Here is a 123833-nt window from a genome sequence, read left to right as displayed (position 1 = left end):
CAAGAAATAATAATAATTACCATTTATTCAGTACCTGTTATGTGGCAGATAATGGGCACAAGATAAGACCCTTTTCCCATTCCTAACTCTACCCTGAACCTTACCATTACCAAGTCATGTCAAGACACTTGAACCAAAATGACATTTAAAATATCTGGCTTCATACTTTAGAGTGTGGGCTAAGGACTGGCAGACTGTGTGATTCCAAAGCTTCAGGGGTTGACATGGTCTAGATCAGGGGTTGGCAAACTATGGCTTGTGGGCCAAATCTGGCCTGTGGCCTATTTTTGTATGAACTACCAAACTAATAATTTTTTTTACATTTTTGAAGGGTCGTCAAAACAAAACAAGAAAGTGAAACAGAGACCATATATGGCCCACACAGCCTAAAATATCTATCTTGTCCTTTAAACAAAAAGTTTGCTGACCCCTGGTAAGATCATGGAAGACTTATATAATATCTGATGAGCTTGAACAATATGGTGTTTGTGTCTCTCTGTGTGCATGTATTAGTCTGGACCTTTTCAGTTGCAAGTGTCAAAAACCCAACTCAAACATGTTTAGGCCAATTGGAAATTAATTGGTTTACATAACTGATAAATCAAAGCATGTATCTGCCTTGAAGCATGGCTGGATCTAGGGGTTCAAAGGATGATGTCTCCATCTCTTGGCTCTGCTTCCTTCCATATGTTGGCCTCATTAGTTCTAGTTCTAAAATCCCAGGGAGGACTTTGGCCAGCTTTGGACACATGCCCACCACTAGGATAGAAGAGTAGGCCACCATAATTGACAACTTCATCAGGACTGTGTGGAAGGGGAGAAATGGGTCCCTAAGGAAGAGATGATGGGCAGATAAATGAAATGCATCCATTATATCCCACCCTTTATTGCATCCACCTATACTTTTCTTGACAAACATACAATTTCAAAAATGTGCCTGCCTGACAATGCAATAATCATAGACCCAACAAAAACCACATTCACCTATTTCCCAAGGGGAGATAAAACAGAACCACATCCAGTTGCTTTATTAAGTCCTCAGTCCAGGGTCCCTTGGTGATGGGCAATTCTTGCTCAGGTCTGGATATGACTTCTTAAGATTTTGCCATCTATAGGTAAAAGATAAACTTAGCTACCCCATACTTGCCCTATAACCAATGTGAAATAAGGAGAAAAAGAAGATCACCATTTGTTTTAAAGAGATGGGGCCTTGCTAATGTTGTCCAGGCTGGACCTGAACTGCTGGGCTCAAGCAATTCTCCTGCCTCAGCCTCCTGAGAAGCTGGGAATACAAATACACACCACTGAATAATTTTTAATTCTTTTTTTTAAAATTAAGATGGGGTCTTGCTATGTTGCCCAGGCTAGATTTGAACTCCTAGGCTCAAGTGATCCTCTCACCTCAGCCTCCTGACTAGCTGGGACTACAGGTGCATGTCACTGCATCTCACTATAACAGTTATTTAAAAACCTTCCATTTGGAATAGGGAGAAGAGAATACAATGGTCACTAATCTACAGCATATAACACATCCTTCTGGACAGTGGAGTGAATTTCTTGGCCAACAAAACCTATTGTTTTTGGTCCTTTCCACTGGGACATATCTCCTTTGTCCATTGTTGTTTATGGACATCCCTGAGAGGATGGACCTTTGGAACTGAAGCATCCCACTTCCCTTTTGACATGGTTTTGAGTTATTTATTGAGACAGTCTTCCTCTGTTGCCCAGGCTGGAGTGCAGTGGCGTGATCTCAGCTCACTACAACCTCTGCCTCCTGGGTTCAAGTGATTCTCATGCCTCAGCCTCCTGAGTAGCTGGGATTACAGATGCCCACCACCACACCTGGCTAATTTTTATATTTTTAGTAGAGACAGGATTTCGCCATGTTGGTTGGGCTGGTCTTGAACTCCTGGCCTCAAGTGGTACATCTCCCTTGACCTCCCAAAGTGCTGGGATTACAGGTGTGAGCCACCGTGCCCAGCCAGTTTTGGGTTTAAAGATTGACGTAGAGATTAAGCATTCCCAGATATTTGTTTGTCAGTTGTGAGGATTCTCTGATTCGTGGGCTTTCTTTGAGCTGGTAACCATCATGAGGAATCCTTGATAATGTCCTGCTCCATGAGTTTCAATCCTAGCTCATGTGATTTCTTCGTCTTAGCAAGAGGTCACACTTTAGCCATTCCCCTACCTCTCAGCTTTGTGGCTTCCATAATGGTCTGTCTATGGTGGTAAGTCAACCTTAATCTGCTCACTACCCCCAAAGAGAGATTACTCATTCAACACTTGGCTGACTCATGCTCCAGTGACCTTGGTCTTGACCAGATAGTCAAAATCCCTGAGCAGTACTGGCTGCTAGGCCTCAAGCCCCAAGGAGATGCATAGGACAGGATGGAAGCAACCAGTCAAGCACTCTTGGACCAGCAACCTGCAGCTTGCTCTACTCCTCCAACTCTGGCCATGGCCCATTATTACATTGAGGCCACACAATCGAAAGACTCCTCAGGGGAGTCTCTCAGTTGACACTGAATTTTGGGGGCCCTCTTACAACCTCTAGAACTTGGGGGCTCTGGGCAGAGTCTTCAGCCTCCAGCAGATCCCCTAGAATGAATTTCTCTTGCTGGATGCAATCTGGGTGTCTTGGATGTAGGGAGAAAAGTCCTCTGGTCTGAGATAGGACTGGTGACCTCTGACCTTGAAGCAGCTCTGGTTCTGCTATGTCCTCTGACCAGACCTGGGGGCTCACCCTGGCCTCAGTGGAGCGGAACATGCATGTAATACCTTCCAAAAGAGGGTGCTATGATGTGGAGATCACAGAATCTCACTTGATCCTTTCCAGCTTGGGCTATAATCTTTGAGCAGCCACTGTCCTGATTGCACTTGCCTCCATCATGACATAGCCAAACCCAGCAGGGACTCACAGGCTGTTTCTGGCCTCTGAGCCTCATTCATGGCCAGTATATTTGCACAATTATGTTACACAGCCCTGTATTATTTGGAAGAAACTGCATGAGTTCAGGGAGCTAAGAGGCAATGTGGGCCATTCAGCTGCCCTTCCAGCCTGCAGCCCGAGCCAGGTGGGATCTGCAAAGAGGTGGCCAAGTCTGTGCCAAGTACAAACTAAGAAGGGGCAGAGGGCCACTCTTTGTCTCCCTAGCCCCAACTCCAGACACAGCTATTATGGCAACCTCTGCCCTCTAGAAGCCTGGGCTGACCAAAGCCTTTAGCTGGCCATCTGTAGAGGGGACTTTGAACTTCCAGACTCTGGCCTCCTGCCCTCTAGTTACCTAAAAGCACAGAAACTCAGAAGGCAGAACAGGCCACAAGCCTGGGTCTGGCTTTTCCCAAGGGATATCTTAGGTGACCAGCAAAAAATGCAAGAGAGTAAAAAGAAAGCCTGTGGAATGAGCCTCAGCCTCCTGGGGAGTAGTCCCGAGATGGCCTGACCCAGTGACCTGACACTGGATTCCCGAGAGGAAGCCAGCAGTCTGGGCTGGATTCCCTGCATTTGAGTGGGAAAACTCAGCTGTGTCCTCAGGACCTTTATGTTAGATGGGGACTTAATGTAGAGATGGGGGCTTTGATTTTATCTCCATATCTTAACCCAAGTCTCTAGAAAGCAGACTCTGAGGCAAGTGCTGACATTTTGCAGGGAGGTGGAAGTCCAGGATGGTGAAAGGGAGAAGAGACGAAGGCAATGCAAGATGACACAGTACTGTGCCGGCCGCCACTTCATATGAGCTATTAGGAGAGAGCACGTCCCTTGTCAGGCTTGTTTGCCAAGCACATGGTGTTTGAAAGGAGAAATGGCACCTTGGAGCAGTTCACCAAGGGGAGATATGAGAGGGAATTAATGCTTCTGTTCCACTCTCTTCTCCTGTTTTCTGTTGGCCAAGATTCCACCCCACAAGGAGCTAACTCCCCTGCACTTCTCAGTTGCATCATTTGCTCCCTGGATGGCTGTTGGGAAGTCAGCTCCCATGGTCTGCTGTATGGCATTTCTACTATAGACATGGAAGTAGAAGGGCTACTTAGCACAGGCAGGGTGCCAACTAAGAGAGAGAAAGAAGGAGGTGGATAGGGAATCCAAGAAAGTGCATGAAGTTCGTGCCCAAGACATCCAATTCTCTCCCACAGGATTCACAGCCAAAGTCCCCAGGCACCAGAACCCCCAACACTGTCTGAATTCCAAGCCAAATACATCTTACTTAATTTGGGGGGGTGAAAAGGGAAGCATTCAGGTATAGCTTGGAGGATCAGGATTCTCCCTTTTTTCTCTGGAACTTCCCAGACCCTAAACTCACTCCAATATCTCCTACTGGATTTTCTACCTCTAGGCCTTTGTTCTTATTCACTTTAGTTTGGGGGAAAGGATTTGGCCTTTATAGTCTACATGATGCATGATTATCTGACCTTTAGCACCCTGGATTGCTGGTCAAAAGCAGAAAAGGCAGCCGGGCGAGCTGGCTCATGCCTGTAATCCCATCAGTTTGGGAGGCCAAGGCGGGCAGATCACCTGAGGTCAGGAGTTCCAGACCAGCCTGACCAACATAGTGAAAGCCCGTCTCTAGTAAAAATACAAAAATTAGCCAGGCGTGGTGGTGTGTGCCTGTAATCCCAGCTACTCAGGAGGCTGAGGCAGGAGAATCGCTTGAACCCGGGAGGTGGAGGTTGCAGTGAGCCAAGATTGCGCCATTGCACTCCAGCCTCCAGCCTGGGTGACAGAGGGAGACTCTGTCTCAAAAAAAAAAAAAAAAAAAAAAAACAATGCAGAAAAGTCAACTCTAAACAAAGCTGTATACTGTTCTGATTCTGCCAGCATGGAGGAAAGTCAAACTGGAGGACCTTATTGAAAATCTCAAGAAGAGGTCAACATACTCCAACATCCAAACTTTTTTTTTTCCAGTGCATCCCGGAAATCTCCACTTTGATGGATACATGACTTGAATCTCAAGATAAAATAGATGATCATTTAACCAGCTGGTTTGATGCCAAATAGCAGGGGTTTCCAGTTCCCCAGCCAAGTGGGGATCTCCACTGCCTCAACTTCACTTCAGTGCCATCAATTCCATACCTCATTCCATTTCTGTATTAGGTCTGATTTAGTAGCAAGTTATAGGAACCAAGACAAACCAGCTTAAGCAAGATGAGAACTGAGAAATGCGGTGGTATTACTGACCTCAGGCAAGGCTCATCTCAGGGGCTCAAACAATGTCATCAGGTCTCTCTCATTCCATTTCTCAGAGCTCTGCTTCTCTTTATGCCTTGGCCCCATTCTCTGCCCTGTGGCAGGGAGAGCTGGGTGCCAGCAGCTTCAATCTCATATCCTCTTAGCACATTAACCTCAAAAGCAAGAGAGCTTTGAGCAGAAGATTATGATTGGCTTTGCTTAGGTCACAAACCCACACCTGAACTAATCACTTTGGTCAGGATGATGGAGTCCTTTGCCTGGCCTGATGGGTCATGCATCCATTTGTGTGGGGTAGAAGGGGGCAGGAGGTAGCATTGTGATTGTCAGCTCCACTAAGTACTAATACTTACAAAGTATAAAAGTATGCAGCCGGGCTCGGTGGCTCATGCCTGTAATCCCAGCACTTTGGGAGGTTGAGGCAGGTGGATCACCTGAGGTTGGGAGTTCAAGACCAGCCTGACCAACATGGAGAAACTCTGTCTCTAATAAAAATACAAAGTTAGCTGGGCATGGTGTCACATGCCTGTAATGCCCAGCTACTTGGGAGGCTGAGGCAGGAGAATCACCTGAACCCAGGAGGCGGAGGGTGCAGTGAGCCGAGATCGAGCCATTGCACTCCAGCCTGGGCAGCAAGAGCGAAACTCCATCTCAAACAAAAACAAAGTATGTCCTGCATGGCCTATAAGAATGTATAATCTGGCCAGGCTGGAGTGTAGGATGCATGTGAGGGGCTGGTGAGAGTCAAATAGGGTTATATCTATAGAAAGGGTGTATTTATCCTGAGAGTAGTAGAGAGACATTGAAGGGTTTTATTTTTATCTTATTTTATTTTTTGAGATGGAGTCTTGCTCTTTCACCCAGGCTGGAGTGCAATGGTGAGATCTCAGCTCACTGCAACCTCCACCTCCCAGGTTCAAGTGGTTCTCCTGCCTTAGCCTCCTGAGTAGCTGGGATTACAGGTGTCTGCCACCATGCCCGGCTAATTTTTGTATTTTTAGTAGAGACGGGGTTTCACCATGTTGGCCAGGCTGGTCTCGAAGCCTGACCTCAAGTGATCCACCCGCCTTGGCCTCCCAAAGTGTTAGGATTACAAGCATGAGCCACCGGGCCCAGCCTATTGAAGGGTTTTAATAGAGGAGTGACATGATCAGATTTGAGTTTTAGAAAGATCCCCTAAGCAGCTAAGTGGAGAATAGATTGCAGGAATAGATACTGGATAAGGAGTCTATTAGGAGGCGAATGCGATAGTTCTGGTAGGGAGGAATAGGAATATAAAGGAGGGATTGATTTAAGATGTATTAATTTGCTCGCACTTGTAATCCTAGCACTTTGGGAGGTCGAGGTGGGAGGATAACTTTAGGCCAGGAGTTTGAGACCAGCCTGGGCCACATATTGAGACCCTGTCTACTACTCCCCAGGAGGCTGAGGCTCATTCCACAGGCTTTTTAGTTTCTTGCATTTTCTGCTCAGCACCTAAGATATCCCTTGGGAAAAGCCAGACCCAGGCGTGTGGCCTGTTCTGCCTTCTGAGTCTCTGTGCTTTTAGGCAGCTAGAGGGCAGGAGGCCAGAGTTTGGAAAGAAAGAAAAAGAAGAAGAAGATGTATTAAGATGTAAAATTTAGAGTTTATGAGGTAAAATTGGTTCCATTTAAATAAGGATGGGAGAAGTCTAAGATGCTTTCTTCTCAGGGTTCAGTCTGAATAAGTCATAGGTGAGATTTACTAAGTTAGGAACATGAAAGAAATACAGTGAGAAGATGTTTGCCTATGTGACATCCAAGTGGAGTTGTCCAAAAGACAACTTGACCAAAGTCAACTTGAAACTCAAGAAGTACAGGATGGAAGCCAGGCGCGGTGGCTCACGCCTGTAATCCCAGCACTTTGGGAGGCCGAGGTGGGTGGATCACAAGGTCAAGAGATTGAGACCATCCTGGCCAACGTGGTGAAACCCCGTCTCTACTAAAAATACAAAAATTAGCCAGGCATGGTGGCGTGCATCTGTAGTCTCAGCTACTCAGGAGGCTGAGGCAGGAGAATCGCTTGAACCTGGGAGGCAGAGGTTGCAGTGAGCCAAGATCACGCCACCACACTCCAGCCTGGCAACAGAGCGAGACTCCGTCAAAAAAAAAAAAAAAAGAAGAAGAAGTACAGGATGGAAATATAGATTTGGGAGTTCCAGTCTATAACTGTGTGTCACTCAGGTGGATTTAAACGAGACTTTTGTTGAAAGGGCACTAGGTGGGTCACGGGATTGCCAGGCAAAAGACCCAAGCTTGGAAAATAGGCAGGAACAACGAGAGGCCAGTCCACCACAGCACAGGCCAAATTCAGATGCCAGAACCAGCTCCACAAGACCACTGCTGCTGTCATCATTATTGGACATGGGATGTCACCACTACCAGTACCCACACCATGAAAGTCCCTGGGCATGGGGTAAAGCTGACCCTGCTCTCCTGTCACCATTGCCACTGGCATGAATTCTCTATGATTCTATTTCTCTGAGTCACTCCAGAAACTACATTTCTGGAAGATGCTTGGCCAGGCCAAGGTCACATGCCTCTGTCTTAGCTAGAGAGCTGGGAAAGCAAAGATTCAACCTTTTTAGTGTCTGTCATGAAAGATAGGCTCTGCTTACTTCTAAAACTTGTAACATAAGAAGGAGATTCTGTTTCTGGGCAACCCCAAATTATCAAGATCTCCTTCAAGTGGCCATGGAGGCCACGGGGAAGAGTAATAGGAGAAATGGGCGTGGGCTGAACTGCTTTTCTACTTAAGCAGGGAATGAAGGAAAGGGAGTATAATAAGGATACTGTGAAGGAGTCATATGAGGTGTAGCAAGAAACTGGAAGAGTGTAGCCCATAAGAGCCAACAGAGGAAAGGGTTGCAGGGGCAGGATGATCAACAATGCCAAATGACACCATGCAGTCAATTGCAGGGGCAAGATGATTGACAATGCCAAATGACACTGTGTGGTCATATAAATGAAGCCTGAAAATTCCCAATGGATTTGTCCATTTGTAAGTCATGTGTCACTTTGGTGAAAGTATTTTCAGTAGAAATTTTGGGGAGAGGTCAGATGACACCAGATTTAAGGAACAACTGAAGACAAGAAAGTGGAGAGGGAGAGTATAGGCTACTCCTAGAAGTTTGGTTAAAGGCAAGAAAAATCAGTAGCATGACATATAGGATTCAAATTGGATTTTCTTTTTAAGGTTGGGCTAGTTGATCAAGCTTATATACTGAGATCAACGAGTAGGGGAGAGGAAAAAGTTGAATATAAATGAAAGAGAGAGGTAAGGAGCAAATTTCCCAAGGAGGCAAAAAGGAATGAAATACAGATCATAGTGAAAGGACTAACTTTGTATTTGAAGAGAGACCTCTCCACTTCTGAAACAGAAAGGATTGGAGAGATTCAAATGTTTGGAGGGGACAGAAAATTGAGGCAGTTCCCCCATGGCCTTTTATTTATTTATTTATTTATTTTTAAAGAGATGGGGAGTCTCGCTCCATTGCTGAGGCTGGAGTGCAGTGGCATAACCACAGTTCACTGTAGCCTTGAACTCCTGGGCTCCAGAGATCCTCCTGCCTCAGCCACCCAAGTACCTGGCACCCAGAGCCTTTATTTTTTCTGTGAAGCAGAATGGGGGATGGTGGGAGAGGCTGACATGTGGAAGGGTTGCTGGGTACACTGAGGACTCTGCTGAGGAGACAATGAATTTGTAGGACCTCTGTACTGAGTGCACATTAAGTTAGCTTAAGCCATTTATTCCAGATAAAAACTGACTCCTAGTCCCTCAAGATCAGAGGGCCTCAGAAAGTGCCTTGGGCAGGGTATAGTGGCTCACACCTGTAATCCCAGTACTTTGGGAGGACAAGATGGAGGACTTGTTGGGCCCAGGAGTTCAAGATCAGCCTGGGCAACATACGGAGACCCCATCTCCGCAAAAAAAAATTAATTAGCCAGATATGTTAGTGCATGCTTAAGCCTTGGAGGCTGCAGTAAGCTATGATCACACCACTGTACTCCAGCCTGAGTAACACAGTGAGACCCTGTCTCAAAAAAAAAAAAAAAGAAGAAGAAGGAAGGAAGGGAGGGGTGCCTGGGAAGCTGCCAGAAAGGGGAGAGTAGTCTCACCATTTCTGGTCTCTGCCTCTCCATGCTTCATTCTGTGTCCCCAGATGGTCTTTTTCCTTTTCTCATTCATCATAGTAGGTGGGAGGTAGATGTACCATAGCTCCTAAGTCTATGTCTCTTTTGCTTAAGAAACCAGTCCAGTTAGAATCATAATCTGTCAGCTCTAATCCCAGATTTTCAGGAGAACATCTGTTTAACACAGCTTAGACCAGGAATCCACTCACAGTTCAATAAACTGCAGCTAAAGTGCTAGAGGTCACACAAGACGAACATGGCCCTGGGGCCTGTGGATCCATAGTGTGGGTGTGGAAACGATAATTCCCACAGAATAGGGTTCATGGGCTAGACTAACCTAAATGGTGTCCACTCACCAGCTTAAGTGTGCAGGATTGGATGACTTCCTTTATCCTGGTTTAGGATGGGAGAGTAGAGAAGGTAGATAGCTGGCATGACCCAGGAGTGTGATTTTTACAGAGTAAATGCAAGCATATTAACAAAGATGTGATTAAAATGACTGACCAAGGATCTGGACTGGGTAGGAAAAGAGGTGAAGCCTGGAAGATACTGGTAAACTATGAGGTGGCTGAGATTCATGATGAATAGAAGAGCTAGTGGTGGTATGCTGGAAAGGGGGAATCCTAAAGGTTATTGAATACTGGAGTTGGACTTGTCACTCATGGGCACAGTGCTTATGTTCAAACACTCCCATACATACTTGGTTCTCAAAAGCTATTACGGGGCCCTTGATGGTGAGTTGTTTTAGAGAGCAGGCCTGACTCCTTCCCCTACCACTCTGAACTTCTGCACTCTGAAACCGAGATTATATTGATCCCTCACTTTTTTCAGTTACTATAAGCAGTAAATGTAACAAACTCACACCGAGACGGTGTTGTGGCCCAGGCTGAGTGGCAAGGTGAGCAGAGGGGGACATCAAAAGGGAAAGGAGTTAGAAAGAAGAGGCTGAGAATGTGCAAATGTAAATCAACCAACAACAAAAAGTTAACTGGGAAACTTCTGAGGCCAGCTTAGGAGGGATAGACATGACATGTTTATATCATTCAGGGCCAAAGCCTTCTTTGTGTGTACTGTGTCCAGCTACAAAGAGGGAGTGAGGAAACAGAGTAGGTCTAAGATAAGCCTTTTCCCATTAGTGTTGATGGAAAAGAGGGTCACGTGGAAGCCCCAAGACTAATAAGGATGAAGGAGATCTGGCCATGTCTAGGGTTAATAACCACAATAACCACAATTACAGCTTCCATGTATGAACTACTTCCTAGTCCCAAGTACTCTGCTGGTTACTTTACATGGATTAGTTGGAATCGTATGAAATTGAAGGTATCTGACTGTTCATAAACTGCAAAAATAGCACTTTCCTACGGTTCAACCTAACACTATCTCAGTTCATCCTCACCACAACGGCTCCGTGAAACACATATTACTGTCTCCACCTCAAAGAGGAGAAATCAGATTCCCAAAGTGAAAGTCATCGCTTAAGGCTGCACCATCAATAAGTGCCGAACCCAAGCTTCAGACCCAGATTGACTAGAAGGCCAGGGTGCTCTCCATCACGCTGCAGCTACCGGGGAACAAATGAGTTAAATGCCAGAATTTTTAAAAGCCCGAGGTGTTCGACTTCCATTGTCGAACCAGAGAATCCTGCAGTCAGCAAGGCCTCAGGACTTCCCTCAGTCTCTACCTGCCGGCCCCAACCTCCGGCGAGGGGACTCCCTCCCGGCCTACAGGCAACCTGGGTTGCCCTCTCTGCTTGTTCCTCCCAACCACTCGGGGCGCTAAATGCAAGTATTCTCCTTTGGAAGGCTCCCCGCACTCCCCCAGAGTCCCTCTTCCTTCTCCACTGCCTCCCCTACCCACGGCGCAGGCGCCACCCCCGACTCCGCACCCTTTCCCGACTAGCGACCGCCGCGCAGGCGTCTCAGGGCTGGCGTCGGCTGCTGAGGCGCGCCCAGGAGCAGGCCGTCAGGCTGTTGGTCAGGAGCGGGCCACGTGCCATCGTGTCACCGCGCGAGCGTGCGCAGAGTGGCTGAGCGCGCCCGTGACGGAACGACGAGGCGTGGGGTGCGCGACCTCGCCCGCCAGGCCCGGCCCCCGCCCCTTGGCCTGCCGCTCCGCCCCCGCGGGGCGTCCCGGGCCGCTCGTCCCGTCGGCTGCGGCCGCGCGCGGCCCGGGGTCGCCGTGAGTACTCGCCAGGCTGGCCTGTGTGGCCGCCACCACGGGCACAGGGCGGTGCGGCCGGGCCACGGGAAGGGTGCGGGGCTCGCCCCGTCTCCGCAGGGGTGGACGAAGTGAGAGGCTTGGACCGGGAGGTTCTGAGGGCCCCTCCTAGGCTGGACAGGCTTCACTCAGGCCCGGCGGCCGGGCGGCATAGATCGGGCCCAGAGCGTCTTTCCTGGGGAGGCAGCTGTTGGGTGTTTTTGGGGTCTTCAGGGGAGCCCCGGAGAACAGGTGTAACTGCTTCCCCGGGAGAGGCCTCAGGGCCTGTCCTGGAAGCACGGGTGCCAGAGAGTGTTTTCGCGGGGCAGCCGTGTCCTCTCTCCCTGCGGGGTGCCCGAGATAGCGCTAACCTGCGGGAGTCGCCCCTCAGTGATTCTTCCTAGTAGTCTTTGTTTAGTGGCCTACTGCTGAGAAGGGAGAACACGGGATGGAGTGGAGTAACCTCTTCCAGGACCACAAAGCCGGGAGCCCAACCCACAATTTAAACATTGAGCTCTGAAGCTGCTTTGACTAGACGTGAAGTTGTCACACCCAGAGAAGCGCCCATGGACCTAGGGAAAGACTTTTGTGATCCAGACTTGAGGCTCATTTACATTTGACTTATTCTCGTGGAAACTCATAAAGCGTTCTATATTAGCCGCTGAGTTTTAACACCTTCTCTGGACACTCATCATATAGTCTATTTTTGGCCCAACTTCTTTTGAAAGGGCCCATTCTTTACCTCATTTAGATAAATCAGATAGGTCTTTCTTGCTTACTTCATTAACAACTCAATTAATTATAACCACATCACATGAAGATTAGATGTAATTAGGACCTGTCCAATGTCTTTACATCCCAGTCCTTCTGTACTCCTAACCTTAAGCAAATTGGTCGACCTCTGTAGGTCTAAGTGTTCTGTGTGTAACATGAAAGCTTTGAATTAGGCCACGTTTCCGGCTAATTTTTTAAAAAGTGTTTGTGATCCTGTGAATTCCATAACCCACCACCTTCCTTTTCCAACTCTTCACCTTTTAAATCCACTTTCCATCTCTTCACCTTTTAAATCCACTTTCCATCTCTCCAGAGGAAAGGGCATTGAGAGTAGAGGGAGCAAGTCCCTTTCACTAAAGCAGCCTGGTTTGAAAAAGCCGGTAATCTCTGAACTGTCTCTTGCTTGAACAAGAAAAACTCCCTCTGAAATACCTTTTTCTCCTTGTGATAGCAACAGAAACCAAGCAGCAACAGCCCTTGGAAAGAGGCTAAATTTTTCTTGACTTCTGCAGCAACAAAGACCGTGAAAAGTTGGCACTTCTGGCCTAACGCTGCCGTCATCCTACCCCTCACCCCAGGGCAACCCAGGCTGGACATTTAGTGCCTCCCTCTTTATTCCTCTGTGATCATCCGGATCAGCACTTGACTGTTTATTTTCAAATCTCACGAACCTCACCCCAAGATCTTCACATTCTGGATCTCAGCTGCTCTTGAAGGTGAAGTTTTGCTTTTTAAAATCATTTTTTGTGTGATTTTTGTCTATGTGTAGAAACATGCAGGTTATTGTATATATCTCCCATTTGACTTAAGTATCCAGCAGAGGGTTCATTCATTTATTCACTCATTCAAGAAATGTGTTAAGGGACTAAGAATGTAGACTGAAAGCAGTCAAAGCCTCTGCCACCAGAGGTTACATTCTGATAAACATTTTATATGTTAGAACATGGTAAGTGGAAAAAAATAAAGCTGGGAAGGGGGATAGAGAGTGCTAGTGTGTGGGTGTTGAGTTGTTTCTGTTTTAATAAATAGGATGGTCAAGGTGGCCTTTGAGCAGAGATCTGGAAGAGTGAAGGAACAAGCCATGTGGATATCTGGGTGGAAAGCATTCCAAGAAAGGGGAACAGCAGGGACAAAGGCTCTATGGCGGGAATATGCTTGGGAATATGGTGGGAAGATGAAGGCCCTATAGTTGGAATATGCTTGATGAGTTTGAAGAACAGTAATGAGGCAATTGTGGAGTGTTGGTTAATCTTCCTGTTAACATTTAGACTTGACTTTGAGGAGAGCCCATTAGAGTAGCTTCTGATTTTTTTTTTAAACTTTTTATTTTGAAACTTTTCAACTTTACACAAAAGTAGGGAGGTAGGGATTACCAGAAAACCATCATGTACGTCACATAGCTTCACCAGTAATCAACATTTTGCTATTTGCTGTATTTATTTCATCTGTTATCCTCCCTCCTTTTTTTATGTGTGTGCCAGGGTAGTATTTTAAACAAATCTCAGTAATCGGGTCATTCCATCTCTAAGAACTTTAGTTATACTTTCCTTTTGCATGTTGTTTCTGAAGGATCAGGCAACACTATCAGCTGGAAGACTCCTATGCTGGCTCTGCTCTGGCATGGTGTCTTTTGTCCCCATCCTGGCTTAGTTACCAGACTTAAGTTGGTATCTAAGGAATGAACCACAGGTCCTTAGAACACACAAGGATCTAGAACTAGAACAGTGGTTCTCAAATTTTATGCATCAGAACAACTTGGAGCGTGTGTTAAAACACAGATTACTGGGTCCAATTTCTGGAATTTCTTTTTTTCTTTTTTCTTTTTTTTTTTTTTTTTTTTTGAGACAGAGTTTTGCTGTTGCCCCCCAGGCTGGAGTGCAATGGCACAGTCTTGGCTCACTGCAACCTCTGCCTCCCTAGGTCAAGTGATTCTCCTGCCTCAGCCTCCCGAGTAGCTGGGATTACAGGCGTGCACCACCATGCCTGGCTAATGTTTTTATTTTAGTAGAGAAGGAGTTTCACCATGTTGGCCATGCTGGTCTCGAACTCCTGACCTCAGGTGTCCTGCCCACCTGGGCCTCACAAAGTGCTAGGATTACAGGCATGAGCCTCAGTGCCTGGCCATTTCTGGAGTTTCTAATTCAGTAGGTCTTAGGAGGAGTCTGAGAATTTGCATTTCTAACAAGTTCCTAGATGATACTGATGCTGTAGGTCCACCAACCCGTCAGAGAATCACTAATCTGGAAACCTGACATTCAGTAGAACTGTATTAGAGACCTGCCAGGCACAGTGGCTCACACCTGTAATCCCAACACTTTGGGAGGCCGAGGCGGGTGGATCACCTGAGGTCAGGAGTTCGAGACCAGCCTGGCCAACCTGGTGAAACCCCGTCTCTACTAAAAATACAAAAATTAGCTGGGCATGGTGGCGGGCGCCTATAATCCCAGCTACGTGGGAGGCTGAGACAGGAGAATTGCTTGAACCCGGGAGGCAGAGGTTGCAGTGAGCCGAGATCGCGCCATTGCACTCCAGCCTGGGCGACACAGCGAAACTCTGTCAGAAAACAAAAAAAGAAGAACTGTGTTAGAGACCAAGAACACCTCTGTTTGAGGTTGGAGTAGCTTCAGCTGCGATGTGTGCAAAGCCAGTGACTTGCTGGTCTAGAGAGCAACAGAAAGCTTTTTTAGCCTGCTTTTAGGGTAGATTTGCCATCTTCAGCCATTAAAGCCTTCATAATTTCACAGATGAGCTTTTTGTTTTGTTTTGTTTTTCTGCTATATGTGGAGGTTTTAATGGAGCTAAAAGTTGCTGGTATAGGATTAGGAGTCTGTGGGATTAGAAGCGAGCAGGGAATTGTGTATGAAAGGGCTCTGGGTTAAGTCAAAGTTTTTCTAAGCAATTTTTGGGATAATTATTGCATTTTTCTTTGGGAAGCAGGTTCCAAGATGACTTTAGGGCATTATTTTGGCAATGACAACTGAGACCATAACTGCCAAAAGATGTTCAGTGTTGTTGAGGACTTTTTATTTTGAGATGGAGTTTTTGCTCTTACTGCCCAGGCTGGAGTGCAATGGCGTGATCTCGGCTCACTGCAATCTCCGCCTCCCGGATTCAAGCGATTCTCCTGCCTCAGCCCCCTGAGTAGCTGGGATCGTAAGCGCGCGCCACCACACCCAGCTAAGTTTGTATTTTTGGTAGAGACGGGGTTTCACCCCATTGGTCAGGCTGGTCTTGAACTCCTGACCTCAGGTGATCTGGCCATTGAGGACTTTTTAAGTTAGCTATTGTTGCCGTATAATAGCTAGTAATACTGATGTTTAAAGAGAGATACTGGCTAATATGGAGAAATAACTAAGAATAAAGAGTCCAGAAATAATCCGATTCTGAATCTTAACTCTGGTGTGAGTTGGTACTCTGAAGAATTAACTGACAGAGTAAACATAAGCATCTTGTCCTGCCACCATCACTTTTGGCTTTAGGAGTTGTAACATTATGAGCTAGAGCAGGATCTTGCTCTAATCCCAGCTCTCCAGTTTAAGTAGAACAGCAGTATCTTGCATATAGTGCTTTTGTGTTTCATTATCTATAAAGAACTGCATGTGCAAGTGTGCATGTATATGCACGCAAGCATGTCTTTTTATATGCAAGTATCTGTATGTATAATAAAAGTGTATTAATAGCCAGGTGCAATGGCTCACGCCTGTATTCCCAGCAATTTGGGAGGCCGAGGCCGGTAGGTCACCTGAAGTCGGGAGTTCGAGACCAGCCTGGCCAACGTGGTGAAACCCCATCTCTACTGAAAATATTAAAATTAGCTGGGCGTGGCAGCAGGCACCTGTAATTCCAGCTACTTGGGAGGCTGAGGCATGAGAATTACTTGAACCCAGGAGGCGGAGGTTGCAGTGAGCCAAGATCGCGCCATTGCACTCCAGCCTGGGCAACAAGAGCGAAACTCTGTCTCAAAAAAAAAAGTGTATTGATAAATACGTGTGCCTGTATATATACACCACCCAGCTATTAAGTGGTGATGAAACCCATTATTATCTACTTTCCACAGGACAGTGACTTGTTACCACCGCAACAGCAGAGCCTGCCATCCCCAACAGATCACCAGTTGTCCCTGACATCGTGCCCTACCTTGTCTCCCTTTGTGGTCTCCTAAATGCCCATCTCGTTGGCCTTGGTTCGGCTAGTGGTATGGAGGGGTGCTGCCTAGCACTGACCTGAGAGTGTGTGTGACCCACTGACCCAATGGTGAGAACTGACTGCCCACCTCTCCAACTGATTGTTCAAAGGGTAGAGGAGACAAAGTGCAGATCTCACCCTTTCTTGGTATTTTCCCTTCTACCCTTTTGGAAGATAGAGTGGCTATTTGAAGTTAAAGGAAAGGGAAGGGGCACAGAAACAGTATTACTTGGTGTGTTTGTGTAGTGGGTTTTCTTGGGGAGGGAGAGGAGAGTTAAGTACTTTAAAGGATAGAAAGAAAATAATGAGACAAGAGAGCTTAGGTGTGCTTGGGAACTGTCTTAGGTAATGATCCTGGAAGAGGCCAGCTTGTACTGGAACCCAGATATGCTTAGGAGTCAACCTTGACATTGAAGTCATTTGCATTTCTTTCCTACTGGCTACCAGAGCCTCTCAGTCATCATACTGAGACTTCAGAAGGCCAAAATTCCCTAGATGTTTTCCTCTGTCCCACTAAGAGCTAGTCTATGGATATGATCATATCAGGAAGAGACTGAGACTCTCACAAAGGGTGACGTGAAAGGTGTAAAGGGATCAGGGCTTCAGTTATTCTATCTTTTCCCAATCTTTGTGGGAATCTGTTCCTCATCATATCATCCCACGCCTTTCCATGGGATAATAGGGACCTAACAAAGCATGATATCCTTATTTCTCACCACTAGGACATCAAAGGCCAGTTCTGGAATGATGACGACTCGGAGGGAGATAATGAATCAGAGGAATTTCTCTATGGCGTTCAGGTGAGGTTACATCTCCCAAGACCCCCGTGTTGGATGGTCTAGATATGTGCTGCTTTTTGGATACATCAGGAGTGAAAGAGGTTCTGGAGCACAGATGAGATGAGGTTATAATGTTGATGTGGTCTGAGCATGGTCTTGTCAGAGCTGATCCCGTGCCCTTGCTCTTTCTTTGGAGTCATACCTGTTCCAGAGTAAACTACATCCTCTGTATGTGGAGACTACCCATATCTTAATTAGACATAATTATTTTCTGACTTTTATAACACTAGCCAGTGGGGGTAGTTTCATTCATTAGGGTCACATCTTAAAAGATTACTCTGCCAGCGATTGCTTAATGCCATCACTACCCAGGGCACAGTCCTGAGCAGAAGTACCCAGACTCTCAGAATGCTCTTCACTTAGAACCAATCTTAGGAAACCTGTAACTCTTCAGCCTGTTCTGAGTTGTCATAGAAGGTATCCTGGTCAAGGTCTGAGAGAAAAGCTGGAGATTTAAGGAAGTGAACTCCAAGCAAAAGCCTACATTTGGTCTGCTGAACCTTTTTAAAGTCATGATGAGATGGAGACCTCTGTTAATGAAATCCCTTGCTAGGGTCACCACTGAGAACCCCTTCACATAAGTGGCTTTTACTTCCCCTATACTGCTGTCTGATTTCTCCTGTTCCTGGTGTCTTTTCATATTCTTTTTATTATCTCTCTCTTTCCCTCGTCTTTTTCCACCTCTCTCCACCACCATTTTTGCTGCTATCTCAGGGGAGCTGTGCAGCTGACCTGTATCGACACCCACAGCTTGATGCAGACATTGAAGCCGTGAAGGAGATCTACAGTGAGAACTCTGTATCCATCAGGTGGGACTCTACTTCAGGGGTGGCAGGGGAGCAAGTCACTTCTTTCTGAGTTGTTAAAAGGCTAGAGGTTTTTCTTTTTGTGGTATGATAGTGGGATAAATTATGAACTTAATGATAGAAAATGCTCAGAATAAATGATCTTGGCTGAGAGTAGAGAGTAAGGCCACTTTTCTTAGGAATTCCCTCTTATCCTAGACCCCTCTGGGCCAGTAGTTTCACCTTTCAGGTAAGAGATGCTTTGGCCTGGACGTAGATCCTGATCAGGTAAGTGGTGTAAGGCTGTAGCTAAGACCCTAGGTACAAAACTGTCGTCCACTCTTCCCTTTCCCCTGTCCCCAGGCTCAGTTCTCTTTCCAACTCAGTTTCTATTCCCTTCTTTCTCCCTTAATGAGTCTCACCTGTTGTCACCTGTATCTCTATAGAGAATATGGAACTATCGATGACGTGGACATTGACCTCCACATCAACATCAGCTTCCTCGATGTAAGTGGGGCTAGTACCTACCAACAACATGTCTAGCTGGACTTGTGGAATTTGTCATGTAGGCCAGGAGTCTTGTTCCCGAGTGCTGTATTTGGAGCACATATTCTTCATCTCTGTCTTTCCTAGACCATCAGCAGACAGTGGTGTGTACTGTCATGTGCATGTGTGTGTCATATAGGGGAAATTTCAGGTCCATTCGTCTATGTTGCTAAACTGGAAACTATTTCCCTTCTTCTTTTAGGAGGAAGTCTCTACAGCCTGGAAGGTCCTCCGGACAGAACCTATTGTGTTGAGGCTGCGATTTTCTCTCTCCCAGTACCTAGATGGACCAGGTAAAGGCAGTGACTTTGAGCAAGTGGGTGGTCTGAGTGTGGTCTAATCCAAAGCCCTAAGTTAACTGAGGTAGAAAAAAATTAGGAACAAGGTCCTTGGGCTCAATCTGCAGGCTATTGGTAGGGGCTTTTTAGTCCCCTGTAATTGGTATCTTCATCCCCTATCACCTAATAACCATTCCCTAAAGGCCTTCTTGCCTAATGACATTGTTTTCTCTGGTTCCAAGATAAAATTTCTTTCTCCTCCTTTTCTCAACATCCTCCTGAGGATATTTCAGATTCATATGACAGCTTCTAGAATCTGCCCTCTCCCTCAGATGTTTTTTTTCTTCCACCGTTACTGTTTAGAGTACCCAGCAGCTATGATCTTTAGAATGTATGGAAGCTATTCCACTGAGCTTTGGACTCCAGGAAGACAAGAGATATGTACTTACTAGTAGCCTTCTCTTCTCTTTGCAGAACCATCCATTGAGGTTTTCCAGCCATCAAATAAGGAAGGATTTGGGCTGGGTCTTCAGTTGAAAAAGTAAGAACTTTGGTCTTTTCTGGTCATGGACATGTGAAGGAAGGAGAGAGAGGTGGAAATATATGGATGGACAGGCAGAGCCTTGGATGGAATGCCTCCTTCCAAAAATGTCTTTCTGAAATATGCCCAGGAAAAGCTAAAATAAATTTAGGGAGCCAGATTTAAGCTTGTGGAGAGAGAGTATGTGGTTCTTGGGTGTCAGAAGCTGAGACTTTCTAGAGATAAAAGAGGCTCATCACTACTTAGCATTTTTACTACCCTGAAATCAGAGTCATGCTATTCATATTTCTCTAGTGGTTTCTTCAGAGTGAGTCTCTAGGAACTCTAGTTTATTGAATGTGTTGAGCATTAAGCTAGGTATTTGGTATGCAAAGAAATGAAGCATATTTTCCACTCTCAGTGAAGTTTCAAATAGAGTCCACTGGATACATATTCTAATACAGGTGAATATGTAAGGTTTAGAAAGGACACTGAAGAGTGACTCAGTCTGTTGAAAGGGTGATGATTAATAATTTCCTTTTTTTTTTTTTTTTTGGAGACAGAGTCTTGCTCTCACCCAGGCTGGAGTGCAGTGGCATGATCTTGGCTCACTGCAACTTCTGCCTCCTGAGTTCAAGTGATTCCTGTGCCTCAGCCTCCTAAGTAGCTGGGATTACAGTCACCCACCACCATGCCCGGCTAATTTTTGTATTTTTAGTAGAGATGGGGGTTTCTCCATGTTGGCCAGGTTGGTCCCAAACTCCTGGCCTCAAGTGATCCACCTGCCTCAGCCTCCCAAAGTGCTGAGATTACAGGTGTGAGCCACCGCACCCAGCCAATGATTAGTAATTTTCAAGGATGGATAAGAGTTGTCCATGTAGACAGATTCTGAGGGTGAATAACATTTGCAGGGGCTTAGTCACATAAAGCAGTATGTGTGTAGGGAGCTTCAGGTAGTTAAATATTGCTGGTAAAATACAAGCTGGGGGTGTAGGAGCCAAAGCCAGAGAATAGGGAAGGGTTCAAGTTAGAGAGGATCTTGGACTTTTATCCTTTAGGCAGTGTGAACATTGAAGGGTTTAGGGAAAGAAATGACGTGGTCAGATTTATTTTTAAAAACCATTCTGGTAGCATTATACAAAATGGGTAGGAGGGGATGAGACAAGAGACCAGAACTAGTGTAGTAGGGTGCTTTTGTAAAAGTCAAGACAAGAGATGCTAAAGGCCAGAGCTAAAGTGTGATTATAGGTGAGAATGGAGATGAGAGACAGATTAGAAAGATTTGTGAGGTATAAAATCAATAAGACTTGAAGACTGATTTAGATATATTGAATATAGCCATAAGGGCCAAAGAGTAGTGGAAAATACATTTAGGTTTCCAGCCTAGATGTCTGGGTAAATTGTGATACCACCAATGTAAATAGGGATATGAGAGGGGAGCAGGTTTGTAGGATGATGATAGGTAATTAGTTCCATTTTTGACATGTTATTTAAAGGTAACTTTCAGATATGCAGGTAGAGATGCTTATCCGAAATGTCAATTTGCTCCTTACCAGAGTATATGTCAATTTGCTACTTAAAGGAGAGGTTAGGGTTGAAGATACACATCAATGTGTGTGGGAAGAAGTTACAGTCAGTGAATATGAGATTGCCAAAGGAGGGCATGATAGTGGGAAAAGAAGATAGGATCAAGGACAAAATACCCTTAAACACTCAGACGAAATCCCGAAGAAACCAGCAGGGTAGGCAGAGGAAGAAGAAACACTGCAGGTAGGTCAGAGTAGAATAGGAAGAGAATGGTGGCACAGAAGACAAAGGAGGGCAGGTTCTGCAAGGAGGGCCAGATGCCAGAGAAGATAAGAGAAGAACCTGGGAGTTTCCATCGGATTTAGCATCAGGATGAGAACAATTATAGTGGTGAAGGTAGGAACCAGAATACAGAAAGTTGAGAGGTGAGTGGTTGGCAACAACATAGAAACAATGAGTATGGGTTGAGAAATTTGTATGGGGATGGGAAGGCAACAGGGAGAGGTTAACTAGACTAAGGTGCAGAAAGTTGACATTTTTTGTTGACTTTGGGAAAGGAACTGACAGGAAAGGGGAATGATTGACACATCATGGTCCCTAAAAAGGCAATCGAAGGATTGATCTTAGGTAGAAGGGTCACCGTACCTCCAGAGAATGGAGGGATCAAGGTAGGGTGGAAATGTAAGTAGATTTTATAGTAGGGTTGGAAAATTAAGGGAACTGATACCTGATGGCTTAAGAAGGAAGAGAGGTTATTGGTTGTAGATGAAGTTAGTAACTTAAAGAAGGTAATAAGGATTTAGAACAATACCTTAGAGTAATGCTAGAGAGAACTGATCAAGGACAAGTGAAAGGATTGACAAATCTAGCTAAGGGCGCAGCTCAAATTGGAAACCATAAATTTGAGAATATAATTTTTCTCCTAACAATGTCAGTACCCCTTATGTCCCTACTCCCTTTCTTCATGACTCACAAGGAACAAAGTGGTACTCACCTCCATCCTACCACTTCTGTTTCCCTGTCAACAGTATAGTCATTCTTGGCAATAGATTTCAAAGTTTGCAGCCTTTGAAGGCTCACCTTTGAAATCTCATTCTAAAGGCAACGCATCTCTGAATTTTTCTGGCCATTAGGCTAGGTACCCTCTAGGGTGAAGGGGTGCTCTGGGATGGTGAGTTTTTTATTTACTAAGGTCATTTTAAGGGGTCTTCAGATACACATTCCCCTACCACAACTAGCTTTGCAGTCCCTGGGTCTGAATTTTAGATTATTTGTCTCTCTTTAGTCCTTATTTCTTGACCCTGCCTCATCTTGCCTAAGCTCATTCTTTTTGATCCCTCAGGATCCTGGGTATGTTTACATCCCAACAATGGAAACATCTGAGCAACGATTTCTTGAAGACCCAGCAGGAGAAGAGGCACAGTTGGTTCAAGGCAAGTGGTACCATCAAGAAGTTCCGAGCTGGCCTCAGCATCTTTTCACCCATCCCCAAGTAAGTGCTCCCTAAAGCTGATCATCTGTAAACACCTTGTGATAGCCCCCACCCCCACCTTCTTGATTACATAAACGTTTCTATCCCCTCTCTTCCCTGAATTCTGTCTCTTTAACTACTGACACCACTCACGTGGTCCTGTTCCCTATGTGTCCTTACCTTTCTACTCCTTATCCAAGGTTAATACCTAATCCTTTATGTAAAACAGAATACCTAGCTCGTGATATGTATTTGGAGAAATGTATGCTGAATCTTCCATCTTTCTGTTCTTTTGTCCTGATCCGTTTCCCCATCCTAAGAAGAAAGTGTCAGAGAACAGGCAGTAATTCCTTGCTAGGTTCTGGAAATAAATATTGCTCCATTCTTTGACCCCAGGTCTACATTTTCCCCCTGTGGTGTCTTCTGATATTCCCAAAGGCAGACACAAACCCAGATTTATAGCTTCCCAGGAATCATTGTTGACAGTCAGATAGTCAATATTACGCCCTTTGGGATGCAACTACTTCTTGCCTAGCGCAGTGTTTAACAATCTCTCTCTCTATTTTTTTTTCTCTCTCTCAGAAAAACAGGCAGCCTTTCCAAGGGATTATTCCATACTTGGCTTAGAAACATAATAACCTATCCTCTGCCTCTGCCCACCCTCAGTGTCCCAATGTGAAGAACCCACAGATGATGACATAAAAATTTTAATTCAGATGTGTGATCTACTTGTTTTAATAGTGTTTAAGATACAATGCAACTTTCCTCAGATATGAGTTTGTCTTTCTTTGGTTTAGAACTTTTGGCTTAGGGCTCACTTATCTCCAGTCCCCTCCAGGGATCCTATGAAATCCCCAGTTTTATCACTTCTCTTTGCTCTCTCTCTGCAGGTCTCCCAGTTTCCCTATTATACAGGACTCCATGCTGAAAGGCAAACTAGGTGTACCAGAGCTTCGGGTTGGGCGCCTCATGAACCGTTCCATCTCCTGTACCATGAAGAACCCCAAAGTGGAAGTGTTTGGCTACCCTCCCAGCCCCCAGGCAGGTCTCCTGTGCCCTCAGCACGTGGGCCTCCCTCCCCCAGCACGGACCTCTCCTTTGGTACATGGGCTGGGGAGGGTTTGACTTGGCTATCAGGAGGGTGGGAGTGGAAATGTGGGAGTGTAGTTTCTCAAAATGGGGTGGGGATATGGTTGTCTAGGCATCATAAATCAAACCTAGGTATGTACCATGAGTGAGTAGAATGGAACACTTCTTTGTTTTTGAGACAGGGTCTCACTCTGTCATCCAGGCTGGAGGGCAGTGGCGATCTCTGCTCACTGCAGTTGCTGCCTCCCAGGCTCATGATCCTCCTACCTCAGCCTGTCAAGTAGCTGGGACTATAGGCACATGCCACGACTGGCTAATTTTTCATATTTTTGTAGAGACAGGCTTTTGCCATGTTGGCCAGGGTAGTCTTGAACTCCTAAGCTCAAGTGATCCACCTTCCTTCACCTCCCAAAGTGCTGGGATTACAAGCACGAGCCACCACTCCCAGCTGGAAAACATTTTTTAACAGTAGAAAACTTATGTCTAAATTGTCTAGCGAGCTTCTTTGATAGGCCAGGAAGCACAGAGTCTGGAGATGGGAATCTCAAGGAGAAGTCATGTATGATTTTATTAGTTTGTGAGTAGGACTGTAGTTAACTGTAGCTGCTGTACTAACCTATTCCATCTACTTTGAAGGAGGGTTAAGGACAGGTGAGCCCCTTTCCAGAACCTTTGGCAAAAATGTCTAAAAGTCTCCTTTCTAGCTTCGGGATTCTGAGCTAGGGTTTAGCTGCTTTAGGAGAGTCCTAGGTGATAGGCAAGAGTCAGGTCTGTCTAGGCCCCAGCTTCATAGGAGGTTCACGGGGTCTGTCTTTTTACTCTCACCAGGTCAGTGGTCACTGCAAGAACATTCCCACTCTGGAGTATGGATTCCTCGTTCAGGTAATCAAGTCAAAATTGTCACTCCAAAGCCCTTCCCTGTTGTCTGACCCATTTGGTCTCCTAACACCTCCCAGCTCCTCAATCAAATACTTCCTGAATTGCTTTGCTTCCAGAACTAATGGTAGAAGGAAAGAAGGCATTGTTCCCATCTTCAAGAAACTGACAGCATTACTAGAAAGACAATACTTACCGCTTATGATCAAGTGCCAATGAGGCACCGCCAATTTTAAGTGTGTGAGTGTCGAGACTCATATGACATGAGATGAGAATGAGATTGACACTAATTTCCTTAATGATTCCCAATAGCCCTTGCTCAAATGATCTTTAGTATTCTTCACAGACCCCCTTTCACTGCTCAGCTACTACTGGTCATTTGCTTTTTAAAATCTCTTTATTCCCTGGGCATGCTTTCACTTTAGCATCTCTGTTAACCTTTGTTCATGTAATTCTTCCTATCCTCCTCTTGCTATCAAGAGTCAGATGGCACCTTTTCCATAAAATTGCCATTACTCCAATGCATTAACTAGATGTGATGTCTCCCCTCACTGAACTGTTACGATTTGTTTTTGTTTCATATGGCACCTGTGTGTCACATACTATGGGCTGCCTTGAATTGTTATTAATTTATAAACATGCCACATCTCTCCTATTGAAGTTCAGCTTCTGAGAAAACAACCTTTAATTTTATTTCATAATCAAGAAGACCTTTCACAGAGCTGGGTACATAATGGGCATTCAGTAAATCTGCATTAAATGAATAAAATCTCTTGCATGTCCCATTACCAGCCTAAAATCATGTGAAAGGGGAACAACTTGATTGATGCACAAAAGCTATGTTAAGACAGGGTGTCATTAAAAAAAAAAAAAATGCTGTAGGATATTGCTGCATTAGCTCTGGATTTTCCTATCTTCCTAGCACAGAATTGTCTGTAGTTTTGACCAGTGGTCTGGCTAATTGTTCTAGGTAGTTGAAATGGCTTCTCAGGACCTTCTGCCATCTAATTGATTGAATGCTCTCCTATCCCAGAGGGATAGCCTATAATTACAAGTACTTTTAATAGTTTGATTAGCATCCATTTTATATTTTTAAAATGCCTTCATGGACATCGTCTCATTTCTTGCAATACCCCTATGAGGTGAATAATGCTCTGCTATATAAACAAAGAAACCAAGGCTCAGGTTAACTGACTTGCTTAAAGTTATATATGCCATTAAGTATTAGAAGTACAGTGTTAACCCAGGTCTTCTCAATCAAACATCATGTTCTTATTTTTACTATACCATACAGTCTTAGCTCTGCAGTCAGGCCATCAGTTTAAGTACACAGCCTAAGAATATACCCTACCTTAGGCACGGGGCTGGGAGGATGGAGGGTAGCTGGAAAAAAAAGCTGAAATTATTTCCCATATCTGTGTGTGCCAGTACTTCCAAAAGACTTAGAATCTGTTGTTTTCTCAGATCATGAAGTATGCAGAACAGAGGATTCCAACATTGAATGAGTACTGTGTGGTGTGTGATGAGCAGCATGTCTTCCAAAATGGATCTATGCTGAAGGTATAGGACCGTACTCTATGACCCTCTTCCTTAACCAGGTCCCCTTCACTCCTCTCCTTTATTTCCTTCTTCCTTGGTCTGTGGTCAAGGTAAAATTCTGTCTGTACACCCTGATACTCTAGAAATTGTTGATTTTTCTCAGAAAACAAGTCTCAGCAGTACTGTTTAGAGAGATGAGGATATGAGAATATTTATTTAGGATAGAGTCCACCTGACATTTAAAAATGGGGATCAGATATTGACCAAGATGATTGGATATGATGCTGTCCTCAAGGACTCTAAGTCCAGATGGGAGACAGACAAATCACAATGTATGGTAAGTTTATAGAAGAGATATTAGCATTGTTAAAAATCAGGTGAGAGAACATCTGACTTCATAGGAAGATCAGGGAAGGCTTCATAGGGGAGACAGTGTTAACTCCCAAACTTATCAGTAAGGCATTTTAATTAAGACTTTATTGGTAGTTTTCTCCTGATATAGAGGGCCTCAAATTCCTACCCTGTTTTAGAGTTGACTGAGGTTAGGACTGTCCCTCTCTGCCTACACCTTATTGCACACCCCATCCCACCACCATCTGTTTAATATATCCTTTCAGCCAGCTGTCTGTACTCGTGAACTATGCGTTTTCTCCTTCTACACACTGGGCGTCATGTCTGGAGCTGCAGAGGAGGTGGCCACTGGAGCAGAGGTATCGGGGAGGGAAACGTGGCTGGGGAATTGGGATCAAGAAAGACAGAGGAACCCAGCAATTTCATTCTTGGAATTTAACTTCCAAAAATGCTTTTGTATATAAGATAACCACTGTAGTATTGTTTGTAAAATAAAAAATGGATACAACCCCATCTGTAGGGGCTCCAGTTAAAGAAATTATGGGATATCGTTAGAGCAGATGTACTATATAGGTATTATTTATAGACAAAATTTTAACATAGTCATATAAAAAAGCAAATACAACAGCATATGTAGTAAAATTGTCCATGTAAGAAAATAAAGGGCCGAGCACAGTGGCTCACACCTGTAATCCCAGTACTTTGGGAGGCTGAGATGGGAGGATGGCTTGAGCTCAGGAGGTCGAGGCTGCAGTGGGCCATGATCACGCCACTGCACTCCAGCCTGGGTAACAGAGTGAGCCCCTGTCTCTTTAAAAAAGAATGAGAGAGAAAGAAAAGAAAATATTTCCGTAAATATTTTCCAGATAAAGAAAATTATCTGGAAGGATATACATCAAACTCACTAGTACTTAGCTGTGAGAATTGAGATTAGTTTAAGGGCAGGAAGATGGTTTTTTATCTTTAATTACTTTGGTATTACTTGAATTTTTATGAGCTTGTATTTTCTATTTTGAAAGCCTTAAACATATTTGCTTTTTAAAAGAACATCAGAGAGAAATACTGGATACTCTGACTCCCAGTACTGGGAAATCATTTAGCTTCTGCCCTGTTTTTTTTCCTTTCCCCTAAGGTCGTGGATCTGCTGGTGGCCATGTGTAGGGCAGCTTTAGAGTCCCCTAGAAAGAGCATCATCTTTGAGCCTTATCCCTCTGTGGTGGACCCCACTGATCCCAAGACTCTGGCCTTTAACCCTAAGGTATGTTACTTGAGAAAGTCAGGGCTAAGGAACAGAAATGGTAAAAGATAGTGGCAGACTATGGGCTGACATTCTGGTATATACAGGGCTTGGAATAAGGGACAGAATTCTTAAACTCTGTGATTTAGCTGTTTCAGTAAATAAATAGCCAAGTTTGACATAGAAAGGGGAGAAGAATTAATATTAGTTACATTATGATAGGGAAAAAGGGCTTTTGGAGCCAGACAGACCTGGATTCCATTTGAGATTCTGCTACTCCCCATTTGAAGGGTATTAGGCAAGTCACTTAACCTTTCTAAACTTCAATCTCCTTATCTTGTAAAAAGGGATAATATTTATTTTGCAGATCATTATACAAATGAGAAGTAGGCTGGGCGCGGTGGCTCACGCCTGTAATCCCAGCACTTTGGGAGGCTGAGGCAGGTGGATCACAAGGTCAGGAGATCGAGACCATCCTGGCTAACATGGTGAAACCCTGTCTCTACTAAAAAATACAAAAAATTAGCCGGGTGTGGTGGTGGGCGCCTGTAGTCCCAGCTACTCGGGAGGCTGAGGCAGGAGAATGGCATGAACTTGGGAGGCAGAGCTTGCAGTGAGCCGAGATTGTACTACTGCACTCCAGCCTGGTCGACAGAGCGAGACTCTGTCTCAAAAAAAAAAAAAAAAAAAAAAAAAAACAGAAAAGAGAAGTAATATATGTAAAGTACTGTTTTAGGGTTTTCCAGAGAAACAGAGCCAATAGGAGATATATATGGAGAGAGAAGGAGAAAGAGGTTTATTATAAGGAATTGCCTCACATGATTATGGAGGCTGAGAAGTCCCAACATCTACAGTTAGCAGGCTGCAGACCCAGGAGAGCCAGTGGTACAGTGGTAGTCCCAGTCCCAAGGCTTGAAAAATCAGAGAGTGGGCTGGGCGCAGTGGCTTCTGCCTGTAATCCTAGCACTTCGGGAGGCCAAGGCGGGTGGATCACTTGACTGGAGTGAGGAGTTAAAGACCAGCCTGGCCAACATGGTGAAACCCTGTCTCTACTGAAAATACAAAAAATTAGCCAGGCATGTTGGTGGGCGCCTGTAATCTCAGCTGCTTGGGAGGCTGAGGCATGAGAATCGCTTGAACCCAGGAGGCAGAGGTTGCAGTGAGCCGGGATCGCACCACTGCACTCCAGGCTGGGTGACAGAGCGAGACTCTGCCTCAAAAAAACAAACAAAACCAAAAAATCAGAGCCAACGGTGTAAGTTCTAGTCTGAAAGCCTGAAGGCTTAACATCCAAGAAGAGCCAATTTTTTTTTTTTAGTTCAAATCCAAAGACTGGAAAAGACTGATAATCCAACTCAAGCAATCAGGCAGGAGGAATACCTACAAACTCTACAAACTCATGGCAGGGTGGGGCAGAGGAGTCAGCCTTTTTGTTCTATTCAGGTCATCGATTGATTGGATAAGGCCCTTCCACATTAGGGAGGACAATTTGCTTTACTCAGTCTGCTGATTGAAATGTTAATCTCAACCAGAAACACCCTCACAAACACACCCAGAAATAATGGTTGACCAGATGAGTGGGTACCTCATGGCCCAGTCAAGTTGACACACAAAATTAACCATCACAAGTACCCAGCATAGTACCTCACTATTACTGTCATTACTATACAGAGTTCTTTATATATGATATTTAATCCTCAGAACATCTCTATGGGGGTGATAGGAGTTATCTTCACTTGCATAAAGGGATGCTAAAGGTTCTAAGAGGCCAAATAACTTACCCTGTTACTCCCAGCTGGTAAAAGAGAACTAGCATGTGCCCCTAGAACTGTCTGACATTAATGCTCTTTCCATGACATACTATTGTTTCCTAGGGCCTAGACTTTTTTGGTACATCTAGCCCCTTTTCATCACATCTTACTTTCCTCTACTTTTCTTTATTTGGTTCTTCTCTTCCCATTGATTCTCCACAGAAGAAGAATTATGAGCGGCTTCAGAAAGCTCTGGATAGTGTGATGTCTATTCGGGAGATGACCCAGGTATTCTGCCTTCTCTCTGTCCCCTCTCCTCTGCCTGCCCAGTTCAAGTGTCCTATTCTGTTTGTAATTTATGGGAGTGGGATGAAGATTTAGAGATGCTACTCACTGTATTTTTTTTTTTTAGTCTTTCCTCTTTAACCTTCCCAATTCCTGTTCTCTGTTTTGTTAGCTCTGTTACTCCTCTTTATTCTCTTTAGTCTTTGTGTCTCAATCTTTACCTTTGCTGTTAATTCCTTTACAAGTTGTTCATATTTAATGTTTTGCCATAATTCTTAGGGAGTTAAGAAGTGAAGGAAAGACCTCTGCCCAGGGTTGGGAGGGTGAGGAGGAGGGGGGCTTGAAGGTAAGGAACTAGACACAGGGGCCTACATCTTCTATCCTTCTAGGGGTGGGGCAGCCACATGGAGCGGTGACCATCCTTTGACTCAAGGCTGTCCCTCACCAGACTTCCCCACCCCTCGTCTGCAATCTCTGCATGAATAGACATTCATTTGTACTCATTTACAGGTGGGCCTCTTCTCAGCAAATCCTGTATATCACAGTTGAGATTTACACATAAGATACACCTAGGAGGAATGATTTACTTGTCAGGAGGACGCTTTGCTTTGTTTAAAGATTTACCACAGGATTCCTTAGCCTAATCTTCTTGGGACATTGATTTTATTTATTTTTTGATTTATAATCAACTTTTTAGGGCTGTAGGAATTGCATAAAATGAGGGAGACCCACCTGCATGTTGTTTTGTAAGCATCTTCAGTCATTTTCATATTTATTTATGAGTCTTCCCAGCCTGACTAGGGCTCCTTGAGGGTGGGAACCCTATCTCCTTTTTCCTCTGTGTGGCCTTTGGTGCCTACCTTGCCCTGGACCCTAATAGTCACTCTGTGAAAAGCAGAAAGCAGGTAGGCTCCCACCTCTCCAGGGAGATAACGTTATGGCCATTGTCTTACAGGGCTCATATTTGGAAATCAAGAAACAGATGGACAAGTTGGATCCCCTGGCCCATCCTCTCCTGCAGTGGTATGGATAGAATGGCTCATCCTTCTTGGGTTATGGGGAGGGAGGGAGTTATTGGACATGGAACCTGTACCTTCTTTTAGTGGTGGTTTCAACATCCTTCCCAAGGTTATAGGCAGTAATGGGTGCTTTTTCTTGGAGTTTGTTGACATACCTTGCCTTGAAAATAACACATCCTACAAAACCCCCACAAATTCTGACATGATTTTTCTTTCAAAAAAATTATTTTTAATCTTATTTTAATTGTTTCTTTTTTTTTTTTTTTGAGATAGGGTCTCACTCTGTTGCCCTGGCTAGAGTGCAGTGGTGCGATCATGGTTCACTGTAGCCTTGCCCTTCAGTGCTCAAGTGATCCACCTCAGCCTCCCCAGTAGCTGGGACCACAGGCATGTGCCACCACACCCAGCTAATTCTTTTTTCTAATAGAGATGGAGTCTCCCTATGTTGCCCAAGCCAGTCTTGAACTCTTGGGCTCAAGTGATCCTCCTGATTGGCTTCCCAAAGTGCTGGGATTACAGCTGTGAGCCACGATGTGCAGCTAACATGATTTTTCAAGTTCTCTTTAGGTGTTCCATGTTTCGCAATAGGTTTTGTTGTTTGTTTTCTTTTTTGGTTTGTTAATTTATTTTTTAAATTGACAGATAGAAATTATAGGGCCGGGCGCGGTGGCTCACACCTGTGATCCCGATACTTTGGGAGGCCGAGGCGGGCGGATCACCTGAGGTTGGGAGTTCGAGACCAGCCTGACCAACATGGAGAAACCCCATTTCTACTAAAAATACAAAATCAGCTGGGCATGGTAGCCCATGCCTGTAGTCCCAGCTACTCGGGAGGCTGAGGCAGGAGAATCGCTTGAACCCGGGAGGCGGAGGTTGCCGTGAGCTGAGATTGCTCCATTACACTCCAGCCTGGGCAACAAGAGCGAAACTCCGTCTCAAAAAAAAAAAAAAAAAAATTACATGTATTGTGTACAACATGATGTTTTGAAATATGTGTACATTGCAGAATGGTTCAGTAGAGCTAATAAGCATATGCATTATCTCGCGTATGTATTTTTTGTGGCGAGAACACTTAAAATCTATTACCACAGTGATTTTGAAGAATATTACACATTGTTACTAACTATAGTCACCACCAATAGGTTTTTGTGTCCTTTGCATGTAGAAAGTAACACTGTTAATTTCAACTAAGTTTTCTTTGCATCCAGAGACGTCTGTCTCCTCCTGCTATCCCCTTGCCCTGTCTCTGGGCCTCCTTGATGATATAGAATGTCCAGAGCCTTGAGGCACTATTGCTGTGCTCTTCTCCTAGCCAAGATTTTGACTGTCCCTGCTGCCATCCATTCCTGATCTCAATTTCTATTGTTTTCCTGACATAGCTTTCCCTTTCTAGTTTGCCTCCCTCTTCCTAGTCAGCCTTCAGTACTTCCTCAGTGCAACAGCTTTCTCCCTCTTAGCCTGAGGAATAACCAGGCATAGACCATCTGAGGTGGCATCACAGGTACATAGATGAGGCACAAAAAACAAAGACAACAGCAAACTGTATCCACATGGGAGATAGTGCTCTCTTGCTGAGCCCTCAGTGTTTTATGTCTGTTCTCTTCTATCTTCTGTGTTCAGCCTGTATAGAGCTTAGTCTGTCCTTGACTCCTAAGGAAGTTCATTCTAGTTTCTTCTGTTTCTTTTTCCAGCCTAGACAGTAACTTTCTCTCCGTTTCTCCCCATTCCTGAGAGCTTTCATGTTTTCTCTTAAGCTAAGGAAGGATGGCTTCTGAGCCCAGGTCTGAATCTGAGTCTAAATCCCAGGTATAAGTTGTCACCATTCTAATTCAGACCTCTTTCTGTTTTTTCTTTTCTTTTTTTGTAGGTGACCTCTGTGCTCTTCCTTTTGTTCTACCCTTTTTACTCCCTACTTGTAGCAGCACTCCTCCCACCCCTTTTTTTTTCATCCATTGTTTAACTCCCCAATAATTAGCTTGTGTCTGGTCACTACCTTCCTTTTTACCTTTTTATTCATAAGCACTATCACCCACAGGAATATCCAGATAGTGACCTTGACATTTCACACAATTTGGACAGCCCAGGAATCCTTGTTTATTCTCCCAAAGGCAGAGGAAGACTGGCTAGTTCAGGAAGGATAGCTTAAATACATAATTATTCTATCCTTTTTATTTTTTTCTGTTTCTTCCCAGGATCATCTCTAGCAACAGGTCACACATTGTCAAACTACCTCTCAGCAGGGTAAGTGACCATTCTCCCTCTAAATGCTTTAAATTTCTGGTGAGGGGCAGGGAGGGGCTGGAAGCCAGCTAACCATATTGGTCCTAGATCTGCCTACATTGCTCTGTCCATCAACTTAGTCTTTGGGCCTTAGCATACTTCCCTTGTGTGGGGTTAATGCAAGCCTGATTTTTTTCCCTATCCCCAACCCTTCCCTCCCTGATCTCGATTTCTGCTCTGTTTTCCTGATTCCACCCCCACCCTGGGCAGCAGCTGAAGTTCATGCACACCTCACACCAGTTCCTCCTGCTGAGCAGCCCTCCTGCCAAGGAGGCTCGGTTCCGGACCGCCAAGAAGCTCTATGGCAGCACCTTTGCCTTCCAGTGAGGAGGCTGGGGGCTGGGCAGTGGGGGTGGTGAGGGGGCGGGATGAGCAAGAAGGATGCCCTTGAGATATGAGTTTGTGTTACATGTGTCCATCAACCAGTCAGCAGATACTTACTAAATGCTATTGTGGTAGGTGCTATAGAGGACAAAAAGGTACATATAATGTGGTCTTTATTCTCAAACTATTTATGATGTAGTTGAGAAAAAATGACATTTACATGTGAAAAGATGTGGCTGAAGAAATAGATTGGAGAGAACAGATCTGAAAGCTACTTTGATGGAAAAATCCACAATTTATGCCTAATTTTGAGAGGAGGGAAAGAGAAAGAGAGGTATTAAAGAGAACTTATAGGGAGTGGTAGTACCCTTTTCTTAAAATAGAACATGAAGTCAGAACTGGAAGCCATATTTGGGGTCAGTGATAAATTTGTTGATTTTCAGATGAATTTATTGAATTTGAAATGTCAGGATAATGGGCAAATAAAAATACTGAACCAGCAGTTGAGGATTTAGGATGGGAGTAGCTGAAGCACCGAAGAGAGGATGGGACTGGAAATAGAGACGTAGAGTTTAACCACACACACACATCTTGCATGCCTGTGACCGTATCCATGTGCATGTCCATCACTAGGTGTACCTGTCCATCTTCATGTCCTGTGTGGGTGAGAATGGGTGGGAATGGCAGTCTTGGGAGTATTCCTGGGAACCTCATAAGGAGACATGTATTCTACCCTGCCTTACAGTGGGTCCCACGTTGAGAACTGGCATTCGATCCTGCGCAATGGGCTGGTCAATGCATCCTACACCAAACTGCAGGTGAGGCTGTGCCCCTTTCTCCTTTATTTCTAACCGCTCCCTTCCCTACTCAGTTTTGTGGAAGGCTGCTCTAGAGTAAGCTGTTTTTGCCTCAGTGTCCTCAAGCCTAACCTGTCTTGTGGAGTTCCCTAGAGAGGAAGTTAGAACTGTACGAATAGAGAACGTGGCTGTTGTGTATTTGATCTCAGTCTGCGTTTTTTTGGTGGTTTGGGGAATGGGAATGTACCTGTAAGCAGGAATATGGAATTGCTGATTGTAGCCACTGTGATGAATTAATCTGTTAGAGCTTTTCAATTTATGTGGCTATTCATTCAAGGAGTAGATATGGGAGACTTTTTTCTATGCCCTGAGAGACTCCAGGGAGTGTGTATTGGCCCTCCTTCTGGCTACCCGTTCTGTAATTCCTCTTTTTTGGAATCTGCATATGTACCAAGGCCTGGAGACAGGAAAATGAATGCTGAGGGACTGACTCAGTGGTTCTACCATTTCCCACTCTCGAATGTGTCAGTATGTAGCACTTCATAGGCAAACAGGTTAACCTGCATCCACTTTTCAGCCAGTTGGCTTTCCGAGAATAGGTGCTTAGGGTTACTTGAATGAGAAGGTAGAAGGAGGGACAGAGGGCTGGATAAGCCTTGCTGCTGCCTAATAAATAGCCATGGGAGGGCCCAGGCTCATATTACTCATCCTGGTGTTTCCCTGCAAGCTGCATGGAGCAGCCTATGGCAAAGGCATCTACCTGAGCCCCATCTCCAGTATTTCCTTTGGATACTCAGGTAAGAAATATTCTGTGGCCACCTTGACTCTATTTACATTGCCTCCATTTGTGAATACATGATTTGTGCTGTCTGTTCCTCCCTCATTATGGATACTTGGTCTGTGTCAGCTCTCTCCCCGATCATGGATACATATTCTCTCTATATATATATTTTCTTATTAGAAATTTAGATTCTTTACAAGGTGAGGCCAGTTATTGTTAAAAATGATGGTTTTATTCATAGCAGGGGCTTGGCCCTGGGAATGGGTGGAGGAATAACAGGGACATAACAAGGCTTTTTGTAGAACACATGTTTGGTGTTGGCAATTATAGATTGTGTTTGTGTATACTTGTACATGTAAGTTTACATGTGAAAACATCTGAAGGCCTGAAGGCTTGCATCCTTTCCATTGGCTTATATTTCTAGAGACACTGTTCTTCTCTCTCTCAACCATCTTTTAAAATTTAAACTGTCTATAATCTTACACTATTATGTTAGTCACATTGAATGCAAGATAAAACATTTTATTCTAAAGATGAGGTCCAGATTCTAATGAGGAGATGAGTCAAGCTCAGAAAAGGAAATCTGATTTAGAGTTCTCTCAGTCTTCCTGGCTTATGTCTTAGTTCCTTTTCAGTCTGCTTTTGTGCTTGTTTGATGTAGTCTCTGTACAAGGTATAGTCACCATGTAGTTGCATGTTCACTACCTGAAGGGGATTGTGCTAGATTCTTAATAGATTATTACTTGATATCCTGTAGTAATTTGTAACTGTTACAAAGATCAGAAAATGTAGTGCCATCAGGAGGCTGAGGCAGGAGAATCGCTTGAACCCGGGAGGCGGAGGTTGCAGTGAGCTGAGATTGCACCACTGCACACCAGCCTCGTTGACAGAGGGAGACCCCGTCTCAAAAAAAAAAAGAAAAAAGAAAGTGCCAGAATCAGAGGCCTAAAAACATCTCTAACAACAGAATAAACCAAACAAAATAGAAAAAAGGAGATAATACAGGTAAGAACTAACACCTGTGAAATAAAAATAGGTACAATAGATAGTACCAAAAAAGTCCAAAGATGATTTCAAAGAACTAACAGAACAGATAAACCCTGGTTAGATTAAGAGAAAAAGGACACAATTAAATAATATAATGACCAAAAAAAGCAGTACAACTATAGATAAGCAGAATTTAAAAAGGTAATAAGGCGGGGCACGGTGGCTCACACCTGTAATCCCAGTACTTTGGGAGGCTGATGTGGGCAGATCACTTGAGGTCAGGAGTTCAAGACCAGCCTGGCCAACATGGTGAAATCCTGTCTCTACTAAAAATAGAAAAATTAGCCAGGCATGGTGGCATGCGCCTACTCGAGAGGCTGAGGCAGGAGAATCGCTTGAACCCAGGAGGCAGAGGCTGCAGTCAGCCAAGATCAAACCAGTGCACTCCAGCCTAGACAACAAAGCAAGACTCTGCCTAAAAAAATAAAAATAAAAAGTAATGAGAGTTATCTACACTATGCTAATAATTTAAAAACTTTGATAAAATGGATAAATTTCTAGAAAAAGATAACAAATCTGACAAGAAATAGCCTGTATAATCATAATACTATAAAAGAAATAGAAATTGTGTAAAAATTTCCACACACAAAATAAACCTCACCAAGCCCAGATAGTTTTACAAATTAATCTTAAACTTTCAAGGAACAAATTATTTTAGTTTTATCTAAAGTCTTCCAGAGAATAGAAAAAATGGAATTACAAATCATAAAAGATTGATAAATTTGACTATATTAAAATTAAAAACTTCTGGCTGGGCACAGTGGCTCACACCTGTAATCCCAACACTTTGGGAGGCTGACGTGGGATGATTGCTTGAGCTCAGGAGTTCAAGACCAGCCTGGGCAACATGGCAATACCCCATCTCTGCAAAAAAATAAAAATAACCAGGTCTGGCGGCGCGTGCCTGTAAGTCCTAGCTAGTCAGGAGGCTGAGGCAGGAAGATCACTGAGCCCAGGAGGTTGAAGCTGCAGTGAGCCATGATCATGTCACTGCACTCCAGCTTGGGCAGTAGAGCAAGACCCTGTCTCAAAAAAGAAAAAAAAATTTAAAACTTATATTCTTCAGAAGACACCCTAAAGAAAGTGAAGAGACAGGCTACAAACCGACAGAAGACATTTGCAGCACATATAACCACAAAAGATTAGTAATAAAAGTGTATTTTTTGGCTGGGCACAGTGGCTCATGCCTGTAATCCCAGCACTTTGGGAGGCCAAGGCAGGGAGATCACCTGAGGTTGGGAGTTTGAGACCAGCCTGACCAACAGGGAGAAGCCCCATCTCTACTAAAAATACAAAGAAAATTAGCCAGGCGTGGTGGCACATGCCTGTAATCCTAGATACTCAGGAGGCTGAGGCAGGAGAATCGTTTGAATCTGGGAGGCGGAGGTTGCAGTGAGGTGAGACTGCGCCATTGCACTCCAGCCTGGGTAACAGAGCAAGACTCCATCTCAAAAAAATAATAATAATAAATATGTTCAATAAGAAGAGGGAAGTCCCAGAAGACAGAGTGAGACTGTGATGCCTTTTTTATATTGTTCAAAAGCAAACAAAATTAAACATTGTTTAGGCATATATATGTGTATTATGTGTGTGTGTGTGAAAACTAAAGGAAAAAGAAAAAACAAAAGAATAATAACTCAAATTGCAGGATAGTGATTACCTCCAAAGGGAGGCATATAGTTAGATGTAAGTCACTGGTAATGTTTTAGGTTTAGAATTTAGTTCTTTGATTGGGTCTCTGGGTATTCATTGTCTTATTAAAAAATAATAATGAGGCTGGGCATGGTGGCTCACACCTGTAATCCCAGCACTTTGGGAGGCCAAAGCAGGTGGATCACGAGGTTGGGAGTTCGAGACCAGCCTGACCAACATGGGTGAAATCCTGTCTCTACTAAAAATAGAAAAATTAGCTGGACGTGGTGGCAAACATCTGTAGTCCCAGCTACTCGGGAGGCTGAGGCAGAAGAATCGCTTGAACCTGGGAGGCGGAGGTTGCAGTGAGCTGAGATCGTGCCACTGCACTCTAGCCTGGGCAACAGAGTGAGACTCCGTCTCAAAAAAACAAAACAAAAAACAATAATGTGTTATGAAACAAAGATTATGATTAATCCACACAGGGCAAGTGACCAACACATATTTATTGAATATATGAGTGAATCTTACTCTGTGTGCCTGGCATCCAAAGTGGGGTTAGGGTTGGAATAGTCTTTTTGATTTGTCTGGATTCTTCACTTTTTATCTTTGTCTCAGCCTAAGCATCCCTCTGATTAAGTTCTTTTGTCTTTCCGAGTAGTGAGATTCTCATGGTTCTTGGTACCCACTGAGATTCTTCTTTTCTGTTTTCTCCCTATGCCCTCCCTTTCTTTCTCTTTTCTCCCCCGGCCTTTGTTTACTACCAAGTGCCTAAATACCTTTAGTTACCAGATGAAGCCAGAAATCTCTGTTGACCTCTCGTCTTTCTTCATCACTTAACCGATTACATAAAGATATCATAGACACCTTTCATCTCCCTCTCTCAAAGGGTAATTGATTATAGATACAAAATGCAGTTGAATTTTACTATTGGAGTTAGAGATCATCTAATTTAATCCCTTATTAGTTTACAGATAAGAAAGCTGATATACAGAAAAGTTAAATGATTTTCTTATGGTCACACAGCTATGAGTAGCAGAGATAGGGCTGCAATCCAGGTCTCCTAATTTCTAGGCCATTGTTGTTATCACTATATGATACGGTTTGGCTGTGTCTCCACCCAGATCTCATCTTGAATTCCCATGTGTTGTGGAAGGGACCCAGCGGGAGGTAACTGAATCATGGAGGCAGGTTTTTATTTGTTTTTGTTTTGTTTTGTTTTGTTTTTTGAGACAGAGTCTCACTCTATCGCCCAGGCTGGAGTGCAGTGGCGCGGTCTCGGCTCACTGCAAGCTCTACCTCCCGGGTTCACGCCATTCTCCTGCCTCAGCCTCCCGAGTAGCTGGGACTACAGGCGCCCACCACCACGCCCAGCTGATTTTTTTGTATTTTTAGTAGAAATGGGGTTTCACCATGTTAGCCAGGATGGTCTCGATCTCCTGACCTCGTGATCCGCCTGCCTTGGCCTCCCAAAGTGCTGGGATTATAGGTGTGAGCCACTGTGCCTGGCCCATGGGGGCAGGTTTTTCCAGTGCTGTTCTTGTCATAGTGAATAAGTCTCATGAGATCTGATAGTTCTATAAGGGGGAGTTTCGCTGCACAAGCTCTCTCTTTGGCTGCCACCATCCATTTAAGATGTGACTTGCTCCTCCTTGCCTTCCACCATGATTGTGAGGCCTCCCCAGCCATGTGGAACTGTAAGTCCATTAAACCCTTTTTCCTGTATAAATTACCAAGTCTTGGGTATGTCTTTATCAGTAGTGTGAAAATGAACTAATACACTATATTAGACTGACAGAGTAGGCCTTGCTTGAATGACGGGTCTCTGAGGGCCCTATAGATATGTGAGTATGTATAATGGGATGTTGGGGGAAATGTGTGCAAATGTTCCACTTACTGTAGTTACTCCAGCATTTGACCAACTGTCTTGTATGTTTTCTTCTACGCTATTCTGCTCTGGTTTTCTGTTTTTTCTTTCTCACACTATCTTTAGCCTAATGGCATTGGGTGCCCTCTGGAAGTGAGGGTTGGTGTAAATAGCGTTCATATATCTAGTAGAGGTTCCAGTGACTTGGCTATAAAGTTCAGGTTGAAATAGGGGACAGTGAAAAAGGAGGTGATATACTCCATCTGTTTGTTTAGTCTTGTTTAGGGACTTCTGATAAGTGCATACTCTGGACACAAAACATCTAGGGATTATTCTAGCCACCATGATCTCAGGTTCTGGGCTCAGGAAATGGACAATCACTGGATCAGTGTGGAAAGGATAGTGTACAACAGGATTGAGTTGGGACAAGATTTGGGTTATATCATAAGGGCCATCTCTAAGACCTGCCAGAGAAGTCAGATTGTTCTTTATTATCTTCTTATGTGCCTCCTCTGGAGTATAACCTGAATGGGAATTTTACTTTTTGTCACTGACATACCCAATTTGAGAGAAGGTCATGATGTTTGGGTGGAGATTTGAACCTAGTTAAGGCTAATGGGGAAGGTGAAAACAGGGGTTATGAGTACCTGTCCTGTAAAAGGAAGAAATGGGCAATTCAAGCCTGGAGGCTCTTGGTATCCTGAGTTTTGTTCAGGCCCTACCTAAATCTGTCATGAGACTTGAGTGTAAATGCATGATGAATTGACAGCCTGAGCAGTGAAGAATGTCAGTTCAACAGCTATCAGTCTATTTCTACACCATGGCTATGAGAAAACCAAGAACTGATCAGAGTGGAGTTAATAATAATAGAAAGTTCCAGGGTAGAGTGGTGAGAGTGCTTATGACCTATAATGATAGCATCATCTCCATCTTCATCTCTCTCCCTGGTGGACACACACAGGCACGTGTGTCCACACATGGGTACACATTTTTATCCCTAACTGTGGTAAGATTGGGCCTATGATAAAGCTGAGTACAGAGACTTAACGTCCTATCCTCAAACCAAAAAGAGTGAGGAGTGGGAGCACACAAGCACATTTTCATATCTAAATAAGAAAAGTCCAAGTTGAGTCTATAAATGTTATAAACGGGTAAGGAAGGTAGAGAGTTTATGGATTTAGATAATGTGGAAACTAGAAGGAATGGGCACTTCTTTCTCAAGCCTGGGAAGACTGTTTGAAGTAGGATTCTTCAAGTTAGTTGCCATTGTGATTTCCTGTACAAAATTATTCATCACTTAACTGCTGATGCTTTTCTCTTGAATGACTGGTCAGATTTTTAATGTAACTTTGAGACTAGAGCAAATCTGACTTGTTCTGCTTGCTTCCTTTCCATTCATTTTACTCATCCAGGCACTTGACACCAAGGTACTGATGTCCCACTCTCCTGGGCCCCTCATTCCTGGCTGATTTCATGTGCTGCTCCCCTATCTTAGAACCCTGCAGTGGTTCCCTAATGTTCTGAGGATAGACTTTAGTTGCCTTAACATGGCCTGCAAAGCCGGCTTGATCTGATCCTAGCTTGCCTCTTCTACATCATTTCTCGCCACTCCTCTGCAATTCACTATTCTCTATGCAACTAACACACACTACCTTATCTTTCCTTCAGGCCTTCTGTATCCTATTACTTCTTCCCAGACACTTCCCCGCTGTTTATTTAATTAACTCTTCCTAATCCTGCAGTTCTCAGTCTAGCTGTCACCACATGACTTCTTTAAACTCTTAGGCTAGGCTAGTTGCCCTCCTCTAGGCTCACACCATGCTCTATAATCTGCATCACAACCTCTTACCATACTGTGTTGTTAATTACTTGTTCTTGCTTGTAATTTCCAGCAGACTAAATTCTGTGGGGGAAAATAATCTTGTTTGTTTTATTCTCTGCTGTTTTGATGAGCATCTAGCTCAGTGCTGGGACATAGTAGGCACTTTTGTAAATTTTTGATAAATGAAGTGGGTATATTGTTCTGTGACAGGAATGGGAAAAGGACAGCACAGGATGCCCTCCAAGGATGAGCTGGTCCAGAGATACAACAGGATGAATACCATCCCCCAGGTATTGGAACTATTCTAATGAGGCAGGACCTTTCCCTGGGGCTAATTTAGGCTCCAGAGCTGGACAGGGAAACAGTGGGGTGAGAATGGGTTGGGGAGTGATTTGAGATCATTTAAAGGAGTCAGGTATGTTCTAAAGTGAACACACGTCTGGAGTCATATGTAGCTGAAGTCATGAGTATAAAAGCAGAGGCTGAGTTTAGATGAAAATGTAAAGATGGAAGCTGTGACCCTATCCAGACTGATTATGGGAAAGAAGAATTTTCTGGGCGGTGGGGGGTGTTGCTGGGAGCCCAGGATATCTCTGATCCCCACTCCCAATCATCAGCTAACCAGCCTCTCTAGGGAAAGCTGTACCCATCTTCCTGGCTCTGGTCTCCTTTGCCTCCTTCTCTTCCAGACCCGATCCATTCAGTCAAGGTTCCTGCAGAGTCGGAATCTAAACTGTATAGCACTTTGTGAAGGTAGGTAGCTTGCCCATGTCCTGTTTTTCTGGGTCTCTAACCTTTGTTTCTGATGTAATTTTGGCACATGATCTGGCCAAGAGTGATGTTGAAGTGGCATGGCTTCCTTCTCCTGCCTGGACTCCGTGCCTTAAGCATTGTATCTATGATTTCTGGCCCTCTTTCTCCCAGTGATTACATCTAAGGACCTCCAGAAGCATGGGAACATCTGGGTGTGCCCTGTGTCCGACCATGTCTGCACAAGATTCTTCTTTGTGTAAGTGTCGGAGGGACTCTGGGGATTACTTGAGGAGTGAGGTTGGGGGTGTGATGGTGTGTGGCTACTGGGAAAAGTCTATTTCTGTTATCTGAGACATGTCCTTGGCTACCTGAGTGGAGCTGTCACTGGGACTTTACCATTGGAGGATGGGAATGGGTATAGATGGTTGGGATCTATCTAGAGGAAACCAGATAAGCTGAATATCTTCCACTATGAAGCAGTGAGAAAGGGCTTTGACTTCTGGGATGGGATGGCCGTACCTTGAAATACAGTTCCACTGATTGATGTTATTCTGGTATTGTTCTCCCTCTTATGCTCACACTTGCCCTATCTTTGGCAGATATGAGGATGGTCAGGTGGGCGATGCCAACATTAATACTCAGGACCCCAAGATACAGAAGGAAATCATGCGTGTGATCGGAACTCAGGTTTACACAAACTGAGGGGGCCCCAGCCCTCGTACCACCCCTGTTACCCCAGGATCCATCTGCCCTCATAAAAGTGTTCAGGTACAGCAGCTGAGGCTGCCCTGAGGAATCAAGGGGCCATTACCAAGGGGCAGGAAAAGGATATGTAAGAGGTGGCCTTCATGGTAGAGCTTGACCCAAGAACTACTCCACATTCGGATGGCCCAGACTGACTCCATCCCCTGACTTTCCCTTTGACTTCACCCTGTTTGTAAATAAAACAATAAAATGGAAGGTGCTGTGGACTGGATATGATCACTGTGGTTTGACTAGCCTTGGAGCAGCACCTGCCCCAAGCCCTCACAAGGGGCAGGGGGTGGGGAGACTGGAATATCCTGCGGATTGGGACTGTTTATGTTGCATGGTATCAAAGTTGTGTCCATTTATTGTAGTATACTACAGATGTGTCAGCTTTTTAATCAGTGGATTAAAGGGAAACTTATCAGTTATGCAGATGAAACAAACCGAGAATATAGAATACCACTAATGACTATTAGTCAAAATTTAAAAGGGCCATTGAGGCCAGAGCAGCTAAGATTTACTGCCTTTAGGGCCTATTGCTTTCTGCACAAACCTGCCCAGTCTCCCTTGCTCTATATCTCAGGAACTGGGCCCCTACTCTCTTTCTCCTCCAACCTGTTTCTTCAGGGTAAGTGAGGTTAGGGGAGAACTGGTGGGAGCAGGAAGTGGGGTTTGTCTCTAAGTCGAAATCTATAAAGACATCCTAAGGGAATGCAGCTTCACTTAATGAAACAACCCAATTTCACCAAGTTTAGCAAGGTGGTAAAGGAAGGCAGCTCTTTCTAGGAAGCCTAATTGTTGTAGTGAATTTTTTCTTCTCCCTGTTGAAATTCCCATTTCAGCCTTTTGCTGGCCTTTCAGGCTGTGCTTCATGTGCCCCAGATCCTTAGTTATAAGCATAGCTGTGTCAGTTGGACATTTCCAAATATTTTGTGAAAAAAAAATTTTTTTTTGAGACAGGGTCTTACTCTGTTGCCTTGACCTCCCAAGCTCAGGTGATCCTCCCACCTCAGCCTCCCAAGTAGCTGGGACCACAGGCAGGTGCCACCACACATGGATAATTTCCATACTTTTTGGAGAGATGGCGTTTTACCATGTTGCCCAGGCTGGTCTCCAACTCCTGGGCTCAAGCCATCTGCCTGTGTCAGCCTCTCAAAGTGCTGGGATTACATACTTTATGAAATATTAATGAAGAAAAACAGGAATATAAGCACAGAGAATACAAAAAGCATTAAATAAGCCTGGCATTTCAAGGATAGGGTTTTTTAAATCTGTTATAGCTTGATTTACAAAGCACACTCTAGGCTACCTGTTGTCTTTCATTACCTTCACCGTACTTTAGAGGTACCTTCTTGCCTGGGTACCTTACCCTGGTTTTCAGTTCCTGACCTGCTTTAACATGCAAGTACCATTCTTAAGGTCCATCCCTCTAGAAGCTGTTTCTTAAACTTTGCTCATTCTTGATCAACACTAATACATTCTAATTTACAAGTCTCCTAAGCCCTCTTCTCCCATTCTGGTTTCAGGTCTAGGAAATAACCTCTTCACCAAGTAAATGACCTCATCACTGAGCCCACTCTGACTGAAATACCTGCCTCCTGAGAGGACTTTGTGCCCATCTCTGTAGTATTAGAGATAGCTGACCTTTTCTTTAGTTTTTACTAAGAAGGTGCTGATGTTATGTTAAGCACTTTAATAATTTGCTAACACTTTGGATTACTTACTATGTGCTTGGTATTAAAAATTTTCTTTTTTCTTTTCTTTTTTTTTTTTTTGAGATGGAGCTTCACTCTTTTTGCCCAGGCTAGAGTGCAGTGGTGTGATCTCGGCTCACTACAACCTCTGCCTCCTGAGTTCAAGTGATTCTCCTGCCTCAGCCTCCCAAGTAGCCGGATTATAGGCATGCACCACTACATCCAGCTAATTTTTTGTATTTTTAGTAGAGATGGGGTTTCACCATGTTGGTCAGGCCGGTCTCGAACTCCTGACCTCAGATGATCCACCCACCTTGGCCTCCCAAAGTAGTGGGATTACAGGTGTGAGCCACTGCGCCCAGCCAGTATTATAAGTTTTCTACATATATTTACTTGTAATTCTCAGAACAAGCCTATGAAGTAGGCGTGATTATTCCTATTTTGTAGATGAGAAAGCAGAGACACAGAGCATAAGTAACATATTCCACAGCTAGTGACAGGCAGCCTGACTCCAGATTGCTGTTCTGGTTCTATGCTGAAAAGTGTTCAAACTTTACAAATATTTTTTCATTTAATCCTGACAACAAAGCTGAAAGATAGGTTTTCTTCAGAGATCTTAAATAATGTATCTAAGGTCCCACAGCTGGTTATTGGCAATGTTAAGTTTTGCTTTTTGGTTTTTTTTGAGACTTGGTCTCATTGTCACCCAGGCTGGAGTGCAGTGGCGTGATCATAGCTCATGTAACTTTCAACTCCTGAGTATAAGTGATCCTCTTGCCTCAGCCTCCCAAGTAGCTATTACTACAGGCATGTGCCACCATGCCTGGCTAATTAAAAAAAATCGTTTTGTAGAAATGGGATCTTGCTATGTTGCCCAGACTGGTCTTGAATCGCTAGCCTCAAGCAGTCCTCTCAAAGTGCTAGGATTACAGGCATGAGCTACTGTGCGCAGCCAGTGCTGTTTTTAACTAGATCTGACCAACTCCAGAACCTGAGTTCTTCTAACCACTCTGTTATCCTAGATGGTCTCCAACTGTTCTCACTGATGTTCCAGCAACTGAACTTTGGTGTGTGGCTACTCAAATGGTATAACAACATTTCTGTTCAATTTCAAAGATTGTTAATAGATTTTTCTCAGTCGTAAGCATTTCTTATAGTTTCTCTGTATCACTGACATCCAATATAGCAGTACTAGCAAATGATGGAATGAGAAGGAACAAATGGTGTATATTACCAGAAAAACTCAAATAGCTGAGCTAGCCTTATGGGTGTCACTTTAAAAAAAAATCGTCTGTATAATAATCTTTTTATGCCAATAAAATTGTAATAAAGTTAAATACATCATTTCATAGTGCCACAGAAAAGCAATAGGACTTTTTGGATCTAAGAAGTTTAGAAGCCACAAATGATAATATCTTAACATATATGAGGTAAAACAAATATAATTAAAACCCCACAAACACAAGAATGCCTTCATTGTAGGGAAACTTGGGTGGGACCCTGAGTTTCTGGAGAGGAATCCTCCCACAGCCTGGAGGGGGAATTGAGGTAAAGTTGCCGCTTTTCTCTGCCCAGGCCTGGTTCTTCTGGAGGTGGGGAAGCTGGAGCCTGTGAAACCCAGGTGTGAGCAACAAGGCATCCTCCACAGGGCCAAGCCTATTACAAATACCATACATACAGGTTGACAGCGGCCTCCTACTTTTCATGTAGTCCTGGGCTCAAGCAGTCTCACTTCATAGACCTGGACATGCTTGGTTAGGACTAGGGTCAGGAAAAGAACTATTTTCTTCATTAGTTCCGGGTACAGAGTAGATGGCTATTTTTATTTTATTTTTTATTTTTGTGGGTACATAGTAGGTATATGTATTTATGGGTTACTTGAGTTATTTTGATACAGGCATGGAATGAACAATAATCACATCAGGGTAAATGGGGTATCCATCACCTCGAACATTTATCTGATTTTTAGGTTGAGAAATTACAAACCCCTGGAGTTTAACCTTCCGTTTCCCTCCTCCTGGTAATTTTCCATCAGGCAGGGTGTGACCATGACTCAGTTTGTGGTGAGGATGTGGCCATCCATTGGGGAGGAGCCTGCTCGATTCTGCCTTTCATTCTGGCTGGTGGGGAGAGGGGAGAAGAGTCTGGTGCTGAGTCATTACTGGGTTTCTTACCAGCTTCTCACAGGATGGATTCTGAGATGGAGGTCTGAGGGATGCCACAGCTTCTGGGACTAATTCAGGAGTGGTGTAGAGGAAGCTCTATGGATCGTGTAATTCCTTGTAGAGCCCTCCTACCCCAGGAGAAGTGGGAATAAGGTAGGCTGCAGCTCATTTGAAGATTCACTGGCTCCTTTGGAGCACAGGACTTGCCACAAATGCATCAGACCTCTCCTCCTCTCACAGTGAGCCAGAGATGCCACTCTTTAAGTTAAAAATTATTTTGCTTAGGAGAAGACCCAAAGTCTCCTCAGTCCTAGCTGTCCTTCCTGGGATAAGTGGGTCAGATTGCTGGCAGCCAATGAGCAAGGGCAGACACAGGTGGAGAGTGGAAGTGTATCAGGGAAAAAGCAGACTGGTGGAACTGAAGCCAGAGGGCTCCTTGGGAGGGAGTCACTTGATCAGGGCTTCACTGATGCCTTCTTGTTCTTCCAAATCTTGATTGATGCCCCATCTCATCCCCATATGCCATGTGTCAGGATGCTCCAGTCTCTGCCTCTCCTTGGGATGGAAAGTGCCAAAGTATATCCAGGCAGATTACTCTGGGGGGATAGGGTCTGTTTATAGTGCCACTTGCATCTTTGGGGACCTGAGCTCTGGCTACACTTACAGGGAAAAAAAGAGCACAGGGCCTCGAAGGGAGTTGCTTGGTGGATAGGATTAGATCACTCTAACGGGGCTTTGTCCAGTGAGCCCAGCATTTCTGGGCTGGAGAAAGATTGCTGGAGGTCACATTGGTTGACAGGGTCACCTTGGCTAAGACTATACTTCCATCAGAGTGACCAAGGACTCCTTAAGCTTCTCCCTTCCATTCTAAGCACTGATGAGGTTGCAGGAGCCTGGGGAAACCTAGATACACAGTTGCATTCAGAAAACACTCAGTATTTGTTTAACTGTCCCTCCCCACGGCCGCCCCCCACACCATGGCCTTGCCATACCTATCTCTATTCTAACCAATTTTCCATGCCTAGCTTGAATGTCTCCTCCATGAAGCATGCCCTTTCCACACAGACAGCCTGTTCTCTTTATCCCTAACTCCAAAGTCTAACTTTATCTTCCAGGATTTGTCTGGGGAAACTGATATGCCACCCTCATAGGCCTGAAGAAATTGTAGGAGTTTGAAGGAAGACCTAGAAAAAAAGTTGAGGCTGGGGGCAGTGGCTCATGCTTGTAATCCCAGCACTTTGGGAGGCCGAGGCAGGTGGATCACCTGAGGACAGGAGTTCAAGACCAGTCTGACCAACATGGCGAAACCCCGTCTGTACCAAAAATACAAAAATTAGCTGGGCATGGTGGCGGGTGCATGTAATCCCAGCTACTTAGGAGGCTGAGGCAAGAGAATCGCTTGAACCCGGGAGGCGGAAGTTGCAGTGAGCTGAGATCACGCCACTGCACTCCAGCCTGGGCGACAGAGCAAGACTCTGTCTCAAAAAGACAAAAAATTTCACCTGGGCTCGGTGCAGTGACCCACACCTGTAATCCCAGCACTTTGGGAGGCTGAGGCAAGCAGATCACTTGAGCCTAGGAGTTTGAGACCAGTCTGGGCAACAGTGAGACCCCATCTCTACATACTATTTATTTAGAGATGGAGTCTCCCTCTTGTCGCCCTGCCTGGAGTGCAATGGTACAATCTCAGCTCACTGCAACCTCCGCTTTCTGGGTTCAAGCGATTCTCCTGCCTTAGCCTCCTGAGTAGCTGGGATTACAGGCAGCCGCCACCACGCCTGGCTAATTTTTTCTATTTCTAGTAGAGACAGGATTTTGCCATGTTGTCCAGGCTGGTCTCGAACTCCTGACCTCAGTTGATCCGCCCTCTTCAGCCTCCCAAAGTGCTGGGATTACAGGCGTGGGCCACCAAGCCTGGCCCTGGCTAATTTTTAAATTTCACATAGAGGCCGGGCGTGGTAGGCTGCCCTGGAAATTGTATTGTCCTGAGAGAACACTGCCATTTCAGATAGAGGCTAAGATGTCACATAATTGATGTAAAGCCTGTAATCTCACCCTCTTCATCAGGGCCAAAGCTTGTCTTTAGGCTCCAGGATTAGGTTCATTACAGTTTGTTGACACACTTACCACCCCTTCTCCAAGGACTCCCAATGATTTTAGAGAGTTAAACCATTAAACTGCAGATTCTGTGGTCAAGAATCCAAACAGAAAACATACCAATTTCCACTTTTACTCACACCCAAATCCAGTGAACCTAGCAGTTTCCCATCCCATCCTGGTCAAGTCCAGGAACACAGTGGAAGGGCTGGCTCTAGGGGGAGAAGCCTGTGTCCTCCTTCAGCAACCCCAGTTTCCTGTAGTCCCGACCTGTTACTGGGTCAAAGGAGTGATGGTCCAGAGAAGGGCAAGCTTAAATTCAGGAAAACATTCTGGCTCTGGTCAGAAGGTGTTTGTGGAAAAGCCAACTCAGACTGTATTTTTCCTCTGTTCTCATGCCACCACTACAACAATCAACACAGACTTCTGTGACCAAATATGTGGGGGATTTGCCCTCACACCAAACAGGCAATCAGTTCTGCTGCGGGCATCATCTGGGTGTCCTCCAATTCAATTCTGGCACTGTACCTGGAGATAATATCAGATCCCACAGGTTGAGGTCCCAGTCCCCAAGAATGCCCCAGTAGTTAGTATGGGCCTCCAGAACTTCTGTCCGACCAACTTCAATTTGGGATTCCCATGATCCCCTTTTTGGGTTCAATCAATTTGCTACAGAGGCTCACAGAACTCAGGGAAACACATTTACTGGTTTATTACAAAGGATATTATAATGAATAAAGATGAAGAGATGCACAGGGCCAGGTATGGGGGAAGGGGCATGGAAGCTCCATGCCCTCCCTGGGAGTGGCATCCTCCAGGAACCTCCTATCTGAAAGCCCTCCAAATCATGTCCTCGTAGGCCTTTTATTGAAACTTCCTTGGATAGGCATGATTGATAACCATGTAGAAATATGCTTGGACCAAAAGGTATGATCTCATAGTGGTACTCTAGACTGAGTGAGGGAACCCAGCAAGGACTGTCGAGATTTGTCTTGGCCTCTGTGCAGCATCCCTTCCTCCAAGGTACAGGGCAGGACCCCTTCTGAAATGGGGGTCTTGCAACCTACAATCAGAAAAGGTATGACAAATAACTTATTTATAGCCAGCTTCAAGACACAAAGTTGGGGGAAGATTTCTGCCTTGGGGGAAAAGGAACAGGTGAAAGGAAGGCAGAAGAAGGTCAGAGAGGGAGAGAGAGAGAATTCTGTTCTCTGAGGCCTGCTTCTGAGCCTAAAGTGCCCCCAACATTATAAACAAAAGACTAACAAGAGCTGTGGGAGTTATAAGCAAGGAACTTTGGATGAAAACTTGTGTGTGTGTGTGTGTGTGTGTGTGTGTGTCACAAGGACAGCCCTCCAGGACTAGTCAATTCCCAAAGAAAGAGGATGCCTATTGGGCAGTGTTGGAATCATTCACATACATCATCAAACCCCACCATAAAAGTAAATTGTCCTCAATTTACTTTTGAGGAACTGGACTTCTACACATTAAATTACAATATTTGGTCATAGGGAACTGGAACTAAGGTATGATGGAACCCAAGCTTGATCTTTTGTTTGTTTGTTTGTTTGAGACAGAGTCTCGCTGTTAGCCAGGCTGGAGTGCAGTGGCACAATCTCGGCTCACTGCAACCTCCGCGTCTCGGGTTCAAGCGATTCTCCTGCCTCAGCCTCCCGAATAGCTGGGACTACAGGTGCATGCCACCACGCCCGGCTAATTTTTTGTATTTTTAGTAGAGATGGGGTTCGCTGTGTTAGCCAGGATGGCCTCGATCTCCTGACCTCGTGATCTGCCCGCCTCAGCCAACCAAAGTGCTGGGATTACGGGCGTGAGCCAATGGCTGGCACCAGGCCTCCAAGCTTGATCTTCTATACTGTGCTACTTATCGGCAAAAACAAAATTACCTTCAGTGTGACAAATTTTTACTATGCACTTGTTTATTTATTTATTTATTTATTTGAGACGCAGTCTCGCTCTGTTGCCAAGGCTGGAGTGCAGTGGCGCGATCTCGGCTCACTGCAACCTCTGCCTCCTGGGTTCAAGCGATTCTCCTGCCTCAGCCTCCCGAGTAGCTGGGACTACAGGCGCCCGCCACCATGCCCGGCTAATTTTTGTATTTTTAGTTGAGACAGGGTTTCACCATGTTGGCCAGGATGCTCTCGATCTCCTGACATCGTGATCCGCCCGCCTCTGCCTCCAAGTGCTGGGATTACAGGCCTGAGCCACCGCACCCGGCCTACTATGCACCTAATGTGAGCAACGATTCGCTGGATTTGTCTCTGCCAGAGGCTCGTGGACAGCATTTCTAGAACTGTCAGATCAAAATCTGCAACTGAGGAGTTAGTTTGCCATCAACTCTACATGTGCATTTCAGTCTTGTGAACATATCTAGATTTAGAACTTTTTCGTTTGTTTGTTTTTGAGACAAGGTCTGGCTCTGTCACGGAGGCTGGAGTGCAGTGGAGTGATCTCTGCTCACTACAACCTCCACCTCTCGGATTCAAGCGATTCTGCCTCAGCTTCCGAGTAGCTGGGATTACAGACGTGCACCACCATGCCCAGCTAGTTTTTGTATTTTTAGTAAAGACGGGGTTTCGCCACGTTGGCCAGGATGGTCTCAACTCCTGGCCTCATGTGATTCGCCGGCCTCGGCTTCCCAAAGTGTTGGGATTACAGGCGTGAGCCACTGCACCCAGACAATTTAGAACTTTAAAATACAATACAGTCCAGCATCGGCCAGATCCTTGCCATCCCAGTGTTGTCCACCACTGTTCTTAGTTTGTCCTCAGCTCAGGGGCCAGGGAGGGACTTTTATGCCATCCCTCTGTCTCTAATAGAGAGGAATCTAACCCTCCCTAGGGGGGCATGTCTTTTTTCCTTCTCAACAACTTCATGTTCTTTCACCACCTTAATAATCAAGCATTTCCTTCCCAACAACAACTAAAGGGACCAGGAAAGACTTACAGAAGAAAGTGAAAGATTTTTATCTCACTTCAAACAGAAATTTACTTTTAGGCTGTCACTGTCTCCTCCCAGCTTATCTGAGCTAACAGGAAGCGAATGAAGGCCTGTGATTCAGCTGCAGGCAGCGGGTATGCCTGAGCAGGTCACACCCATTTGGTCTCTTTTGCCAGGAAAATAAAAAAAGAACCTAAGAGAACGGTCTTCACATTTTGAATGCGCAACATTGTATCTGTGAATGAAGGCAAGAGTTAACAGCTGTTTAATTGATAACTGCTCGCATCATTAGTTGCTGGCTAACAACTGGGAAATCAGAAAATGTCTTGTAGAAAAACGTAAGAAAAGTTCCAACAATACTGACTTAAACACGACAAAGGTGAAAACAGAAATGCTGACTCCTGCATAGGTTATCGGCTCTAATGTTCTGACTTGATATTTCCAGATGCCCAGCTCTGCGCTAATATCAACACCGTCTATTTACTTTCTACTCTCAGGCATTCGCTCTGCAGGATTCCAGACCCTACTAAATTATTCACATGGCCCCAACCGGTCCTTCCTTGTTCCGGGGTCCTAACACAATGAATGGTCCTAAGAGGAAAACGGCCTCGCGCTCCCGCTCCAGGCCCACTTCGCAGTCCCTAGTTCTCCCTACTGCCGCTCCAGTGCCAGAGCCCCTCCGAAGGCGGCCAGGACCTCCAACCACGCACAAGTCTGCAGCTCTCCCCAACTTCCCGTTCAGCTCAGTCTCCGAGGGTGCGCCAGAGCAGACACCCGGAGGAGTGGGGAGTGGCAGGGCGGGGCCGGGAGAATGCTGCCCCGGAACCCATAAATCTGGGCCCTGCCCAGGTAGGCCGGGACAGCTGGGGTGGCCTGGGCCGAGAGCCAAGACAAGAGACCCCATCTGGCAGCCCAACTTGGCGGCAGCAGGTGGCCCGGCGCCCGGGGGTCTGGGAGGAAAGTCGCTCCGGGGGCGGGCCCCGTTGCCCCGCCGCGTCCCCATTGGTCATCAGGTTCCTTAAACTGTGACTCTGAATCTGTGTCCTTCCGCCGCAGAATTTAGTCCCACCGAAAGGGCAACCTGCCCGCGCGTTCCGCCACCGCCGCCGCGCTTCCTCCTGAAGGTGACTGCGCCCGCGGGGACGCAGGGGGCGGGGCCCGGGTCGCCCGGAGCCAGGATTGGGCAGAGGGCGGGGCGGCGGAGGGATTGCGGCGGCCCGCAGCGGGATAACCTTGAGGCTGAGGCAGTGGCTCCTCGCACAGCAGCTGCACGCGCCGTGGCTCCGGAGCTCTTCGTCTTTGCAGCGTAGCCCGAGTCGGTCAGCGCCGGAGGTGAGCGGTGCAGGAGGCTACGCCATCAGTCCCCACCAAGGGCCAGTCGCCCCGCTAGTGCTGAATCCCGGCGCGCCGGCCGGCCCCGGGCACGCAGGCAGGGCGGCGCAGGATCCGGGGCGTCTGGGATGCAGTGGAGCTCAGAGAGAGGAGAACGGCTCCTCACGCCTGGGGCCTGCTCTTCAGAAGTCCCCAGCGCCGTTCCTTCCAGATCAGGCGGGTCCGCCGGCTCCTTTCCCGCCCCAGCCCTACCCCCTCATTCTGGTCCCATCCTCTTCCTCCTGCCCCAATCCTCAATGCGCCTCCATCCTCGCCTGCCTTCTCTCGGTCCCTCGTGATTGATTCCACCCTTGCCTCCCCTTTCTCCGCGCCGCCTGTTCCGTGCTCGTTTTCCCCTCTTCCTCCTTAAGTCCGGTCCTTCCACCCCCTCCTCTTCAAGCTGTGCGTGTCCCCTGATTCTAATGCTTTCCGTGTAACTCATTGAAACTGCGTTCTGGTTCCCCTCCCGCGTCCATTCTCCATTCATGCGCGACCGCCCTTCCCGCGCCCCAGTTCCCTCTCGCCGCCCCTCCCCCTGCTCGCTGGTCACGTCCGCTCCCCCGCATCCCCTTCCTCGCCTGGCGTGTCCGCTCCCTCCCTCCCTCTCTGCTCTGGTCGCGCCCGCCCACTTGCTCCGGTCTCCGAGCGCGGTCCCGCGCCCCTTTTCCATCACTGCCTCCCAGCTCCCAGCAGGCTCGGGCGGTGCCGAGGCCCCGTGTCCGGGGCGGGCGGGCGGAGGGCTGGGCTGGGTGCCCCGCGCGGCGGGCGGGATGCGGCGGCCCGGGGGCAGCTGGAGGCTTACGTAACGTTGGCCTGCCCCGCTGCCGGGAGGCAGGGCGGTTGCCCCTGCGGCGCGGTGCCGTCCCATGTGGCCGGGATTAGATGGGCGGCCTGCGAGGGCCTGGGAATGGCTCGGGGCCCGAGAGCTCGACCGGCCCTTGCCGGGTGGCCGCCAGGGACCACGCTCCATCTCGCCGCGGCCGGGCTGCACGTAGCGGCCGCGCCCAGGGCCCACTCCGCTTCACCGGGCGATGGCCTTGGGCCTCGTAACGGGCGGGATAAACCTCTGCAGGCTTTGCTGGGGCCTCCTGGCCGTCGCCCGTTCCGCGCCTCTCCGGCACGTTTTTTTCTTTTCCTTTCTTTTTCTTTCTTTCTTTTTTTTTTTTAAATTATCCGGCACGTTTTTTAACAAATGCGTCCTGATTGTGGAACGCGGAGGCCGCGGGGTGGGGTGGGGATCTGGTTACGGAGGGGACAGGAAATCTGTCGCGTTCACTGAACGCAAACGGTGTGGGTCAAGGACTGTTTGGGGGTCGGAGTTAGAGACCAGGATGACTAGACGAGTCATAGCCCACCGAGCTCACAATCTTAAAATGTATCTCCTGTAATGCTGGGAGTGGGGTACGAGCTTCCTGCTGTGGGAGGGAGGGGGACAGGAAGCCTCGTAAGGTCTCACCAGGTGGCAAGCACACTGGATTAGAAGATGCAGGAAAGCACCTTCCAGTCTGAAGGTCATTTAAAGACTCAGTCATGTAAGGGCATCCCTTGGCTTCTTAATCTACGTACTCCAGACCCAGGGCTTGGACCTTTGCTGGTACGGGTTAAAGTGAGGCCGACAGTGAAGGTCCACGTGGAGAGAGACATTGGGAAGTTGTCAAAAAGGCGTTTAGAATCAGGTTTGACTCATTAATTTCCAGAGACTCTGAAGGAGTTCAGCCTCTACACCTCAGTTTCCCCTGGGAAAACTGGGAGTAACATTTTCCTCATGATGGTTGAAAGGATTCATGCTTACGTGGATGTGGCACACTCAGTTAAGTGTCTAATCTCTGGCGAAATACCCAGAAGAAAAGCCTGTGACTGAATATATTATTTTTGAGCACAATTACTTAGTCCACAGTTGAGCATAAGGGCCTTGATTCGTTGTCTTCCTACTGTCCCCAAACGCCTACAGCTAATCGTGAGGAATCAGGCTCTCTGAATAACCACGTGTCTCCTGGAAACCAGTTCCCCCAGGGATCTGGTTTAATATTGACAAAGTAACTGATAATGTAACTTTCCAACTCTCTGCTTGGAGCAGATGCTTTTTGGTCATCTGAGATTGGGACCTGTAGACAAAGGCAGGCAGGGAGGGGCTGAGTTAAGCCTTTGGTGTTCCGCTGTAAGTGGAATAGTACTTACCAGAGGAACATTCCAGCCCTTGACTTGCTCTGCTTGCTGGTGAGATTAGGATTGGAGCCAGGGTCAGTAGCCCCCAGTTGGCCGTCTTGAGGGTGTGGCCACTCCCTAGGTCACAGAGGAGATGGAGGTCAGGACTCCACTGCTGCAGCGTTGTTAGCAAATAATTTGCCCTTTGGTGGCCTGAGGTGCTGTGGGGGCAGGAGTGGGCTGTCTTGTGGGGAAGGGAAATGTAACGTATCACCAAATCTGTGGGGGAGTGGGGCTCTGTGGGGAAGATGACTCAACCTTTCAATTATTCTGCTTTTGAGAGAATTATCTTCGCTGGGTGAGTGGGGAAACTACATTGTGGTTCTTGCAGGCTTAAAAGTCCCTTCTCCCCTTTCAGTGAGTCAGATAATGAAGCATGCATTTCCCCTAATTAAAAATGCCTCAACTACGGAGCTTGCAGTGAGCCGAGATCGCGCCACTGCACTCCAGCCTGGGCGACAGAGCGAGACTCCTTCTCAAAAAAAAAAAAAAAAAGCCACAACTAATTAAAAAATGATTGGTCCGGGTCACCTGGTTCTCTGTACTGCCTTAAGAGCTTAAGTGTAGACTGGCAGAGCCCGGTGCCCAGCTAATGCCGTCTGTGCAGCTTCATTCCTGGCCCTTTTGTAGCGGGCACAGCCGCCTCTCCTGGGACTCGATTAATGATGACTTAAAGAAGGTTCTTGAACTCATTTCTCAGTTACTGACTTGAGCCAAAATGTATGGATGTTGGTCTCCTGTCTAGCACAACTGCTTTCATTTTAAGCATTGCATTAGAAATAATGTTGTATTCATATTTTAACAAAGAGCATCATTAGCTCTTTAAGAACCGTACCCCCAGTGACTTAGCAAATTTGGTGGTGGTGACTCTAAACAGCTAGCACTTTATGGGAGTTGCTTCTGTGCCTTGAATGTTGTGACACTGATGTGGGGTCACAGGAAAAACCATTTTATTTCCTAAAGCTGTTTATTTCTTAATATTGAGGCAATGGAAGAAATGAGGAAATGGCCGTGGGCAGGAAGGTAGAAGAAAATGCAGCACTTACATTACAAACTCACTTTACTTGGGTTTTAGTTTATTTTGCTTCAGTTTTTTTTTTTTGTTTTTTTTTTGTTTTTGAGATAGTTTTGCTCTTGTTGCCCAGTCTGGAGTGCAATGGTGTGATCTCGGCTCACTGCAACCTCCACCTCCTGGGTTCAAGCAATTCTCCTGCCTCAGCCTCCCGAAGTAGCTGGAATTACAGGCACTTGCACCACGCCCAGCTAATATTTTTGTATTTTTAGTAGAGATGGGGTTTCACCATGTTGGCCAGGCTGGTCTTGAACTCCTGACTTAGGTGATCCACCGGCCTCGGCCTCCCAAAGTGCCGGGATTACGGGCATGAGCCACTGCACCTGGCCTGCTTCAGCTTTTATGAAGGCAAGTCAGGATGTGTTATCTTGGCCAAGAGCTAAGACTGAGACTGGAGTAGAGGAAAATGACTCATTTGACATTACCCTTCTTTCTGAATCACTCCAAAAGTCCACAGTCAAATCTCAATTAGCTGGTATAACACAAGAATGCGTTGCCCCTGTGAGCAGAGTTTTATTGCAACTTCAAGGGTCTTCGTGAGATTGGTTTATTTGGTATGAGGTCTTAAGGATTTTAAGTTGTCCCTTTAAGCATCAGTTCTGATACAGATGGGAATAGAGCTAAACAACCAGATATATGAAGACCATTTTTGATACCACCATACTTGCGGGGAGCTTGCATTTTTTTACCAAGGGGCAGACTGGATAATTGAGTAATTTGAATACTTGGGGCTTTGTTAAAGAAGCTGTTGGGGGAAGGTGAGCCTGGGTGAGTGGTGGAGGGTGATGTGCAGCATCTGCTGGGCCTTCCCGCCTCTTGGTATGACTGCTCAGCTCAGGAGTTGGGGGCTTTAGGGCCCCTACCATGCAGTGCGGTGAAGCCCCGCCCCTGCAGTGGTTTGTGCTTGTCTGCACGTAGGAGGGAACAAGCCGGCTGCAGTACCTTCGGTGGCCTCTGAGACTCACCTCCCCCACTTCTGTCCATAGACAAAGCTCCTGGGGAGCCCTAAGCCTCTTTCCTCATGCCAGCAAGCAGTCTTGGAAGCAGGCTGGGGCTGCAGTGGGAGAGATGCCAAGACCAGTTATTCAAGGGCAGTGAGGTTGCCAGTCCTAGCATTTCACACTGTGGACCAGCACAGCTGCTGGCTGAATACTGCAGTCAAGATTCTCTGAAGGGAGTCCTATCCCTTCCAAACATCTTCAGTTTACTTGCAGATAATGTTTCTTCATTTTTATTTTTATTTTTATTTTATTTTATTTTATTTTATTTTATTTTATTTTATTTTTTTGAGACGGAGTCTCGCACCATGACCCAGGCTGGAGTGCAGTGGTGCAATCTCAGCTCACTGCAAGCTCCGCCTCCCGGGTTCATGCCATTCTCCTGCCTCAGCCTCCTGAGTAGGTGGGACTACAGGCACCCGCAACCACGTCTGGCTGATTTTTTTTGTATTTTTTAGTAGAGACGGGGTTTCACTGTGTTAGCCAGGATGGTCTCAATCTGCTGACCTCGTGATCCACCCGTCTTGGCCTCCCAAAGTGCTGGGATTACAGGCGTCAGCCACCGCGCCTGGCCATGTTTCTTCAATTTTAAACAACTGATATCTCCCTTGGCCATGAACGAAAAAGAACTGCCCATCAGTGGAGTCAGTCAGGGCACATAAGACACACTGTGTCCACCATGCCATTTCAGAGGAGATTCGATTGAGTTAAGCAGGGAAATAGAGATGTTGTAAACGTTGAAACTATCTGGGTATCCCTCTTTGGTTATTAACATTAGATGAGCAGAAAAACAAATGTCACCGATGGGCAAACATTTAAAAAGTCTGGCAGTACCAAGTGTGGAAAAAGGTGTGGAAGGCAGCAACTCAGCGTTCATTGATATAGCCACTTTGGAGAGCAATTCAGCCTTATTTAGTAAAAATAGAAATAAACATACTCCATGACCTAAGACTTCAATTTCTGGATATATAGAAACTCACACAGTACAGGGAGACATGTACTACAAGAGTATTGATTAACAGAAGAAACTTAGTTTAACGGGGAGGGAGAGTGGTCACCAGTAAGACAGTCCATAAATAAAATGGTCTGTTGTACAGTGGACTAGTGTAACAGCTTAAATGAATTAGCTAGATCCATATACCCACTGGATGGATCTTAAATGTGCTGCTGAGTGAAAAACAAGTTACTCAGTGATATATACAGTATACCACTTAGGGCATTAAGAAAACCACAATATTATAGGGTTCAGTATAGACATAGATACACTGTACATAGACTTCAGTGAACTGGAAGGATATAGAGTTCATGACAGTGATTGGGTGTCAAAATGCATGATGTGGCTGGGAGCAGTGGCTCACACCTGTAATCCCAGCACTTTGAGAGGCTGATGCAGGAGGATCACTTGAGGCCAGGAGGTCGAGACCAGCCTGGGCAACATCGCAAGATTCCCATCTCTATTTAAATAAATAAAATAGAAAAAAAAGTTTAAGATGGAGGTGGAAAGGGTTGGAGGAGCTTGGGGATGGAGAAAAAATGAACTGTATAAAATTAAAATTCTTGTTTTTGTTTTTAGAAAGTAAAGAGGGCCGGGCACAGTGGCTCATGCCTGTAATCCCAGCACTTTGGGAAGCTGAGGTGGGCGGATCACGAGGTCAGGAGATTGAGACCATCCTGGCTAACACGGTGAAACCCCGTCTGTACTAAAAATACAAAAAAAAAAAAAAAAAAAAATTAGCCGGGCCTGGTGGCGGGCGCCTGTAGTCCCAGCTACTCAGGAGGCTGAGGCAGGAGAATGGCCTGAACCTGGGAGGTGGAGCTTGCAGTGAGCTGAGATCGCGCCAGTGCACTCCAGCCTGGGCAACAGAGCGAGACTCCATCTCAAAAAAAAAAAAAAAAAAGAAAAAGAAATTAAAGAAAATACAGCTCAGCCTTTATTTGTGTTTTTTTTTTTTCCTTTTTTTCTGAGACAGAGTTTTTCACTCTGTTGCCCAGGCTGGAGGGCAGTGGTGCGATCTCCGTTCACTGCAACCTCCACTTCCTGGATTCAAGCAATTCTGTGTCTCAGCCACCCAAGTAGCTGGGATTACAGGTGCGTGCCTGGCTAATTTTTGTATGTTTAGTAGTGATGGTGTTTCACCATATTAGCCAGGCTGGTCTCGAACTCTTAGCCTCAAGTGATCTGCCCGCCTCAGCCTTTCAAACTGTTGGGATTACAGGCGTGAGCCATCACAGCCAGCCATGGCTCAGTGTTAATGGTCAGTTCTGGGTGGTAGAGAGGCAGATGTTAAAACTTTTTTTTCTTTAATTTGTAACATAGAAGCAAACCTATAAAGGCTGCCGTAGGAAGACCAGTCGTAGTAACTAGTTCAGTGCTCTTGGAGAGTTGGCACTGCCTTTCCTCCTTTATCCCCCCGACTAGAATGCAGGGCAGCCCTTCCAGTAAATGTTGAGCCAGTGCCTCACTTTGCTGAGGCCATCACCCACCTTAGTTGCACTTAAGAGGACCCTAAATCAGGGTCCCAGGTTCCTTGCTGATTTTAGAGTGTGGATATCATACCCAGAAACACCGCCCTACTTTTAATCCTAGTAAGGAGGCACCATGTCCCAGGACAACTAATGCTTCCCCCAAACCACCTCCTTCAGGCTGAAACCAGTTCTCTGCACTGAGCAGCTGGGATGGAACCAGGAAATCCTCGGCATCTGAGGACATTGAGGGTTCTCTGACTTAGGGCTTCTTCACCTGAAGTTGAGTGGTCTTTGAGGGAAGTAGGCCCATTTAGCATCAGCTGCTCTTCCCTATTCCACACTCTAGTTGGAAATAGGACCTTAGGTTCCTGTTGACAAGTCATTTACTTTCAGCCCCGAAGAAATAAAAGAGCCAAGATTTTTTTTTTTTTTTTTTTTAAAGCCAGGGAATTTTACTAGAACCTACAAGTGGGCTCATTTTGTTCTGTGTAGCCTGGTAACACCATACTGCTTTCTGCTGTGGGGCCTCCTGGGGTTAAAGTGTGGGCTTCAGACCCAGGTCTCTTAGCTAGAAGATATCTTATCCTCTGTATCCTGCACCTATATGCAAATACATTATTGTCATTACCCTTAACTATAGATGAAGATGAACAGTGCCTATTCCAGACCTTACTAGGTTCTGCTGGCCCGTCACCCATTTTGATCATGTTGCTGGCCTAGTTTGATTAGGGCGAATCTTAGAAACTCCATTTCCATTGTTGAGGAAGAGAACTAGAGAGCAGGCTGACCTGAATGCCAGCGTATCATGATGCAGACTTTCTAACGGATGCAGGTGTTCGGAAGAGTTGTGGATCGAAAGGCCTTCATGATGGCTTGGAGGTGTAGGTAGCAAACTGACGTCACAGGAAGGAACACAATCTTGGGTACCTACTGGCAACGTTGGAGGGAGAAAGTGAGCATCAGGTGCCATCATTTTATAGTTGATCTATGTGATGAGGTTGGTATCGGAGCATAATTGGTACAAAGGAAAAATGACTTAGGCAGATGCAGACTCATGGGCCAGGCTATTTTATTAGGGCAGAATGATTTGGTCCTTTGTGGAAGAATTGGTGGAGTGAAGCATGAATCTTTCCCAGCACAACCCAACAACAGTCCTGGCCCTAAGAAGTGGAGCATGGGAGCTGGGTGTGGTTCGTGCCTATAGTCCCAGCTACTTGGGATGCTGAGGCTGGAGGATCGTTTGAGGGTGCAGTGAGCTATAATATAATATAATCACACCACTGCACTCCAGCCTGGGTGACAGAGTGAGACCCTGTCTGAAAAAAAAAAAAAAGAAAAAAAAAGTTGGAGGGAGGAGTGTTGGGTATTTTTTATGATTTTTGTCTCCTGATTTCTGAAGAATGGCCAAAAAATTGTGTCTGACACAAAGGAAACTAATATAAAAAGCCAGGAGCTGTCTGAGATGAGAAAGGAAAGGGAGAATAGGGCACTTGGAGCTGAGCTGTGATTGTGCCTGTTCCAACCTGTCACTCCAGACTAAGGCCTCTTAGAGATGGTGTCTCCTTTCTCACAGAGGAGACATGGCTCTGAGGAAGATCTTACTGCAGGGGCTCAGGCTCAGGAATAAGGCTCCTGGACCTGGGCATGGTGTGTGCTGCTATCAGTGGATACGCCAGGCTTCCACTGCTGGCTGGAGGTTGGCTCTGCATGTCTGTGCCTTCCTAGGAGGAGGATGCAATAGTGAGTCAGACTGGCATGGGTGGGGCCACATGTCCTGGCAGGCACTGTCCAGGCAGCTGGCATGAGGGAGAGGAGTCTTTCCCAGAAGTCCGCCCTGAGAAACCAAGGCTGGGCTGCTCTCCTGGAGCCAGGGGAGTCCAGTGAGTGTTTTACATACAACTCTAGGTACGTGGTTGGTGGGATGGGCAGTTTGTGCTGGGAAGAGGCTTGTGGAGGATTTTGGAGAAGGCAGGAGAGCTCTGGCCCTCCCTGCAAGGGAGGCTTCAGGTCAGAGCCTGAGGAAAGACCTGGGCATGAGATATGAGGTCTCTGGCTCGGTAGAGAGCATGAAGGACACATGAGATCTGGAGTCTGGATGAGCTTGCTGACAAGCAAGCTTTTTTTTGACTGCTAATGTGTAAATCCACTATAGAAATTTTCATTTGTCATTTTTGTACTTATTGGCAAAAAATTAGAGCTTATAGGCATCAGATTTAATTTGAGATAGTTGAAATAGGGTTTGTGTTTGAGGCCAATATAATTTTATCTGCTAATGGCATCTTGTGGACTTGGAGGCAGCCCTTCTGTACCAGAACATTGTCGAAAGCTTTTACTGTAAAGCTTGAGAACAAACTAGTTTGCTGGATTTGGGCATGTAACTAACAGGTTTGAGGCATGGGATTATCCTGTGGACTTTTTTTTTTTTTTTTTGCTTTGAGGTTCTGAATGTATTAAGGTTGACCTTCTTAAGCCGTTGAAACTGTTCTGCAGTACATTTGTGATGTAGGGCCTAAGACTTGTATTGTTTTTTTTTTTAATCACAACCCAGTGTACAGAACTTGAGACATGCATCTTTTCTCTGCCACCTTTTAAAAGCAGATTATTCTTGAAGTGCATAGAGCAGCAATTGATTAATGGAATTGGTGTCTTCACATTTCATTTACTTCCTCCCAACAATTTTATAGGATGCATATAAATATTTCCAAAAGAGGTACACATAATTTCTTACTATAAAAGTATTTTTATATTTATATCAGTAAATTTGTTAATAAAGAGGATTTTTTTTTTTTCTGTAATCCTACCACCCCAATGACATCCTATTAAAATTTCAGTATATATCCTCCCAGGTCTTTTAGGTATGTTTAATTTGGTGTCCCTTCCCCGCTCCCAAAAGGGGAGGGACCAGGTTCTCGTATAGAATAGTGGAATGTTAGTAAATCACAGGTTTAAAGAGACATAACAGCGGAATCTCTAGAGCAGCTGTCACCTGGATACCTGGTTATTAAGGTAATTTTTCCATTACCCCAAAGAGCTTTAGTTACACTCAGCTTTTACCTTAATCCTTGTGCAGCTCTCCAGGGCACACCTTATTCAGCTCTGAGCGGTCTTTGCAAGTGAGGCCAAGGAGCCACCCTGAGCCAAAAGGGGAGCATTATGTCACCGGAAGCCCAAGCCCAGAGAACCAAAGGTATGACCTGATATTCAGTGGCCCCAGCCAGGTCTTTATAGGAAGACCCTGATATCTCAGGTCTAAGAAGAGCCAGCTGATGGTTTTTAAAAAGAGTGGAATTAGTTACTCCAACCCACTTATTCAGATCTTATTTTGTTCACAATACAGTCCCTAGATTGTAGGCCCATTGGAGGCCACAGCAAAGCCTTTGTGTTCCAGTTGGCCTGATGTGCCATCTCTCAGTAATGTTCCCTTAACAGCCAGACTTCCCTAAGCCCAGCTGGGAGCTCTGAAGGTATGCGAGCCCTCCCTCAACCATGAGTGTAGGGAAGGGGACCAGGGGCCCCAGGCTTTCCTGTCAGTAATGCAGAAGTTCCTCAGATTTAGGGAAGGGGGAGCAGAGACATAACTTTGATTCTGACAGAGAGGCATTCAGAGAGACTGAAAGGTCATTTAACAAACACTGGAATGCTTCCACATACTAGGTGCTAGGAGATACAAAACCATATAGGTCCTGGAAGGGAGGATTGATTTTTTTCATTTTGGTACGTAGTAGATATTAGGGGCTTAGGAAATACACATCGAAATGAAGAGTGCATTTGCCATGTTGAACCGTTAGCCGGTATCTTATTTCCCCATTTTAAAAGTTTTAGAATCTGTGGTTGAGGGCTTGTGGCCATCAGTTTTCCATAGCCAACAGACTGTTCGCTACTGCCTTCAGAGCTCCTTGGACCTCAGCGGGCCTTCTTTGGAGATGGCAGAGATGGATTTAGATGCATACTCTACTCGAGCCACCCAGAGAGCCCACAAAGTCAGGGATGGAACAGGGTAAAGGAGTAAGGGTCATATGTGTGAGATGCCTTGATTTGGAACTTTGAGATTTAGGATGAGGTGGGGAAGGGCTAAAGAGGAGCTTGTTCCTAAGCCTTGCTTGGCCGAAGCATTTAGGCTCAAGGGTTTTAGAAAGAGTAGCCCTTGGTCTGAGAACTCAAGGAAACAGCTTTCTGATGAGACGTGTAGCAAGCTTCTGGTTCACATCCTTACCTGATAGTTCTTCAAACACTGCCTGGTCTGGTTCACATCCTTACCTGATAGTTATTCAAACACTGCCTGGAAGCTTCTCCTGAGTCTTTGTCTCTAATCAGCTAACTAACAGGCTGAGTGAGTTTAGTTGTAAGTCATTAATGAAGAAAGCAAAGGTTGGGGCCATTGTCAGGGTTGTGACCTGGGCTAGTTAATTACCTGGAACTGATGGTCTGTGTTACAGAGTGGTGGTATACTTGTCAGGCTTAGAAAAGAAATCAGGATGTGTATCAAAAATCATTTGGGGAAAAGATTTGACCAGCAACTTTAATTTCTCTATGTTGCAACTATCCTGTTAATGTAGTTGTGATAATTTTAGAATTATACCAGTACCCTTATGTTATCCTTGCTTTGCAAATTGCAAATTGCTTTGCGTGTCCCAACATCCTTCTGGCCAACAGTAGATGTGGTTTTAGGTTTAGACTCCTGGGAGTCTAAGCTTTTGCATTCAGGGGAATGACTTTGGGTTTGGGTGAGGATTGTAAAGAGGCAATATGGGTGCCCCACGACAAAGCAGCTATTTGTAGCTTTGTGACAGCTTGACATACAGAGATCTAGGCTTATCAAGGCACTAAGCTAGGAGTCAGTTGTTTGTATCACTGGAAGATTGGTTACAACTTCCTTCATTGGAAGCTCCTTCAGTGCATGTTAAATGATGTTATTTATAGATAGGGTGGTGGGAAAGCTGTCTAGGTAGATGTCAGTCAACCCAGTGTAAGAGAGACCTGCTTACTGTGGGTGCTTGGGACTATGTGGAGTGGGTGGGAGGTTTTAACTTGTTCAGTAAGGTCCTTTCCATTGTTCACAATCTTGTGAACCCTTTTTCTAACATGAGGAGCACCCACATAACCAGATCATGTCTGGCTTCCCTGTGGCTTGTGTACAAAGCGTGCTTATTGAGTTAATGTGTAAGCAGGAGACAGCCTTCTGTGCTAAATGGTATATTAACCACTTCTCAGTCTTACCACTCTCTTTCAATTTGTCTCGACCCAGGACCTCAGCAGCCATGTCAAAGCCCCATAGTGAAGCCGGGACTGCCTTCATTCAGACCCAGCAGCTGCATGCAGCCATGGCTGACACATTCCTGGAGCACATGTGCCGCCTGGACATTGATTCACCACCCATCACAGCCCGGAACACTGGCATCATCTGTACCATTGGTGAGTGGGTGTGCCCCTTCCCCCAAAAAAGGGCTTCATGGGCAGTGACCTTTCTCTCCTGAAAAGAGTAACTAAATGTCCTAACAAACCTAGGTGCTACATGGGATATTACACAGATTCTTAGGAAAGGACTCAGGTCATAGGAAGTTGCAGTAAAGAATTAGTATGTGCATAGGATGGCAAATACAGTTAATAAGAGAGTATTAGACATTTCAAAATTGCTAAGATGGCCAGGTATGGTGGCTCCCAGCACTTTGGGAGGCCAGCGTGGGAGGATTGCCTGAGCCTCGAAATTTGAGACCAGCCGGAGCAACTTAGACCCTGTCTCTCCAAAAAGTGGAAAAAAAAAAAAAAATTAGCTGGGCATGGTGGCATGCACCTGTAGTTCTGGCTACATGGGAGGCTGAGACAAAGATCACTTGAGTCCAGGAGATTGAAGTTGCAGTGAGCCATGATCACACCACTGCACTCCAGTCTGGGCAACAGAGCGAGATCCTGTCTTAAGAAAAAAAAATTGTCCGGGCGCAGTGGCACATGCCTGTAATCCAGCACTTCGGGAGGCTGAGGCAGGCGGATCACCTGAGGTCAGGAGTTCGAGACCAGCCTGGCCAACATGGTGAAATCCCGTCTCTACTAAAAATACAAAAAAATTAGCCGGGGGTGGTGGCGGGTACCTATAATCCCAGCTACTTGGGAGGCTGAGGCAGGAGAATTGCTTGAACCTGGGAGGCGGAGGTTGCAGTGAGCTGAGATCTGACCATTGCACTCCAGCCTTGGCAACAAGAATGAAACTCTGCCTCAAAAAAAAAAAAGGAAGAAAAAAGAAAAAAACATTGCTAAGAGTAAATTTCAAATGTTCTCACCACAAAAATGTTAAGTATTTGAAGTCATGGATATGTTAACTAACCTGATTTAATTATTCCACACTGTATCCAAACTGTATGTATTGGATTACATAACTTTGTAACCCAAATTATAAATTACCAGTTTATAATAAAAAATAATTTGTTGCAAAAAGAATCCATATGGTTTAGGTTTTATGCTATAGGCAAAATTAAGAGGATGTTTTCCTTAGCAGGTCTTTGTAGGAGCAACTTAAAGACCTAGGAAGGATCTTTCTAACATGTTCTGTGCTACCAAGATTCTGTGGTTGGACATCTGGCTAGGTTTCAATGAGGGTGGAGAAGGGTGGCCAAGTCTTAACCTAGGCTTTTCTGATACAGTGGGAGCCTGCAGAATTTGAAGGAAATGGTCGAAGTGTCCCAGTAGATCAAGAAAGTAAGCTGGCACGGTAGTAGCCTTCCATGCACTTTTTAAAGACTTTTGAGCTATTTGGGAGATGAAAAGTTTTCAGGGAAAAAAATTCTTTAAACTTAAGCAAACTTAAATGTTTTTCCTTCTTTGAATAATTAATACTTATGGCTTTAAAACTTTACCTAATAGGCCCAGCTTCCCGATCAGTGGAGACGTTGAAGGAGATGATTAAGTCTGGAATGAATGTGGCTCGTCTGAACTTCTCTCATGGAACTCATGAGGTGAGCTGTGGCTGGACCCTATGGCCATTGTGATGGCCTGTAGGAAACAGGGAGGGGGTGCAGTGTTCGTTTAGCCACAGTGGACTAGACAAGGATGAGTCTGAGTTTCACAGTCAGTGTGAAGTTTGTCTTTACTAGCCCATCCCTACTCTCCTTCCCTCTTGTCCTGACAAAGCAACTGGCTGAGTCTCTTTTAGCAAAAAAGACCCCCTTTGTTGCTGGCTGTGGTTCTCCCACACACCTCTCCTACCCTTAGCTTTCACAAAGGAAGATATGGAAAGGTTCTACTGGAAAACCCTCTAAGCCTTAGGTGTCCTGGCCACAGTGCTTGACTCTCCTGTCCCAGGGTTTCTGCTACAGCTTGTATTGCCATGGTAAACCATCTAGCAGATTGATTCTAGCTTAGAACCAAAATAACTGGGCAGGTCCATGAGAAGGGTTTCCACTATTCTAAGTTTTGAGGGACTGAGCCTAATGCACAAGCACTATCTGGGGTATAATACCCCACTTCCTCAGCACTGTATTCTCAGCCTGTGCCTTCCCACGGTTTCTGGTACATTAAAATAACACCAGTTAGCACTCTTCCTCAGGAGCCTAGTAGGACTGTATTTGTGCTGGGCTCTTTATTAGCTGGCTTTACCTGTGGACAGAGGCCTTGCCCAGGAGCCAGGTAGCAGCTGTTGGGATGGCTCCATTCCTGCCTCCGTTGCCAGATTTAGAATTAACCCATTCTGAGGAGCTTGGGGTTCCCTGAGGTACCATGACTTATTTATTTTTTTATTTTATAAAACAAAATTTTGCTCTGTCATCCAGGCTGGACTGCAGTGGTATGATTATGGCTAACTGGATCCTTGACCTCCCAGGTTCAAGTGATCCTCTTGCCTCAGCCTCCCAAGTAGCTGGGAATACAGGCATGCACCACCACACCTGGCTAATTTTAAAAATTTTTTTGTGGAAATGAGGTCTCACTATATTGCCTCGGCTGGTCTCAAACTCCTGGGCTCAAGTGATTCTCTCAAATGTTGGGATTACAGGAATGAGCTACCACACCCAGCCTGGGATTGTGCCTTTTTAAAACCTTCAGACTTAACCATAGGTTTCCCATAGATCATGGGATTTTGTAATGGCATTGATAAGAGGAATTACAGAAGAGGCAAACTTTGCACCTGTCTTGGCTTCTGTATTTCCTGTTGAGAGTAAAGAGAATGCTATCCTGTAAGGCCAATTGCCTTACAGAGGTTGCCCTCTGGCATTTGGAAGTTGGTATTAAGTTTGGACTAAAAATAAAGCCTCAGGAAATGCAATCCAAGAGTGAATTCCTCCTTTTGGGAAACACGAGACTCTTCATCATAGATTCCCTAACCTGTGTTCATAAACAGCCTATGGCCTGGCTAGTGGCTGGCCCTTAAATGTCATGGGGACCTGACCAAGTCCAGCAGACATACCATGTAGGTTAAGACATGTCCCTGTACCTTTTGGAAAATTCTGTAGTTTTCCAAAAGCAAGGGGTCCTTAGCAGGAGTCACCGAGAATTACTTGTTAGAGAATTAAGTGTTAGCTTAGCTTAGAGAGAGCTGAAGACAATGCTGGAGGTCTGTTCGCTGTTGATCCCTGCTGCTGTAGTCTGCCATGGGCTCCTGCGTTCAGGGGAAGGAGCAGAAATAGATTTTTAAGAAGTTGACCTTTAAGTAGGCTTTATGGTTCCTTCATCCAGTAAAATAACACCACATAGCTCTAACATGGCAAGGGCGAGTGATACCTGCCACACCTGCTGGATGAGAGCTGGCTCCGATTTTGGTTTTTTAAACTTTAAGAGGCTTTTGGAGATTATCTCTACTTTCACTCCTATTCCCAGATTATAATTGATTTATTTTTTATTTTTTATTTTTTATCTATTTATTTTTTAAAGATGTCCCTCTTGTGTGTTTATTTTGAAGTTTTAGACCAAGATGAGGTTGTGTGTGGGCTCAGCTTGGAAACTGATCTGAAATTATTCTAATTTATATAATGTAATGTAAACAGTTTCAGCTTACCATACGTCAGGGCTATTGTTTCATGTGCACCTTTGACTAGGGGCTGGGGCGTACTTTTCCAGTTTCTGACTATTTTAAATGCTCTTCTGAGCAGAACGTTGAGATTACTGTCTTCCCTCTCACTCTGACAGAGGGACATCAAATGTCTGCATCTGATCTTTTAACAGCTTTTTTTTTTTTTTTGAGACAGAATCTTGCTCTGTTGCCCAGGCTGGAGTGCACTGGCACAATCTCTGCTCACCACAACCTCTGCCTCCCAGGTTCAAGCGATTCTCATACCTCAGCCTCCTGAGTAGCTGGGATTACAGACCTGTGCCACCACGCCCAGCTAATTTTTTAATATTTTTAGTAGAGACGGGGTTTCGCCATGTTGGCCAGGCTGGTCTTGAACTTGTGACCTCAGGTGATCCGACTGCCTCGGCCTCCCAAAGGCGTGAGCCACCACGCCCAGCCCTCTTTTAACAGCTTTGGCAACTAGTCTTCAGCCCTCACTTTTGGCAGTTCACATGGGCAAGATGCATTCTTGCTGAACATGTGGTTCCATATGCCATGTTTTCCAGATTTATTTATTTATTTATTTATTTAGAGAGGGAGTCTCGCTCTGTCATCCAGGCTGGAGTGCAGTGGCACGATCTTGGCTCACTGCAACCTCTGCCTCCTGGGTTCAAGAGATTCTTCTGCCTCAGCCTCCTAAGTATCTGAGATTACAGGCACCTGCCACCACACCCGACTAATTTTTGTATTTTAGTAGAGACTTGGTTTCACCTTGTTGGCCAGGCTGATCTCGAATTCCTGACCTCAAGTGATCCATCCGCCTTGGCCTCCCAAATTGCTGGGATTACAGGCGTGAGCCACTGCACCTGGCCTAGAAATAATGACTTTTAAACAACCTAAATGTAGAGCCTTCCACAGGACAGCATTGATGGATGCTTTACCACATAACATCCCAATAAAGCCACAGCTGAAGTGGAAGACTCAGTACACCTCCCAGAGATGCTCTAAGAGATTATGATATATGACGTAGATTTGAATAATATACCTAATAATTGGTATGTTTATAATATATGGTTTTACATCCCCAAGACCAAAAATGCATGTTTGCATGAAACACTCATGGTTACAAAAATACATTAGGCCAGCAAAAAAACCCCCACGTTTCATAAAGTAGAAATTATACAGACACATTCTCTGATAAAATTTTTTAGTGGAAATTAAGAACAAAGTCAAGAAAACTGAAGTGTGCTTGCTTTAGAAAGCAAAGATCTCAAGGTAGATGAAATAAATATTTAACTCAGAACACTAGGGGAGGAAAACCCTAAAAAGGGTGAAGAAAATAATTTTGTAAGATTATAGCTCAATGAAATGAAAATAAATTTGACAGATTAAGCTAAGAGCTGATTCTTTGTGGGGAAAAAATAGTAAAATAGAAAGTTCTGAGAAGCCAGGTGAAGAATGCGAGGATGTGCAAATAAGAGTATGAATAGAAAAGAGAATATTTCCTACACATTGGAGATTTTAAAAGTCAAGAAAGACTTATAACTTAATTCCTATATAGAGAGATGACTCTGGCTATTTTCAAAGAAAAGATAAATATCCAAAAGATAGAAAATATGAATAGACCAGTGGCCATAAGAAGTTGAAAAAGTGGGCTGGGCGTGTGGTGGCTCACACCTGCAATCCCAGCACTTTGGGAGGCCAAGGTGGAGGGATCACTTGAGGTCAGGAGTTCGAGACCAGCCTGGCCAACATGGTGAAACCCTGTCTCTACTAAAAATACAAAAATTGGCTGGGCATGGTGGCACATGCCTGCAGTCCCAGCTACTCGGGAGCCTGAGGCAGGAGAATCGCTTGAACCTGAGAGGTGGAGGCTACAGTGAGCCAAGATCGCGCCACTGCACTCCAGCCAAAAAGTTGAAAAAGTGATTAAGATCTGGTTCACCTCAGAACACTTAAGTCCAAATGATTTTAGTGGCTGAATTGTCTCCCCTTCAAAGTTCAGTTACATTGTTAAACTGTTCCAGAGCCTAGAGAAATATAGAAATCTTCCCACTGTGTTCTTTGAAACCAATATACGCTGATACTGAGATCAAACAAGGACAGTACCAAAACCAGGCAGGTACTAACAGTTAGTGTGCTAGACCAGTCTCACTTAGATGCAGAAAACAAATAAAATTTAATAATCCAAATCCAGTAGTGAATGAAAGGAATGTCTTGATCCATGACCAAGTAGATTTTATTCTAGGAGAACAAAATTCTACATCAGGATTAAGTAGAGTTAAGGTTGACATTTTTTTTTTTTTTTTTTTTCTGAGACGGAGTCTCGCTCTGTCACCCAGGCTGGAATGCAGTGGCACGATCTCGGCTCACTGCAAGCTCTGCCTTCCGGGTTCACACCATTCTCTTGCCTCAGCCTCCCGAGTAGCTGGGACTACAGGCGCCTGCTACCACGCCCGGCTAATTTTGTTTTTGTACTTTTAGTAGAGACGGGGTTTCACCATGTTAGCCAGGATGGTCTCGATCTCCTGACCTTGTGATCCCCCCGCCTCGGCCTCCCAAAGTGCTGGGATTACAGGCATGAGCCACGCGCCTGGCCTGAGTTAAGGTTGACTTTTAAACAACCTAAATATAGCTAAATATAGAGCCTTCTGCAGGACAGCATTGATGTGTGGAACTCTTATCCACATGATAACATCCCAACAAAGCCACAGCTGTAGTGGAACTCAGTACACCTGAGTCTTATCATTATAAGATGATAATAGGTAACATTTATTAGATAATTACCATGTACTTTGTCCTAATACTTCATGTATTCTTTTACTCCTCACGTCAACTCTGAAGGAAAGGCACCGCTTATCCCCTTAAAAGAAAACAACTATTACTATTCTTTTTTTTTTCTTTTAGAGACGGAATCTCACTCTGTCTGTCGCCCAGGCTGGAGTGCAGTGGCACGATCTCGGCTCACTGCAACTTCTGCCTCCTAGGTTGAAGTGGTTCTCTTGCCTCAGCCTCCTGAATAGCTGGGACTACAGGTGCACGCCACCACACCCAGCTAATTTTTGTATTTTAAGTTGAGACAGGGTTTCACCATGTTGGCCTGGTTGTTGTCAATCTCTTGATCTCATGATCCACCCGCCTTGGCCTTCCAAAGTGTTTAGATTACAGGTGTGAGCCACCGCGCCCAGCCTCTATTCTATTTTGTTCTATTTCTATTACAAGCCAGTAAGCAAGAAAATATCATAATTTATAAGGAACCCTATAAAAAACAGACAAGCCAAGGGTCTGTCATTAGGGAGTATGCCTGAATAAGAAGCTGAAGATTTTTAGACACAGGTTTCAGGCAACACTGTCTTTAGAGGCTAGGCTCTGGCTCCAGCTCCCTCCAGCCTCCTGTGAATAACAGGCAGGCTTACTTGCAGGTGCCGCTTTCCTGGACAGTGGTGGTTAAAGGACAAGGCCCAGAAAGTGCTGAATTAGGTGCCCTTGTTACCGCTAATGTCATATTGATGACACTATCTTAGAGCTCTTTTGACATCTTGGCTCTGCGTCTTTTTTTTTTTTTTCTTGAGATAGGGTGTTGCTTTGTTATCCAGGCCGGAGTGCAGTGGTGTCATCATGGCTCACTGTAGCCTTGACCTCCTAGACATAAGTGATCCTCCCACCTCGGCCTCACAAGTAGCTGGGACCCCAGGCACGCACCATCATGCACAGTTAATTTTTGTGTTTTTTGTAGAGACGAGGTTTCGCCATGTTGCCCAGGCTCATCTCAAACTCCTGGCCCAAACTGTCCTCCCACCTTAGCCTCCCAAAGTGTTTGGTTTATAGGCATGAGCCACTGTGCTTAGCCTGAGTCCCTCTTTTAAACAAACAAAATGGTAAATGGAAAGGAGGAAAGGCTTAAGAAAAAAGATTGAAGCCAGGATTTGTTGTAAGCAAGGAGTAATAAAGGGCAGTTCATTTAGAGAAAGGCATATGACCACCTTTCCCCCTCCAATCAGAATCTAGAAAGTGATTGAGGCCGGGCGCAGTGGCTCACGCCTGTAATCCCAGCACTTTGGGAGGCCGAGGTGGGCAGATCATGAGATCAGGAGATCAAGACCATCCTGGCTAACATGGTGAAACCCCGTCTCTACTAAAAATCGAAGAAGTTAGCGAGGCGTGGTGGTGGGCGCCTGCAGTCCCAGCTACTCGGGAGGCGAGAGGCAGGAGAATGGCGTGAACCTGGGAGGTGGAGCTTGCAGTGAGCCTAGATAGTGCCACTGCACTCCAGCCTGGGCGACAGAGCAAGACTCTGTCTCAAAAAAAAAAAACAAAGCGATTGAGAAAATCAGGTCTGTGTGACCTTAGCAATGAGTTATTTAGCTTGGGCCACTGTTAGCTTAAGTCAATAACTTCAAGTTTGCGTTGTAGTTGGAATCAATAGAGGAAAAGCTCTCAGCATTACCACATATATCAGAATGTGACATTGATTGCCAGACCAGCCTTATCCAAACACAAGTCCTAGGCTTTTTGCCCTGTTTATGAGCTTTATATGCTGAGGGTATTTGATGAGTCTTAGGGAAAAAAGAACAGCCCTGGGGACACAGCTGTTTTTATGATGAGACATGTTTGCACCCATACCTTAATGGGTTTTGGTGGCAATATTCTGAAATTTGCCACCAACATTTCAAAGATTTGCCCTTTGGGTGAATTAGTGCTGTAGTAGAAGTGGGTGGAGGCTGAGGAGGTTGGATTAAGCAGGTAGAGGATTTCTCAGTGCATGGATCGTGCTGAGGATGGAGATAGAGCTCTAAGACATCCACAGGCCTTTCCTGAGTGATCAGCTTTGGCTCCTGGGCAGGGGAATTGGAGCTGGATTCTAGTGTGGGAGCACGCTTGTCATCTTCCTTCTTTTCCCCCAGTACCATGCGGAGACCATCAAGAATGTGCGCACAGCCACGGAAAGCTTTGCTTCTGACCCCATCCTCTACCGGCCCGTTGCTGTGGCTCTAGACACTAAAGGACCTGAGATCCGAACTGGGCTCATCAAGGGCGTGAGTATTCTGCGGAGAGCGAGGGGAAAGCTCAGTAGGCAATATGCCCCAGAGACATGTCCTCCAAAGCGCTGGGTTGCCATGTTTCTTCCCAGTACTATGAAGGACTGCAGAGGAGTTGAGGTCTACAAATGAGGATTTATTCATCACTGTAAACAATGTTGATTTGATCTACTTTGCTAGGAAATGGTACCACAAAGGAACCTTTTTTTTTAACCCTAAAAACCTAAACTTTAGGCTTTCTAACTTGGAGAACCATCTCTTTGTATCTTTTTCCCCATCATTAAGTAGCATAACTGAAACATATTCTTTTCTTGGATTATTTCCGTGAAGTATACAGAGTTAGAGAATAAGAGCAAAAAACTGTATTACTTTTAGCAGTGACTTGAGCATTGTTCCCTGGAGGAAAGAGCTTTTCCATTCCTTCTGAGGTGATGCTGCTACTGGTGTCTCTAGTTTGGACTCTTGCTTACTCTCTTGTCCCTAGAGCGGCACTGCAGAGGTGGAGCTGAAGAAGGGAGCCACTCTCAAAATCACGCTGGATAACGCCTACATGGAAAAGTGTGACGAGAACATCCTGTGGCTGGACTACAAGAACATCTGCAAGGTGGTAGAAGTGGGCAGCAAGATCTACGTGGATGATGGGCTTATTTCTCTCCAGGTGAAGCAGAAAGGTACGTATGGGAGCTGGAGTCCAATTGTCTAAAACAGTCTTTTGTCTCTAAAGTTCCTTGACACAAGGAAGATGGGAAGGTTGGTTGCCTGGCAGTGAGATTGAGTCTGTGTGTTCTCAGGAATCCCTTTTATAACTCATTTATCCTCAAAGACAGGCTTTAATCCAGCATAGTTACATTCTTCTGGTTCTGGAGAACACAGGAACATATATATATGTTTGTTTGTTTTGTTGTGTTTTGTTTTGTTTTCAAGACAGTCTCGCTCTGTTGCCCAGGCTGGAGTGCAGTGGCATGATCTTGGCTCACTGCAACCTCTGCCTCCAGGGTTCTAGCTATTCTCCTACCTCAGCCTCCCGAGTAGCTGGGATTACAGGCACCCGCCACCACACCCGGCTAATTTTTTTGTATTTTTAGTAGAGATGGGGTTTTGCCATGTTGGCCAGGCTGGTCTCAAACTCCTGACCTCAGGTGATCTGCCTGCCTTGGCCTCCCAAAGTCAGAACAGTCTTAATTATCCTTATTTATGGGTGAGGAAAGTGAGGTACAGAGAGGTTAAATGGCTTGCCCAGGATTACACAGTGTAGTAGGTTTTCAACTCTGGTAGAACAGCTCCAGCACCCATAATGCACCACTTCCCAGCTCACTGTCCTTGCGGGAAAGGTGCCTGCTTCCTGTTGACCTGTGCCCTCGTGCTCTGCCTCCCCTACTTACCCTTTTTCATACAGGTGCCGACTTCCTGGTGACGGAGGTGGAAAATGGTGGCTCCTTGGGCAGCAAGAAGGGTGTGAACCTTCCTGGGGCTGCTGTGGACTTGCCTGCTGTGTCGGAGAAGGACATCCAGGATCTGAAGTTTGGGGTCGAGCAGGATGTTGATATGGTGTTTGCGTCATTCATCCGCAAGGCATCTGATGTCCATGAAGTTAGGAAGGTCCTGGGAGAGAAGGGAAAGAACATCAAGATTATCAGCAAAATCGAGAATCATGAGGGGGTTCGGAGGCAAGTCCCCATTGTCCCTGCTCCAGTCCCAGCGCAGCTCTCTGAAGGGCATGGTCCATCCTGTGAATGTCTGATTCCCACCCCCTAGCCCATCAGAATGTAGACTCCCAAGCCAGTTCCAAACCTGCTGAATCAGAATATCTTAGGAGAGTAGAAGGCATTATGTTTTTTTGTTTTTGTTTTTTTGTTTTTTTTTAAAAAAAAGCTTCCCAGGTAATTGAGATGCTGGCAGCTTGACATTGTTCCCTGGGCCTGGGGACCAACATTTGAGAGAACAGGGTCACTGCTCACAGGACCAGGGCCATGATGTTCTGTTCCTGATCAGAAACACTACCAGTGTTTGCTGGAATGGGGGGACCAGGGGGAAAGATGACAGCAGACACTTAAGAAAGGGCTCTTTTTGGCCCTTCCTGGGGAGCCATGTGGAATTTCAGGGCCTGGTGTCCATGTTAAAGCTTATGGCCTCCTGGTCTTCACTTAGAATGCAGCTGGCTCAGTGATCATGCTAACTCTGGTATGGTCCATTCCACTCTCAGAGGAAGATGTGTGGTTCTTCTCCAGTTTCAGATTGCCCCAACTTAGCTTACCCCCTCCCCAGTGCTCACAAGGTAGAGCCCAGTGGGCATGGCCACCATTTTTGGCATCCTGCTAGGAATACAACTCAGCACAACTAAGATGCTAGACATACTCTTGTGGATTAGAAGTGTGTTTGGGGAGGGTGGGGGAGCAACCCTGTGCACCCACTGTAGTGGCCTTACTGTCTGAGCTTTGTGTAGAAATCCTCTGTACCAGGCAATTTGGGGTCCTCCCCTTTGCCATCCTGATAAGCCATAGGCTAGCTGAACTTGGCCCTAGGCCAGGCAAAGCCACATTCCCTCTTGCCTTCAGCAGGTTGGAGTGGGCCACCTCAAAGGGCAGTCCTCAAGTGTCCTTGACTAGATGAGGCCATGGGTCTTTGTGGTGGAAGCAGTCATCAGGCCTCAGGTTCCCTGTCTTGAAGTGCTGATTGGAGAATGGAGGCCCTAGAGAGACCCCTAACATGCATGGGATTTGGAGAGGAGACCTTGGGAATGAGCCCATTTGGATTTGCCCTCTCCCCTTTCTTCCGTCAATGAAGCATCCATATTGGTGTTGAAGCCAAGCAGGCAGAATTGTTGGCCCACTCTGGGGGCCTAAGGTAGCTGGACTGCCTTGCCATCTGTGTGCATCCATGATGATATCATGGATGTCTGTCCTGGTACAAGGACATCTAAGTTAGGGAATCCCAGGGAAACTTCTTGTCTACTGCCATACTTGTGGCCCCTGTTCTATATAACCTCTCTCCCCCCAACTTTGTCCATCAGGTTTGATGAAATCCTGGAGGCCAGTGATGGGATCATGGTGGCTCGTGGTGATCTAGGCATTGAGATTCCTGCAGAGAAGGTCTTCCTTGCTCAGAAGATGATGATTGGACGGTGCAACCGAGCTGGGAAGCCTGTCATCTGTGCTACTCAGGCATGTGCCCACCCTTCCCCACATTCTCCTGTGCACACTCGCATGTTTGTATGGGAAAGCTCTGGAGGCTGTCTGATCTCTTCCCATGGAATTGTCGCACATAACACACAGATAATCCCCTTCCCCCATGTACCTACACAAAGCCATACTCTGTGTACCTACTCACTATCCAGAGGATCAGCTTGCTGTCATTTGTCTCTGAAGACAGCTCAAGCCATGTCTCACTAATGCTCTGTCCCCTCCCAGATGCTGGAGAGCATGATCAAGAAGCCCCGCCCCACTCGGGCTGAAGGCAGTGATGTGGCCAATGCAGTCCTGGATGGAGCCGACTGCATCATGCTGTCTGGAGAAACAGCCAAAGGGGACTATCCTCTGGAGGCTGTGCGCATGCAGCACCTGGTGAGTTCTGGGGCCTGCCTCATCCCCCAGGGCTTCGGACTGGGCCTGGGATGGATGCAAGCTCTGGTACAGAGCTTTTTAGGTTTCTCCATCCTCTTACGCACAGCCTTTCATTATCCTCCAAGTTACAGCAGCAAGAGGGTGGGGGTGGAAGTGGAGGTGGCTTTTTTTTTTTCTCCTGTTCTGCATTCCTGCCCACACCCCCACCCCTCCATTTCCTTCTGCTCTGGAGGCATCCTCCTTCATTGGACACCACACAGTTTATTTCACTTCTGACCTCAAGGTTGTGAATTCTTCCCATGGCTTAAGTCCTGGGATACTTCTGCAGTGAAAGGAGGTCTTGTACCTCTTCCTCAGAGTCAGAAGTTCTGAGTACCTTTGCCCTATTCTGAAAAGGGCTAGGGGCTCCTGCTCCCAGCTGCTCTCTTCCTTTGGCTTCCAATTCAGTTCCCCCTGCCCCGCATCCTGCAGACAGGCGCTCCCGCAGGGGGCCCTTGTGGACCTGCACTGGAGTCTGTTGCCTTCACTGAGCTGCCTGTGCTGGCCTTGCATGGTGCCTGTAGGGGGATTTGCTTTGCTGTGCCATTGGGGTACAGCTACTGCTCTTACTCTAGACCAAAAAGTCGGGTTGAGTGACTGGTGGCAGGGCCACAGATAGAGACAGCGGGGAGGGTGGCTGACCCTGGCGGCCCTGGACTGAGCGTCTGGAGGAGTCGTGGAGGCTCTTTCCCTTCTTTCTCCTCTGAGAGCTCGTTCTTCAGGCTCTTCCAGCTTGTCATGTCGAGTGCCTGGCCACTGCTCAGGGTTGGAGGCTCAGTCCCTTTGCCCTGTCTGTTCCAGCTCTGGAGCTAACTCAGGGATCCCTGATTAGGGTTACATAGGTTTGGTAAAATGAGTGCTGGAAATTAACTTTCTCCCAGTAGTCTTAGGTCATGCTCAGTGAACTTAAACTTTATCCGGATATGGTTTTCCTTCAGCCTTTCTATTCCCTTTCTAGCCAGTGAAAGACCCGCTGCCCTTTGACCTCAGCCCTTCCAAGCCCCCAAATTTAAAACGCCACCCCCTGCCACCAGAAAAAACAGAAAAAAAAAAAAAAAAAAAAAAAAAACAAACTAAAACACCCATCTGGTCTGGGCATCTTCCTTTCCTTTTTCACTATGTATCCTGTTACTGGGCTCAAACAGCTTTCAGATAAGAGATGACATTTCTATTAAATGCTCTTTCAGTAGCGAACTGAGTTCATACTTGACTAAGGATATTTTCCGGACTGTCTGTCATCAGCATCCTTAGTGGGTTTCCCCATATTTAAATTGGTAGAGGCCAGGGATGGTGGCTCACACCTGTAATCTCAGTACTTTGGGAGGCCAAGGTAGGTGGATTGCTTGAGCTCAGAAGACCAGCCTGGGCAACCTGGTGAAACCCTGTCTCTACTAAAAATTCAAGTTAGCTAGCTGGGCATGGTGATGCACTTCTGTAGTCCCAGCTACTTGGAGAGGGGGTGGTGCTGGGGCAGCAGGATCGCTTGAACCCAGGAGGTTGAGGTTGCAGTGAGCCAAGATGGTACCAGCCTAGGTGACAAAGTGACACTCTGTCTCAAAAAAGAAACCAAACAAACATAAAAAAAACAAAACAAAAAAATCGGTAGAGAGTGATTTCTCTCCCAGGCCCACTTAACGTAGCCTGGGCCTGGCTGACACCTCACCATTCGTGTGATGTGATTGCTGTTCTGATGCTTAGATACTCTTGGCGCAGTCTCACAATTGCCACCATGGTAGGAAGGTGTCCCAGGAGACGGTGCACCTTGAACCAGTCACCACTAAAGTGGCTGCCTTTCTGGGTCTCTCCACACATCCCCTCTCTCTAATTTCCCTACTTAATTGTGTGATTTCATGGTCTCAAAGGAGGAACAGAGGCTGATCTTGACTTAGATATACTGAACCATGAAATCACTGCATAGAATGTGGGGACTTGAATGTGTCTTTGGGCAAGTCATTTAACCTCTTAAGACCTAATCTGTAAAATGGATTAGATATGTTTAATTATAGCCTTAGCATTAAATATTCATTGCTGTTATTATTAAGTGTCTGATAAGTCTCTGTGTACATGGATGTAATCTTCCTAACTCCCATTACCTCCATTTATAGATGAAGGTTATATGGCCAATAAAGCCTGGGTTTGAATCTAGGTCTACTGACTCCAAAGCCAGTCTTCTCTCCTGCAACATCATGCTCTGTCTAGCAGGAGATGAGAACAGGTCTCCATTTGGAGCCTGTCAGTGGGGTCAGAGACTAAGATTCAGGCTCAGGTTCTAAATTCCATATCCTTTCTTCCATACCCTGGTGTTTCCTATGAACAGACAGATACTTTAGGGCTGCAAGGTTTGGATTGCATGGCACTGCTCAGAAGATAAGTTACAGGTCTGGGCTAGGCTGTAGCTTCCCCTCCAGGTGACTAGACCTTTCCTTTCTGTGTCACCAGTTAACACTGGCCAACAGTTCCTTCCATTAACTGTTCACTGCTTTCTCCTGTGTCTAACTGATGCAGTTTATGACCCATAACTAAGAGCAGTACCAGGTATGGCTCTGTTTCCTGTTCATGTCCCCTGTCCTCTGGGCTGCATGCATTCCATTCTTACAGAAAGAATACCTTTAACCTAGTACATCCTGCCACACATCTGCTTCTACTGTGAAATTAATGAGGGGGTATTACCGATTCTTCCCTCACTCATCATTTACTGAGATGCTGGTGATTGCATTATAATCCTCTAAAGCTTACATTGTCTTTCTGATTCTTGGTCTTATCTGAGCAAGTGATCTATAAATAACTCAGTGGCTTTCTCATGACTGTTTTAATTATTAGATTTTAATCAAGTGTCTTATTAAATATATCTGCATGCTTCCACAGGCATCTGTCTCTTCACATGGCTGTTCAGTGTGCCTCTCACAAGTTAGCCCAAGTTTTCTGTTCTCCTGCTTCAAACTCAGTTGAGCTGCCTTGCTTTGGCTTTGATCCCAGCTTTCCAGCGCTGCTCAGTCTGTTGCCATGGCAGGCCATTGGAAAGGCTCAGTGCATCCCCGTGCCTGAAGCCAAGTGAGCGCTCACTCCATGCATGCATGGAGGCTGGGCAGGAGTCTGCCTAATCAACCAGCCATGTGAGGAGGGAGGGCCTGTTCCTTCCTGTAAGCTATGTCATGAGGCAGTGTGGTCAAGTCCTCTGCCAGGGAGTGGCCTGGGCCCAGCCTGGGCATGTTTTCATGCCAGGGTGCTAGAGCGTACTGCCAGATTGTCTCCCTCCACCCCCAATCAAAAAATCCTTCCAGAAGGGAAGAGCCAATTTCCCCTGTATTGGAGGGGAAGTGGCAGCACCTCCTGAAGCAGTTGGACTTTCATCACCCTACCTCTGCATCTGCCTGAAGGACAGATTTAGCCAATTAACCTAAGGTTACCTTCCTCTCTGATAAATTCCCCATTCTGTCTTCCCATGTGTTGTGTCTCGTTTTTTTCCTCCTCCTTCCCTCTTCCTTGCCCCCTCTTCCCCTAAACCTTACAGATAGCTCGTGAGGCTGAGGCAGCCATGTTCCACCGCAAGCTGTTTGAAGAACTTGTGCGAGCCTCAAGTCACTCCACAGACCTCATGGAAGCCATGGCCATGGGCAGCGTGGAGGCTTCTTATAAGTGTTTAGCAGCAGCTTTGATAGTTCTGACGGAGTCTGGCAGGTAGGGCCCTAAGGGCAGGTAACACTGTTAGGATAACCAGCCTCTTGCTCTACCTGCTCTAGGAGAAGACAGCCAGGCCCAACCTGGCATCTGGGCACAGAGCCTCTTCTCGTCTGTAGGAACACCGCCAGGGAGGTCATGGCAGGGCAGGACCAAAGGGTCCTGTGGCTCAGTAGGCACAGTAGATGTCACAGGCACTTGGTGAAGGACTGGTTTCTGTGGAGTCTTGATCTTGGCTCAGCTCAGAATCTCCAGTGATTGGGCTCCTCTTGGCCTTTGTCCCCAGGAACGTGTTCCTCACCAGCTGTCCGGTGACTCTTCCCCTCCCTCTCCTTTTGTGACAAAGCTCTGACAAAGCTCTGTCCCCCTCTCGTCCCTCTGGACGGATGTTGCTCCCCTAGATTGCCCGTGAGGCAGAGGCCGCCATCTACCACTTGCAATTATTTGAGGAACTCCGCCGCCTGGCGCCCATTACCAGCGACCCCACAGAAGCCACCGCCGTGGGTGCCGTGGAGGCCTCCTTCAAGTGCTGCAGTGGGGCCATAATCGTCCTCACCAAGTCTGGCAGGTAGGAGGCGGCAGCGGCTCCCTGGAATGCCCTGCTCAGTGGCACCTCTTCTTGGGGGTCCTGGGAGCAGTCCATTGAACAATGCTCAGGTGGCACTGAGCCAAGGTAAGACCCCTCTGCCTGCCACCTTGGGCCTGCAGGGAAGGATTGAGCAGAGCCCCTTCCCTGGGCCCAAAGGACTCTAGGTAGCACTCATAAGGAATGTCAGAACATTTGGATCAAAAGCAAATTTATGCTGGAGATTTATTACATAACAGTGCACAGGCTGACTACAAATGGTTATTTGATATTGAACATTTAGTCCTCTAAAATTGTAAAAGATAACCACTTTTGCTTATTCCAGTTACTATGTGCTCTTTAAAAATTTCAGTTGGGAAATGTATTTATTTAAATGCTGTTTACTGTGCCTCCATTTGGCACACGAGTCCCTGCTGTTTTCGAGCCCTAAAGACAAATTGGGTTCCAGCTCAGGAGAGGTTGCTGTGCTATCTTGGCTGACATTCTGTGGGGCCTGGCAGCCAGGCTGAGGACTGTGTGGCCTATGCTGGGCCTCCAACTTGGGATCCCTTCCTTGGCCCAGGACACTGAGTTAATGTCCTTCACTCTCCTAGTTAGGGAGTATGCTCCTTGTCCCTGTCCACGGGGCAGCAAGGGTTTCCTGGAAGAGAGGAGCAAACAGGCAGTGCCCATGCACTGAGGAGCAGCAGATGGGCGTGGGCAGCCCAGAGAACCAGGACACAAGCTCTGTGCAGATGCCCTCAGCAGAGGGCTCCAGCCTCCCACTCTTGGCTGAACAGCTCCAACCCGTAGGGTTGACCTTTCTTAAAAGGTCCAGTTCTTGCTGTTTGGCTATTTTAAGCTCTAGTCTTCTGGGGTTTCACTCAGCTGGTCCTGGCTTCAGCAGTTGCTTCCCTCTGAAGGCCTTGCATAGAGGCCAAGCGTGAAGTGCAGGGACTTCTCTGCTGTGATGTGGCTTAAGTTTCCCTGACACCTGTTGAGTGTCCTCATAACTTCCCTTCTGGTGCCCCTCCCCAGCTCCTGAGACACAGCTGCAGCTACAAGTGTGCAGTGTCAGTGTTCAAGAAAGTGCCTGGCAGAGGGGCTTTAGAAGGGTCCCCTGCCTTCCAAAGGAGCTTTGGCAGGCAGAGCTGCTCCTGCAGCAACACTCCCATTTCCTGTTCTTGCCTGCTGAGTAGCACCTAGATTTCTAAGCCTCACCTAGATACTCAGATTTGATTCTGGGCCTTTATAGCCCAGTTGCTGGGACTGTTTCAGGAGCTAGGGGCCATGTGGGGCAGGGAGAGGGCACAAAAGTAGAGAAGCCTGATGTTGATTCCCAGGGGGCTGGTCAGCTCTGCTACTGCTCCTTGCAGATGTCAAGAGTCAGGTGCTAGTCACGTGCTGCTTGGCTTGTCACTGTCATTGGCAGCGAGAGGAATGGGTGCTGGTGACATTGGGCCAGGGCTGCCTCTCTGTGTCAGAGTTCAGGGTGTAGGAGGGGTTCTGCCAACCATGGGCTGTGTGGGGTAAGTGGGTGAGGCTGATCTTGCTGGGTCAAGGTGATCCTGAGCCCTTGGCCTGTGGAATGGGGGTAGAGGGCAAATGGTAACCTAGCATGCTGTGGGGGGTATAGGATGAGGGGCTGCCCGAGCCTCGGGAGGGGTCCTAGGGAGCAGATGTTGAAGAGGCCAGAGCCCTCAGTGAGCTGGATGAGAGGGTGAGCTGTGTGAACGCCCTGAGGGTACTTCCTGGGGCCTCGTGTAATGGTCTCTTCTGTATGTCCCCCATCCCATCTCAGGTCTGCTCACCAGGTGGCCAGATACCGCCCACGTGCCCCCATCATTGCTGTGACCCGGAATCCCCAGACAGCTCGTCAGGCCCACCTGTACCGTGGCATCTTCCCTGTGCTGTGCAAGGACCCAGTCCAGGAGGCCTGGGCTGAGGACGTGGACCTCCGGGTGAACTTTGCCATGAATGTTGGTACGTGGCTGGAGCAGGGGCTAGAGCCTAGAGGAGCTTGGGGATGCTTGAGCATTGGCTTCTGTGGGACCCTGAAAGTTTGGGGAATAGAAAGGGGAACACGCAGACCTTAGTGGGGCAAAAGGCCCAGCGACTGTTCCTCTCCCTCATTGGGAATGTTCGTTCTGAATCTCTCATTCTCCGAAGTCCTAAGCTGAGCCAGGAGGGAAAAGGGTCCTTTGAGTTGTAGGGCTGAGCAATTCAGTTCCTCTTCTCTTCTAGTCTGGGGCTCAAAGCAAAATTGTCCATTTTTTGGCATCTGCTCATTACTGAGAGTTTTTTTTGTTTTTTGTTTTTTTTTTAAATAAAATTGGTCACAGCTCCTGTGCTGTGGGGTGGCATACACAGATTACGTACTGATGTGGCCATTGTCCCTGTATAAGGTAGGGTATCATCAGATGACAGGAAGCAGCTAGCTCTGACCCTGGGCAAGGCTTTGCACCCTCTCCAGGATAGTGAATGATGTCCAAAGGTCCCTGCCAACCCTGCCATCTGAGTGATAAGGACATTTCAGGGCCTTCCTCCTGTTTGCCTGGGCTGTGAGTTTGGTGCCACCTTGTGGTGTGAGGAAGTAGTGGTCAGCCAGCCTAGTTCAGTACTCAAGCTATGGGGCAGCTGCCCAGGTGCAAACCTGCCTGGCTTGGCTTTCACTCACCAACCTCCCTTCTCTTCCTCCAGGCAAGGCCCGAGGCTTCTTCAAGAAGGGAGATGTGGTCATTGTGCTGACCGGATGGCGCCCTGGCTCCGGCTTCACCAACACCATGCGTGTTGTTCCTGTGCCGTGATGGACCCCAGAGCCCCTCCTCCAGCCCCTGTCCCACCCCCTTCCCCCAGCCCATCCATTAGGCCAGCAACGCTTGTAGAACTCACTCTGGGCTGTAACGTGGCACTGGTAGGTTGGGACACCAGGGAGGAAGATCAACGCCTCACTGAAACATGGCTGTGTTTGCAGCCTGCTCTAGTGGGACAGCCCAGAGCCTGGCTGCCCATCATGTGGCCCCACCCAATCAAGGGAAGAAGGAGGAATGCTGGACTGGAGGCCCCTGGAGCCAGATGGCAAGAGGGTGACAGCTTCCTTTCCTGTGTGTACTCTGTCCAGTTCCTTTAGAAAAAATGGATGCCCAGAGGACTCCCAACCCTGGCTTGGGGTCAAGAAACAGCCAGCAAGAGTTAGGGGCCTTAGGGCACTGGGCTGTTGTTCCATTGAAGCCGACTCTGGCCCTGGCCCTTACTTGCTTCTCCAGCTCTCTAGGCCTCTCCAGTTTGCACCTGTCCCCGCCCTCCACTCAGCTGTCCTGCAGCAAACACTCCACCCTCCACCTTCCATTTTCCCCCACTACTGCAGCACCTCCAGGCCTGTTGCTATAGAGCCTACCTGTATGTCAATAAACAACAGCTGAAGCACCTGTTTCCTCTCTTTTCTGCTGGGGAGGGGGAGGTGGTTGAACCCTGCCCTCTGAGCAGGCTGGGAATGGCTGCAGCCTCATGCCCCGCAGTGGGAGCTATGGTGGTGTCACCTGCCATCCTGCCCACCTCCTGGTGCAGAGGCGCTGGGAAAGCAGTAGCTTACTATCTTAGGGTTACAGGTTGCCCCCTTCAGTGCTGCAGGGAGATTTTAATGGCTTACGTGAACCAAAGATGGGAAAGAGCAGGGACAAGGCCTCCCTCCCACTCTGGTAGATAAACCCAAATTGCAAAGTGGCCTTGGCCATGGTTCTTCCACTTTGGTCTTCCTGCATTAGCGTATCCCTTATGGGGGCTGTAGGAGGAGTCAGCTCTGGGCGCCTGAGACTGGGTTTGGCTCCCAGGTCCTCAGTTGTGGACCTAGGCTCCCCTTGGGACCCCTCCTGTTTGCTGGTGCCCTCCCACCATGATGCTGTAGTGCCAAGGGGCTGGGGGAGAGAGTTGGGAATGGGACCAAATCTGGCCTGCGCTTTTCCTCTCCCCTGATCACACTCCCAAGGACCAAGTGTCCTGGTGGGGATGGAAGAGGAAAGGGCCTGCAGGCCAGGCAAAAGCTCATTGTCACACTGAGCTGTGCCTCTGCTTCCCTGCCTTTGATTTGTGTCCATCTTCAGCCCTTTTGCAGACTCCTCCAAAAGTGTATTTCCTTGGAGAAACTGCAATGTTAACTCCGGCAAAAGTGCGTGGGAGCATCCTGGCTCCCGGGTTCGTGGTGGTGACTTGGCTGTCAGACCATGGTGTTCAATATCCCCTTTGGTGTTCCCCACTCACGGTAAAATTGAAACTTATCCGGAGCTCTATGTTGGGAAGGGTTAGGTTGGAGAGGGGCCGGAATTGGTTCCTGCAGAGGGACCCAAGACGCAAGACTAGGACGACAGAAGCGTCCAGAGGGGACACAATACCCTCGACGTGAGGGACAGGAGGTGCCGCGCCAGGCCCTGGCCTCCGGGACCTTCCAGTCCGGGGGACCGAGCGCTAGGATCTGCTCAGAGCTTGGAGCCCCACCTGGGGAAGGTGGGGAAGGAGAGAAGCTGGGGAAGCTGGGGAATGAGGGGGAGGAACGGCCAATGGGCTGTGCCCGGCCCGCGCGACCCGCCAATGGGCGGGCGGGGCGGGCTCTCGACGGGGCGGGCGGGGTCCGGCGGGGGCTGGGTCCCGGCGCGCGGTCGGGGCGCTGGGTGCAGGCGCCGCGATGACCGCTTTAAGCCGGAGCGAGGCCACCGAGGCGGACAGGTAAGGGGTTGCGGCCCGGGGGCCGGTCTCGGGGGGTTCCGGAGGCCTCCGCGAGGGGCTGCTGCCGCGCGGGGCAGGACGGCTCCTGGGGCCGCGGCAACTCGGCGCGTTCTGCCCACGGGGCAGGCACTTCCCGGCCGCCGGAATGCGGGCTCCAGGCCAGAGCTGCACCGCGCGCCCAGGCGTCTCCCGGGGCCCGCGAGGTGTTCGCGCTAGGACCGGGTGTCCTGGCTGAGTCTGCTGCGACCTGGGGGATGAGGGACGGTCCCGGCAGCATCGGGGCAAGGAAAGGCACCCTCCTCGGGACGCCCCGCATGGCCCATCTCCGCCTCGCCACTCTGTTCATCCTTTCATTTATTCATTCATCATTCGTTGCCCGCAGTATCGACTCCCAGTCCTAACTGCCCCCGACCCAAAGGTTGGATTTCCCTGCGTCCCCTGGAGGGCCAGACTGTTTGCTCTTGCCGCCGAATCCGCACTTGTAGCGGCCCGCGGCTGCGGGGAGGCAGCTCGGAGCTGTCTCAGCACGACGCGGCCTCCCCCGGGCGCCAGGCCCATCCCGGTCGGGCGGGCTGGGGCCGGTCTCCCGGCCTCGAGACCTGGTCCAAAGTCGCCCTGGGAGAAAGGGATAAGGAGGCAGGGCAGACAGGAGCTGGCGCTGCACGTAACATCCAGAATTGTGGTTTCTGCTGCTTGAGGTCTTAGGGTCCTGGGAGTGACATTGTTTGGGGGAGCCTGTCAATTCCTGCCCCGGTCCAGGTTCCAAGCCGCACAGCCTAAGGTCGGGTACAGCCTGGCATCCTCGGCCAGCTAGCACTGGGGCAGGTAGGATGAATGTGTGAGCCTTGTGTCCAAATCAGCCCAAGACACACAGGGATGTGGACCCCAGCGGGGCTCCCTCTGTCTTATCCTCAGAGGGACTGGTGGGGCTCCACCCCGCTGTCGTCTGTGTCTCTGCTCTGCTTGCCGCCCCACTCACTATGCTTGATTGTTTAAAGGTGCCCCTCCTTGCAGGGGCCAGGCTCCTAGGGAACGAGGGAGGGTACCCTGGCAACCTGATGTCTTCACCCCATGTCCACCTGTAGCCGGCTCTAAAGTCTGGCTCCTTTCAGAGCAAAGACTTATGGCCTTGCTGGGAGAGGTAGAATAGAGGGTGTCTATCCCATTCTTCAGTGAGGAGTCAGTATGCCCCTCCTTCTTTTTTCTTTTCTTTTTTTCTGAGACAGTTTCACTCTGTCGCCCAGGCTGGAGTGCCGTGGTGGGATCTTGGCTCACTGCAACCTCTGCCTCCCAGGTTCAAGTGATCCTCCTGCCTCAGCCTCCCGAGTAGCTGGGATTACAGGTGCCCACCACCACGCCCAGCTAATTTTTGTATTTTTAGTAGAGATGGGGTTTCACCATGTTGGCCAGACTGGTCTTGAACTCCTGACCTCAGGTGATCCACCCACCTCAGCCTCCCAAAGTGCTAGGATTACAGGGACTACAGGTGTGAGCCACGTGCCTGGCCCCCTCCATAGTATTCTGATCAGGCTGGCTGGAGACCATGCTGCAGACACTCTTAGGTTTAAGTTTTAGTTTGACAGGCATTGAGGTAGCCTCAGTGGGCACCTCTGGGACAAATGGGCAGGTCCAGAGGGGAAAGCTGACAGAGGCCCCATCGAGCTTCCAGGAGAGTTTAGGCTGGGGCCAAATAGAAGTTCTCCTTCCCAACTTCCCCTTGGGAGAATTTTCTGAATAGCCTGAAGAGGGTAGCTCAAGCTCCATCTGTGCCTTGATGTTGCTGGCTGCTTTCAAATTTCTTTCTTTTTTTTTGAGACGGAGTTTTGCTCTTGTTACCCAGGCTGGAGTGCAATGGCGTGATCTCGGCTCACTGCAGTCTCCGCCTCCTGGGTTCAAGTGATTCTCCTGCCTCAGCCTCCCGAGTAGGTGGGATTACAGGCATGCGCCACCACACCCGGCTAATTTTGTATTTTTTAGTAGAGACGGGGTTTCTCCATGTTGGTCAGGCTGGTCTCCAACTCTCGACCTCAGGTGAGCTGCCCACCTCAGCCTCTCAAAGTGCTGGGATTACAGGTGTGAGCCACTGCACCTGGCCTCAAATTTATAAATTTAGCAAGGCCCCAAAGCTTTGGCACAGACCAGAGAGACTTGTATGCTAATTCAACCACCTAGGGTGCTCCCGTGACCCCCTGAGGTTGAGGTCGGCAGTACCCAAGGTGGGTTGCTGCCAGCTGGCCTCTTGGAAGCTCTCCCATGAGCTGCTGCGCTGTTAGTGCCTCCTGGGTGGCTCCACCCCGCCCCTAACCTGCTTAGGTTCACTCTGGTCCTTGCCTGCCACGGACCATGTTTATCAGCTGGAGGGAAGAGCCTCACTCTGGAATCAGAAGTGAGTTCTAAGCCTCAGACTGTTCCTGTTTTGCTGCGACTCGGGACAAGTCACTTCCGCTTTCTGGGCCTGCTTTACACCATAAGGTAAGGAGATTGGACTGTAGGTTCCCTAAAGGCCTTCTGCATGCAGTCATCCAGTGATTCTCCTAACTAGACACTTCTAGCAGCTTCAGGGGAAGTTTGTCTACACTCATGCTACAGTATTTTCAGCAAATGTGATTGGACAAGTGGGCCTGTGCCTTATCTTTTGGTGGAGTGAAAAAATTTGGGCCAGTGAAGCCAAATCCTTACAGCAAGCAGCATGCAGCATACCTGGCTCTTTGCTGATTGCAAATAGGCATTTAAAGTATGAATTTGAGCCGGGCACGGCAGCTCACACCTCTAATCCCAGCACTTTGGGAGGCTGAGGCAGGTGGATCCCCTGAGGTCAGGAGTTCAAGACCAGCCTGGCCAACATGGTAAAACCCCATCTCTACTAAAAATACAAAAATGAGCTAGGTGTGGTGGTGTGTGCCTGTAATCCCAGCTACCTGGGAGGCTGAGGCTAGAGAATCTCTGGAACCTGGGAGGCAGAGGCTGTAGTGAGCTGAGATCACGCAACTGCATTCCAGCCCGGGCGACAGAGTGAGACTCTGTCTCAAAAAAAAAAAAAAAAATAATAATAATAATAATAAATAATAAAGAAAAATAAAATATGAGTTTGGAATCAGATATCTCCATTACTTCCAGCTAAAGCGTCATCATAGGTATTTCCTAAGTTTTAAGTTCTGGATAAAAACTCCACCGGTGCCTACTATCTCCACCATGAACTCTGTTAAGGAACCTTCACTTTTGTATATGCCTGCTGTTTTCTCTTCATTTCCCTGTCTTCTGCATAAGCATGCCCTCTTGCTAAGTAATTCAAGCATGAGGTCTTGGAATACTAAAATCATAAGCTTAGGAGAAAGAATAAAATAAAACTTATTCCCCGTCCCCCAAAAATCCCTCCAATTTCCTTCCCAGTTTCGGAAGATGTTTCATTTATTTTCAGAATTTCTCCTTTGCTGTGGCTACCCATGGAAAGCCCTTGAAGTCAAGAACGGTGTAGCATTCCACTGTGACATCTGGTGTGAGCCTGAACACCAGAAAATAATTTTTCTCCCTTCCAGGAAAGTGAAAATGATTTCCCGCAATTCTGCAGCCATCTCTGATGCAAGTGTGAGTTTCACTTGAGGTCGGCCTTGGCCACTGTGCGCTATTCACCTGGACTTCAGGGCATCAGTCTGTCACCACCTGTCATCACCAACCTTTGAAGCTTTAATTCCCCAGTTATTTGCTAATGTGGGAAAGGAAGGAGGAGGGGGAGGGCAGAAGCCCCTGGGAATGGAGCTTCCTGTGTAATTAAGAAGTAACAGCCCCCCTGAGGTGCTCCTGCGTGCTCCGGCACAGATTCCAAAAGACAGGCATTGTTCTCAGGGATATAAGCCACTGTAGGAGAAAGTGATTCCTCGCCCCTCCTTCCCACTACTATACATTTTTATTAGTTTAGAAATGCATGGCCTGGCGCGTTGGCTCACACCTGTAATCCCAGCACTTTGGGAGGCTGAGGCGGGCGGATCACGAGGTCAGGAGATCGAGACCACCCTGGCTAACAGGGCGAAACCCCATCTCTACTAAAAATACAAAAAAAAAATTAGCCAGGCATGGTGGTGGGTGCCTGTAGTCCCAGCTACTCGGGAGGCTGTGGCAGGAGACTGGCGTGAACCCGGGAGGCGGAGCTTGCAGTGAGCAGAGATCACGCCACTGTACTCCAGCCTGGGCGACACAGCAAGACTGCGTCTCGGAAAAAAAAAAAGAAATGCACAAGCCGGGTGTGGTGGCTCACGCCTGTAATCCCAGCACTTTGGGGGGCTGAGGCGGGTGGATTGCCTGAGGTGAGGAGTTTGAGGCCAGCCTGGCCAACATAGTGAAACCCTGTCTCTACTAAAAATACAAAAAATTTGCTGGGCGTGGTGGCGGGCACCTGTAATTTCAGCTACTAGGGAGGCTGAGGCAGGAAAATCACTTGAACCTGGGAGGCAGAGGTTGCAGTGAGCCAAGATCACACCATTTGCACTCCAGCCTGGGCAACAAGAATGAAAAAAAAAAAAAAAAAAGATCGGTCATCATTTAGGACTGGAGGCGTGTTTTAATAACCTGTGGCAACTGAACCAATCTTTATTTATTTATTTATTTATTTTTGAGACGAACTGTCACTCTTGTTGCCCAGGCTAGAGTGCAATGGCACGATCTCAGCTCACTGCAACCTCTGCCTCCCAGGTTCAAGCGATTCTCCTGCCTCAGCCTTCCGAGTAGCTGGGATTACAGGCATGTGCCACCACGCCCGACTAATTTTTTGTATTTTTAGTAGAGATGGGGTTTCTGCATGTTGGTCAGACTGGTCTTGAACTCCTGACCTCAGGTGATCCGCCCACCTTGGCCTCCCAAAGTGCTGGGATTACAGGCATTAGCCACTGCACCTGGCCGACTGAACCAATCTTTAAAGCCTTGTCGTAAATTAGTGTTTCCTCAATGATGTTTGTAATTACATTGTTAATTTTTAAGCAGTTTTTGGCTGGCTCTATTTCTTTTTAACCTAAAGTAAAGATCACTTGAAGAATTAGTTTAAATCAAACATGAATTGCTTTTCCTCCTAACATCTGTACATGGCACATCAATGGTATAGTAGTTAATTGTCGAGATCCTACTGGTATTTCATTTCATTGCCTTACCCACCGCACAGCAGCGTGGGCAGTATGCCTGACCAAACAACTGTGACTGATTATTAGGATTTTTTTTTCTCTGTTCTGTAGGAAAAAAGTTTAGATATTTCTAATATGTGTTAGAATTAATCAGATTACTCAAAACCTGCCAGTAATCACTCAGGCCACACAAAATGCTATTTTAAAATACATTTTGAATTTCTGAAGGATTACTTAGAAATTTTATTTTAAAATAACCCAGTGACAGTACTTCAGAATTGGTATTCCTATTGGGCTTCCTTCATTACCAGACAAGTTGAAACATGTTTATATTCTGAATTGCTAACTTTTTATTGTGGAAAATTTCAAACATATACAAAAGGAGAGAGAATAGTATAATAAGTGGCATGTACCCATCTCCTGGTTTTAGCAATAATCAAGTCATGGGTAAAGTTTGTTTCATATATACCTCCCTTCTCCCTGTCTCCTGGATTATTCTGAAGCAAATTGTAGCTATTATATTATTTTATCCAAAAATATTTCAGTGTATATCTATAAAAGAGCCTTTAAAAAATATTTCTACAACATCATTATTACATCTAAAAAATGGCAGTAACTTCTTAATCAGATAGCTAGTCAGCATTTACATTCCCTCCATTGTCTCATAAATGTCTTTGTACCATTTAATAAGGATTCAAATGAAGTTTATACTTTGACTAAAGTCAAAGAGTTGACATTTTGAATCTCTATATCTTTATCTCTTTAATCTATGGTTTCCTCTTTTCTTCCTTTTCTTTTTTCCTTGCAAATTATTTGTTGAAAAAAAACAGGCTATGTTTTCTATAACTTTTTCTGATGTGTTGATGTTGTTTAAACCATTCCTTTGATTTATGTATTTCCTATACATTGGGAGTTGGACCTACAGTCTCGGTCAGATTCTGATGGTATTGTGTGCTTCAAGAAGTATATAATATCAGTTATTTCTCTTTGAAGAATGTTAGCAGCCATTGATGATTATTTCATGCAGACCCATTATTTAATTAGGGACTGAAAAATGGTATTAGTCTAATCCTACCAGTTTTTCATCATTTATTAGGAGACTCTTTCTATAAAAAGATGTGTTCCCAGCTGGGCACGGTGGGTCCTGCCTGTAATCCCAGCACTTTGGGAGGCCAAGGCAGGCGGATCACCTGAGGTCAGGAGTTTGAGACCAGCCTGGCCAACATGGTGAAACCCTGTCTCTACTAAAAAAAATACAAAAATTAGCTGGGCATGGTGGCGGGCACCTGTAATCCCAGCTACTCAGGAGGCTGAGGCAGGAGAATCGCTTGAACTCGGGAGGCGGAGGTTGCATTGAGCTGAGATCACACCATTGCACTCCAGCCTGGGCAACAAGAGTGAAACTCCATTTAAAAAAAAAAAGATGTGTTCCCTCTTCAACTATTTGCTTATCCTGAGGTGTAGCCAGTACTAGAAAGGCAGAATAAATACTTGACTCTTATTTCTTAGTTTTCAAAATCGTGGTATGGGCTCTAGTAGCCACCAAAGGTGGCCAATGAGTCATTTTGGTGTATTATAATCTCATGGATTTAAACATATTTGATGTGTTTTAATCCATTCTTATTGATGCTCAAATGGTCCCATCTTTAAGTTGGTTCCTGAGTTCTTGAGCCATGACTCCAGGCTTCAATGACTTCCTTAGTTTCTGGTATGATTAGACGTTTTAGGCTCCTTTTTGCATTTCCTCAGATCCGGAATCAGCCATTTCCCCAAGGAGCTGCTTAATTAGAGGAGTATTTTCTATCATTTGGGGGTCATAGGCTACGTTGAGAGTCTAATAAAAGTGAAATGCTCTCTTCCCAGAAACATACTCCTTTGTTCAGACCCAACAATTTTGCCCAAAGTTCCAGGAGTTCACAGATCCACCCTCCAACTCTTGCCTGGACCTCAGAGGCATGTAATTTACATTAGATTGTCAATCTGCGTCCATAATGATGGAAGACTTGGGAGAATGGGAAATAACCAAGTGTCCCCATGTGAAAACAGAAACTGGAAAAGTTAATGAGTCTTGCAATATAAGAAGACACAAGAGAACAGAGAGTTGTGGAGCAGACTTTGCCCTGGTCACACCAGCAGTGGAGATCCAGTTTTATTAAGGAAGGAACATGAGGACAAAGGTTTGTTCCTTGGTGAAGGATTATTAGCTAGAAGGTGGTCCATTTAGGTATTGGGAAGAACCTTTTTTTTTTAGACAGAATCTCACTCTGTCGCCCAGGCTGGAGTGCAGTGGTGCAATCTCGGCTCACTGCAAGCTCCACCTCCCAGGTTCACGCCATTCTCCTGCCTCAGCCTCCTGAGTAGCTGCGACTACAGGCGTCCGCCACCACGCCCGGCTATTTTTTTGTATTTTTTTTAGTAGACACGGGGTTTCACCATGTTAGCCAGGATGGTCTCGATCTCCTGACCTTGTGATCCTCCTGCCTTGGCCTCCCAAAGTGCTGGGATTACAGGCGTGAGCCACCACGCCCAGCTAATTGACTATTAGAACTTTCTAATAGTCAGGACTGCAGTGACAGATCTAATAGATGATATTCATGTATAGGCATACATTTTGAAATTCCTGTTGCCTAGTTACAATGCACCTTTTTTTCCCCACCCACTCGAATATTTATTTCTTTACATGGAGTTTCTTGATATGGATAACACTGAATAAGGGTTTGGTTTGGTTTTGTCTTTTAAGCCATTCCAGCCATGTAGTCAATGTGATGTGATAGGACAGCCTAAGCTTTCAGACAGACCTGGGTTCAAATTCTTGCTCCACAAGTTACTGCTGAGTTTCTACTGGCTCTGAGCCTCCCGTTATCCTTCTATAAAACAGACTCACATCTAACCTGCTTCATAGGTACTCTGGCTGTGTAATGGCCTAGTACACAGTAGGTGCTCACTAAAACATACTTTCCTTTCAGTGCCTCTAACTTTGAGAACCTAAAATGGGACTTCTTAGTGATAATTCAGCTACAGCTCTAAGAAAAGCTACCTCTGTTTTACTTTTCCAGGCACAAAGTTCACTTTTTAAAATACACTTTTTGTTTTGAGAGAATTGTAAATTCACATTCAATTTTATAAAATACCACAGAGAGATCTCATGTATTCTTCACCCAGTTTCCCCCAATGGTAACATCCTGAATAGCAATAGAACAGTATCACAACCAGAAAATTGACAATATAATCCATCTACCTTAGTCAGATTTCACTAGTTTTACATGCACTCATTTGTGTCTCTGCATGTGTGTGGACCTATATTTAGTCTTGTGTGATTTTTATCACATGTAGATTTGGCAAAGTTCATTTTTAAAACCAAGCTTTATTTTTCTGTTGGTTCTGAAAGTTTCCATGTAGTGAAGAATGAGATTTTAGGAATTTTGAATTTCAGAGGTGTCTATTCATTAATAATATCGCAGTGCCTTTGGAACAATTCTTTTTCCTGCCTTCTCCTTCTCCTCCTTTTTAAAAATTCTTTTACTAAATGAAAATAGTATGTTTATTCTAATTATAAAATTCAGGCAAAGTGGCCTGAATACTTTGTTTTGTTTGAACTTATTCTAACAGGTGTATAATACTTTTAAGATCAAAACCAATAAAGCTCTTAAAGGCTGGGCATGGTGGCCCACACCTGTAATCCCAGCACTTCAGGAGCTGAGGTGGGCAGATCATCTGAGGTCAACAGTTCGAGACCAGCCTGGCCAACGGCAAAACCCCATCTCTACTAAATATACAAAAATTTAGCTGGCTGAGGTGGCGGGCACCTGTAATCCCAGCTACTTGGGAGGCTGAGGCAGGAGAATCACTTGAACCTGGGGGTCGGAGGTTGCAGTGAGCCAAGATCATGCCACTGCACTCCACCTTGGGCGACAGAGCAAGACTCTGTCTCAAAAAAAAAAATTGAGGCAAAGTATACCAAAAATACAGAAAAGTATAAAGAAGAAAACAAAAAAACATGTAAAAATCCCAATTCCTGGAGGAAAATGTTAGAATTTTAGTGAGCATCTTTCTACATATATTATTAGGCACACTGTTCTACAGAATGCTTTTCCAATGTTATATAATGCTATCTTTCATGTTCATATAGGCTTTTTAATAAGTTTTAATAAATATTGATATTTTTAATGGTTACATAGCCTTCTAGTCTACAAATAAAACATAATTTGTGCCTTATTGATGGACATTTATAGTACTTCCTTTTCTTCTCCTCTAACTACACTTTAATGAGCATTCTTTTTTTTTTTTTTCTTTGAGACGAAGTCTAGCTCTGTTGCACAGGCTGGAGTGCAGTGACATGATCATAGTTCACTGCAGCCTCAACATCCCAGGCTCAAGTGATCCTCCCACCTCAGCCTCCCAAGTAGCAGATGGGAACTTATACCTGTTAGTATAAGTTCAAACAAAACAGTGTATAAAGAGTGAACATCATCCCTTTATTCTCCTGGATGTAGTCATGATTGATATATACCCTTAAGTATAGTTTTTTTATGTTATAGATTATATCATGCTGATCTGTATCTACTTTTCTTTTCTTTTTTTTTTCTTTTGAGACAGAGTTTTGCTCTTGTTGCCCAGGCTGGAATGCAGTGGCGCTATCTCAGCTCACTCTACCTCTACCTCTCGGGTTCAAGTGATTTTCCTGCCTCAGTCTCCCAAGTAGCTGGGATCACAGGAGCCTACCACCACACCCAGCTGATTTTTTTTTTTTTTTGTATTTTTATTAGTAGAGATGGGGTTTCACTATGTTGGCCAGGCTGGTCTCGAACTCCTGAGCTCAGGTGATCCACCTGCCTCGGCTTCTCAAAGTGCTGGTATTACAGACATGAGCCACTGCATTCAGTCTGTACCTACTTATCAGTTACAATACATGTTGGACTTTTTTTCCATATTAGCACATATAGGAGCTCTAACTTACTCTTTTTTATCAATTGCATAGGAATCCATTATACTGATAAAATACCATTATGGTATTTCTACATTTTCCCCCATAATTGTTAATCATATGAATATACATTTTTGTCCGTTTATTTCCTTACATCAAGTGTCTTAAAGGGAATTGTTGGGTTAAAGAATTTGTATTTCTTGGCCGGGCGCGGTGGCTCACGCCCGTAATCCCAGCACTTTGGGAGGCCAAGGCAGACAGATCACGAGGTCAGGAGATTGAGACCAACCTGGCCAACACAGTGAAACCCTGTCTCTACTAAAAATACAAAAATTAGCCGGGCGTGGTGGCATGCTTCTGTAGTCCCAGCTACTCGGGAGGCTGAGGCGGGAGAATCGCTTGAACCCAGGAGGTGGAGGTTGCAGTGAGCCGAGATGGCGCCACTGTACTCCAGCCTGGGTGATAGAGCGAGACTCTGTCTCAAAAAAAAAAAAAAATTAAATAAATAAATAAAAGAAAAAAAAAGAATTTGTATTTCTTAAGACATTTGATGTATATTAGAAAGGTTAACTCAGTCTTTAGTCTTATAATGGGGAATAATGAATGACTATTTTTCACATCCTTGGTAATACTGAGCACTATAATTTTAGTGTTTACTGATAAAATAGGTAAGATTGTTTTGTAAATTGCTTGTTCATATTCTTTGCTCACTTTTCCATTAGGTTATTTACCTATTTTTATTGACTTGGATGAGCTCCCTACATATGAAGAATACCAATCCTTTGTCCACTTAAATTTTGATATACAGAAGTTTTAAATCTTTATGCAATTAAATCTTGTATGTGTTCTGGGTTTTATATCTTGCTTAGAAAAACTTTTCCTGATATTTAAAAATATTCTCTTTTATTCTAGCTATTTATAGATTTAGAAAATATTTAGGTGTTTTATCTCCCTGGGTTATCTTTTTGTGAATGGTGGGAGGTAGCCAAATTGCCCCAATATCATTTATTGGACAACTCATTCTTTCCTTACTTGTGTGAAACACATTCTTCATGCTATACTAAATTCTCATATACTCATAGGTCATTTTCTGGACTGTCTTATGCTCCATTGATCTAGTAATCTTTCCTAGGCCAGTTAATACCTCACTACTTAATTATCCTACCTTTGTAATTTGTTCTGACATCTGGTAAGGCAAAGCCTTTACATCATTTTCTTTTTCAAAATTTTCTTGCTCTCTTTCACATGTGTGCACATGCACGTGCACCCTGTTGGAACATTTACAAATTAATTTGGGGTAAATTTGCTCCTTTAAAACTTTGACTCAGGCCAGGAATGGTGGCTTACGCCTGTAATCCCAGCACTTTGGGAGGCTGAGGCAGGTGGATCACCTGAGGTTGGGAGTTGAAGACCTGCCTGGCCAACATGGTGAAATCCTGTCTCTATTAAAAATACAAAAATTAGCCAGGTATGGTGGCATGTGCCTGTAGTCCTAGCTACTCAGGAGGCTGAGGCAGGAGAATTGCTTGAACCTGGGAGGTAGAGGTTGCAGTGAGCCGAGATGGTGCCATTGCACTCTAGCCTGGGCAACAGAGCAAGACTCCGTCTCAAAAACAAAAACAAAAACTGGAACAAAATATATTTTTGTTGTCATATGAATATAGGTATTTTCCCACATATACTTTATAACTGTATTGTAGGTCTACAGGAAAACGATTGATTTTTACAAGTTAAAAAATCAGTCGTTTGGGAGGTAGCCAATTGCCCCAATACCATTTATTGGACAAGATCTATTGATCTTGTAACCGTTAAAGTAGTAATTAATTCCATGAGTTAATTATGTGTCTACCCCATCACAGTTCTGCCTACTTTGGTGCCCAAATATGAAAATATCTGCGCCACGTTTTTGTGATTTGTCGGTTGATTATGTGTTGTTGAGGTAGTTTATTGACCATCTTCAAACAATAATTGTCCCTCTTTAACATGTAAGTGAACCTTTTATTTGTTTTTCTCTCCTGTGTGCGGTGGCTGGAACCTCCAGGACAAGGCCGAATGACAGTGGCGACAGCAGGCATTCCTAAGGAGCGTTCCCGCAGTTAGACAATCTGGGATTCTCCCTGGAGGAGGAGGTCCCAGGACCCAGCAAGCTCCTCAAGACGAGGTCATTGGTCAGGAATCTGAGCCCTCGGCCGAGCCCAGCCTGGGGGAGCCGAGTTGGCAGGAGCCTGGGCAGGGCGCGCAGCCAGTCCCCACGCGGGCGTCCTCAGCCAGGCTAGTTACCACGCGTGGTACACGCACTGCACCAGGAAGGGGCTCAGAGGGGCGCGCGCTCCTTTTCCCGGGAGCCCAGCAGGTGGGGGCACGGCTGCGGCACTCCTGACAGCTCCCCGGCCTGCGCAAGCTCTGGCTGTGACCACCAGCCTCCTGCAAAGGGTCAGCTGGGGCCAGCCGGGCGGGATCAGTGCCGCCGCGGGCGCCGCTTTGGAGCCACTGAGTGTGGCTGTGGAATGCTGGGTGCGGCTGCCTCACCAGCTTCCCAGCCCTTCCCAAGGCAGGCGCAGAAAATAGGCTTGTGGCTCTTGCCTGTGCTAGCCGAGGGGTGGAGGTGCTGCAGGTGAAGGTGGCTTGGGGAACTGGGGAACAGGGCAGTGAGGCCGTGGGGCGAGGGCAGTCCCTCTCCCTCCCCGACTGCAAACAACCCCCTCGGGGAACCAGGAGAGAAAGATGCAATCCTATCTACCCGTTCCCAGTATCTCCGTGGTCTTTTCCCGCGAGGGAGGGCGGAGGGCAGGTTCAGAGGGGATGTGGCGCTGAGCTGGACTGGGACTAGGTTTCTAGCTGTGCTCAGCAGCATCCTTGCTGGTGGACAGAGACCTGTCCTCACCATCCATCCCTGGGATGCAGTCACCGGCCCAGGAGAAAAGGAGGAGGAGCAGACCCCACTACTGCACCAAAGTTGTCCTGACCAAAGTTACTCATCTGCAGTGTTAAATTCAGGGACTGCCTTTGCGTCCTGCTCTTACTTGGCCTTTCAGCAGACTTCAGCATTGCGTTCTCCTCCATCTTTTGAAACCCTCCTTTGGCTTCCATGACAGCCTTACACCTGGTTTTCTACTTTTTGTTGTTTTGTATTTGTTTATTTTTTTTAGTAGAGACAGGATTTCACCATGTTGGCCAGGCTGGTCTCAAACTGCCGATCTCAGGTGATTCACCTGCCTCGGCCTCCCAAACTGCTGGGATTACAGGCGTGAGCCACCATGCCCGGGTTTGTTGTTGTTGTTGTTGTTGTTTTTAATGGAGGCATGGTCTCGCTCTGTCGCCCAGGCTGGAGTGCAGTGGCGCGATCTCAGCTCACTGCAAGCTCCACCTCCCGTGTTCACGCCATTCTCCTGCCTCAGCTTCCTGAGTAGCTGGGACGACAGGCACATATCGCCATGTCTGGCTAATTTTTGTATTTTTAGTAGAGATGGGATTTCACCCTATTGGCCAGGCTGGTCTCGATCTCCTGACCTTGTGATCTGCCCACCTCGGCTCCCAAAGTGCTGGGATTACAGGCGTGAGCCACCGCGCCCGGCCAAGAGTTCTTTTAGAACAGTTTTAAATTGTAGTTAAGAAAAAAAAAAACAACAAAACCCTACCATCTGGGCACAGTGGCTCACACCTGTAATCCCAACACTTTGGGAGGCTGAGGCAGAAGGATCCCTTGAGGCCAGAAGTTTGAGACCAGCCTGGATAACATAGAGAGACCCTGTCTCTACATAAAATACCAAAATTAGCTGGGCATGGTGGCATGTGCTTGTAGTGCCAGCTACTCAGGAGGCTGAGGTGGGAGGATCACCTAAGCCCAGGGAGGTTGAGGCTGCAGCGAGCCATGATTGCGCCACTGTACTCTAACCTGGGCAACAGAGTGCACAGTTCAGTAGTGTTAAGTATATTCACGTTGTTGTGCAATCTTCAGAACTTTTCTTCTTGCAAAACTGAAACTCTATACCCAAAGAACAACTCATTATCCCCTCTGCCCCCAGGCCCTGGCAACCACCATTCTACTTTGTTTCTATGAATTCAACTACTCTAGATACCCAATTTAAGTGGATTCATATGTGTTTGTGTTTTTGTGACTGTCTTATTTCACTTAACATAATGTCCTCAAGATTATAAGGGTTCTCTATATATTTGGGATACTAAATCCTTATCAGATGATTTGCAAATATTCTCTCCCATTCTGTGGATTGTCTTTTCACTTTCTTGATGATATTAACAGCATAAACATTTCTAATTTTGATGAGATCCAATTTATCTGTTTTTTTCTTCTGTTTCTTATGCTTTCGGTGTCATATCTAAGAGATCATTGCCTGATAGGTCATAAAGATTTACACCTATGTTTTCTTTAAGAGTTTCATAGTTTTAGCAAATTTTGGCTAATTTTTTTTTTTTTTTTTTTTTTTTTTGAGACAGTCTCACTCTGTCGCCCAGGCTGGAGTACAGTGGCGTGATCTTGGCTCACTGCAACCTCCGCCTCCCGGGCTCAAACAATTCTCTTGCCTCAGCCTCCTGAGTAGCTGGGATTATAGACATGCACCACCACGCCCAGCTAATTTTTGTATTTTTAGTAGAGACAGGGTTTCACCATGTTGGCCAGGCTAGTCTCAAACTCCTGACCTCAAGTGATCCACCCTCCTCGGCCTCCCAAAGTGTTGGGATTACAGGCATGAGCCGCTGCGCCTGGCCGAATTTTGGCTAATTTTTGTATACAGTGTGAGCTAAAGGTCATGTTATTCTTTTCCATGTGGATATTCAGTTTGTCCCAGCATGATTTGTTGAAAAGACTTTTATTTCCCCCTAAGTCTTGGCATTCTTGTCGATAGCTTCTGTTCCTTGTGTACCCACTTTCCCTGGCACAGTCTTACTAGCTCCTCTTCTCACTTATGGGCCAGTAACTCAGAAATTTATCCCTCCTGCCTAAACCTTTCTTCTGAGCTTCTTAGTCATATATAGTTTGACATCTCCACTTAAATGTCTCTCACACATGTTCAAGGCTGAACTCGTGACTGTTTCTTCCAACTAGGCTTTTCTTCTAGTCCATTTTTACCTCATTTAGTCTCAGCAAAAGAGCCCACTATCCTACTCGCTTAAGCCAGAAATCTGGAGTCATACTTGACACCTTCTTGTTTTTACCTCTCATCCAATTCATCACCATGTCAGATCTATTATATTTGGAAATACATATTCCGAATCCATCCCTGGCCCTCCATCACCACTGCCACCCAGTCCAAGACATCATCTCTCTGCTGAGCTACAGCCTTTCACCTGATCTCTCTCCACGGAAAATTGTAAACATAACAAAGGACGAGAGAGTTGTCCAGTGGATCCCCACGTATGTATCACCCAGCTACAATAACCAACAACACGAGTCATTCCTGTTTCACCAATATTCACCCTCCACTCCCCTGCCCCACTTCCATGGGATTACTTTGAAACAAATTATTAACACACAAAGTTGATAGTATACTTTCCTGTTTAAATCTCTACATTGGTTCCCCATTGCTTTTAAGATAATGACCAAAACCATTATAGAGGCCCATGGGCCCTGCATGATCTGGCCCTGCCAACCCCTCCAGCCTTGTTGCTTACCACTTCGCTGCTCACCTCTGCCCTCCAGACTCAAAGGCTCTATTTAGCTTTCTCACACATGCTGCACACTTCTGGCCTTGGGGCCTTTGTATATGGCAACCCCTCTACAGTGACCCTGTCCGCCCAGAATCCCCCTTCTCCATTTGGCTAGCATCCCTTGGAGATGAGCTCCAATGCTGTACGTCTTCAGAAAAGTCTTCCTTGCCCTCCATGGTTGAGTCAGGATGCCCTAATAGAGGTCCCTCCTGGGATGAGGGTTCATCTGACCTCAGAGGGCCAGTGGCCATCTGCAGTTTATACAGTTCGTGGCCTCTGCTTTTTTCCCTCAGACAACATTTGTTGTCCCTTCTGGGCTGTGACTTTCTCGCCCCTTTGCAGAGGAGTCACTGAGGCCCAGAAAGGAAGAGTGGCTTACTCAAAGCCCCTCAGCAGCGAGAAGCAGTTCCAGGCCTGCATTTCTGTCTTCCTGTCCCCAACTCCAGGCTCTTTCAGGACCCCAAGACCCTTCACACTTGCCTGTGGTCCTGAGAAGAGCCTGATGGATCCACAAAGCCAGAGTAATTCTGAGGTGGGTATCCCAGGGTGGTTGGGGTGGGCTGTCTGGACAGTATCCATGGATGGACAGAACTGACTTGTCCCCAGAGTAGCCACAGCCCCTGGCAGCCCTGAGTGGGGGCGTCTGAGCGGCTCAGCCTGTCTGCGGGCCCCCCCACTTAGCAGGCCTGGCCGGAGGGCGGCCCCCAAGAGCACAGGGGCGCTCTGTTCCTTAATGAATGCAAGTCTGTTTTTAGACCTGAATGACCAGCTTTTTGTCTGGAAATGGCCAAGCCCCAAGTGGCCTGCCAAGAAAAAGTGGTCTATGAGCAGACCCGGGGGTGCCAGCTCAAATAGATGCCGCTCCAGCAGCAGGCATGATGGGACGAAGCCAGCAGCCGGCAGGGCACTCTTTGCAGAGCCGGCTCTGTGATTTGGCCTATGCTTTGTAGGAAATCCTGGATATCCCCAGGAGGAAAGCTTCCCGGTTTTAGCTGTTTGTCCCTGTCTGTCTCCGTGGCGACTGTTCTCACTGCACAGGCCTTTGAGCTCTGGGCAGGAGGGGGCAGCAATTGCTGGCCTCTAACCTCTGGTGGAGGGAGGAGAAGAAAGGGAGGCTGGGCCTGAGCTGAAGTCGGGTCGTGCCTCCGAGCCCATGGTGGTGGGAGGCAGTCACTGGGTGTGGCCCAGGTGTAGAGAGGGCCTTGCCGCGGCTGGTTCCTTGGACTGTAGTCCCAGTGGAAAGATTCAGGCATGGAGGACATGTATGGAGCTTTCTGGGTGCCTTTGAGGCCCAGTGGTACCCCCGTCTTCACTTGCCGTGGGTAGATGCCCCTCTAGGTATCCTTCAAGGATGTGATGGGACAGAGGCTAACACAGCGCTCACCAGCGCTAGTCGGGGACGTCCTGCTCAATGGGCAGGGTTATGGGTGTCCCCAGCCCCACCCCAGACTGAGTCAAGACCTCTTGCAGATCCTCACAGTAGCCCTGACGATCTGCAGGTCACAGAGGGGATAATTTTTTTCTCTGTTTGCCATTTTGTGGAGACACAAATGCAGGAGTTAATGGGCATCTTAGGGGAGCCAGTTCGTGCTCTCCTAGACTGGAGGCCTGGCCCATGGCCCCCTGCTTCTCTCTGCCTCCTGCCCCCTCTTCCCTCGCTCTAGAGCCAGTCTCCGGGGGCACCCAGAGGTTCTGCTCTAGTGTAGCTGCAGCTCGCACCTGCCCGGCTCTCTCTCGCCTGTTCCCTCCTGGCTGCATACCTCCACATCTTGGATTTCCCAGTTAGGATTCCTTAGGAAGGGAATCTGACAGGCAGGCTCATCTTTTCACTCTAAAGAGGCTGCTGGTCAGCTTGTGATGGCTTTTCCTGGGCCTGGAGCACACCATGGTTCCGCTGGCTGTGGCCAGGGTCACTTGGTAGGTCTTGGGAAGATAGGCCTCTGGCCCTCCACATCCCCCCTTCATCTCAAAGCTGCTACAGGCAGTGATGGGAGAGCAAGCCCGTTCCCGGCCTGGGTGTTCTCAGAACCCTTCCTAGAAGAAGGGATTGTGATGAGGTTGAGTTCCCACCCCTCTGGAGCCCGCTGCCAGGGGAGCTGAGTGGGACCCCAACTCACTAAGCCTCACCCCCTTACACTCAGTATGAGACTCGATTATTGGATTTTTCTCCCCTCCTCCAGTCAGTGGAAAGGACAAAGCAGTTGTCCTAGATATGGAATGTCATCTGAGAAAATAAAAAGGGAGGTACAGCTTCTATGAAAGTGCAAGACAGCCGGGCCCGGTGGCTCACACCTGTAATCCCAGCACTTTGGGAGGCCGAGGCGGGCGGATCACAAGGTCAGGAGATCAAGACCATCCTGGCTAACACGGTGAAACCCCATCTCTACTAAAAATACAAAAAATTAGCCGGGCGTGGTGGCGGGTGCCTGTAGTCCCAGCTACTCCGGAGGCTGAGGCAGGAGAACGGCACGAACCCAGAGGCAGAGCTGGCAGTGAGCCGAGATTGTGCCACTGCACTCCAGCCTGGGCGACGGAGCGAGACTCCATCTCAAAAAAAAAAAAAAAAAGAAAGTGCAAGACAGCAATAATGACATTATTTTTGCAAAAGAAGGAAATTACCTTTTATCTTCAAGTTTCAGCACATTGATGATAATAAGCCTGCCTCTCTCCACAGAATCCTAGTTTGCCATCAGGAAAGGTCTTGTCACCCAGTTTCTGACTGTGTGTGAGGACTGTGGCCCTGAGAGCACATAGGGAGTCTCTCGGGAAGGACACAGTGTGGTTCAGAGCCGGCCTCTGCCACCTGGAAAAGCTGGTCTTGAGACTTCTGTGGTACAACCTAGGAAATGGGCCCCCAGGCCTTAAACAGATGAAGGAAATCTTACTGACAGTGGGGTTCCCTGCCTTGCCAAGGAAGTTCCTGAAACTCAAGAGGGCCAGGGTGAAGAAGGCTCAGGAGGGTCAGGACCCCAGTTTCAGAGCCCAGGCAGGCGGATTGGCCTTGGAGAGAAGCCACAAAGTAAGGAGGGGTGGGGGCAGGATTCTTCCCATGGTTTCTTAGTTGGCTGGGGGTTTACAATCACCTGGGAGCCTTTAAAAGCTAAAGCCGGCCAGTTGCGGTTGCTCACGCCTATAATCCCAGCACTTTGGGAGGCCGAGGTGGGTGGATCACTTGAAGTGAGGAGTTCGAGACCAGCCTGGCCAACATGGTGAAACCCCGTCTCTGCTAAAAATACAACAATTAGCTGGGCGTGTTGGCACATGCCTGTAATCCCAGCTACTCAGGGGGCTGAGACATGAGAATCTCTTGAACCTGGGAGGTCGAGGCTGCAGTGAGCTGAGATTATGCCACTGCCCTCCAACCTGGGTGAAAGAGTGAGACTCTGTCTCAAAAAGAAAAAAAGAAGCTGAACATACATCTGCCTTATGACCTAGCGCTTCTAATCCTAAGTGTTTACCCACGGAAGTGAATACTTGCGTGCACAAGACTGGTACTAGAATTTTCATAGCACTTTCATAAGAGGCAAAAACTGGAAACTGCCTAAATGTCCATCAGTAGTAAAACGAATAAATAAATTGTGGTCTATCCATATTTCAAACGCATTGCTGAGTAAAAGCAGACACATACACGAGTATGTATGGTATGATTCTGTTCATTTAAAGTCCCAAAAGCAGCAAAAGCACTCTGTGGTGCTGGAAGTCGGGATGATGGCTATCCATGGCCAGGAGGGTGTGGCCAGTGAAACTAGAGGAAGCAGCGGGTAGTTCTGGGGGCCTGGTTCCCAGGTGTGTACTCGTTTGTGAAATGCATTGAATTGTACATTTACTTAACATGTGCTTTTCTATATGTAAATAATACTTCAACAACAATTTAAGAAATCTATAGTTATTTAAATGCTATTCCCAGATATTCTGATTTAACTGGTTTGAGACAGAGCTCAGGCATCATTTTTTTTTTTTTTTTTTAAAGGACTGCAGGCTGAGCACAGTGGCTCATGCCTGTAATCCGAGCACTTTAGAAAGCCGAGGTGGGAGAATTGCTTGAGGCCAGGACCAGCCTGGGCAACAGAGCAAGACCTTATCTCTATAAAAAAAATTTTAAAAAAATAGCTGGGCATGGTGGCATACACCTGTAGTTTCACCTACTTTGGGAGGCTTAGGCAGGAGGATCACTTGAGCCCCAGGAAGTTGAGGCTGTGGTGAGCTATGATTGCACCACTGTGTTCCAGCCTGGGCAACAGAGCAAGACTCCATCTCTTAAAAAAAAAAAAAAAAAAAAAAAGCACCGCAGGTGATTCTAATGTGCACCCAGCGGCTACACTTTAGAGTTAAAAGGAGAGTGTCCTTTCCCCCTGAAGTAGGAGGTGAGCTGAGTGAGAAGTGCGGGTGGAGTGAAGAGACCTTGTCGGGGGATCTGGAGCAGCCACTGGGGGGAAGAGTCCCAGGTCCAGCCTATTGAGCCCCAGTTTGCGAAGTTTTATCCAGGACAGATGTCCACGAAGCTTCCTGTCCTTGGATGGCTATTTCCCTGGTTTCTGGGTTTGTACTGTCGGGGCCTGTTGCCATGATGTGTTTTTGTTTGGAAGAGAACAGTGGTGTTTTCAGGTCTCTGCTTGGAGCTCGCTGGGGCTGAGCGTCCTGGCTGGCTGCACAAAAGGGTGGAGCTGTCTTTGGCCTGGCCTTGAGAAGAGTTGGCAGGACCCACAGGGTCCACAAGAAGTCAGCTTGGGAGAGTGCGGTCACCTCCTTGGAGGAGGAGATGCCCAAGGAGACCACCCCACCCCAGCTGTGGGGAAGGCCCTGCCTGTGACCACGCAGGCCCGGCTGAGATTTGTGCTTCAGCATCAGCCACAGGCTTGGCCACTGCCAGAGGCTTGGATGAGTACTGGAGGGAGGTTTGCCCTGTGGTTAGGAAGGGCTGGGAAGGCTGGGGGAGTGTTGCCAGGGCATGGCCCGCCCAGGGGCCTGCAGCCCACTGGAGACAGGAGGGGCCCAGCCTGTGCTTTCACCCAAATACCCCATCCTGCCCAGACCCTTTATTCTTTGCTTGGGCCTCCTACCTCCCACCTGAGTTCCTCTTTGATCAGTCAGCCACCCTGGGCTGAGTGCCTTGAGGTACCGAACCAGAGCTCCTGGAGGAAAGGGCCCTGCTGTGGGGGACCCCATCAGCTCCTGTCCAGCCTGTCCCCTCCTTTCCTTCTGGGTGTGTCATTCTCTGCACCCCCTCACTCTTACTGCCTTGCTTTTTCCTCTCCTTCTCCCTTTTGGGGTGTTATCTCTTTTTCCCTGTCTCTCCTTCATTCATTCAGCAAACACTGGGTGCTGGCTGTATGCTGGGGATACAGAGATGTACGGGACACGCCCTTGCTGGAGCTCAGAGTCAACTGGGGGACACAGATGTGTAAACAGACAAGCACACTCTGGTGTGGTAAGTGCTGGGGCAGCAGCCTGCAAGAAGCGACAGTGGACCACAGAAGAGGGATGAGCCCCTCTGCTGGGGGAAACTGAGGAAGGCTTCACAGAGGTGGTGACGTTTCACCTGGGGCTTGAAAGATGACCGGAACTCCCCAGGTAGATAAGCATGAGAAGGGTAAGCAGGTATGCAGGCAAAGCACGCAGGTGTGAAGGGCTGCTGTGGCATAGAAGTGAAGGTGCTGGGCTGTACTGCAGGGGAGGGAATGACGGGCGATGAGGCTGGAAAGCAGGAAGGTCTGGGAGGCCAGCTGAAGAAGTGACGGGAAGTGAAGAAGGAGCATCAGCAGGAGAGTGGCAGGATCAGACCCGGGCCCCAGCTGGCCCTCTGGGCAGTGTGCATGTGGGAGAGAGGCAGTGTGTACCCACACAGCCGGAGGCAGTTTTGGTCAGGGAGCTGTTGCCAGCATCTGGGAAAAGGATTGTGGCCTGGGCTTGCATGGTGTAGTGGGAATGAGAAAAGAGATGGTTTTATGGGTTATCTCGGGGGGGACCTGAGGGCTTGATTGGCTGTGGAGGTGAGGAGAAGAATGAGTGGAGTATTCTGGCCTGGGTAACTGTGGGGAGATAAGAGCCTTTCACAGACATTGGATGCCAAGGAGGAAGCGGGTTTGGGGGGCCGCTACTGAGATTACATGCATGGACACGTCTGGATGGCAGGGTGTGAAGCTCGGGAGGGTGTGGATGTCAAGGTTACAGAGGTAGACTTGGGAGTGACTGCCTGGTGTGGGTATTTGGAGCCTGGGGGAGGTGTGCAGAGCAGAGTGCCTGTGTCAGGTGCACCACGAGGCCCCTAGACTCCTGTGTATCTGGGCTCCCACTCACTGCCCCCTCCTCTCCTGCCCTGTCTCCCCATTCTTGACATCTCCCTGTGCTGGTGCCATCCCTGCCCTCTGGCAGCTTCTCAGGCTGGGGAGCTCCCTACCTGCCTCATGATGTGAAAAGCTCAGGGAGTATTTTTTGCTGCATGGGGCTGGAGAGCAGGCAGACACCTCCTGTGCCCTCTAGGGAGGGGCCTTCCTGCCTTCAGACCATGCTCAGCCAGGGGAAGGGCCTCATCGGAGGATTTCCAATCTTTTGTACCTCCTTTAATGTCAAAACACTGACACTCCCCTGCTCCATACCTCTCCTGACAGAAATTAGGTAGTTTTTTATGGCTTCCAGGACTCCTGACATGAATTCCACAGCTGGGGCATGGGGATGGGACGGGACTGGATGGGACAGAGCGGGAGGAGATGTGGTTCACAACCCACAGGGCATGAACACCTAGCGCGAGAAAAAGTCTGTGAGTAGAGTCTACAGCGGCTGCCTGCAGGGTGGGGGACCAGGCTGAGTCCTGTGCTCTTGAAGCCTCCTTCTTGGCCCTCTGGGTTGGGGCCCAGCTGGTCACTGGGTGTCCCCTGCCTGACTGGTTCTGCTGGTGAGTGCTCAGTGACCAGTCTGCCCTGTACTTCTTCAGTTGGCACTACTCCCATTTCTTTATTTTCATTCGTCAAAATAAACACTACAGGGGAGAAGACACCACTATTGAGTGGAAAGTGAACTGAAGATCGTTTTGAGAGCGCGGCAGGTTTACTCATTTTGGCCATAGGCAGGGTCTCTGAGCCAAGAGCATTATCAGCAGAGAGACAGGAGGAACTGGCTTCAGTGGGCAAACAGAAAGGAATGGCTTGCAACCATCCTCTTGATCATGTGTAAAGGAGTTGGCTTTTTTTTTTTTTTTTTTTAAGACAGAATTTCACTCTTGTCGCCCAGGCTGGACTGGAGTGCAATGGTGTGATCTCGGCTCACTGAAACCTCCACCTCCCGGGTTCAAGCGATTTTGCTGCCTCAGCCCCTTGAGTAGCTGGGATTACAGGTGCCCGCCACCATGCCCAGCTAATTTATATATTTTTAGTAGAGATGGGGTTTCACCATGTTGGCCAGGCTGGTCTTGAACTCCTGACCTCGGGTGATCCACCTGCCTCAGCCTCCCAAAGTGCTGGGCTTACAGGCATAAGCCACTACACCTGGCCAGGAGTTGGCTTTTAATTTAAAGAGACTTGAAAGTTGGCCGGGTTTGGTGGCTGAGCCTGGTCTGAAGGCAGGAAAGCTCCTCCCCGGAGTTGTCGTGAGCGCCTGCTGCATGCTCAGCACTGGACTCAGGGGATTCAGTGAAGGACCAGGCAGAGTCTGTGAGCCCCCGGAGATGCACAGTCATGGCACACAGACACAGTGTGACAGATGCTGAGCAGAGACTTCCGATCAGGGTGCTGTGAGTGAGTATCTGAAGCAGGGACTACTCACCTAGGCTGGGGGAGGGCTGAGGGAAGGCTTCTCTCCCTGAGACAGTCACATTTGAACCTAAGGATGTGTTTGGTTTAGAATCCATGCAAAGACATGGTTATCTATGCAAGATTAGATAATCCATGCAAGATTATAATTATACCCAGTTTCTAAGGCTCAGCTTCCTTTTCTCTAGGAACCCCACTGTATTTCAGTTCCCAGGGATCTGTGCATCCTCTTAGCTCCTGCAGTCCTGACAATTTGAGTCACATTCTCAAGCAACAGGCTCCCTGCCTCTGAAAGCACTGTCCAAGCTCCTTCCCATTGTCATCCCGTTCTATCCCTCATCCATCCTTCAGTCTGGGATGCAGGTTCTTCAGAGCTGAGCCCACAGAATTTTTCCCTGGCGGCCCCATGGATTCACTGCCAGGCTCATGCTGTAATGGCTCAGTGGTCTGACTTGCATATGCTACTCCCCCCAGGCCTGTCCTGTGAGAGGACTGAGACCAAGTGAGAAACATACATGGAAGAAATAGATGGAATCTCCCATGCAGTAATTACACACAGGCACAGCAGAAATACCACAGACAAAAGAGAAACGACAAACTGGGGAAAACATCACAAAAATGATAAACTAAGGATTAACGTTCTCAATAAAGAATTTACAGGCCAGGCATGGTGGCTCACACCTGTAATCCCAGCACTTTGGAGAGGCCAAGGCAGGTGAATCACCTGAGATCAGGAGTTCAAGACCAGACTGGTCAACATGATGAAACCCCATCTCTACTAAAAAATTTATATATATATAAATAAATTAGCCAGCTGTGATGGCAGGTACCTGTAATCCCAGCTACTCGGGAGGCTGAGGCATGAGAATCACTTGAACCTGGGAGGCAGAGGTTGCAGTGAGCTGAGATCACACCACTGCACTCCAGCTTGGGTGACAGAGCAAGACTCTGTCTCCAAAAAAAAAAAAAAAAAAAGGCTAGGCATGGTGGCTCACACCTGTAATCCCAGCACTTTGGGAAGCTGAGGTGGGACGATTGAGCTCAGGAGTTTAGGACCAGCCTGGACAACACAGTGAGACCCCTGCTGTCTACAAAAAAAATGAAAACCTTAGCCTGGCATGGTGGCGCATTCCTGTAGTCCCAGCTACTTGGGAAGCTGAGGTGGGAGGATCACATGAGCTCGGGAGGTTGAGGCTGCAGTGAACCAAGATTGCGCCACTGTACTGTAGCCTGGGCGACAGAGTGAAACCCTGTCTCAAAAAAAAAAAAAAAAAAAAAAAGCCGGGCGTGGTGGCTCATGCCTGTAATCCCAGCACTCTGGGAGGCCAAGGCAGGGGGATTATAAGGTCAGGAGTTCGAGACTAGCTTGGCCAATATGGTGAAACCCCGTCTCTACTAAAAAATACAAAAATTAGGCACAGTGACACACGCCTGTAGTCCCAGCTACTTGGGAGGCTGAGGCAGGAGAATTGCTGGAACCCAGGAGGCGGAGGTTTCAGTGAGCCAAGATCACGCCACTGGACTCCAGCCTGGGCGACAGAGAGAGACTCCATCTCAAAAATAAAAAATAAAAAAGCCAGAAAAAATTTATACAAATGAAGAAAGAACTTCAATACAAATGAAGAAAGAATTTCACCTGTGAATTGTCTATAAGACAATGAAATTCCGGTGGTTAATAATTATTTGGAAAAAACTGTTCAACCTACCAGTAAGCAGAAATACAAATGAAGACAACGTATTTTCACCTATCAGATTTGCAAAGGTGAGCGAGAGACAATATCCAGAGAAGGGCATGAATATGGGGAAACAGGCACCTTCATATCGTGCTGATGGCTGGGTTAACTGGAACAGCATCTGTTCATTCTCAATCCACTAATTTCACTTCTGAGAATCTATCCTAGGAATGGACAGTGAGTGACATGGGAAATTTCTCATGAAATCAGGTTAAGCCACAGAAGTAGGGTATACAAATTATAGATTATATAACCATTTACATAGGTTATATGTTTATCATACATTTTTTCTTTGGGTGATTTTTGGGGAATCTTTAGGTGATTTTGATCTTATATATATTTTTCATATTTTCTATAATCTTTAAAAATCAAGGGGGAAAAAAAAACCTCTGTGAAATGTGACATGATAGAACCAAATATATCCAGAAATCAACTTTGAGAGTCAAATCTCTAGCAAAATCTGTCACTTCACAAGACTGTTGTAGGTGTATGTTGATATGTGTGGCAAAATCCTCTCTAAGGTTGAGGACAGAGGTAACCAGGCCACATGGCCATGGCTGGGCTGATTTTGTGGGTGAGGTCACTGGCTGTTCACTGTAGGACCGGACACAGCCTGTCCCTTGGCAGGTCTCAGTTTCGTAATCTGTACAATGGTATGGTGGGAGCGGGTGAGGCTGAATCAATCTCTGAGGGTCCTGGCAGATCTTGGGCTGAGGCGAAAACTCTGTTCTTGACGAAGAGAACTTTGGCTGGCCTCAGTCACAGAGCGGAGGGTGACTGAGCATTGAGATTTGTAGGTTCCAGGCTCCAGCTCCTAATCCGCAGCAGGACCACTGCACGCGACCTTGTTACCTGTTCCTGACCACCACACTGCCCCAGCATGGCCCTGCTTCTTGGCCACCATCTCTTTCTTGGTCAGCCCCTGGGCCCACTTGGTTGGGGCTGGTTTGACGGCTCAGGCTTTATTGATGTGTAGCCTGGAGGAGCAGGAACAGGGTAATGATTCTTTGGAGCGATTAGTGGAGGCAGGAACTCAAAGGCCATTGGAGAGCCCGACCTGCCCAGGGAGAGAGGATCTGTTCCCTCCTACGCTCTCCCTCAGGGACATTTTTGAGATGGTTTGGCTCTCATCATCAAGCTGGCCTGACTGTCCGAGGTGGCTGAGGCCACTTCCTGGTATAAGACGGCTCCTCCCCTCCTGGCCACACTCACCTGTAGGCTGATGGGCGTCCACCTCCCACACCTTCAGCGCATCAGCTCCTGAGCTTTGATAAGGCCTCCTGTGCTCAGCCTACTTTCCCGGAACCTGATGGTTTACAGTCATGCTGCGCGGGTACTTTGGACACTTTTGTTCTCGGCATAAGCGAGTCTCAGGGTCCTCCCTCTCAGTGTGCCTCCTCAAAGGTGGGGCTAGAGGCCTCACCCAGCCTGGCCTACGAGCTGCCTGGCACTGGAGATGAGGTAGACAGGTTGATTTTCCTCCCAGCCTAGGCATAAGCAGAACTTATGGCTTTCGGGAAAGACGCTGTGTGAGACCCGCCTACTCCGTCAGCCATCCCAGAACCTCTGCCTGCGCTGCTGCCTCTGAACTGTGACATTTTCAGTGTCACCCTCAATATCAGGGCCAGTCTTGGGTGGGGGACAGAGGCAGCGGCCATGGGCATGGTGGGGCTGTTAGGGAAAGGTGTCCTCATGAAGTCCCCTTCCTGATATGGGCCTGTTTTTCCCTAGCAACCAACAAATGCACGGAAAGACAGCTTCTCTGAACAGTCCTGTGTCCTGCAAAGAGAAACCAGACAGAGTTGAGGAGCCCCTGGACTACAGGTGAGGATCCCTTTCCCAGTCAGAGATACACACAGACTAGAGGGTGGGAAGCCCCCAGGAAGTGACCTGTTTGTAAGAGGACCTCAAGGCAGAGCCGGGGCCCCTTTGCAGGTCTGTGAGGTCAGGCACAGGCTGCCCCAGGCTTCTTCCTTCCGCCCCTCAGGACTGTCCCAGTGCACTGGGACCTAGCAGAGTCCATGCTTCTCAGGTTTCCGGCCTCCTCCCTGCTCACCTGTGCTCTGGGCCAACCTGGCCAAGGCAAAGGTTTACCTTTTTTTCTCAGTGCCATCCCCCTCTCCCAGTGTGGTAGCCTCAGCCAGGTCAGGTGAGTCTGTGCCAAGCTCCCCGCAGCAGAGCTCAGGCCACAGGAAGGAGGTGGCAGGGAGGGCAGTCCTGCTGGCATCATGGCCTGTGGCCAGGCCCCGGCGCTGTGAGTCTGACACCTTCACCTCACCCACACCCCAAACTGTCCCTATTCCAGCACTGCCTGCTCCCCTGCTTACCCCTTGGCCAGAGAAATGGGACAGGGTCTTTGACACCCAGGTGGGAAGCTCCTCAGCATCTCTGGGAGACCAGGCGCACCTCCAGGAGATGCTGCTCACCCGCATTGGGGAAGGTGGGCCCTTGGCGACCCCTCCCTACCTCCCGCAGTGCCCTCCCCCAGGGATGAGCTGTATAGTTTAGCTGTGTGCTCGCTGTACTTGTCATTTTGCTGTGTCCCCTAGAGAAGGGTCCTAGTCTCTGATCTCTGCCTCAAGCTTCTGGCTCAAGGCCAGGGCAGAATTGGCACTGAGGACGCATGGGCAGGACTGGGGTTCCTTGTTCCCGAAATGGAATGTCTCCTTTGCAGTCTGCACTGGCCAGAAGGCTTGAAGGGTGAAGAGATAAAGAAGTGTGGCCGAGAAGGGGTAAGTCTGGAGGCTGACTTCTCACTATTCACCCAGGAAGGGGTCCTGGGCTGCCAGAATTCAGTGACTTTTGGCTCCTTGGCCACCAGGCCTGTCATCAGGAAATCAGGAGACCTGAGTGTGTATCCCTTCCTGGGTGGGAGTAGTGTGTCCCCCTCTGCTAGTACAAGCTGCCTGTCAGGACCTAGCAGCACCAGGAGACAAGCTGTGCTTGGCACACAGCCCTCCATACTCACTGGCTGCTTACTAGCTGCCTCATGCTAAGTCCCCAGCATGGGCCGGGGGGCTGTGGCATTTCCTGTTGGCTGGAGCAGGGCCCCTTTGGCGGTCTCATCTCCCAGGGCTTCTCAGACGCAGCCTGTGTGTTTGCAGATAACACTGAATAAATACAACCAGCAATACCACAAGCTGTTTAAGGATGTTCCCTTGGAGGAAGTGGTTCTCAAAGGTGAGCTGTCTCCCTGGTATAGCTGGTTAGGCATCCAGAGTGCCTGGGGCCAGGGGCCTCTGCTCTGGAGCCTCCAAAGCACGACTTAGAAATGGGAACTGGCTGTCCTTTAGATGTGGACCACTCCCCTAGAATGTGAGAAGACTGGGCTGGTGAGAAGACTGGGCTGGTTTGGACATAGCATTGCATTTTTGAAGGTTTTCTTGGGGAAACGTCAGGGCTTTGGAATCTTGTGTCCTGCTCTTACTGGTGACTTCTTACCTGCTCTGGCCTCTCACTGAGCAGGTGGGGGCATTTGCACAATCAAGGCCCTTGGGGCAGAGCAGAGCAGGGAAAGGTCAGGGTTTCTGCCTGAGGTTGTGAGAATGCAGGCTTGGAGATCAGGGCAGGAACTTGCCTGGACCCTCTGGAGCAAGGGTGGAGAAGGAAGAAACATCCAGCAGGCTGGTGGAGTGGAGGAGCAGTCAGGAGAAGGACGCTTCGATGCTGGGGAATGGACTGTTTGGGGTTTGGGGCCTGCGGTGGGGAAGGGGGAGTCTGAGGAAGACAGGTCCTGAGGCTGGACTCTGGACTCCAGAGCGTGAGGACCCAGGTCCTGGGGCTTCCTGGGCTGACCTTGCTTATGGCCATTTTCTCTCCTGTGACATCCTAGTGTGTTCCTGTGCCCTCCAGAGGGACCTCCTCCTCCAGGGCCGGCTCTACATCTCCCCCAACTGGCTCTGCTTCCATGCCAGCCTCTTTGGCAAGGATGTCAAGGTAGTAATGAGTGGTGAGGGCTGCCATGACCCTGTGAGGGGAGCCAGCCTCCTGCCCCACGGGCATGCCTCAAAGTCATGCCTATCTCTCTGCGTGCTGGGCCCCGGGTGAAGCCCCTTGCTGGTTGGATGTGCAGCTTCAAGGCATCCCATCCAGTGTCCAGGAAAGTAGTCCTGCCCCTTCAAAAACAGGGGCCCAATCTGGACCCCACATCTGGCCTGAGCTGGCCTGAACAGTTCACAGCCAAATCATTCTGCCTCTGGGTATTTCAGAAATGCTTTGAGAATCAGAGTGGGATATCACATTTAGGCGGAGCCCTAGCTGTGGCCAAGAAGTAGCCTAGGGAGCTCCATTACTAGAGTATGAGATTTACCAGAGCCACCATCCTTGGCCTCCTGGAAAACAGGGATCATACCTATGTGACAGCCAAGAGTGACACATCCTGCCAAGGCTGGGGCAGGGTGGCAGGGACAACTGGAAGGGGAGCCTGGATGAAAAGGTAGAAGGTTCAGAGACTTCCCCACATGGGGCCAGGCTTCTCCATGGTGGCCATGCTGGGCTCACAGCTGGGTCCCTAGGCAGGGAGCAAAGGGACCACATCCTTGGGGGTTAGTCCTGAGAGAAGCATCCCTCTCCCTCTCAGGTGGTCATTCCTGTGGTGTCTGTGCAAATGATCAAAAAACACAAGATGGCACGGCTCCTTCCCAATGGACTGGCCATCACCACCAACACCAGCCAGAAGGTCAGTGCACTGGGCCCATGCTCCCTTGTCAGTCTCCCGCTCCCAGCCCTGACAGCCTACAGTCTGACTCGGGCACATTCCCAGGTCTTTATTTCACCCCACCCTGCAGCTCTCCAGTACGTATTTCAGGCCGTACAACAAGCTGGAAGAGAAGTTCCTAGGCAGAGCTTCTGTTGGCTCTCACGGCCTGATACCCCTGTGGGCCTGTGCCCAATCCACAAGGGGGCTGACTGGCACAGCAAGGAGTCTCATCTCACCCTACCCCTGTCTGTTTTCTTTCCATGTCCCAGTATATCTTTGTGTCACTGCTCTCCCGGGACAGTGTATATGACCTGCTGAGGAGAGTCTGCACCCACCTACAGGTATGGAGCTTGGGAGCAGGAAGGCCAGGGAAGTCGCTCAGGCCTGGATGCAGGTCTTGCACAAGGGTGTTGGGGGAGGTCGCCCATCTCTCCAGCACAGGGAACAGGGCAGGGAGAGGGGAGTTAAAGGCTCAGGCTCAATGTACAAGAGACAGTACTTGGATTGTGTGTCTATGCTTGCAAGCATGTCTTTGAGGCCAGTGGGCCCCTGTGTGTCCCCATATACAGATGCTCCTTGTTCATGGGCTTATGTCCCATGAACCCATCAAAAGTTGAAAATATCGTAAGTCAAAAATGTGTTTAATAGAGGTACACATCACCTACGGAACATCGTAGCTTAGCCTCACCTCCCTTAAACATCTCAGAATGCTTTCATTAGCCTAGAGCTGGGCAAAATCATCTCAGGCAAAGCCTGTTTTATAATAAAGTGTGGAACATCTTATATAACTTATTGAATCCTGTACTGAATGTGAAAAACAGAATGGCTGTATGGTCCCAGCACTTTGGGAGGCCGAGGCAGGTGGATCGCCTGAGGTCAAGAGTTCGAGACCAGCCTGGCCAACGTAGTGAAACCCTGTCTTTACTAAAAATACAAAAATTAGCTGGGTGTGGAGGCAGGCACCTGTAATCCCAGCTACTTGGGAGGATGAGGCAGGAGAATCACTTGAACCCGGGAGGAGGAGGTTGTAGTGAGCCAAGATTGCACCATTGCCCTCCAGCCTGGGTGACAAGAGCAAGACTCCATCTCAAAAAAAACAAAACAAAACAAAACAAAAAACCAAAAACAAAAACCAAAAACTGGAATGGCTGTATAGGTACTTGAAGTACAGTTTCTACAGAAAGCCTATCACTTTTGCACCATCATAAAGTTGAAAAATCCTAAGTGGAACCATCGTAGGTCAGGGACCGTCTCTATGTCCAGGCCCTCACTTGTGCTTCCTTAATGCACAGATAGGAGCGCGTAGCTGCTTCCCAACATGCCCTATGACTCTCTCTGCCTATGGTGAGGAAGAGGGGAAGGGTGGGGCAGCAGGTGGGAGAGTAAGTTTCCTGGGGTTTGCCTCTCTGCTCCAGCATTAAATAGGGGGCCCCCTATAGACTCTGGGAGCTGGGCTTCACCTGACACAAAGTGGCTTATTTGGAGGTAAAGCTCTCTTGGAGAGGGCTGATGCTTCCCCCTGCCTGACCTTGCCTGTTCCAGATGGACAAGTGACTGCTGTTCCCTTTCCTCCTCAGCCTTCCAGCAAGAAGAGTCTGAGTGTAAGAGAATTTTCAGGGGAACCTGAGTCTCTGGTGAGAGCTGAAGCTGGGAGCAAAGACTGCTGGACTGACAGTGCCTGGAGCTCTGAGGCTTCTGGGCCTCCTAGGGGGGCCCACAATGCAGAACTGGGGCACCAGGCTCAAGAGTCAGTGGCCATGCTATGCCAGGGCATCTCCTAAACCTGCCACACCATAATGCAGAGCCACCAGGGCCTCAGCAGATAGGCTTTCTTTTCTTTCTTTTTTGGATGACAGAGTCTTGCTATGTTGCCCATGCTGCAGTGCAGTGGCACCATCTCATCTCACTGCAACTTCCACCTGCTGGGTTCAAGTGATTCTCCTGCCTCACCCTCCCAAGTAGCTGGGATTACAGGCACTTGCCATCACACTCAGCTAATTTTTGTATTTTTAGTAGAGATGGGGTTTCACCACATTGGCCAAGCTGATCTCGAACTCATGGCCTCAAGTGATCCACTGGCCTCCGCCTCCCAAAGTGCTGGGATTATAGGCGTGAGCCACCGTGCCCAGCCGATAGGCTGACTTTCTGAGTAGAACAGAAGTCCAAGCACCAAAACACTGGCCAGGTTGGGCTGCACACCTGTACAGATGCAGGACCAGTGGCCCATCCTCTTTTCTTCAGCTGAGTCAAGAGGGCCTTCAAGGGGATAAAGATGACCCTGGGAGCCGAGTGTGGTGGCTCACGCCTGTAATCCCAGCACTTTGGGAGGCCAAAGCAGGAGAATGGCTTGAGCCCAGGAGTTCGAGATTGGCCTGGGCAACATAGTGAGACCCTGTCTCAATAAAAATACAAAAATTAGCAGGGCATGTTGGCACGTAACTGTAGTCCCAGCTACGCAGGAGGCTGAGATGGGAGGATCACTTGAGCCTGGGAGGTTAAGGCTGCAGTGAGCCAAGATCACAACACTGTATTCCAGCCTGGGCAACAGAGGGAGACCCTGTCAAAAAAATAAAAAATAAAAGATGTCCCTAGGGAAGAACTCCAAAGACTATCCCTGAAGAACCCAGACAGACTTATTTTAGATTTGCCAAAGTTCCAGAAGTTTCCTTTGGCAGCTGGGGCCCTGGGTAGGCAGAACTGAGTTTCTAGGGCAGGGATGGCGTAGAAATGACCCTGGGGTGTTTGAAGGCTCCTTTAGTAACTATTAGTGTTTAGCCAAGCATGTGATATGCATAATACCATGTGCCGGATAGAAGGTGAAGTTCCCATTTTTGTGGATGGGGACCCTAAGTCCTCCCTGCCAAGGTTAGGGCTTGGGATAGGAGCCGGAACTTATCCTACCTAAGACATGTTGTGCCGAGCTTTCTTGGCCTCAGATCTGAGCATGTATCTGGGTTGGCTCACATCTAAGATCCCACTGTGGTTCTACACTAGCAGTGTTCAAAGACATCGTTTGCTGGCAGAATAGCTAGTCACAGCAAGGGAGCAGAGAGGAGAGGCATATGGTTGCTATAGCAACTGCCCTCCTCGCTTGTACCTGCTTCCATCCCTGGCTAGGCATCTATATTTGGTAATATCTGGAGAAAACTCTGATAAACCTGGTGTGGGCTCCTTAGGGCAAGTGAGATCACAAGGTAAGATAGCTTCTCCTGTCTTACTGCAGGAAGTCCTCATCCCTGAGATGAAGTGGAGAAAGGTATGCCCTTCCTCCAGGTCCCTGTCTCTCCCAGACAACATCCCTTGTGTCCCTCCATCATCCGTGGACTCCACAGACAGTTTCTTCCCCTCCAGGAAGCCTCCAATGTCTGGTAAGTTCGGGAGGGCTTGTCCATGGCAACTACTTGCAAAGGCCAGACTTTCTGTCTTCCCAGTTCCATAAAAAGGGCTCACCACAGCCAGCAGGGCTTCTGAGAGCTGATTTTTTTTTTCTCCCAATCCATAAAGAAAAGTCAAGAGCCCAAGTAGCTTCAGAAAATGGTGGGAGGTGGGCATGGCCCATGCCAGGCTGGGGTCCTGCCTGCCCTAAGAAGATGCCGAACTGCTCTCCCACTGCAAAGAATGCTGTTTATGAGGAGGATGAGCTGGAGGAGGAGCCCAGGAGCACTGGGGAGCTGAGGCTCTGGGATTACCGGCTCCTCAAGGTCTTCTTTGTGCTGTAAGTGACTATACTGGGGAGGGGGACAGACCCACCTGCATGTCTAGGTGCTTGGAACAAGGGCCTTGGAGTGTGGGGAATTCACTATTCAGAACCAGGGGGAAGTTTCTGAGTCAAATTCAAGCTCTTGGGTGGTATCTGAAGGCCATGTGGCACGCCCTTCTGTAGCAAGAGAAAGGATCTCCAGTTTTTATTCTTGAAACCCTGTAATTTAGGGTTAAGACTATTTGGTGGAGAGGGGCAGGATATGGAGATGTTGAGAAGAGGAAAAGGATTTGGGAGAAGGAGGGCCAGGAAAATTGGAGAGAGAGAGGAAAAGCTTGGCCTCGCCACTGCCCACCACTAGGGCAGCTTCTGGAACCCCTGACTTGTCTCTACCTCTGTCTAAGGACCAGTAGAGCAGGGAGCATCGTGGGAAGTGACATGAACAGCCAGCCCCTGCTTTCCCTCACCTTAGCTCATCAGCCTCCTCTGGCTTGGCTGGCCGGGTTTTGACCATCAACATCAGCACCTGCTGGGGGAATGGGCCCACCGCCTAGGGGGTCATCATCATGACCTCCCAGAGGAGGCACAGGAAGGACCACCATGGCTGGTGAGAGGGAGGGTAGGAGGACTGATCTGGCTGTCTGGCCAGAGCTCCCCCCAGAGCTCAGCTGAAGGGCCCAGAGCTCTAGCTGGGCTGTAAGGACACTTCCATGGGGAGAAGTCTGAAGACCCCTACATGGTGTCTGGGAAGAAAGATGCTGAGGCCTGAACTGGCTGCAGGACAAAGGGCTCTTTAATTCTTCCAACTGCAGGGGTAGCTTGGTCCCCACTATTTCCGGTGAACTTCCAGAAATGCTCTTTCTGTGGAAGAAATATTTAACTCCGTATTGCCCCTTTCTTCAGGATCTGCTTCCTGGTCATGTCCTCATCCTACCTGGCGTTCCGTATTTCTCGGCTAGAGCAGCAGTTATGCTCCTTGAGTTGGGACGGCCCAGTCCCTGGGCACAGGTGAGGCCTTTTCTCTTTCTAATGCCTTTGATATTGAGGGTTGAGGACAGGAGCCAAGAACCTCAGGCCAGGCTGGCTGGCTGGACTTGGTCCTGTTTTGAGCTGGCTTCTGACCCTAAGCAAGGTTGGGCAGCATGCAGGGTACACCAGTCCCACCCTGGCCCACTCTTGAGGGAAGTAAAGTTATCACTGGCCCTTCTGCCCACGTCCGTCTGCATTCTGGGCCCTTTTCCTGATGTGGACATCTTTCCTGTGTGCAGGTAACAGCCACTTGGCCTTTGTCCCCATTCCTTCTCCAAGAAGAATGTTCTGGGTGCTAAGTCTCCACCAATGATCCCTGTGGTTTATGCTGCTGCTGTGCTAAGACTGCCTATGAAGGAAAATATTCCAGATCCCTCCTCCTCCCCGCAGCTCTTCTCTTCCCTCTATGAGAGATCTGAAGTACGTGTTTACAAAGTAACTGGCTTCTACAATTTTTGGACTCAAGCAAAAAGCCAGATTTTTTGGAACCAACTGAGGAATTCTGTACACAAAGCTTCAGCAAACACTTAGAGAAAACAAACAAACAAACAAACTGGGTCCTTGGAAACAGTTCTGGCACACAGGCAGAACACTGGAGGCCACCTCAAGGGACAGAGGCCATGCTTTCGCATTTGGAATGTGGCTCTGCCACACAGCTCACTCCTATGGTGGGGTCAGAGGTCAGAACACAAACCACCCATGTGGGCTCTGCTCCCTCCCAACACTCTGTGTTCCCACAGGGCTTCTCTGCGGGCAGCCAGGCACCTGTCAGGCTTGGGCAGGGGCCTGCTGAGAATCTGTGAATGCAGAGGGGAGGGCTCATGGCCAGGATTCCAGCCAGAGATGAATTTCCATGCTCTGGGCCAGGGCTCTGTGCCGGCCCCTCATGAGGTGGCTGGCTGCATTATGGGGAGATGCTGCCCACGGCAGAGATGGTGGCAGTGGCTGTGAAGAACAGAGGTACCCGAATTCTGTGTCCTCAGCTGTCACTTTCCGGTGAGACAGGTGGAGCAGGGCCTTTGATCACTGTGGTCACAGACCTGGTACTGGGTTTTGCCCTTGTGTGTTCAAACATTTCTAAGGTGTCCCAAGCCCTGGAAATAGGGAAGGGAAGGGTGGAGGCTTGGATCTGAGGTCTTGCTGTCCACTCCCTGCCTGCCTGCCCGCATCTCAGGCATGGCCAACAGCAGCCCGTTGAGGGGGGCTTGTCTGGACAGGTGCGTGTGATGGTGTTGAGCCATCACAGGGCAGAGGTCACTTGTGTCACCCCCATAGTCATTGGGTTGCAGGCCATGGAGGAGGGACCTCCACTCCATGGGGCCTATTCTCCATTAAGGTGGAAGTGTCCACTGTGGGCCTAGCACAGTGCAGGAACCAGGCCAGGGGTCTATCTCATACCTCTGGGGACAGGAAAGGTAGAGGATGAGGAGGTTGGACGTGGTGGTGGCTTTGCCTTGGATATTCCTCTTCCTCTATCAAGGCCTTCTCTTCTTCTCTGTGTCCCACAACTCTGGCCTCATCGCCCTGGGACTCCCATCTGCTAAGATAGTGGCTTTGGAGGTTCTGGAAGGGCCTTAGTGAGGAGGCCAGAAGTATCAGGGAAAGTTGCTGGTGATGGGGTGGGCGGTGTCAGAAGCAGCCACTGTTTTCCCCTCTTCAGACACTGAGAGATTAATCAGGGAATGAAATCCAGGTGGAAATTATTTATTGTGGAGCAGACGACTGTCTGTCCTGTTTATGACAAACCCAAATGAGAATTGGAGGGACTACCGGTAAGTGGTCTCTTCATGCTCTCCCCATCCCAGTTTTTAGGATGAAATTTAGAGCCTGGCCTTTTGTGTTGCTTGCACCAAATCTGTATGTCTCAGGTGAAACTCACTGTTCCATGAATGGTCATCCTTTTTTTTTTTTTGGAACCAGCCCCTTTCACCCTTTCATCCGTCTTTTTTTTAGGAAAATAACCCTTCTTGCTTCAGCACTTCTCCCTGGTCCTTGCTGAAAGACAGATAAAAATCCATTCTCTGAGCCTTGCTTGGTTGTCAGAGGCCATGAGAGGTGCCAGTTATAGGTGGATGTGCCAAGATGCTGGCGAACTTGGTCTTCAGCTATACCCAGGCTCAGAAAGGGCAAGAGCCATGCTGCAGCGTAGGTGACTTTGGAGGTGCACTTGGGGCCCAGGGCTTTGAGTGTTGCGGGTGTGCCTGTCCCTCCAGATGGTGCTCTGTTTCTCCCTGTTGTCCCCCTGCCTGGTCCTCTGGGGCCACTGTGCTTTCTGCTGTGTGCATTTATAAATGATGTGTATTTTATATAGACCTGCTTGCATTGGCTGATGCTCCTCTAATTCCCTGAGTTTGATTCAACCACCCTTGGGTTGTTTTGCTATGGCCTTAGCCTTTGAAAATATTTTAAAATAAAAAACTTGATTTTTCTGGTGTATTATGGTATAGAAAGTTCATTTTTATCCTCTGACTACTCACTACAGGTACTCTTACTGACATACTCAGCCCCCAGGAGACTGATGGAGCCCAAGTCATTCCTATAATCCCAAGTACTCTGCAAATCTCAAAGGACTTGGCATATGGGGAAGAGTGAGGGTGGCCACAGCAAACCCCCACAGCCCTCTGCCTCTGTTGGGTGGACACCGGGAATACTTACCCATTTTCTCTGAGCAACTCCAAAGCAATGTCCCTGGCTCAAACAGGACTATGCCTCTGATCCAGGAATTAACATACGGAGTTCAGAGCCAGAAAGCTCGTGTGGCCTTTTCTATGACCCAGAGCCTACGTAAGGAGGTAAAATTCCAATTTGGGCCATATCACCTTCCTTCTTTCTCCCTGTGATGCCCCCTCTAGTAGTGATTCATTCATTCAATAAATATTATTGAGCCAAGACTACATGCCAGGTACTAAGCTGGGCACTGGAGCCATGAACATGGCAAACATATCTGTGTCCATGGAACTTAACTGACATT

The 123833-nt window shown here is 47.3% G+C and overlaps 3 protein-coding genes across 28 annotated transcripts; all 3 read left to right on the top strand.

The window, feature by feature from the left end:
• Positions 1 to 11282: 11282 nt before the first annotated feature.
• Positions 11283 to 42886, top strand: PARP6 (poly(ADP-ribose) polymerase family member 6). 10 transcript variants are annotated; one of them, XM_008971890.5, is made up of 24 exons: positions 11299 to 11517; positions 12761 to 13025; positions 16367 to 16563; positions 17217 to 17294; positions 18048 to 18142; positions 18565 to 18625; positions 18867 to 18957; positions 19417 to 19483; positions 22332 to 22481; positions 23351 to 23561; positions 24378 to 24431; positions 25890 to 25985; positions 26582 to 26674; positions 27448 to 27573; positions 29526 to 29591; positions 30544 to 30611; positions 32800 to 32848; positions 33098 to 33210; positions 33957 to 34029; positions 34736 to 34805; positions 41368 to 41447; positions 41847 to 41910; positions 42082 to 42166; positions 42510 to 42886. In XM_008971890.5, the coding sequence occupies exons 3-24, from the start codon at positions 16561 to 16563 to the stop codon at positions 42610 to 42612; spliced, it is 1896 nt and encodes a 631-aa protein (XP_008970138.3). In that variant the 5' UTR covers positions 11299 to 11517; positions 12761 to 13025; positions 16367 to 16560; the 3' UTR covers positions 42613 to 42886. The 10 variants fall into 10 exon arrangements, 8 of the variants coding, with proteins under 8 accessions (XP_008970138.3, XP_008970137.3, XP_057155856.2 ...); XM_008971889.5 differs by having other exon boundaries at positions 11299 to 11627; XM_057299873.2 differs by having other exon boundaries at positions 11302 to 11517; positions 33101 to 33210.
• Positions 42887 to 52674: 9788 nt separating this feature from the next.
• Positions 52675 to 84964, top strand: PKM (pyruvate kinase M1/2). Of its 16 annotated transcripts, none has more exons than XM_008971883.5 (12): positions 52994 to 53123; positions 62754 to 62870; positions 64929 to 65095; positions 66539 to 66630; positions 73562 to 73693; positions 74181 to 74367; positions 75093 to 75363; positions 76707 to 76857; positions 77104 to 77256; positions 81375 to 81541; positions 83340 to 83521; positions 84239 to 84964. In XM_008971883.5, exons 1-12 carry the CDS (start codon positions 53032 to 53034, stop codon positions 84343 to 84345), a joined length of 1818 nt encoding a protein of 605 aa, XP_008970131.3. In that variant the 5' UTR covers positions 52994 to 53031; the 3' UTR covers positions 84346 to 84964. The 16 variants fall into 16 exon arrangements, with proteins under 16 accessions (XP_063452837.1, XP_057155883.1, XP_003818599.1 ...); XM_003818555.7 differs by lacking the exon at positions 81375 to 81541 and adding an exon at positions 80807 to 80973; XM_055098744.2 differs by lacking the exon at positions 81375 to 81541 and adding an exon at positions 80807 to 80973 and having other exon boundaries at positions 53008 to 53119.
• Positions 84965 to 86170: 1206 nt separating this feature from the next.
• GRAMD2A (GRAM domain containing 2A) lies at positions 86171 to 123298 on the top strand. Of its 2 annotated transcripts, XM_003818559.4 has the most exons (12): positions 86171 to 86257; positions 113166 to 113258; positions 114109 to 114166; positions 114539 to 114614; positions 115267 to 115370; positions 116014 to 116112; positions 116403 to 116474; positions 117711 to 117767; positions 119357 to 119501; positions 119638 to 119848; positions 120737 to 120841; positions 121102 to 123298. In XM_003818559.4, the coding sequence occupies exons 1-12, from the start codon at positions 86217 to 86219 to the stop codon at positions 121103 to 121105; spliced, it is 1065 nt and encodes a 354-aa protein (XP_003818607.1). In that variant the 5' UTR covers positions 86171 to 86216; the 3' UTR covers positions 121106 to 123298. The 2 variants fall into 2 exon arrangements, with proteins under 2 accessions (XP_003818607.1, XP_008970129.1); XM_008971881.5 differs by lacking the exon at positions 117711 to 117767.
• The last annotated feature ends 535 nt before the right edge of the window (positions 123299 to 123833 follow it).

This window comes from Pan paniscus, chromosome 16 (genome assembly GCF_029289425.2).
Source record: "Pan paniscus chromosome 16, NHGRI_mPanPan1-v2.0_pri, whole genome shotgun sequence".
Classification (NCBI taxonomy): domain Eukaryota; kingdom Metazoa; phylum Chordata; class Mammalia; order Primates; family Hominidae; genus Pan; species Pan paniscus.
This window is presented reverse-complemented; position numbering and strand designations above follow the sequence as displayed.

Coding starts and splice junctions, on each gene's coding strand:
- PKM (XM_008971883.5), top strand. CDS start 53,032: ATGCAGTGGAGCTCAGAGAGAGGAGAACGGCTCCTCACGCCTGGGGCC. Junction 73,694..74,180: donor GAACTGGGCTCATCAAGGGC/GTGAGTATTCTG, acceptor TCTTGTCCCTAG/AGCGGCACTGCAGAGGTGGA. Junction 74,368..75,092: donor TCTCCAGGTGAAGCAGAAAG/GTACGTATGGGA, acceptor TTTTTCATACAG/GTGCCGACTTCCTGGTGACG.
- PARP6 (XM_008971890.5), top strand. Junction 27,574..29,525: donor CTCTGGCCTTTAACCCTAAG/GTATGTTACTTG, acceptor GATTCTCCACAG/AAGAAGAATTATGAGCGGCT. Junction 42,167..42,509: donor TGCACAAGATTCTTCTTTGT/GTAAGTGTCGGA, acceptor TATCTTTGGCAG/ATATGAGGATGGTCAGGTGG.
- GRAMD2A (XM_003818559.4), top strand. CDS start 86,217: ATGACCGCTTTAAGCCGGAGCGAGGCCACCGAGGCGGACAG. Junction 113,259..114,108: donor GAGGAGCCCCTGGACTACAG/GTGAGGATCCCT, acceptor TCTCCTTTGCAG/TCTGCACTGGCCAGAAGGCT. Junction 115,371..116,013: donor TCTTTGGCAAGGATGTCAAG/GTAGTAATGAGT, acceptor TCTCCCTCTCAG/GTGGTCATTCCTGTGGTGTC.